General features: G+C 51.1%; 2 protein-coding genes across 4 annotated transcripts in view; one reads left to right on the top strand and one right to left on the bottom strand.

The window, feature by feature from the left end:
* Nucleotides 1–794: 794 nt before the first annotated feature.
* On the bottom strand, nt 795–86775 carry PREB (prolactin regulatory element binding). Its single transcript, XM_083178990.1, is given in 11 exon segments — nt 795–2498; nt 21518–21677; nt 24935–25007; nt 51520–51693; nt 58427–58551; nt 59659–59705; nt 59708–59738; nt 69367–69587; nt 70622–70823; nt 70891–71055; nt 86657–86775. Coding segments are annotated over 10 exon segments (1263 nt in total). The 5' UTR covers nt 71026–71055; nt 86657–86775; the 3' UTR covers nt 795–2403.
* A 12163-nt stretch (nt 86776–98938) lies between these two features.
* Nucleotides 98939–121896, top strand: part of SNX17 (sorting nexin 17) — a 105751-nt gene continuing 82793 nt past the window's right edge. For all 3 annotated transcript variants that reach the window (XR_014471871.1, XR_014471872.1, XM_083178989.1), the window contains exons 1-4: nt 98939–99121; nt 108766–108840; nt 112041–112155; nt 112666–112730. Coding sequence is in view for 1 of the 3 variants with exons in the window: in XM_083178989.1 (XP_083035115.1) it covers nt 99062–99121; nt 108766–108840; nt 112041–112155; nt 112666–112730 (315 nt within the window). In the remaining 2 variants the exon portion in view is untranslated. The remainder of the gene's footprint in view (nt 99122–108765; nt 108841–112040; nt 112156–112665; nt 112731–121896) is intronic.

The following is a 121896-nucleotide window of genomic DNA, read 5'->3' as shown; positions in this document are numbered from 1 at the left end:
CTTGGTCATCAATGAATACCTTCCTTCGGTTTTATGCTTTTGACTCCTTTGCTTCTCAGGATGCTTCCTTAGGGCGCAGAGTTCTCCTCTCGGCTCAGGAGCATTCCCTCCCTTAAATACCTGCTTTGGGACATCCCCAATGTGACCCTGTGTAGCACTGTGGACCCTGAAGAGGAAATATGAAGTTATGGTAGACTTACCATGTTAACTCCTTTTCCTCAAGGTCCACAGGACGCCCACCCTGAACGTACCTGGCCTTTCGGGTTCATTTATTCTCAGAAATTAGATGCCTAGGTTCAGGTGGGGTGTGGACCGGAGCATCCTGGGACTATAAGTTTAACTTTTGGTGCTCCGGACACAACCTACCAGCACAACCCCAATGTGACTCCTGTGGACCTCAAGGAAAAGGAGTCAACCATGGTAAGTCTACCATAACTCCATATTTACTTTCCCCTGCCCCCTTACAGATACGGATCCTAACACTCCCCCTCCCCTCCCACCCAACCATAACCCTAAATCTGCAGTAGCATGTTTGCTAAGCCATGGTAGCAGTGAGGCTATGGGAGAAGTGTGTGTGTGTGAGGCTATAGGCGCCACTTGTGCATATGTGTGAGGCCTCTATTAACTGTATATACAGTAAATATAGAGGGACACCAATATTTATCTTGTCCCCAGGCAACTGGGACAAACTTACATCACTGATGAAGAGGTATGGCAGGCCTCACCCTGAAGTCCACCATTCTTCAGAATAGGATGTGGGAGGACGTTCTCAGATATAGAATAAAGTCTGAAGATTCCAAGTATAAAAACCCTTTATTGGAGTAGACATATCTGTTAGATATGGTGGGCTTTAACTCACCATCAGCAGGTATGGGCCATTCACCAGTGATTGGAGATGTGGCACTGGAAGTGGTCTGTAACCCACCAACAGCAAATATGGACCATCCACCAGTGAGCAGAGGTGGGGCCCTGGACGTGGTCTGTAACCCACCATCAGCAGGTATAGACCAACCACCAGGTAGCAGAGGTGGGACACTGGAAGTGGTATGTAACATCAACCAGTGAGCACAGACGAAGCACTGGAAGTGGTCTATATCAAACCATCAGCAGGTATGGCCCATCCACCAGTGAGCAGAGGTGTGACACTGAAGGTGGTCTGTAACCCACCATCAGCAGATATGGCCCATCCACCAGTGAGCAGAGGTGGGGCACTGAAGGTGGTCTGTAACCCACCATCAGCAGGTATGGCCCATCCACCAGTGAGCAGAGGTGTGACACTGAAGGTGGTCTGTAACCCACCATCAGCAGGTATGGACCATCCACCTGTGAGCAGAGGTGGGGCACTGGAAGTGGTCTGTAACCCACCATCAGCAGGTATGGACCATCCACCAGTGAGCAGAGATATGGCACTGGACGTGGTCTGTAACCCACCATCAGCAGGTTTGGACAATCCAAAACTGAGCAGATGTGGGGCACTGGAAGTGGTCTGTAACCCACCATCAGCAGGTTTAGAACATCCACCAGTGAGCGGATGTGGGGCACTGGAAGTGGTCTGTAACCCACCATCAGCAGGTTCGGACCATCCACCAGTGAGTGCAGACGGATGTGGATGTGATCTATAAACCACCATCAGCAGGTTCGGACCATCCACCAGTGAGTAGATGTGGGGCACTGGAATTGGTCTGTAACCCACCATCAGCAGGTTTGGACCAACCACCAGAGAGCGGATGTGGGGCACTGGACATGGTCTTTAACCCACCATCAGCAGATATGGAACATCCACCAGAGAGCAGATGTGGGGCACTGGACGTGGTCTGTAACCCACCATCAGCAGGTTTGGACTATCTGCCACTGAGTGGATGTGGGGCACTGGAATTGGTCTGTAACCCACCATCAGCAGGTTTGGACCATCCACCAGTGGGTGCAGATGGCTCTGGAAGTGACTCCTCCTACAAAGTCTCAAATCAGATGACAGGGAATCCCATGCCATTAGGTAAAGCCTTTGCTCATCACGATAAACTGTACTCTTCCATTGGTGGCATCATCTCGTGCACCTTCGTCTATCTGGCAATCACTGGGGCTAGACCTTATCCATCAAATAAATAAGAGAAGCACATCTTTTGCCCTTAACAATCTTGTGGTGCACAGGAAGACATTGTCATCTCCTTGCTATAGACACAGGGCTATGGTTACTTTGTTCACTGTCGGATGAGGAGGCAGATGAGGAATGTAGAGAAAGAAATAGGACCACTGGTAGTTTCTTGGCCAGGCTCATAGACAAGGCTTTGGGTGATCGTCCTCAGTGGGAGCCAGGAGTAAGAAGTGACATCAGGTTACAGGAGGACTCTCTGGCACCACTGTGACCTCTGAGACACTACGATGGGTGGTCTCTGCCATCTCTGTCTAGAAGAAGTCTGGAAATGTATACTGTAGCAGCGTAATCGCCAAGACCACCAGAACGGCACACAGGACAAGCACCACCCACACAGGGAACGTTCCTTAAAAGAGAGACACAGAACTACATTATTGCACAGAAGGAATGAACAGAATGACTGTACAGAAGACAACCCCACCACCCATGGAGGAGAGTGAAGGGGTAGAACCCCAACCTGCCCTATAGGGCAGACCATAAGATGGAGAGACACACACATTATACAACACTAAAGGACTAAAGCACTTACTATGAAGTGTGAGAAAATAACATGGGGTGGGGGGGGGGGGGACTTGCTCAACATAGCAGAGGGACAAGCTCACAATAGAAGAGAGGAGGGGGAAGGATGTGTTCACTATAGGAGGAGGGAGAAGGACACCCTCAAAATAGAGGAGGGAGAAGGACGAAGGACGTGCTCACTATAGGAGGAGGGAGAAGGACGTGCTCACTATAGAAGGAGATGGAAGGACATGATCACTATAGGAGGAGGGAAAAGGACACCCTCAAAATAGAGGAGGGAGAAGGACGTGTTCACGATAGAAGAGAGGGAAGGGCGTGCTCACTATAGGAGGAGGGAGAAGGACGTGCTTACTATAGGAGGAGGGAGAAGGACGTGCTCACTATAGGAGGAGGGAGAAGGACGTGCTCACTATAGGAGGAGGGAGAAGGACGTGCTCACTATAGGAGGAGGGAGAAGGACGTGCTCACTATAGGAGTAGAGAGAAGGACGTGCTCACTATAGGAGGAGGGAGAAGGACGTGCTCACTATAGGAGGAGGGAGAAGGACGTGCTCACTATAGGAGGAGGGAGAAGGACGTGCTCACTATAGGAGGAGGGAGAAGGACGTGCTCACTATAGGAGGAGGGAGAAGGACATTCTCACTATAGAGGAGTGGAGGGGGAAGGACGCGCTCACTATAGAGGAGAGGAGTGGGGGGGGGGGGGTGGGAGGACACACACTATAGCAGAGAGAGAGGGGACAGGACACTCACCATAGCAGAGAGAGGGGAGGGACACTCACTATAGCAGAGAAACACAGGGGAGGGACACGCTCACTATAGCAGAGAGAGAGGGGAAGGGACACTCACTATAGCAGAGAGAGACAGGGGAGGGACACCCACTATAGCAGAGAGGGAGAGGGGAGGGACACACTCACTATAGCAGAGAGAGAGGGTAAGGACAAGCTCACTTTAGCAGAGAGACAGGAAAATGACACGCTCACTATAGCAGAGAGACAGGGGAGGGACAAGCTTACTTTAGCAGAGAGAGACAGGGGAGGGACACGCTCACTATAGCAGAGAGAGACAGGGGAGGGACACGCTCACTATAGCAGAGAGACAGGGGAGGGACACGCTCACTATAGCAAAGAGAGACAGAGGAGGGACACGCTCACAATAGCAAAGAGAGACAGAGGAGGGACACGCTCACAATAGCAAAGAGAGACAGGGGAGGGACACGCTCACTATAGCAGAGAGAGATGGGAGGGACACGCTCACTATAGCAGAGAGAGAGGGGAGGGACACTCACTATAGCAGAGAGAGACAGGAGGGACACTCACTATAGCAGAGAGAGAGAGGGGAGGGACACGCTCACTATAGCAGAGAGAGACAGGGGAGGGACACGCTCACTATAGCAGAGAGAGACAGGGGAGTGACACGCTCACTATAGCAGAGACAGGGGAGTGACACGCTCACTATAGCAGAGAGAGGGGAAGGACTGGCTCACTATAGCAGAGAGGGGGGAGGGACACGCTCACTATAGCAGAGAGAGAGGGGAGGGACACTCACTATAGCAGAGAGAGAGAGGGTAAGGACAAGCTCACTTTAGCAGAGAGACAGGGAAGGGACACGCTCACTATAGCAGAGAGACAGGGGAGGGACAAGCTCACTTTAGCAGAGAGAGAGAGGGGAGGGACACGCTCACTATAGCAGAGAGACAGGGGAGGGACACACTCACTATAGCAGAGAGAGACAGGGGAGGGACACGCTCACTGTAGCAGAGAGAGACAGGGGAGGGACACGCTCACTATAGCAGAGAGAGACAGGGGAGGGACACGCTCACTATAGCAGAGAGAGACAGGGGAGGGACACGCTCACTATAGCAGAGAGAGACAGGGGAGTGACACGCTCACTATAGCAGAGACAGGGGAGTGACACGCTCACTATAGCAGAGAGAGGGGAAGGACTGGCTCACTATAGCAGAGAGGGGGGAGGGACACGCTCACTATAGCAGAGAGAGAGGGGAGGGACACTCACTATAGCAGAGAGAGAGAGGGTAAGGACAAGCTCACTTTAGCAGAGAGACAGGGAAGGGACACGCTCACTATAGCAGAGAGACAGGGGAGGGACAAGCTCACTTTAGCAGAGAGAGACAGGGGAGGGACACGCTCACTATAGCAGAGAGAGACAGGGGAGGGACACCCTCACTATAGCAGAATGACAGGGGAGGGACACGCTCACTATAGCAGAGAGAGGGGAGGGACACGCTCACTATAGCAGAGAGACAGGGAGGGACAAGCTCACTTTAGCAGAGAGAGACAGGGGAGGGACACGCTCACTATAGCAGAGAGAGACAGGGACACCCTCACTATAGCAGAATGACAGGGGAGGGACACGCTCACTATAGCGGAGAGAGAGAGGAAGGATACACTCACTATAGCAGAGGGAGAGGGGAGGGACACTCACTATAGCAGAGAGAGACAGGGAAGGGACACTCACTATAGCAGAGAGAGACAGGAGGGACACTCACTATAGCAGAGAGAGAGAGGGGAGGGACACGCTCACTATAGCAGAGAGAGACAGGGGAGGGACACGCTCACTATAGCAGAGAGAGACAGGGGAGTGACACGCTCACTATAGCAGAGACAGGGGAGTGACACGCTCACTATAGCAGAGAGAGGGGAAGGACTGGCTCACTATAGCAGAGAGGGGGGAGGGACACGCTCACTATAGCAGAGAGAGAGGGGAGGGACACTCACTATAGCAGAGAGAGAGAGGGTAAGGACAAGCTCACTTTAGCAGAGAGACAGGGAAGGGACACGCTCACTATAGCAGAGAGACAGGGGAGGGACAAGCTCACTTTAGCAGAGAGAGAGAGGGGAGGGACACGCTCACTATAGCAGAGAGACAGGGGAGGGACACACTCACTATAGCAGAGAGAGACAGGGGAGGGACACGCTCACTGTAGCAGAGAGAGACAGGGGAGGGACACGCTCACTATAGCAGAGAGAGACAGGGGAGGGACACGCTCACTATAGCAGAGAGAGACAGGGGAGTGACACGCTCACTATAGCAGAGACAGGGGAGTGACACGCTCACTATAGCAGAGAGAGGGGAAGGACTGGCTCACTATAGCAGAGAGGGGGGAGGGACACGCTCACTATAGCAGAGAGAGAGGGGAGGGACACTCACTATAGCAGAGAGAGAGAGGGTAAGGACAAGCTCACTTTAGCAGAGAGACAGGGAAGGGACACGCTCACTATAGCAGAGAGACAGGGGAGGGACAAGCTCACTTTAGCAGAGAGAGACAGGGGAGGGACACGCTCACTATAGCAGAGAGAGACAGGGGAGGGACACCCTCACTATAGCAGAGAAAGGGGAGGGACACGCTCACTATAGCAGAGAGACAGGGGAGGGACAAGCTCACTTTAGCAGAGAGAGACAGGGGAGGGACACGCTCACTATAGCAGAGAGAGACAGGGGAGGGACACCCTCACTATAGCAGAATGACAGGGGAGGGACACGCTCACTATAGCGGAGAGAGAGAGGAAGGATACACTCACTATAGCAGAGGGAGAGGGGAGGGACACTCACTATAGCAGAGAGAGACAGGGAAGGGACACTCACTATAGCAGAGAGAGAGAGGGGAGGGACACGCTCACTATAGTAGAGAGACAGGGGAGGGACACACTCACTATAGCAGAGAGAGACAGGGGAGGGACACGCTCACTGTAGCAGAGAGAGACAGGGGAGGGACACGCTCACTATAGCAGAGAGAGACAGGGGAGGGACACGCTCACTATAGCAGAGAGAGAGAGGGGAGGGACACGCTCACTATAGCAGAGAGAGACAGGGGAGTGACACGCTCACTATAGCAGAGACAGGGGAGTGACACGCTCACTATAGCAGAGAGAGGGGAAGGACTGGCTCACTATAGCAGAGAGGGGGGAGGGACACGCTCACTATAGCAGAGAGAGAGGGGAGGGACACTCACTATAGCAGAGAGAGAGAGGGTAAGGACAAGCTCACTTTAGCAGAGAGACAGGGAAGGGACACGCTCACTATAGCAGAGAGACAGGGGAGGGACAAGCTCACTTTAGCAGAGAGAGACAGGGGAGGGACACGCTCACTATAGCAGAGAGAGGGGAGGGACACGCTCACTATAGCAGAGAGACAGGGGAGGGACAAGCTCACTTTAGCAGAGAGAGACAGGGGAGGGACACGCTCACTATAGCAGAGAGAGACAGGGGAGGGACACCCTCACTATAGCAGAATGACAGGGGAGGGACACGCTCACTATAGCAGAGAGAGGGGAGGGACACGCTCACTATAGCAGAGAGACAGGGGAGGGACACGCTCACTATAGCAGAGAGACAGGGGAGGGACACGCTCACTATAGCAGAGAGAGGGGAGGGACACGCTCACTATAGCAGAGAGAGAGGGGAGGGACACGCTCACTATAGCAGAGAGACAGGGGTGGGACACACTCACTATAGCAGAGAGAGACAGGGGAGGGACACACTCACTATAGCAGAGAAAGACAGGGGAAGGACACGCTCACTATAGCGGAGAGAGAGGGGAAGGACACAATCACTATAGCGGAGAGAGAGGGGAAGGACACGCTCACTATAGCAGAGAGGGAGGGGACATGCTCACTATAGCAGAGAGAGACAGGGAAGGGACACGCTCACTATAGCAGAGAGAGACGGGAGGGACACTCACTATAGCAGAGAGAGACGGGAGGGACACTCACTATAGCAGAGAGAGAGGGGAAGGACACGCTCACTATAGCAGAGAGAGACAGGGGACGGACACGCTAACTATAGCAGAGAGAGGGGAAGGACACGCTCACTTTAGCAGAGTGAGGGGAGGGACACGCTCACTATAGCAGAGAGAGGGGGGAGGGACACGCTCACTATAGCAGAGAGAGGGGGAGGGACACGTTCACTATAGCAAAGAGAGAGGGGAGGGACACGCTCACTATAGCAAAGAGGGGAGGGACACGCTCACTATAGCAGAGAGAGGGGAGGGACACGCTCACTATAGCAGAGAGACAGGGGAGGGACAAGCTCACTTTAGCAGAGAGAGACAGGGGAGGGACACGCTCACTATAGCAGAGAGAGACAGGGGAGGGACACCCTCACTATAGCAGAATGACAGGGGAGGGACACGCTCACTATAGCAGAGAGAGGGGAGGGACACGCTCACTATAGCAGAGAGACAGGGGAGGGACACGCTCACTATAGCAGAGAGACAGGGGAGGGACACGCTCACTATAGCAGAGAGACAGGGGAGGGACACGCTCACTATAGCAGAGAGAGGGGAGGGACACGCTCACTATAGCAGAGAGAGAGGGGAGGGACACGCTCACTATAGCAGAGAGACAGGGGTGGGACACACTCACTATAGCAGAGAGAGACAGGGGAGGGACACACTCACTATAGCAGAGAAAGACAGGGGAAGGACACGCTCACTATAGCGGAGAGAGAGGGGAAGGACACGCTCACTATAGCGGAGAGAGAGGGGAAGGACACGCTCACTATAGCAGAGAGGGAGGGGACATGCTCACTATAGCAGAGAGAGACAGGGAAGGGACACGCTCACTATAGCAGAGAGAGACGGGAGGGACACTCACTATAGCAGAGAGAGACGGGAGGGACACTCACTATAGCAGAGAGAGACAGGTGAGGGAAACGCTCACTATAGCGGAGAGAGGGGAGGGACACACTCACTATAGCAGAGAGAGAGGGGAGGGACACACTCACTGTAGCAGAAAGAGACACACTCACTATAGCAGAGAGAGACAGGGGAGGGACACGCTCACTATAGTAGAAAGAGACACGCTCACTATAGCAGAGAGAGACAGGGGAGGGACACGCTCACTATAGCAGAAAGAGACACGCTCACTATAGCAGAGAGATACAGGGGAGGGACACGCTCACTATAGCAGAGAGAGAGGGGAGGGACACGCTCACTATAGCAGAGAGGGGAGGGACACGCTCACTATAGCAGAGAGACAGGGGAGGGACATGCTCACTATAGCGGAGAGAGAGGCTAATATCAAGGGATCACCGATGGTATGCAAGTGCTGATAGGGCAGGAAAATGGTTAGCACATCTGGCAAAACAGGACCGGCCCTCGACCATTATCCCAAAGATCACATTAGAGTCAGGGGAGGAGGTGGTGGAGACCCCTAAGATTGCACAGGCCTTTGTAACATACTTCAGCAAAGCATACCAATCGCAATTAGGTAAGAGGCAGGAAGAAATTGTGGAATATTTGGGATTAATTACCATGCCACGACTCCCGATAGAAATGAAAGAATTTCTCGATGCTCCCATAGAATTAGAGGAAGTGATAGTGGTGATTAAATCACTACCGGCTAATAAAGCGCCTGGGTTAGATGGGCTTCCCAGAGAAATATATCAGCAATACAATAAAAGTTTGGGACTGCAGCTGTTAAAACTGTTTCGGGCAATGGAGGAGGAAGCGAGTATAGCCCCGTCAATGTCTGAGGCCTCTATAATAATGATTCCCAAAAACGGAAAGGACCCTTCACGGATTGATTCTTATAGACCGATTTCATTAATTGCCTCGGATGCTAAAATATTTGCAAAAGTATTGGTGAACCGATTGAGCAAAATTATTAATAACATCATTCATCCAGACCAAACCGGTTTCATGGCCGGTAAATCAACAATGATCAATCTGAGAAGGGTCTTCTCGTATATCCAAATGGCGGAGGTTAGGGGTATCGACGCAGTAGTGGCATCCTTTGATGCCAATAAAGCGTTTGATTCTATTGAGTGGGAATATTTGTGGACTGTTCTTAGGACCTTTGGGTTTTGAGAGAGGTTTATAAAGTGGATTTCACTTCTTTATAAAAATCCCAGGGCAAGGATGACGATAAATGGGTTTACGTCCCCTTTGTTTCCATTGTTTAGGGGTACCAGACAGGGGTGCCCCCTATCCCCCCCTGCTTTTTGCGGTGGCAGTAGAGCCACTGGCTTGTGCACTAAGACAAATATTGGGTAGAGGGGAGCAGGGATTAGATTTGGGCGTAAATATGGTGTCATTATATGCCGACGATTTATTAGTGGGCGTGTCTAATCCAGAGGTGGATTTCCCCAGAATTGTGGAATATCTCCAGGAATTTGGGGAACATTCAGGTCTTAAAATGAACTGGGAAAAGTTGCACTTAATGTATATCGGGAATAATAATAATATCCGTATGGACTTAGTGGGCCTATCTCTTCAGCCGGTAGAAAAGTTTAGATATCTAGGAATATGTGTGTCGAGTAGGGCTACCGATTACATCGGCGACAATCTCATCCCACTGATAAAAGACATTAAGGTTAAGTGTCGGTGTTGGATAAAACTTCCTCTATCACAAATTGGAAGGGTAAATCTAATAAAAATGTCAGTATTGCCCAGGCTCTTATATGTATTTCAACACTCACCAGTATATATAAAGGATGATTATTTTAAGAAAATTAACAGCATTATCTCCTCTTTTATTTGGCGGAATAAGAGAGTAAGGATCAAGATGGACACGATGTGTAGAGATAGGGATAGGGGGGGGTTGGCGGTCCCAAATTTTAAGATCTATTATATTGCTGCCCAGCTGGTCCATCTATGCTCCTGGGTCCGGGAAGGGGAAGCCACGGAAGAGTTGGTTAAATTAGTGCAATGCGGGGGGGCAGAATTAGCTCCACTTCAGCGTTTGCTATCGAAAGACCTGCGGGGGAATCAGCCTTCAATTATAATTCAAGCAGTAAAAATCTGGCAATGGGTATGTAAAGTGACCAACTACATGGGGATAGATCCCGATACCTCAATATTCTCCCTGAATACCATGAGAGAAATAAAAGAGCAGCAGGGAGAGCAGGCTTGGGGGAAATACGGGGTGATCACGATAAGACAATTTTGTTATGAAGGAAATATTAGATTGTTTAGTGATCTACAGATGGAGTATGATCTGCCTGGACACATGTTCTTCAGATTCCTCCAAGTCAGAAGTGCTTTGATGCAGGAAGGCTGTGGGACACTGTAGAACATTGTTGAATCGCCAGGCAAAAAATGTATTAAACAACTGAGCAGTGGGAAGAGATTGTCTAAGAAGTACAGGTATCTGAACACATATATCCAAAATGAAGAACTGTTGGTTTTAAAAGAAAAATGGTCTATAGATATTCCACGTCTGGTTGAGAATGATTGGAGGGAGGCTTTGTCATTTCCAGGTAGGGCTACTACATCAATTCGAACTCAACAAGTACAATTTAACATCCTCCATAGGAGTTATATAACCCCGGTTAAATTGAAAAAAATCGCGGGAGCCCAATCGGATAGTTGCCCAAAATGCAGGGTCGAGTCGGGGACCTTTTGGCATCTCATGTGGGAGTGTAAGGTAATTAAAGAATTCTGGGATGAGATAATTGTTAAAATGGAAAAGGTGGGAGTCCCTCGGGGGTCCCTTACGGAGTTAAATTTGGTTTTGGGGGTATGGGAGGAGAGAAACCCGGCAGGGGAATGGAAGCAATTGGTGACGAATCTGTCAGCCATTGCTAAAGTAATAATAGCAAGGCAATGGATGGCCTCCTCGGGTCCAAAAATCATGGACTGGTTGAGCATGGTTAATAGCATATGGGAACACGAGCGATATGTATATGCTACAAGGGGAGCTGGCATAAAATTTTGCAAGGCTTGGGGTCTATGGAAACAATCAAGGTTTTATAAAGTAGAAGTTCGGAAAGACGGTCAATGAGAAGGGAGGAGAGTTAAAGATAGGAGAATGGCACAAGTAATTTGGGACACAATAGCCTATAATGTAGGTAGAATAGGGAAGTCCATATGGACAACGACTAGGTAAAAGTGAAAATTAATAAAAAACACTTAAGGAATATATGTATATCAATTTTTTCTCTGATAGGAATAGAGGGATATCAATTCACAGGGGATATCACTGTATGATGCGCCACAAAGTTAATGACACGAAATAGGGGTCAGTTTAATATGGGATTAATTAAGGGGAAAAATAAATTGAATATGGAGTTTTTTCTATTAGGGAAATATTATAAAGGATAGACACGAAAAGGGGTTTTTGGAAGGGTTAAAAATATAAATAAGGTATAAATTTAAAAAGATAAAGAGATCACATCGTGTAAAGTTAGAAACACGGGGCACATATAGTAGCTCTTCTAGTAGGTAGGTTGCCGTTTCTCCAATGCCTATAGTATACTGGTATAAACTAAATTAAATAGGTATCCATAGCCAGGAGCTAAGATCAGATTAACCGTGTAAAACCCGGAACTTAAACACGTCCGAGAAGGAATTAGTAGGGGGAACTCTAAGGTAGTTTGAGGAGCCACGTGATTGTTGGAGGGAGTTGCCAATAATAAGTAATGTAAGAGTCTTAATATTTATGGAGAGTGGTACAGCGTAAAGGCAAGAAGTATAGGCCAAGTGTTTGTGTGTTTGTGGAAAGGGGGGAGGGGGGCGGGAATTGTATGTATGCTACTAAATGAAATGTAAGTGTTTTTCAAATATAACTATTTTGTAATTTATTGTATTACTTGCAACGTTGGAATAAATAAAACTCAATAAAAAAAAAAAAAAAGAGAGAGACAGGGGAGGGACACGCTCACTATATCAGAGAGACAGGGGAGGGACACGCTCACTATATCGGAGGGACACGCTCACTATATCAGAGAGACGGGAGGGACACGCTCACTATATCAGAGAGACAGGGGAGGGACACGCTCACTATATCAGAGAGACAGGGGAGGGACACGCTCACTATATCAGAGAGACAGGGGAGGGACACGCTCACTATATCAGAGAGACAGGGGAGGGACACGCTCACTATATCAGAGAGACAGGGGAGGGACACGCTCACTATATCAGAGAGACAGGGGAGGGACACGCTCACTATATCAGAGAGAGAGAGAGGGGAGGGACACGCTCACTATAGCGGAGAGGGGAAGGACACGCTCACTATATCAGAGAGAGACAGGGGAGGGACACGCTCAATATAGCAGAGAGAGAGGGGAGGGACACGCTCACTATAGCAGAGAGAGAGAGAGGGGAGGGACACGCTCACTATAGCAGAGAGAGGGGAGGGACACGCTCACTATAGCAGAGAGAGGGAAGGGACACGCTCACTATAGCAGAGAGAGGGGAGGGACACGCTCACTATAGCAGAGAGACGGGAGGGACACGCTCACTATAGCAGAGAGAGACAGGGGAGGGACACGCTCACTAAAGCAGAGAGAGAGAGAGGGGAGGGACACGCTCACTATAGCAGAGAGAGGGGAGGGACACGCTCACTATAGCAGAGAGGGAAGGGACACGCTCACTATAGCAGAGAGAGAGGAGGGACACGCTCACTATAGCAGAGAGACGGGAGGGACACGCTCACTATAGCAGAGAGAGACAGGGGAGGGACACGCTCACTATAGCAGAGAGACAGGGGAGGAACACGCTCACTATAGCAGAGAGAGAGGGGGGAGGGACACGCTCACTATAGCAGAGAGAGACAGGGGAGGGACACGCTCACTATAGCAGAGAGAGAGAGGGGAGGGACACGCTCACTATAGCAGAGAGAGACAGGGGAGGGACACGCTCACTATAGCAGAGAGAGACAGGGGAGGGACACGCTCACTATAGCAGAGAGAGACAGGGGAGTGACACGCTCACTATAGCAGAGAGAGAGAGGGGAGGGACACGCTCACTATAGCAGAGAGAGACAGGGGAGGGACACGCTCACTGTAGCAGAGAGAGACAGGGGAGGGACACGCTCACTATAGCAGAGAGAGACAGGGGAGGGACACGCTCACTATAGCAGAGAGAGAGAGGGGAGGGACACGCTCACTATAGCAGAGAGAGACAGGGGAGGGACACGCTCACTATAGCAGAGAGAGAGGGGAGGGACACGCTCACTATAGCGGAGAGAGGGGAGGGACAAGCTCACTATAGCAGAGAGAGACAGGGGAGGGACACGCTCACTATAGCAGAGAGAGACAGGGGAGGGACACGCTCACTATAGCAGAGAGAGAGGGGAGGGACACGCTCAGTATAGCAGAGGGAGACAGGGGAGGGACACGCTCAGTATAGCAGAGGGAGACAGGGGAGGGACACGCTAACTATAGCAGAGAGAGGGGAAGGACACACTCACTATAGCAGAGAGAGAGGGGAGGGACACGCTCACTATAGCAGAGAGGGAGGGGACACGCTCACTATAGCAGAGAGAGACGGGAGGGACACGCTCACTATAGAAGAGAGACAGGGGAGGGACACTCTCACTATAGCAGAGAGACAGGGGAGCGACACACTCACTATAGCAGAGAGAGAGGGGAGGGACACACTCACTATAGCAGAGAGAGAGGGGAGGGACACACTCACTATAGCAGAGAGACAGGGGAGGGACACGCTCACTATAGCAGAGAGAGAGAGGGGAAGGACAAGCTCACTTTAGCAGAGAGAGACAGGGGAGGGACACGCTCACTATAGCAGAGAGAGACAGGGGAGGGACACGCTCACTATAGCAGAGAGAGACAGGGGAGGGACACGCTCACTATAGCAGAGAGAGACAGGGGAGGGACACGCTCACTATAGCAGAGAGACAGGGGAGGGACACGCTCACTATAGCAGAGAGAGACAGGGGAGGGACACGCTCACTATAGCAGACAGGGGGGAGGGACACGCTCACTATAGCAGAGAGAGAGAGGGGAGGGACACGATCACTATATCAGAGAGACAGGGGAGGGAAACGCTCACTATATCAGAGAGACAGGGGAGGGACACGCTCACTATATCAGAGAGACAGGGGAGGGACACGCTCACTATATCAGAGAGACAGGAGGGACACGCTTACTATAGCAGAGAGAGACAGGAGAGGGACACGCTCACTATAGCAGAGAGACAGGAGGGACACGCTTACTATAGCAGAGAGAGACAGGGGAGGGACACGCTCACTATAGTAGAGAGAGACAGGGGAGGGACAAGCTCACTATATCAGAGAGAGACAGGAGGGACACGCTTACTATAGCAGAGAGAGACAGGGGAGGGACACGCTTACTATATCAGAGAGACAGGGGAGGGACACGCTCACTATAGTAGAGAGAGACAGGGGAGGGACACGCTCACTATATCAGAGAGACAGGAGGGACACGCTTACTATAGCAGAGAGAGACAGGAGAGGGACACGCTCACTATAGCAGAGAGACAGGAGGGACACGCTTACTATAGCAGAGAGAGACAGGGGAGGGACACGCTCACTATAGTAGAGAGAGACAGGGGAGGGACACGCTCACTATAGCAGAGAGACAGGAGGGACACGCTTACTATAGCAGAGAGAGACAGGGGAGGGACACACTCACTATAGCAGAGAGAGAGAGGGGAGGGACACGCTCAGTATAGCAGAGAGACGGGAGGGACACGCTCACTATAGTAGAGAGAGACAGGGGAGGGACACGCTCACTATAGCAGAGAGAGAGAGGGGAGGGACACGCTCAGTATAGCAGAGGGAGACAGGGGAGGGACACGCTAACTATAGCAGAGAGAGGGGAAGGACACTCACTATAGCAGAGAGAGAGGGGAGGGACACGCTAACTATAGCAGAGAGGGAGGGGACACGCTCACTATAGCAGAGAGACAGGAGAGGGACACGCTCACTATAGCAGAGAGAGAGGGGAGGGACACGCTCACTATAGCAGAGAGAGAGGGGAGGGACACACTCACTATAGCAGAGAGAGAGGGGAGGGACACACTCCCTATAGCAGAGAGAGAGGGGAGGGACACACTCACTATAGTAGAGAGAGAGGGGAGGGACACACTCACTATAGCAGAGAGAGAGGGGAGGGACACACTCACTATAGCAGAGAGAGAGGGGAGGGACACGCTCACTATAGCAGAGAGACAGGGGAGGGACACGCTCACTATAGCAGAGAGAGAGGGGAGGGACACGCTCACTATAGCAGAGAGAGAGGGGAAGGACACGCTCACTATAGCAGAGAGAGAGGGGAAGGACACGCTCACTATAGCAGAGAGAGAGGGGAAGGACACGCTCACTATAGCAGAGAGAGAGGGGAGGGACAAGCTCACTATAGCAAAGAGAGAGGGGAGGGACACGCTCACTATAGCAAAGAGACAGGGGAGGGACACGCTCACTATAGCAGAGAGGGGAGAAACACGCTCACTATAGCAGAGAGACAGGGGAGGGACATGCTCACTATAGCAGAGAGAGAGGGGAGGGACACGCTAACTATAGCAGAGAGGGGAGGGACACGCTCACTATAGCAGAGAGACAGGGGAGGGACACGCTCACTATAGCGGAGAGAGAGGGGAAGGACATGCTCACTATAGCGGAGAGAGAGGGGAAGGACACACTCACTGTAGCAGAGAGACAGGGGAGGGACACGCTCACTATAGCAGAGAGAGAGGGGAGGGACACGCTCACTATAGCAGAGAGACAGGGGAGGGACACGCTCACTATAGCAGAGAGAGAGGGGAGGGACACGCTAACTATAGCAGAGAGGGGAGGGACACGCTCACTATAGCAGAGAGACAGGGGAGGGACACGCTCACTATAGCGGAGAGAGAGGGGAAGGACACGCTCACTATAGCGGAGAGAGAGGGGAAGGACACACTCACTGTAGCAGAGAGACAGGGGAGGGACACGCTCACTATAGCAGAGAGAGACATGGGAGGCACACTCACTATAGCAGAGAGAGAGAGAGGGGAGGGACACTCTCAATATAGTAGAGAGAGACAGCGGAGGGACACTCACTATAGCAGAGAGAGAGAGGGGAGGGACAAACTCACTATAGCAGAGAGAGAGGGGAGGGACACACTCACTATAGCAGAGAGAGAGAGGGGAGGGACACGCTCACTATAGCAGAGAGAGAGAGAGGGGAGGGACATGCTCACTATAACAGAGAGAGACAGGGGAGGGACACGCTCACTATAGCAGAGAGAGAAAGGGGAGGGACATGCTCACTATAGCAGAGAGAGAGGGGGAGGGACATTCACTATAGCAGAGAGAGAGGGGGAAGGGACACTCACTATAGCAGAGAGAGAGGGGGGAGGGACACGCTCACTATAGCAGAGAGGGGAAGGACACGCTCACTATAGCAGAGAGACAGGGGAGGGACATGCTCACTATAGCGGAGAGAGAGGGGAAGGACACGCTCACTATAGCGGAGAGAGCGGGGAAGGACACACTCACTGTAGCAGAGAGACAGGGGAGGGACATGCTCGCTATAGCAGAGAGACAGGGGAGGCACACTCACTATAGCAGAGAGAGAGAGGGGAGGGACACTCACTATAGCAGAGAGAGAGAGGGGAGGGACACGCTCACTATAGCAGAGAGAGAGAGGGGAGGGACATGCTCACTATAGCAGAGAGAGAGGGGGGAGGGACACTCACTATAGCAGAGAGAGAGGGGGGAGGGACACTCACTATAGCAGAGAGAGACAGGGGAGGGACACGCTCACTATAGCAGAGAGGGGAGGGACACGCTCACTATAGCAGAGAGACAGGGGAGGGACACGCTCACTATAGCGGAGAGAGAGGGGAAGGACACGCTCACTATAGCGGAGAGAGACAGGGGAAGCACACTCACTATAGCAGAGAGACACAGGGGAGGGACACGCTCACTATAGCAAAGAGACAGGGGAGGGACACACTCACTGTAGCAGAGAGATAGGGGAGGGACACGCTCACTATAGCAGAGAGAGACAGGTGAAGCACACTCACTATAGCAGAGAGACACAGGGGAGGGACACGCTCACTATAGCAGAGACAGGGGAGGGATATGCTCACTATAGCGGAGAGAGAGGGGAAGGACACGCTCACTATAGCGGAGAGAGAGGGGAAGGACACACTCACTGTAGCAGAGAGACAGGGGAGGGACCCGCTCACTATAGCAGAGAGAGACAGGGGAGGCACACTCACTATAGCAGAGAGACACAGGGGAGGGACACGCTCACTATAGCAGAGAGACAGGGGAGGGACATGCTCACTATAGCGGAGAGAGAGGGGAAGGACACGCTCACTATAGCGGAGAGAGCGGGGAAGGACACACTCACTGTAGCAGTGAGACAGGGGAGGGACCCGCTCACTATAGCAGAGAGAGACAGGGGAGGCACACTCACTATAGCAGAGAGAGAGGGGAGGGACACTCACTATAGTAGATAGAGACAGCGGAGGGACACTCACTATAGCAGAGAGAGAGAGGGGAGGTACATGCTTACTATAGTAGAGAGAGAGAGGGGGGAGGGACACTCACTATAGCAGAGAGAGAGGGGAGGGACACGCTCACTATCGCAGAGAGTGACAGGGGAGGGACACGCTCACTATAGCAGAGAGACAGGGGAGGGACACGCTCACTATAGCAGAGAGAGACAGGGGAGGGACACGCTCACTATAGCAGAGAGACAGGGGAGGGACACGCTCACTATAGCAGAGAGACAGGGGAGGGACACGCTCACTATAGCAGAGAGAGACAGGGGAGGGACACGCTCACTATAGCAGAGAGACAGGGGAGGGACAAGCTCACTATAGCAGAGAGACAGGAGAGGGACACGCTCACTATAGCAGAGAGAGACAGGGGAGGGACACACTCACTGTAGCAGAGAGAGACAGGGGAGTAACACGCTCACTATAGCAGAGAGAGGGGAAGGACTGGCTCACTATAGCAGAGAGGGGGGGAGACGCTCACTATAGCAAAGAGAGACAGGGGAGGGACACTCTCACTATAGCAGAGAGAGAGAGAGGGTAAGGAAAAGCTCACTTTAGCAGAGAGACAGGGGAGGGACACGCTCACTATAGCAGAGAGACAGCAGAGGGACACTCACTATAGTAGAGAGAGAGAGGGGAGGGACACAATCACTATAGCAGAGAGAGAGGGGAGGGACACTCACTATAGCAGAGAGAGACAGGGGAGGGACACGCTCAGTATAGCAGAGAGAGACAGGGGAGGGACACGCTCAGTATAGCAGAGGGAGACAGGGGAGGGACACGCTCAGTATAGCAGAGAGAGACAGGGGAGGGACACGCTCAGTATAGCAGAGAGAGACAGGGGAGGGACACGCTCAGTATAGCAGAGAGAGACAGGGGAGGGACACGCTCAGTATAGCAGAGAGAGACAGGGGAGGGACACGCTCACTATAGCAGAGAGAGAGGGGAGGGACACGCTCACTATAGCAGAGAGACAGGAGAGGGACACGCTCACTATAGAAGAGAGACAGGGGAGGGACACGCTCACTATAGAAGAGAGACAGGGGAGGGACACTCTCACTATAGCAGAGAGACAGGGGAGGGACACACTCACTATAGCAGAGAGAGAGAGGGGAGGGACACACTCACTATAGCAGAGAGAGAGGGGAGGGACACACTCACTATAGCAGAGAGAGAGGGGAGGGACACACTCACTATAGCAGAGAGACAGGGGAGGGACACTCTCACTATAGCAGAGAGACAGGGGAGGGACACACTCACTATAGCAGAGAGAGAGAGGGGAGGGACACACTCACTATAGCAGAGAGAGAGGGGAGGGACACACTCACTATAGCAGAGAGAGAGGGGAGGGACACACTCACTATAGCAGAGAGACAGGGGAGGGACACGCTCACTATAGCAGAGAGAGAGAGGGGAAGGACAAGCTCACTTTAGCAGAGAGAGACAGGGGAGGGACACGCTCACTATAGCAGAGAGACAGGGGAGGGACACACTCACTATAGCAGAGAGAGAGAGAGGGGAAGGACAAGCTCACTTTAGCAGAGAGAGACAGGGGAGGGACACGCTCACTATAGCAGAGAGAGACAGGGGAGGGACACGCTCACTATAGCAGAGAGACAGGGGAGGGACACGCTCACTATAGCAGAGAGAGACGGGAGGGACACTCACTATAGCAGAGAGAGACAGGGGAGGGACACGCTCACTATAGCAGAGAGACAGGGGAGGGACACGCTCACTATAGCAGAGAGAGACAGGAGGGACACGCTTACTATAGCAGAGAGAGACAGGGGAGGGACACGCTCACTATATCAGAGAGACAGGGGAGGGACACGCTCACTATAGTAGAGAGAGACAGGGGAGGGACACGCTCACTATATCAGAGAGACAGGAGGGACACGCTCACTATAGCAGAGAGAGAGGGGAGGGACACACTCACTATAGCAGAGAGAGAGAGGGGAGGGACACGCTCACTATAGCAGAGAGAGACAGGGGAGGGACACGCTCACTATATCAGAGAGACAGGAGGGACACGCTTACTATAGCAGAGAGAGACAGGAGAGGGACACGCTCACTATAGTAGAGAGACAGGAGGGACACGCTTACTATAGCAGAGAGAGACAGGGGAGGGACACGCTCACTATAGTAGAGAGAGACAGGGGAGGGACACGCTCACTATAGCAGAAAGACAGGAGGGACACGCTTACTATAGCAGAGAGAGACAGGGGAGGGACACACTCACTATAGCAGAGAGAGAGAGAGGGGAGGGACATGCTCACTATAGCAGAGAGAGAGACAGGGGAGGGACACGCTCAGTATAGCAGAGAGACGGGAGGGACACGCTTACTATAGTAGAGAGAGACAGGGGAGGGACACGCTCACTATAGTAGAGAGAGACAGGGGAGGGACACGCTCACTATAGCAGAGAGAGAGAGGGGAGGGACACGCTCAGTATAGCAGAGGGAGACAGGGGAGGGACACGCTAATTATAGCAGAGAGAGGGGAAGGACACTCACTATAGCAGAGAGAGAGGGGAGGGACACGCTCACTATAGCAGAGAGGGAGGGGACACGCTCACTATAGCAGAGAGACAGGAGAGGGACACGCTCACTATAGCAGAGAGAGAGGGGAGGGACACGCTCACTATAGCAGAGAGAGAGGGGAGGGACACACTCACTATAGCAGAGAGAGAGGGGAGGGACACACTACCTATAGCAGAGAGAGAGGGGAGGGACACACTCACTATAGTAGAGAGAGAGGGGAGGGACACACTCACTATAGCAGAGAGAGAGGGGAGGGACACACTCACTATAGCAGAGAGAGAGGGGAGGGACACGCTCACTATAGCAGAGAGACAGGGGAGGGACACGCTCACTATAGCAGAGAGAGAGGGGAGGGACACGCTCACTATAGCAGAGAGAGAGGGGAAGGACACGCTCACTATAGCAGAGAGAGAGGGGAAGGACACGCTCACTATAGCAGAGAGAGAGGGGAGGGACACGCTCACTATAGCAAAGAGAGAGGGGAGGGACACGCTCACTATAGCAAAGAGACAGGGGAGGGACACGCTCACTATAGCAGAGAGGGGAGAAACACGCTCACTATAGCAGAGAGACAGGGGAGGGACATGCTCACTATAGCAGAGAGAGAGGGGAGGGACACGCTCACTATAGTAGATAGAGGGGAGGGACACACTCCCTATAGCAGAGAGAGAGGGGAGGGACACGCTCACTATAGCAGAGAGAGAGGGGAGGGACACGCTCACTATAGCAGAGAGACACAGGGGAGGGACACGCTCACTATAGCAGAGAGACACAGGGGAGGGACACGCTCACTATAGCAGAGAGATACAGGGGAGGGACACACTCCCTATAGCAGAGAGAGAGGGGAGGGACACGCTCACTATAGCAGAGAGAGAGGGGAGGGGCACGCTCACTATAGTAGATAGAGGGGAGGGACACGCTCACTATAGCAGAGAGACACTGGGGAGGGACACGCTCACTATAGTAGATAGAGGGGAGGGACACGCTCACTATAGCAGAGAGACACTGGGGAGGGACACGCTCACTATAGCAGAGAGAAAGGGGAGGGACACGCTCACTATAGCAGTTTTAATATTATTAGAGGGCACCTACTTCTGTTGGGCACCACATGAAGTTTACACCGGCTGTCCACAGCGACACTCAGCATGGCCGTCTCATTGTCACCCCGTAGGGCTCTACCTTGCTTTGTGTCAGGAAAGAAGGCAAGGTCTGTTACCACAATGCCGTGGGCTTCTTCCACATAATACAGCTTCTGTGGGACACAACACAGGATACACTGTCTATTATACTGGACTTAGACTGGATACAGAGCAGTAAGCAGCACTATCTAACAACTCCGCAGCATATGCTGCCCCAACACTGACACCCCGACATACCCCAACACCATACCATCACAGACAACCTGAACTACCCCAACACGGACACCCTGACCTACCCCAACACCATACCATCACAGAAAACCTGAACTACCCTGACTACCCCAACACGGACACCCTGACTTACCCCAACATGGACACCCTGACCTACCCCAACATGGACACCCTGGCCTACCCCAACACCATTCCATCACCCAACACCATTCCATTACAGACAACCTGAACTACCCTGACTACCCCAACACGGACACCCTGACCTACCCCAACATGGACACCCTGACCTACCCAAACATGGACACCCTGGCCTACCCCAACACCATTCCATCACCCAACACCATTCCATTACAGACAACCTGAACTACCCTGACTACCCCAACACGGACACCCTGACCTACCCCAACATGGACACCCTGACCTACCCCAACATGGACACCCTGGCCTACCCCAACACCATTCCATCACCCAACACCATACCATCACAGACAACCTGAACTACCCTGACTACCCCAACACGGACACCCTGACCTACCCCAACATGGACACCCTGGCCTACCCCAACACCATTCCATCAGCCAACACCATTCCATCACAGACAACCTGAACTACCCTGACTACCCCAACACGGACACCCTGACCTACCCCAACACCATTCCATCACCCAACACCATACCATCACCCAACACGGACACCCTGACCTACCCCAACACCACTCCATCACCCAACACCATACCATCACCCAACACGGACACCCTGACCTACCCCAACACCATTCCATCACCCAACACTGACACCCCGACCTACCCCAACACCATACCATCACAGAAAACCTGAACTACCCTGACTACCCCAACACGGACACCCTGACCTACCCCAACATGGACACCCTGGCCTACCCCAAAACCATTCCATCAGCCAACACCATTCCATCACAGACAACCTGAACTATCCTGACTACCCCAACACGGACACCCTGACCTACCCCAACACTGACACCCCAACCTACCCCAACACCATTCCATCACCCAACACGGACACCCTTACCTACCCCAACACCATTCCATCACCCAACACCATTCCATCACAGACAACCTGAACTACCCTGACTACCCCAACACGGACACCCTAACCTACCCCAACACCATACCATCACAGACAACCTGAACTACCCTGACTACCCCAACATGGACACCCTGACCTACCCCAACACCATTCCATCACCCAACATGGACACCCTGACCTACCCCAACATGGACACCCCGACCTACCCCAACACCATTCCATCACAGACAACCTGAACTACCCTGACTACCCCAACACGGACACCCTGACCTACCCCAACACCATTCCATCACCCAACACCATACCATCAACCAACACGGACACCCTAACCTACCCCAACATGAACACCCTGACCTACCCCAACACCATTCCATCACCCAACACCATACCATCAACCAACACGGACACCCTGACCTACCCCAACATGGACACCCTGACCTACCCCAACACCATTCCATCACCCAATACCATACCATCAACCAACACGGACACCCTGACCTACCCCAACATGGACACCCTGACCTACCCCAACACCATTCCATCACCCCTGATACCCGCAAGGGCTTGTAATAGGCAGCTGCAACATCACCCCCACCTGCATGAGACATAAGCCTCCAAGGCTTATGGTTAAAAGGGGCCTGCTGGCACCCTAATTCCCCCACGGGGCTCATCCCAGGTATCCCCACAAACCCACATTCACTTGATTGTTGTACTGTATTTCTCATGTACATTGTTATACACTGTTTATGATTTAATAAACATTTGCTATAAACCACAAGTATCTTGTCATTTACACACAACGCAAGACCAAGGGTGAGCGCTTAACAACAACCATTGATTTACCCTACAATTGAGCACGGACGACTCAGTTAAGCTGCCCCCACATACAAAGGTTTAAGCGCTGTAACCATAACCATAAATCACATCACCAAACACAGACACCCTGACCTACCCCGACACGGACACCCTGACCTACCCTGACCTACCCGAACATTGACACCCCGACCTACCCCAACACGGACACCCCGACCTATACCAACACGGACACCCAGACCTACCCGAACATTGACAACCTGACCTACCCCAACACGGACACCCCGACCTACCCCAACACGGACACCCCGACCTACCCCAACACGGACACCCCGACCTATACCAACACGGACACCCAGACCTACCCCAACACGGACACCCCGACCTACCCCAACACCATTCCATCACCCAACACTGACAAATTGACCTACCCCAACACGGACACCCCGACCTACCCCAACACGGACACCTCGACCTACCCCAACACGGACACCCCGACCTACCCCAACACGGTCACCCTGACCTACCCCAACACGGACACCCCGACCTATACCAACACGGACACCCAGACCTACCCGAACACGGACACCCCGACCTACCCCAACACGGACACCCCGACCTACCCCAACACCATTCCATCACCCAACACGGACCCCCAGACCTACCCCACCAACACGGACCCCCCGACCTATCCCACCAACACGGACCCCCCGACCTATCCCACCAACACGGACCCCCCGACCTACCCCACCAACATGGACCCCCCGACTTACCCCACCAACACGGACCCCCCGACCTACCCCACCAACACGGACCCCCCGACCTACCCCACCAACACGGACACCCAGACCTACCCCACCAACACGGACACCCCGACCTACCCCACCAACACGGACACTCCGACCTACCCCACCAACACGGACACCCCGACCTACCCCACCAACACGGACACCCCGACCTACCCCACCAACACGGACACCCCGACCTACCCCACCAACACGGACACCCCAACCTACCCCACCAACACGGACACCCCAACCTACCCCACCAACACGGACACCCCGACCTACCCCAACACGGTCACCCCGACCTACCCCAACACTGACACCCCGACCTACCCCAACACTGACACCCCGACCTACTCCAACACGGACACCCAGATCTACCCCAACACGGACACCCAGACCTACACCAACAAGGACACCCAGACCTATACCAACACGGACACCCAGACCTATACCAACACCGACATCGCACTCACCTGAAGGGAAAAAGAGATGTAAATGGCCACAGAACCGGTGACTGAGCCCAAACCCAGGAAAGTTCCACAATCACTGCAGAATTCAGAAATGAACAATTAGGCATAGAAAGTGCAACGATGAAGCAGGCGGCTTACTACAGATGTACAGAGAGTGACACAGGCAGAGACCCAATGACAGAGGGAGTATTACCGACGTACAGCACGTGTCACACAGGCAGAGAACCAATGACAGAGGGAGTACTACCAACGTACAGCACATGTCACACAGGCAGAGAACCAATGACAGAGGGAGTACTACCGACGTAAAGAGAACCAATGACAGAGGGAGTACTACCGACGTACAGAGTGTGACACAGGCAGAGAACCAATGACAGAGGGAGTATTACCGACGTACAGCATGTGTCACACAGGCAGATAACAAATCGCAGAGGGAGTACTACCGACGTACAGCACGTGTCACACAGGCAGAGAACCAATGACAGAGGGAGCACTACCGACGTACAGAGAATCAATGACAGAGGGAGAACTACAGACGTACAGAGTGTGACACAGGCAGAGAACTAATGACAGAGGGAGTACAACCAACATACAGAGAACCAATGACAGAGGCAGTACTACCGACGTACAGCACGTGTCACACAGACAGAGAACAAATCACAGAGGGAGTGGAACTTACAGTATGTAATATCTGGGCTCCCGTTTTTCTTATGAGACCGCGTCCCCTCGCCACGCTTTGGGCACGGTGGCTCGCTGTGCTCGCCACACTATATAAAATCAACTCCATGCGTAGTTGGATAGTAGGGGTATAAAAATGGGGTGCATTTAACATGGGAGTCCAGATAATACATAAGTACAGAGGGAGTACTACCGACGTACAGAGAATCAATGACAGAGGGAGTACTACCGATGTACAGCACGTGTCACACAGGCAGAGAACCAATGACAGAAGGAGTACTACCGACGTACAGAGAATCAATGACAGAGGGAGTACTACCGATGTACAGAGAATCAATGACAGAGATAGAACTACATACGTACAGAGTGTGACACAGGCAGAGAACCAATGACAGAGGAAGTACTACCGATGTACAGCACGTGTCACACAGGCAGAGAACCAATGACAGAAGGAGTACTACCAACGTACAGAGAACCAATGACGGTGAACTACCGACGTACAGAGTGTGACACAAGCAGAGAACCAATGACAAAGGGAGTACTACCGAAGTACAGCACGTGTCACACAGGCAGAGAACCAATGACAGAGGGAGTACTACCGATGTACAGAGAACTAATGACAGAGGGAGTACTACCGACGTACAGAGAACCAATGACAGAGGGAATACTACCGACGTACAGAGAACCAATGACAGAGGGAATACTACCGACGTACAGAGAACCAATGACAGAGAGAGTACTACCGATGTACAGAGAACCAATGACAGAGGGTGTACTACCGATGTACAGAGAACCAATGACAGAGGGTGTACTACCGACGTACAGAGAACCAATAACAGAGGGAGTACTACCGACGTACAGAGAACCAATGACAGAGGGAGTACTACCTATGTAAAGAGAACCAATGACAGAGGGTGTACTACCTACATACAGAGAACCAATGACAGAGGGTGTACTACCGACATACAGAGAACCAATGACAGAGGGAGTACTACCGACATACAGCACGTGTCACACAGGCAGAGAACCAATGACAGAGGGTGCACTACCGACGTACAGAGAACCAATGACAGAGGGAGTACTACCAACATACAGCATGTGTCACACAGGCAGAGAACCAATGACAGAGGGAGTACTACCTATGTAAAGAGAACCAATGACAGAGGGTTTACTACCGACATACAGAGAACCAATGACAGAGGGAGTACTACCGACATACAGCATGTGTCACACAGGCAGAGAACCAATGACAGAGGGTGTACTACCGACATACAGAGAACCAATGACAGAGGGAGTACTACCTATGTACAGAGAACCAATGACAGAGGGTGTACTACCGACGTACAGAGAACCAATGACAGAGGGTGTACTACCGACGTACAGAGAACCAATGACAGAGGGTGTACTACCGACATACAGAGAACCAATGACAGAGGGTGTACTACCTACATACAGAGAACCAATGACAGAGGGTGTACTACCTACATACAGAGAACCAATGACAGAGGGTGTACTACCTACATACAGAGAACCAATGACAGAGGGAGTACTACCGACATACAGCATGTGTCACACAGGCAGAGAACCAATGACAGAGGGAGTACTACCGACGTACAGAGAACCAATGACAGAGGGAGTACTACCTATGTACAGAGAACCAATGACAGAGGGTGTACTACCGACGTACAGAGAACCAATGACAGAGGGTGTACTACCGACATACAGAGAACCAATGACAGAGGGTGTACTACCGACATACAGAGTACCAATGACAGAGGGTGTACTACCTACATACAGAGAACCAATGACAGAGGGAGTACTACCGACATACAGCATGTGTCACACAGGCAGAGAACCAATGACAGAGGGTGTACTACCGACATACAGAGAACCAATGACAGAGGGAGTACTACCGACGTACAGAGAACCAATGACAGAGGGAGTACTACCGACGTACAGAGAACCAATGACAGAGGGAGTACTACCGACGTACAGAGAACCAATGACAGAGGGAGTACTACCGACATACAGCATGTGTCACACAGGCAGAGAACCAATGACAGAGGGTGTACTACCGACATACAGCACGTGTCACACAGGCAGACAACCAATGACAGAGGGAGTACTACCGATGTACAGAGAACCAATGACAGAGGGAGTACTACCGACGTACAGAGAACCAATGACTGAGGGAATACTACCGACGTACAGAGAACCAATGACAGAGGGAATACAACCGACGTACGGAGAACCAATGACAGAGAGAGTACTACCGATGTACAGAGAACCAATGACAGAGGGTGTACTACCGACGTACAGAGAAGAAATGACAGAGGGTGTACTACCGACGTACAGAGAACCAATAACAGAGGGAGTACTACCGACGTACAGAGAACCAATGACAGAGGGAGTACTACCTACGTAAAGAGAACCAATGACAGAGAGTGTACTACCTACATACAGAGAACCAATGACAGAGGGTGTACTACCGACATACAGAGAACCAATGACAGAGGGAGTACTACCGATATACAGCATGTGTCACACAGGCAGAGAACCAATGACAGAGGGTGTACTACCGACACACAGAGAACCAATGACAGAGGGAGTACTACCGACGTACAGAGAACCAATGACAGAGGGAGTACTACCGACGTACAGAGAACCAATGACAGAGGGAGTACTACCTATGTAAAGAGAACCAATGACAGAGGGTGTACTACCTACATACAGAGAACCAATGACAAAGGGTGTACTACCGACATACAGAGAACCAATGACAGAGGGTGTACTACCGACATACAGAGAACTAACGACAGAGGGTGTACTACCTACATACAGAGAACCAATGACAGAGGGAGTACTACCGACATACAGCATGTGTCACACAGGCAGAGAACCAATGACAGAGGGAGTACTACCGATGTACAGAGAACCAATAACAGGGGGAGTACTACCAATGTACAGAGAACTAATGACAGAGGGAGTTCTACCATTGTACAGCATGTGTCACACAGGCAAAGAACCAATGGCAGAGGGAGAACTACCGACTTACAGAGAAGCATTGACAGAGGGAGTACTACCTATGTACAGAGAACCAATGACAGAGGGAGTACTACCTATGTACAGAGAACCAATGACAGAGGGAGTACTACATACGTACAGAGTGTGACACAGGCAGAGAACCAATGACAGAGGAAGTACTACCGATGTACAGCACGTGTCACACAGGCAGAGAACCAATGACAGAAGGAGTACTACCAACGTACAGAGAACCAATGACGGTGAACTACCGACGTACAGAGTGTGACACAAGCAGAGAACCAATGACAAAGGGAGTACTACCGAAGTACAGCACGTGTCACACAGGCAGAGAACCAATGACAGAGGGAGTACTACCGATGTACAGAGAACCAATGACAGAGGGAGTACTACCGACGTACAGAGAACCAATGACAGAGGGAATACTACCGACGTACAGAGAACCAATGACAGAGGGAATACTACCGACGTACAGAGAACCAATGACAGAGAGAGTACTACCGATGTACAGAGAACCAATGACAGAGGGTGTACTACCGATGTACAGAGAACCAATGACAGAGGGTGTACTACCGACGTACAGAGAACCAATAACAGAGGGAGTACTACCGACGTACAGAGAACCAATGACAGAGGGAGTACTACCTATGTAAAGAGAACCAATGACAGAGGGTGTACTACCTACATACAGAGAACCAATGACAGAGGGTGTACTACCGACATACAGAGAACCAATGACAGAGGGAGTACTACCGACATACAGCATGTGTCACACAGGCAGAGAACCAATGACAGAGGGTGCACTACCGACGTACAGAGAACCAATGACAGAGGGAGTACTACCAACATACAGCATGTGTCACACAGGCAGAGAACCAATGACAGAGGGTGCACTACCGACAAACAAAGAACCAATGACAGAGGGAGTACTACCTATGTAAAGAGAACCAATGACAGAGGGTTTACTACCGACATACAGAGAACCAATGACAGAGGGAGTACTACCGACATACAGCATGTGTCACACAGGCAGAGAACCAATGACAGAGGGTGTACTACCGACATACAGAGAACCAATGACAGAGGGAGTACTACCTATGTACAGAGAACCAATGACAGAGGGTGTACTACCGACGTACAGAGAACCAATGACAGAGGGTGTACTACCGACGTACAGAGAACCAATGACAGAGGGTGTACTACCGACATACAGAGAACCAATGACAGAGGGTGTACTACCTACATACAGAGAACCAATGACAGAGGGTGTACTACCTACATACAGAGAACCAATGACAGAGGGAGTACTACCGACATACAGCATGTGTCACACAGGCAGAGAACCAATGACAGAGGGAGTACTACCTATGTACAGAGAACCAATGACAGAGGGAGTACTACCTATGTACAGAGAACCAATGACAGAGGGTGTACTACCGACGTACAGAGAACCAATGACAGAGGGTGTACTACCGACATACAGAGAACCAATGACAGAGGGTGTACTACCGACATACAGAGTACCAATGACAGAGGGTGTACTACCTACATACAGAGAACCAATGACAGAGGGAGTACTACCGACATACAGCATGTGTCACACAGGCAGAGAACCAATGACAGAGGGTGTACTACCGACATACAGAGAACCAATGACAGAGGGAGTACTACCGACGTACAGAGAACCAATGACAGAGGGAGTACTACCGACGTACAGAGAACCAATGACAGAGGGAGTACTACCGACGTACAGAGAACCAATGACAGAGGGAGTACTACCGACATACAGCATGTGTCACACAGGCAGAGAACCAATGACAGAGGGTGTACTACCGACATACAGCACGTGTCACACAGGCAGACAACCAATGACAGAGGGAGTACTACCGATGTACAGAGAACCAATGACAGAGGGAGTACTACCGACGTACAGAGAACCAATGACTGAGGGAATACTACCGACGTACAGAGAACCAATGACAGAGGGAATACAACCGACGTACAGAGAACCAATGACAGAGAGAGTACTACCGATGTACAGAGAACCAATGACAGAGGGTGTACTACCGACGTACAGAGAACAAATGACAGAGCGTGTACTACCGACGTACAGAGAACCAATAACAGAGGGAGTACTACCGACGTACAGAGAACCAATGACAGAGGGAGTACTACCTACGTAAAGAGAACCAATGACAGAGAGTGTACTACCTACATACAGAGAACCAATGACAGAGGGTGTACTACCGACATACAGAGAACCAATGACAGAGGGAGTACTACCGACATACAGCATGTGTCACACAGGCAGAGAACCAATGACAGAGGGTGTACTACCGACACACAGAGAACCAATGACAGAGGGAGTACTACCGACGTACAGAGAACCAATGACAGACGGTGTACTACCGACGTACAGAGAACCAATGACAGAGGGAGTACTACCTATGTAAAGAGAACCAATGACAGAGGGTGTACTACCTACATACAGAGAACCAATGACAAAGGGTGTACTACCGACATACAGAGAACCAATGACAGAGGGTGTACTACCGACATACAGAGAACTAATGACAGAGGGTGTACTACCTACATACAGAGAACCAATGACAGAGGGAGTACTACCGACATACAGCATGTGTCACACAGGCAGAGAACCAATGACAGAGGGAGTACTACCGATGTACAGAGAACCAATAACAGGGGGAGTACTACCAATGTACAGAGAACTAATGACAGAGGGAGTTCTACCATTGTACAGCATGTGTCACACAGGCAAAGAACCAATGGCAGAGGGAGAACTACCGACTTACAGAGAAGCATTGACAGAGGGAGTACTACCTATGTACAGAGAACCAATGACAGAGGGTGTACTACCGACGTACAGAGAACCAATGACAGAGGGTGTACTACCGACATACAGAGAACCAATGACAGAGGGTGTACTACCTACATACAGAGAACCAATGACAGAGGGTGTACTACCTACATACAGAGAACCAATGACAGAGGGAGTACTACCGACATACAGCATGTGTCACACAGGCAGAGAACCAATGACAGAGGGAGTACTACCGACGTACAGAGAACCAATGACAGAGGGAGTACTACCTATGTACAGAGAACCAATGACAGAGGGTGTACTACCGACGTACAGAGAACCAATGACAGAGGGTGTACTACCGACTTACAGAGAAGCATTGACAGAGGGAGTACTACCTATGTACAGAGAACCAATGACAGAGGGAGTACTACCTATGTACAGAGAACCAATGACAGAGGGTGTACTACCGACGTACAGAGAACCAATGACAGAGGGTGTACTACCGACATACAGAGAACCAATGACAAAGGGTGTACTACCTACATACAGAGAACCAATAACAGAGGGTGTACTACCTACATACAGAGAACCAATGACAGAGGGAGTACTACCGACATACAGCATGTGTCACACAGGCAGAGAACCAATGACAGAGGGAGTACTACCGACGTAAAGAGAACCAATGACAGAGGGAGTACTACCTATGTACAGAGAACCAATGACAGAGGGTGTACTACCGACGTACAGAGAACCAATGACAGAGGGTGTACTACCGACATACAGAGAACCAATGACAGAGGGTGTACTACCGACATACAGAGTACCAATGACAGAGGGTGTACTACCTACATACAGAGAACCAATGACAGAGGGAGTACTACCGACATACAGCATGTGTCACACAGGTAGAGAACCAATGACAGAGGGTGTACTACCGACATACAGAGAACCAATGACAGAGGGAGTACTACCGACGTACAGAGAACCAATGACAGAGGGAGTACTACCGACGTACAGAGAACCAATGACAGAGGGAGTACTACCGACGTACAGAGAACCAATGACAGAGGGAGTACTACCGACATACAGCATGTGTCACACAGGCAGAGAACCAATGACAGAGGGTGTACTACCGACATACAGCACGTGTCACACAGGCAGACAACCAATGACAGAGGGAGTACTACCGATGTACAGAGAACCAATGACAGAGGGAGTACTACCGACGTACAGAGAACCAATGACTGAGGGAATACTACCGACGTACAGAGAACCAATGACAGAGGGAATACAACCGACGTACAGAGAACCAATGACAGAGAGAGTACTACCGATGTACAGAGAACCAATGACAGAGGGTGTACTACCGACGTACAGAGAACAAATGACAGAGCGTGTACTACCGACGTACAGAGAACCAATAACAGAGGGAGTACTACCGACGTACAGAGAACCAATGACAGAGGGAGTACTACCTACGTAAAGAGAACCAATGACAGAGAGTGTACTACCTACATACAGAGAACCAATGACAGAGGGTGTACTACCGACATACAGAGAACCAATGACAGAGGGAGTACTACCGACATACAGCATGTGTCACACAGGCAGAGAACCAATGACAGAGGGTGTACTACCGACACACAGAGAACCAATGACAGAGGGAGTACTACCGACGTACAGAGAACCAATGACAGACGGTGTACTACCGACGTACAGAGAACCAATGACAGAGGGAGTACTACCTATGTAAAGAGAACCAATGACAGAGGGTGTACTACCTACATACAGAGAACCAATGACAAAGGGTGTACTACCGACATACAGAGAACCAATGACAGAGGGTGTACTACCGACATACAGAGAACTAATGACAGAGGGTGTACTACCTACATACAGAGAACCAATGACAGAGGGAGTACTACCGACATACAGCATGTGTCACACAGGCAGAGAACCAATGACAGAGGGAGTACTACCGATGTACAGAGAACCAATAACAGGGGGAGTACTACCAATGTACAGAGAACTAATGACAGAGGGAGTTCTACCATTGTACAGCATGTGTCACACAGGCAAAGAACCAATGGCAGAGGGAGAACTACCGACTTACAGAGAAGCATTGACAGAGGGAGTACTACCTATGTACAGAGAACCAATGACAGAGGGAGTACTACCTATGTACAGAGAACCAATGACAGAGGGTGTACTACCGACGTACAGAGAACCAATGACAGAGGGAGTTCTACCAATGTAAAGCATGTGTCACACAGGCAGAGAACCAATGACAGAGGGTGTACTACCGATGTACAGAGAACCAATGACAGAGAGAGTACTACCGATGTACAGAGAACCAATGACAGAGGGTGTACTACCGATGTACAGAGAACCAATGACAGAGGGTGTACTACCGATGTACAGAGAACCAATGACAGAGGGTGTACTACCGATGTACAGAGAACCAATGAAAGAGGGTGTACTACCGACGTACAGAGAACCAATGACAGAGGGAGTACTACCGATGTACAGAGAACCAATGACAGAGGGTGTACTACCAACGTACAGAGAACCAATGACAGAGGGAGTACTACCAACGTACAGAGAACCAATGACAGAGGGTGTACTACCAACGTACAGAGAACTAATGACAGAGGGAGTTCTACCATTGTACAGCATGTGTCACACAGGCAAAGAACCAATGGCAGAGGGAGAACTACCGACTTACAGAGAAGCATTGACAGAGGGAGTACTACCTATGTACAGAGAACCAATGACAGAGGGTGTACTACCGACGTACAGAGAACCAATGACAGAGGGAGTTCTACCAATGTAAAGCATGTGTCACACAGGCAGAGAACCAATGACAGAGGGTGTACTACCGATGTACAGAGAACCAATGACAGAGAGAGTACTACCGATGTACAGAGAACCAATGACAGAGGGTGTACTACCGATGTACAGAGAACCAATGACAGAGGGTGTACTACCGATGTACAGAGAACCAATGACAGAGGGTGTACTACCGATGTACAGAGAACCAATGAAAGAGGGTGTACTACCGACGTACAGAGAACCAATGACAGAGGGAGTACTACCGATGTACAGAGAACCAATGACAGAGGGTGTACTACCAACGTACAGAGAACCAATGACAGAGGGAGTACTACCAACGTACAGAGAACCAATGACAGAGGGTGTACTACCGACGTACAGAGAACCAATGACAGAGGGTGTACTACGGACGTACAGAGAACCAATGACAGAGGGTGTACTACCTACATACAGAGAACCAATGACAAAGGGTGTACTACCGACATACAGAGAACCAATGACAGAGGGAGTACTACCGACATACAGCATGTGTCACACAGGCAGAGAACCAATGACAGAGGGTGTACTACCGACACACAGAGAACCAATGACAGAGGGAGTACTACCGACGTACAGAGAACCAATGACAGACGGTGTACTACCGACGTACAGAGAACCAATGACAGAGGGAGTACTACCTATGTAAAGAGAACCAATGACAGAGGGTGTACTACCTACATACAGAGAACCAATGACAAAGGGTGTACTACCGACATACAGAGAACCAATGACAGAGGGTGTACTACCGACATACAGAGAACTAATGACAGAGGGTGTACTACCTACATACAGAGAACCAATGACAGAGGGAGTACTACCGACATACAGCATGTGTCACACAGGCAGAGAACCAATGACAGAGGGAGTACTACCGATGTACAGAGAACCAATAACAGGGGGAGTACTACCAATGTACAGAGAACTAATGACAGAGGGAGTTCTACCATTGTACAGCATGTGTCACACAGGCAAAGAACCAATGGCAGAGGGAGAACTACCGACTTACAGAGAAGCATTGACAGAGGGAGTACTACCTATGTACAGAGAACCAATGACAGAGGGAGTACTACCTATGTACAGAGAACCAATGACAGAGGGTGTACTACCGACGTACAGAGAACCAATGACAGAGGAAGTTCTACCAATGTAAAGCATGTGTCACACAGGCAGAGAACCAATGACAGAGGGTGTACTACCGATGTACAGAGAACCAATGACAGAGAGAGTACTACCGATGTACAGAGAACCAATGACAGAGGGTGTACTACCGATGTACAGAGAACCAATGACAGAGGGTGTACTACCGATGTACAGAGAACCAATGACAGAGGGTGTACTACCGATGTACAGAGAACCAATGACAGAGGGTGTACTACCGATGTACAGAGAACCAATGAAAGAGGGTGTACTACCGACGTATAGAGAACCAATGACAGAGGGAGTACTACCGATGTACAGAGAACCAATGACAGAGGGTGTACTACCAACGTACAGAGAACCAATGACAGAGGGAGTACTACCAACGTACAGAGAACCAATGACAGAGGGTGTACTACCGACGTACAGAGAACCAATGACAGAGGGTGTACTACGGACGTACAGAGAACCAATGACAGAGGGTGTACTACGGACGTACAGAGAACCAATGACAGAGGGTGTACTACGGACATACAGAGAACCAATGACAGAGGGAGTACTACCGACATACAGAGAACCAATGACAGAGGGAGTACTACCGACATACAGCATGTGTCACACAGGCAGAGAACCAATGACAGAGGGTGTACTACCGACATACAGAGAACCAATGACAGAGGGAGTACTACCGACGTACAGAGAACCAATGACAGAGGGAGTACTACCGACATACAGCATGTGTCACACAGTAAGAGAACCAATGACAGAGGGAGTACTACCTATGTACAGAGAACCAATGACAGAGGGTGTACTACCGACATACAGAGAAACATTGACAGAGGGTGTACTACCGACATACAGAGAACCAATGACAGAGGGTGTACTACCTACATACAGAGAACCAATGACAGAGGGAGTACTACCAATGTACAGAGAACTAATGACAGAGGGAGTACTACCTACATACAGAGAACCAATGACAGAGGGAGTACTACCGACATACAGCACGTGTCACACAGGCAGAGAACCAATGACAGAGGGAGTACTACCTACATACAGAGAACCAATGACAGAGGGAGTACTACTAATGTACCGAGAACTAATGACAGAGGGAGTTCTACCATTGTACAGCATGTGTCACACAGGCAAAGAACCAATGGCAGAGGGAGAACTACCGACATACAGAGAATCATTGACAGAGGGAGTCCTACCTATGTACAGAGAACCAATGACAGAGGGAGTACTACCGACTTACAGAGAAGCATTGACAGAGGGAGTACTACCTATGTACAGAGAACCAATGACAGAGGGTGTACTACGACGTACAGAGAACCAATGACAGAGGGTGTACTACCGACATACAGAGAACCAATGACAGAGGGAGTATAACCGATGTACAGCACGTGTCACACAGGCAGAGAACCAATGATAGAGGGAGTACTACCGATGTACAGAGAACCAATGACAGAGGGAGTACTACCTATGTACAGAGAACCAATGACAGAGGGAGTACTACCTATGTACAGAGAACCAATGACAGAGGGAGTACTACCTATGTACAGAGAACCAATGACAGAGGGAGTACTACCTATGTACAGAGAACCAATGACAGAGGGTGTACTACCGACATACAGAGAAACAATGACAGAGGGTGTACTACCGACATACAGAGAACCAATGGCAGAGGGAGTACTACCTACATACAGAGAACCAATGACAGAGGGAGTACTACCTACATACAGAGAACCAATGACAGAGGAAGTACTACCGACATACAGCACGTGTCACACAGGCAGAGAACCAATGACAGAGGGTGTACTACCGACATACAGAGAACCAATGACAGAGGGAGTACTACCGACGTACAGAGAACCAATGACAGAGGGAGTACTACAGATGTACAGAGTGTGACACAGGCAGAGACTCAATGACAGAGGGAGTACTACCGATGTACAGAGAACCAATGACAGAGGGAGTTCTACCAATGTACAGAGAACTAATGACAGAGGGAGTTCTACCATTGTACAGCATGTGTCACACAGGCAAAGAACCAATGGCAGAGGGAGAACTACCGACTTACAGAGAATCATTGACAGAGGGAGTACTACCTATGTACAGAGAACCAATGACAGAGGGAGTACTAACGACTTACAGAGAAGCATTGACAGAGGGAGTACTACCTATGTACAGAGAACCAATGACAGAGGGAGTACTACCTATGTACAGAGAACCAATGACAGGGAGTACTACCAATGTACAGAGAACCAATGACAGAGAGTGTACTACCGACATACAGAGAAACAATGACAGAGGGTGTACTACCGACATACAGAGAACCAATGACAGAGGGAGTACTACCTACATACAGAGAACCAATGACAGAGGGAGTACTACCTACATACAGAGAACCAATGACAGAGGGAGTACTACCGACATACAGCACGTGTCACACAGGCAGAGAACCAATGACAGAGGGTGTACTACCGACATACAGAGAACCAATGACAGAGGGAGTACTACCGACGTACAGAGAATCAATGACAGAGGGACAACTGCAGACGTACAGAGTGTAACACAGGCAGAGAACCAATGACAGAGGGAGTACTACAGATGTACAGAGTGAGACACAGGCAGAGACTCAATGACAGAGGGAGTACTACCTATGTACAGAGAACCAATGGCAGAGGGAGTTCTACTAATGTACAGAGAACTAATGACAGAGGGAGTTCTACCATTGTACAGCATGTGTCACACAGGTAAAGAACCAATGGCAGAGGGAGTACTACCGACTTACAGAGAAGCATTGACAGAGGGAGTCCTACCTATGTACAGAGAACCAATGACAGAGGGAGTACTACCGACTTACAGAGAAGCATTGACAGAGGGAGTACTACCTATGTACAGAGAACCAATGACAGAGGGTGTACTACCGACTTACAGAGAAGCAATGACAGAGGGTGTACTACCGACATACAGAGAACCAATGACAGAGGGTGTACTACCGACGTACAGAGAACCAATGACAGAGGGTGTACTACCAACGTACAGAGAACCAATGACAGAGGGAGTCCTACCTATGTACAGAGAACCAATGACAGAGGGAGTACTACCTATGTACAGAGAACCAATGACAGAGGGTGTACTACCGACGTACAGAGAACCAATGACAGAGGGTGTACTACCGACATACAGAGAACCAATGACAGAGGGTGTACTACCGACATACAGAGAACCAATGACAGAGGGAGTTCTACCAATGTAAAGCATGTGTCACACAGGCAGAGAACCAATGACAGAGGGTGTACTACCAACGTACAGAGAACCAATGACAGAGAGAGTACTACCGATGTACAGAGAACCAATGACAGAGGGTGTACTACCGATGTACAGAGAACCAATGACAGAGGGAGTACTACCGACATACAGAGAACCAATGAAAGAGGGAATACTACCGATGTACAGAGAACCAATGACAGAGGGTGTACTACCGACATACAGAGAACCAATGACAGAGGGTGTACTACCGACATACAGAGAACCAATGACAGAGGGAGTACTACCTATGTAAAGAGAACCAATGACAGAGGGTGTACTACCTATATACAGAGAACCAATGACAGAGGGTGTACTACCGACATACAGAGAACCAATGACAGAGGGTGTACTACCGACATACAGAGAACCAATGACAGAGGATGTACTACCTACATACAGAGAACCAATGACAGAGGGAGTACTACCGACATACAGCATGTGTCACACAGGCAGAGAACCAATGACCAATGTACTACCGACATACAGAGAACCAATGACAGGGAGTACTACCGACATACAGAGAACCAATGACAGAGGGAGTACTACCGACGTACAGAGAACCAATGACAGAGGGAGTACTACCGACATACAGAGAACCAATGACAGAGGGAGTACTACCGACATACAGTATGTGTCACACACAGAAAACCAATTACAGAGGGTGTACTACCGACATACAGCATGTGTCACACAGACAGAAAACCAATTACAGAGGGTGTACTACCGACATACAGCATGTGTCACACAGGCAGAGAACCAATGACAGAGGGAGTATGACCAATAAACAGTGTACTACTGATTAATAGAGAATGATACACAGAGAAACAATGGCTGCTAGGTTAGCTTACATAGAATCTGCTGCGCTATATAAGACACTGTAACGGGATCTGCTGCGCTATATAAGACACTGTAACGGAATCTGCTGCGCTATATAAGACACTGTAACGGGATCTGCTGTGCTATATAAGACGCTGTAACGGAATCTGCTGCGCTATATAAGACGCTGTAACGGAATCTGCTGCGCTATATAAGACACTGTAACGGAATCTGCTGCGCTATATAAGACACTCTAACGGAATCTGCTGCACTATATAAGGTGCTGTAACGGAATCTGCTGCGCTATATAAGACACTGTAACGGAATCTGCTGCGCTATATAAGACACTGTAACGGGATCTGCTGCGCTATATAAGACACTGTAACGGGATCTGCTGCGCTATATAAGACACTGTAATGGAATCTGCTGCGCTATATAAGACACTAACGGGATCTGCTGCTATATCAAACACTGTAACGGAATCTGCTGCGCTATATAAGACGCTGTAACGGAATCTGCTGCGCTATATCAGACACTGTAACGGAATCTACTGCGCTATATAAGACGCTGTAACGGAATCTGCTGCGCTATATAAGACACTGTAACGGAATCTGCTGCGCTATATAAGACACTGTAACGGGATCTGCTGTGCTATATAAGACACTGTAACGGAATCTGCTGCGATATATAAGACGCTGTAACGGAATCTGCTGCGCTATATAAGACACTAATGGAATCTGCTGCGCTACATAAGACACTGTAACGGAATCTGCTGCGCTATATAAGGTGCTGTAACGGAATCTGCTGCGCTATATAAGACACTGTAACGGAATCTGCTGCGCTATATAAGACACTGTAATGGAATCTGCTGTGCTATATAAGACACTGTAACGGAATCTGCTCACACACAGATTACTGCCGGTATACAGAGAGCACATACAGGTTACTGCCGGTACACAGAGAGCACATACAGATCACACACATGTTACTGCCGGTACACAGAGAGCAGATACAGATCACACACAGGTTAATAGGAGCGAGAGGCGACTAGCCGGGAGAGACCGTAAACTATTAGGCTGTGCTCCCAAAGCCAGGAGGTGTGCCCTATCATATTGCTGGGGTTAGGTAGGAGGCAAGTAGATAGTAAGGAAGAGATAGGAGGAGGAAAGAAGGGGGAAGGTAGGAGAGGGCTATAGGGTGCAGGCCCCTCCCCAGGGGGCGTATACCCATACTTAAGCACAGGACAGGTAAAGGGGGAGGGTCAGAAAGTGCAGCAGGTGAGGCAGAAAGGATTGTCCAGCAAGAACATCCAGGAGGCAGCAGAGGAATGATACAGAAATATTCTGATAAGTATTCCTTCTTATTCTTTTACTTAATTCCATATTCGGCACCCTGCTACCCTGCTGCAATCTGCTGTTACAAACTCCCAATGTCTCTGTAATTTTATGAATTCAATCTTTAATGCAGATAGAATTTTATCACATGTTTTATATTATGCTGAGCAACTTTCCCCATAGGAATAAAAGCACCTAATAGAGTCTTACACCTATAACCTAACAGTACAGTTGAGATTCAGTGCAGAAGTTATTTAAATGCACACTTCTAGTTTAAGGCCAAAAAATTAGTACTTAGGGATTTATTATTATACTCTAGTCGCTGCAGCCTTCAGGAAAACCGCATAGAATTAGGCCCAATTCAGGCAAGTTAGAAACAAGTCCCATCCCCCCTCCCCCTAATTATATTACTGAGGGCTTGTTTACATGGCATATACAATACCTTTACCTACCCCTCCCACCAGGCAGGGCATACAATGGAGTCAGCAGGATGCCTAGCAATGATAAACAAATGCAGAATTCGGGCAATAATATGAAATGTGTGATTATAGATGAGCATTGGTAGAGCTGAGTTGTTTCTTATCATATGTACTAGGGGAATTACATACAGTTTTCGGTAACATAATACAATATTGCATAGCAGTGTTATTAGGATATGACAAAGCATATGTTTAGATAGGCAGAATGCAAATATGGGAACGCATGTTTTTTTTTTTTATTATTATTTATTTATTTTTATTTAAAGTTAATATAATGCAGGAAAATTCATTATATAGTGCAATTTTCAGCGTGTAAGGCATCATAGGGGTATTAATAGACAGTATTATAAGTATGTTGCGGAATGGGGGAATGATATATTGTATCAGGTTAGATTAAGCTGCAGTCAGTAATATAATATGGTGTCACATACAAATTAGTATGTACAATAATAATAGTATACAGGATATCAATAATTGAATTTATTACGTTTGTGCATGATAAGCATTTTACTGCATATTAGACTGTTATATCTTTGGCTAGGCCAGAGTAACCTTACGTTACTTCCTGAAAAGCGCTGGGTAATCTGCTGCTTTATACAAAATCCTGTGATGTTAGAATTCTGTTAAGTCAATTCATGCAATTGTATAAGAAGTAATGAATATAATTAGGGCACAGGGGCTAGAATTTGCTGGAAATTTGGAAATGGAATAAACAAAGCAGAATAATCACAGCAAAATCTAAGGCATTTTGTGTAACATGGGTGGAAAACAGTCATAGGCGCAATAGCATGAGCAGGGTGTAGATCAAATTATGTATAGGAATCAGAAGGGTGCAAGGAGACCTATGTGCAGTGCACCTGCCAGCAATGTGGTGGCAACATATTATAACCTTTATGCTAATACAAGGGATAACAGCCCCTTCTTTGGAAGCTTAGTACAAGTTCTCTGTCATGGTCATTTAGAACAAAGGTAATGCACTATTTACTGAACAAGCTTAGTGAAAATTCTAATGCCAACGGGGCTTAATGGAACACTACAAATTTCCATGGGGGTAGCTATTCAGGCACTTGTATATGGATAGAGGCAGGGTAGGAAATCTAAAAAAAAAAAAAAAAAAAAGGGAGAATGCAGGGAGGTGGCATTATAGGATTATTGCTCATGTTTTGGGAGGCTGCATGGTGCAACGTATTTACACACAGTACAAACTAACATGTTTTATGTCACCTCGCAGTGCAACCCTTCTTCTTCCACCTGCAGATGCCTAAGGATCGGGGGGTATGGCCAGGCTCATGACCTGGACGGACGCTGAGCTACGGCAATGCCGAAAGCGTAGTATGCAAATGTACTCTTTCTTGACAAGAATAAGTTCTACGTTGTGTTAGTATGCGCATAAAGTAGCAAGAGCCTTACATTCGCCATAGTGAAGAAAGCATTAGTGACAGCGGCACGGAGAAGCTGCAGGTCAGCCGGAGATGTGTTAGTGCAGAGAGTGCAAAGCGCATGCCAAACGGCCAGGTCACGGGAAATTCAGGCTCAGGCTCAGCCATCACATGTCTTACCCAGCAGGAAAATCAGTGAATGACGCCTTAGAAAAGCAACAGTGCAGCGTCGCTTACCAGTCTTTTAAAGATGTGGGGTAGGGGCCCAATTGGGGAAGATAGATATCGAATCAGCATTTAGGCTCCTCCCCCTTCACCTACATAGTCACGGATTCATGGGACTAAAGTTCAAGGGCAGTTACTATGTGGCTCTATGCTTACCCATGGGTTGCGCCATTTCATGTGCATTCTTAAAAAAAAAATATATATATATATATTTCAGCACGTTCCTGCACTGGTGCGTTGAGGCAGGGACGGGCTGCAGGACAATTGCGCACTATGTGGATGGCTTTCTAATGGTCAGCCAGGTGAACACTGATACATGCGAGCGGCTGTTAAAATCCACGCAGGCACTGTTCCACAATTTTGGTGTTCCCATAGCAACGGAAAAAACAGAGGGGCCTATGAACAAACTGCCGTATCTGGGAATTGAAATAGATACCACCAGCAGGCTGTGTAGATTACCAGAGGACAAGGTTGCTGGCATTATGAGGCAGATTGGGGAGCATGCCAGAGCAGACAAGATTACACTAAAACAGCTCCAATCGTTGTGGGGGACACTGAATTTCACATGCAGGGTTATCCCTATGGGCTGGAAAGGGCCACAGCAGGGGTAAGTAAGCCGCATCATCTGATTAAGCTGACAACAGAAATCAGAGAAGACATGTTGATGTGGGAGACAATTCTAAGGGAATTCAAGGGTATTCGCATCTTGCCGGCACCGCCTGTGTCGAGCAAGAGGCTGCAGCTGTGCACCAACGCAGCAAGGTTTTTGGGGATTCAGGGCATATCTCGAGGGAGAATGGTGCGCATCGCAGTGGCCGCAGAGCTGGGTCGGAGCAGGGCTGACAAGGAACATGCTGCTGCTAGAGCTGTTCCCGATCACAGTAGCGGTGGAGTTGTGGAGTAGCTGGTTAGCCAACAAGGAAATATCCTTCTGGTGTGACAACCTGGGGGTGGTCCAGGCGGTCAACAGGCAGAGTGCCTCCTCCCCACCAGCGATCAATCTGATCAGGTATTTGGTATTGGTTTGCCTGCGGCACAACATTAACTTTCGCGCCAAGCACGTCCCAGGGGTAGATAACATTATAGCGGATGCCCTCTCAAGGGGAAAATGGGAAGCGGCACCTCATGCGCAGCTGCAAGGTTTAACATCATTTATGGCAGGTTGTCAAGATGGCGTGAACAAGCTGGTGAAAGACTTGATAGCGCCTGTGACATGGAGAAGCTACAGGGTAGCTTGGGAGGAATGGGGGAAACATAAGAAAATAGCAGCGAAGGAGGGTAAGTGGGAAAGCGAAGTGCAAAAAGAATTCCTGTGGGGAAGGTACAAAGACGAGAAGTCTAGGGCGCAAGCGAGCGTAGCGCTGGCAGCCATTGCTTTCTTTACAAAAGTAGCAGGGGAGGAGGACATTACAAAGAGCTTTACCATCAGCTGAATGATGAAAGGTTGGGGCAGGCGGAGCCCAACGGAACCTGATTCTAGCCGGCCCATTACAGAGACAATGCTGGGGCAGCTCATGGCGGCAGCAAAAGACATGTGCAAAGGTGGTGTTTGAAACAGCATTGCTCATGGCAGCATTCGCAATGGCATTCCATGGGCCATTTAGGGTTAGCAAGCTGGTGGCTGCATCAAAAGCTTGCAAGGGGTCAGGCATGTTGGCGGACAATGTATCAGTGAGTGGAACGGTGGTGGCCTGCAAGATACACAGGTCTAAGACAGACCAACAAGGCAAAGGAAAATGGGTGGCATTGCGGGAAGGAAGCAACCCAGAGACCTGCCCCGTTAATTTGGTAAAATAATACTTGGCGCTCAGAGCCAACGAGGGTAACGGAGGGTCTGAGGCCTTCTTGGCGCACGCGGATGAGTCCCCACTCACGGTATACCAATTTAAAATCCTGCTTAAGTGATGTGTGAAGGCTAATGGTTGGCAGGAAAAGGAGTATGGTACGCACTCGTTTAGAATTGGTGCAGCCACCACAGCGTTCAAAGCAGGGTGTTCGGATAAAGAGATAAATGCATCGGGAGGTGGTGCTCAGCTAGCTACAAGAAGCACATCAGGTTTGGGAGAAAGGAATTGATGCATAGCTAACACCCTGCCTGAGCGGAGGGTCTCCTGTGGTTGGTAATTTTATGTAATTTGTGTGCAGAGGGTCGTTATGAAGGTTTAAGTCATAGGGTGAGGGAAGGTCATGGTAAGGTGGCAGGCTACAGTTCTGAGAACCTAGCGTTGGCGAAAGTACCTGCGGGCCAGCCAAAGTGAGGCACCCAATAAAGGGGGTGCAGATCTCCAAAGGCCTGGCGTCGGGGTGGGGGCAAGTTGGGGACCCAGGTCGGTTACCGGTTTTAGTTGCGAGAAAGGGTCCATGGGCCCCCCCCCCCCACGGTCGGCTTGATTCAGTTACATTCGAGGGCTGGTGGACCGCAGTGCTTTCTTTGCCACCTAAGTGATTAAGATTATATTGGTAATCACTTGGCGCTCAGAGCCAACGAGGGTAAGGGAGGGTCTGAGGCCTTCTTGGCGCACGCAGACGAGTCCCCACTCACGGTATACCAATTTAAAACCCTGTTTAAGCGATGTGTAGGAATTGATGCATAGCTAACGCCCTACCCGAGCAGAGGGTCTCCTGTGGTTTCAAAATTTTATGTGAATTGTATGCAGTGGGTTGTTATTGAATATTTGAGTCATAGGGTGAGGGAAGGTCACGGTAAGGTGGCGGGCTGCGGTTCTTGGAACCTAGCGTTGGCGGAAGTACCTGCGGGCCAGCCAAAGTGTGGCGCCAGGAAGCGGAGGCACCCAAAAAGGGGGTGCAGATCTCCAAAGGCCTGGCGTCGGGGGGGGGGAAGTTGGGGACCCAGGTCGGTTACCGGTTTCAGTTGCGAGAAAGGGTCCATGGGCACCCCCCCACGGTCGGCTTGATTCAGTTACGTTCGAGGGCTGGTGGACCGCAGTGCTTTCTTTGCCACATAAGCGATTACGATTATATTGTAATCTGATTAATAAATGTGACCTTTAATTCGCCATAAACAAATGACTCTGTTTTGGTTATTTCAGGAGAAAGGGGAGCAGAGGGAAAGGGAAGGGGTGGGAGGGAGGATGTTTAAAGGGGTGGGGTTTCTTAGTCTCTTTAAGGGTAAAAGTATGGCGGGAGCATCAGACGCTCAGAGGTTTAATAGGAGCGAGAGGCGACTAGCCGGGAGAGACCGTAAACTATTAGGCTGTGCTCCCAAAGCCAGGAGGTGTGCCCTATCATATTGCTGGGGTTAGGTAGGAGGCAAGTAGATAGTAAGGAAGAGATAGGAGGAGGAAAGAAGGGGGAAGGTAGGAGAGGGCTATAGGGTGCAGGCCCCTCCCCAGGGGGCGTATACCCATACTTAAGCACAGGACAGGTAAAGGGGGAGGGTCAGAAAGTGCAGCAGGTGAGGCAGAAAGGATTGTCCCACCCACCCACCCTTGGACGAAGAAGGAGGAACATCCAAGAAGGATCTGTTTACAGCAAACTTCGTTTTAACAGGGCGCGGAAGTACCTGCGGGCCAGCCAAAGTGTGGCGCCAGGAAGCGGAGGCACCCAAAAAGGGGGTGCAGATCTCCAAAGGCCTGGCGTCGGGGGGGGGCAAGTTGGGGACCCAGGTCGGTTACCGGTTTCAGTTGCGAGAAAGGGTCCATGGGCACCCCCCCACGGTCGGCTTGATTCAGTTACGTTCGAGGGCTGGTGGACCGCAGTGCTTTCTTTGCCACATAAGCGATTACGATTATATTGTAATCTGATTAATAAATGTGACCTTTAATTCGCCATAAACAAATGACTCTGTTTTGGTTATTTCAGGAGAAAGGGGAGCAGAGGGAAAGGGAAGGGGTGGGAGGGAGGATGTTTAAAGGGGTGGGGTTTCTTAGTCTCTTTAAGGGTAAAAGTATGGCGGGAGCATCAGACGCTCAGAGGTTTACTGCCGGTATACAGAGAGCACATACAGATCACACACAGATTACTGCCGGTATACAGAGAGCACATACAGATCAAGATGCAATGAGTTTGCCAAATTCTTTGCAGATAAAGTATCTATCATCCGGGCTGGAATCCCCACACCTTAAATGGCTGCCTAGCTGAGCTCCAGGAGTGGATGAGTGCCAGTTGGCTGAGACTGAACCCAGATAAAACAGAAGTCCTGATGATAAATCACAGGACAAGACAGCAGCATAGCCAACTGACAGGTCTTAAGCTGGGGGGCACAGCACTAAAAAACTCTGATCATGTGCGGAATCTTGGTGTTGTCCTGGATAATGGCCTGACACTTAAACATCAGGTGTCAGCCACAATCAAATCCTCATTCTTTCATCTGAGAAACATAGCCAGAATCAAGCATTTAATTCCCTCAGAAGACCTTCCTAAAGTCATACATGCATTTATATCATCACGACTAGACTACTGCAATGCTCTCTACCTGGGTCTTCCAGCAAAAGAATTGCACCGCTTGCAGCTGGTACAAAATGCAGCCGCCAGACTATTAACTAACCAGCCCCGCTCCTGCCACATAACTCCCATTCTCTACGCCCTTCACTGGCTACCTGTAAAATGGCGAATCGTTTTCAAGATTGGCTTACTCACTTTCAAGGCCCTACATGACCAGGGCCCAAGGTACCTGCAACAGCTGCTGATCCCTTACTGTCCTACTCGATTACTACGATCCACTGAAGAAGGACTACTAACAGTACCCAGAATCTCCCTGAATTCATCTGGGGGTCGAGCTTTCAACTTTGCTGCTCCAACTCTGTGGAACTCTCTCCCTCGCACAGTGCGAGAAGCGCCCACTATAGAATCCTTTAAAAATAGACTAAAGACATACTTATTTACTCAAGCATTTCACTGACATCTACTGTTAAGTTTGTTTTGTATTTCGAGCTGTAAAGACAATGTGTGAAGCACTTTGAGTCCTATTGGGAGAAAAGTGCTATATAAATATCATTATTATTATTATTATTATTATCACACACAGGTTACTGCCGGTATACAGAGAGCACATACAGATCACACACATATTACTGCAGGTATACAGAGAGCACATACAGAGCACACACAGGTTACTGCCGGTATACAGAGAGCACATACAGATTACTGCCGGTATACAGAGAGCACATACAGATTACTGCCGGTATACAGAGAGCACATACAGGTTACTGCCGGTATACAGAGACCACATACAGATCACACACAGGTTACTGCCGGTATACAGAGAGCACATACAGACCACACACAGGTTACTGTCGGTATACAGAGAGCACATACAGACCACACACAGGTTACTGCCGGTACACAGAGAGCACATACAGACCACACACAGATTACTGCCGTTACACAGAGAGCACATACAGACCACACACAGGTTACTGCCGTTACACAGAGAGCACATACAGACCACACACAGGTTACTGCCGGTATACAGAGAGCACATACAGACCACACACAGATTACTGCCGGTATACAGAGAGCACATACAGACCACACACATGTTACTGCCGGTATACAGAGAGCACATACAGACCACACACAGGTTACTGCCGGTATACAGAGAGCACATACAGACCACACACAGATTACTGCTGTTACACAGAGAGCACATACAGACCACACACAGGTTACTGCCGGTATACAGAGAGCACATACAGACCACACACAGATTACTGCCGGTATACAGAGAGCACATACAGATCACACACAGGTTACTGCCGGTATACAGAGAGCACATACAGACCACACACAGGTTACTGCCGGTATACAGAGAGCACATACAGATCACACACAGGTTACTGCCGGTATACAGAGAGCACATACAGATCACACACAGATTACTGACGGTATACAGAGAGCACATACAGAGCACACACAGGTTACTGCCGTATACAGAGAGCACATACAGAGCACATTGTAAGCTTGCGAGCAGGGCCCTCCTACATTTTGACTGTCTGTAAATACCCTGTTTTGTTTCACTGTCTGCTATTGTAAAGCGCAACGGAATATGCTGCGCTATATAAGAAACTGTTAATAAATAAATAAATAATACAGGTTACTGCCGTATACAGAGAGCACATACAGATCACACACAGATTACTGCCGGTATACAGAGAGCACATACAGAGCACACGCAGGTTACTGCCGGTATACAGAGAGCACATACAGATTACTGCCGGTATACAGGAGAGCACATACAGATCACACACAGATTACTGCCGGTATACAGAGAGCACATACAGATCACACACAGATTACTGCAGGTATACAGAGAGCACATACAGACCACACACAGGTTACTGCCGTATACAGAGAGCACATACAGAGCACATACAGATCACATACAGATTACTGCCGGTATACAGAGAGCACATACAGAGCACACACAGGTTACTGCTGGTATACAGAGAACACATACAGGTTACTGCAGGTATACAGAGAGCACATACAGAGCACACACAGGTTACTGCTGGTATACAGAGAACACATACAGATTACTGCCGGTATACAGAGAGCACATACAGATTACTGCCGACATACAGATTACTGCCGGTATACAGCGAGCACATACAGGTTACTGCCGGTATACAGAGAGCACATACAGACCACACACAGGTTACTGCCGGTATACAGAGAGCACATACAGACCACACACAGGTTACTGCCGGCATACAGAGAGCACATACAGACCACACACAGATTACTGCCGTTACACAGAGAGCACATACAGACCACACACAGGTTACTGCCGTTACACAGAGAGCACATACAGACCACACACAGGTTACTGCCGGTATACAGAGACCACATACAGACCACACACAGGTTACTGCCGGTATACAGAGAGCACATACAGACCACACACAGGTTACTGCCGGCATACAGAGAGCACATACAGACCACACACAGATTACTGCTGTTACACAGAGAGCACATACAGACCACACACAGGTTACTGCCGGTATACAGAGAGCACATACAGACCACACACAGATTACTGCCGGTATACAGAGAGCACATACAGATCACACACAGGTTACTGCCGGTATACAGAGAGCACATACAGACCACACACAGGTTACTGCCGGTATACAGAGAGCACATACAGATCACACACAGGTTACTGCCGTATACAGAGAGCACATACAGATCACACACAGATTACTGACGGTATACAGAGAGCACATACAGAGCACACACAGGTTACTGCCGTATACAGAGAGCACATACAGAGCACATACAGGTTACTGCCGTATACAGAGAGCACATACAGATCACACACAGATTACTGCCGGTATACAGAGAGCACATACAGAGCACACGCAGGTTACTGCCGGTATACAGAGAGCACATACAGATTACTGCCGGTATACAGGAGAGCACATACAGATCACACACAGATTACTGCCGGTATACAGAGAGCACATACAGATCACACACAGATTACTGCAGGTATACAGAGAGCACATACAGACCACACACAGGTTACTGCCGTATACAGAGAGCACATACAGAGCACATACAGATCACACACAGATTACTGCCGGTATACAGAGAGCACATACAGAGCACACACAGGTTACTGCTGGTATACAGAGAACACATACAGGTTACTGCAGGTATACAGAGAGCACATACAGAGCACACACAGGTTACTGCTGGTATACAGAGAACACATACAGATTACTGCCGGTATACAGAGAGCACATACAGATTACTGCCGACATACAGATTACTGCCGGTATACAGAGAGCACATACAGGTTACTGCCGGTATACAGAGAGCACATACAGACCACACACAGGTTACTGCCGGTATACAGAGAGCACATACAGACCACACACAGGTTACTGCCGGCATACAGAGAGCACATACAGACCACACACAGATTACTGCCGTTACACAGAGAGCACATACAGACCACACACAGGTTACTGCCGTTACACAGAGAGCACATACAGACCACACACAGGTTACTGCCGGTATACAGAGACCACATACAGACCACACACAGGTTACTGCCGGTATACAGAGAGCACATACAGACCACACACAGGTTACTGCCGGCATACAGAGAGCACATACAGACCACACACAGATTACTGCCGTTACACAGAGAGCACATACAGACCACACACAGGTTACTGCCGTTACACAGAGAGCACATACAGACCACACACAGGTTACTGCCGGTATACAGAGAGCACATACAGATCACACACAGATTACTGCCGGTATACAGAGAGCACATACAGATCACACACAGATTACTGCCGGTATACAGAGAGCACATACAGATCACACACACAGATTACTGCCGGTATACAGAGAGCACATACAGACCACACACAGGTTACTGCCGGTATACAGAGAGCACATACAGACCACACAGATTACTGCCCGGTATACAGAGAGCACATACAGACCACACACAGATTACTGACGGTATACAGAGAGCACATACAGACCACACACAGATTACACCCACCTGACTGCGAGGCACGAGGTGACCTCATTACCACATGGCTCAGTGAGTAAGGGCAAGCAGCTCCGTCCATCCCACTTGGTCAGGTAACAGGGGGGAGGCCGACGTTCTCTCTTATACGGAATCTGTACGGTGTAAAGCTGGAGGCTGTTCTTCTGATCTGTCCCCTTCCCAAACCTGAGACACATTATATAAGGATTATGTGACAGTGTACCCTGCGCTCTATCATACAGGGAACATCATGCTATACGAGGCCTCCCCCCCCATCCATGGCGTATGACAGTGTACCCTGCGCTCTTTCATACAGGGAACATCATGCTATACCTAGGCCTCTCCCCCCCATCCATGGCGTATCACAGTGTACCCTGCGCTCTATCATACAGGGAACATCATGCTATACCGAGGCCTCTACCCTACCCCAATCAATGGCGTATGACAGTGTACCCTGCGCTCTATCATACAGGGAACATCATGCTATACCGAGGCCTCTCCCCCCCATCCATGGCATATCACAGTGTACCCTGCGCTCTATCATACAGGGAACATCATGCTATACCGAGGCCTCTCCCCCCCATCCATGGCGTATGACAGTGTACCCTGCGCTCTATCATACAGGGAACATCATGCTATACCGAGGCCTCTCCCCCCCCATCCATGGCGTATGACAGTGTACCCTGCCGCTCTATCATACAGGGAACATCATGCTATACCTAGGCTTCTCCCCCCCCCCATCCATGGCGTATGACAGTGTACCCTGCACTCTATCATACAGGGAACATCATGCTATACCGAGGCCTCTCCCCCCATCCATGGCGTATGACAGTGTACCCTGCGCTCTATCATACAGGGAACATCATGCTATACCGAGGCCTCTCCCCCCCATCCATGGCATATCACAGTGTACCCTGCGCTCTATCATACAGGGAACATCATGCTATACCGAGGCCTCTCCCCCCCATCCATGGCATATCACAGTGTACCCTGCGCTCTATCATACAGGGAACATCATGCTATACCGAGGCCTCTCCCCCCCATCCATGGCGTATGACAGTGTACCCTGCGCTCTATCATACAGGGAACATCATGCTATACCGAGGCCTCTCCCCCCCATCCATGGCGTATGACAGTGTACCCTGCACTCTATCATACAGGGAACATCATGCTATACCGAGGCCTCTCCCCCCCATCCATGGCATATCACAGTGTACCCTGCGCTCTATCATACAGGGAACATCATGCTATACCGAGGCCTCTCCCCCCCATCCATGGCGTATGACAGTGTACCCTGCGCTCTATCATACAGGGAACATCATGCTATACCGAGGCCTCTCCCCCCCATCCATGGCGTATGACAGTGTACCCTGCGCTCTATCATACAGGGAACATCATGGTATACCGAGGCCTCTCCCCCCATCCATGGCGTATGACAGTGTACCCTGCGCTCTATCATACAGGGAACATCATGCTATACCGAGGCCTCCCCCCCCCCCATCCATGGCGTATGACAGTGTACCCTGCGCTCTATCATACAGGGAACATCATGCTATACCGAGGCCTCTCCCCCCCCATCCATGGCGTATGACAGTGTACCCTGCGCTCTATCATACAGGGAACATCATGCTATACCGAGGCCTCTCCCCCCCCCCCATCCATGGCGTATGACAGTGTACCCTGCGCTCTATCATACAGGGAACATCATGCTATACCGAGGCCTCTACCCTACCCCAATCAATGGCGTATGACAGTGTACCCTGCGCTCTATCATACAGGGAACATCATGCTATACCGAGGCCTCTCCCCCCCATCCATGGCGTATGACAGTGTACCCTGCGCTCTATCATACAGGGAACATCATGCTATACCGAGGCCTCTCCCCCCCCATCCATGGCGTATGACAGTGTACCCTGCACTCTATCATACAGGGAACATCATGCTATACCGAGGCCTCTCCCCCCCATCCATGGCATATCACAGTGTACCCTGCGCTCTATCATACAGGGAACATCATGCTATACCGAGGCCTCTCCCCCCCATCCATGGCGTATGACAGTGTACCCTGCGCTCTATCATACAGGGAACATCATGCTATACCGAGGCCTCTCCAGCCCCATCCATGGCGTATGACAGTGTACCCTGCGCTCTATCATACAGGGAACATCATGGTATACCGAGGCCTCTCCCCCCCATCCATGGCGTATGACAGTGTACCCTGCGCTCTATCATACAGGGAACATCATGCTATACCGAGGCCTCCCCCCCCCCATCCATGGCGTATGACAGTGTACCCTGCGCTCTATCATACAGGGAACATCATGCTATACCGAGGCCTCTCCCCCCCCATCCATGGCGTATGACAGTGTACCCTGCGCTCTATCATACAGGGAACATCATGCTATACCGAGGCCTCTCCCCCCCATCCATGGCGTATGACAGTGTACCCTGCGCTCTATCATACAAGGAACATCATGATATACCGAGGCCTCTCCCCCCCCCATCCATGGCGTATGACAGTGTACCCTGCGCTCTATCATACAGGGAACATCATGCTATACCGAGGCCTCTACCCTACCCCAATCCATGGCGTATGACAGTGTACCCTGCGCTCTATCATACAGGGAACATCATGCTATACCGAGGCCTCTCCCCCCCCCATCCATGGCGTATGACAGTGTACCCTGCGCTCTATCATACAGGGAACATCATGCTATACCGAGGCCTCTCCCCCCCCCATCCATGGCGTATGACAGTGTACCCTGCGCTCTATCATACAGGGAACATCATGCTATACCGAGGCCGCTCCCCCCCCCCCATCCATGGCGTATGACAGTGTACCCTGCGCTCTATCATACAGGGCACATCATGCTATACCGAGGCCTTTACCCTACCCCAATCCATGGCGTATGACAGTGTACCCTGCGCTCTATCATACAGGGCACATCATGCTATACCGAGGCCTTTACCCTACCCCAATCCATGGCGTATGACAGTGTACCCTGCGCTCTATCATACAGGGAACATCATGCTATACCGAGGCCTCTCCCCCCCCCCCCATCCATGGCGTATGACAGTGTACCCTGCGCTCTATCATACAGGGAACATCATGCTATACGAGGCCTCTCCCCCCCCCCCCCCCCATCCATGGCGTATGACAGTGTACCCTGCGCTCTATCATACAGGGAACATCATGCTATACCGAGGCCTCTCCCCCCCATCCATGGCGTATCACAGTGTACCCTGCGCTCTATCATATAGGGAACATCATGCTATACCGAGGCCTCTCCCCCCCATCCATGGCGTATGACAGTGTACCCTGCGCTCTATCATACAGGGAACATCATGCTATACCGAGGCCTTCACCCCCCATCCATGGCGTATGACAGTGTACCCTGCGCTCTATCATACAGGGCACATCATGCTATACCGAGGCCTCCCCCCCCCCATCCATGGCGTATCACAGTGTACCCTGCGCTCTATCATATAGGGAACATCATGCTATACCGAGGCCTCTCCCCCCATCCATGGCGTATGACAGTGTACCCTGCGCTCTATCATACAGGGCACATCATGCTATACCGAGGCCTCCCCCCCCCCATCCATGGCGTATCACAGTGTACCCTGCGCTCTATCATATAGGGAACATCATGCTATACCGAGGCCTCTCCCCCCCATCCATGGCGTATGACAGTGTACCCTGCGCTCTATCATACAGGGAACATCATGCTATACCGAGGCCTCTCCCCCCCATCCATGGCGTATGACAGTGTACCCTGCGCTCTATCATACAGGGAACATCATGCTATATCGAGGCCTCTCCCCCCCCCCCCCCATCCATGGCGTATGACAGTGTACCCTGCGCTCTATCATACAGGGAACATCATGCTATACCGAGGCCGCTCCCCCCCATCCATGGCGTATCACAGTGTACCCTGCGCTCTATCATATAGGGAACATCATGCTATACCGAGGCCTCTACCCTACCCCAATCCATGGCGTATGACAGTGTACCCTGCGCTCTATCATACAGGGAACATCATGCTATACCGAGGCCTCTCCCCCCCATCCATGGCGTATGACAGTGTACCCTGCGCTCTATCATACAGGGAACATCATGCTATACCGAGGCCTCTACCCCCCCCCATCCATGGCGTATGACAGTGTACCCTGCGCTCTATCATACAGGGAACATCATGCTATACCGAGGCCTCTACCCTACCCAAATCCATGGTGTATGACAGTGTACCCTGCGCTCTATCATACAGGGAACATCATGCTATACCGAGGCCTCTCCCCCCCCAATCCATGGCGTATGACAGTGTACCCTGCGCTCTATCATATAGGGAACATCATGCTATACCGAGGCCTCTCCCCCCCATCCATGGCGTATGACAGTGTACCCTGCGCTCTATCATACAGGGAACATCATGCTATACCGAGGCCTCTCCCCCCCATCCATGGCGTATGACAGTGTACCCTGCGCTCTATCATACAGGGAACATCATGCTATACCGAGCCCTCTCCCCCCCCATCCATGGCGTATGACAGTGTACCCTGCGCTCTATCATACAGGGAACATCATGCTATACCGAGGCCTCTCCCCCCCATCCATGGCGTATGACAGTGTACCCTGCGCTCTATCATACAGGGAACATCATGCTATACCGAGGCCTCTCCCCCCCCATCCATGGCGTATGACAGTGTACCCTGCGCTCTATCATACAGGGAACATCATGGTATACCGAGGCCTCTCCCCCCATCCATGGCGTATGACAGTGTACCCTGCGCTCTATCATACAGGGAACATCATGCTATACCGAGGCCTCTCCCCCCATCTATGGCGTATGACAGTGTACCCTGCGCTCTATCATACAGGGAACATCATGCTATATCGAGGCCTCTCCCCCCCCCCCCCATCCATGGCGTTTGACAGTGTACCCTGCGCTCTATCATACAGGGAACATCATGCTATACCGAGGCCTCTACCCCCCCATCCATGGCGTATGACAGTGTACCCTGCGCTCTATCATACAGGGAACATCATGCTGTACCGAGGCCTCTCCCCTACCCCCATCTATGGCGTATGACAGTGTACCCTGCGCTCTATCATACAGGGAACATCATGCTATACCGAGGCCGCTCCCCCCCCCCCATCCATGGCGTATGACAGTGTACCCTGCGCTCTATCATACAGGGCACATCATGCTATACAGAGGCCTCTACCCTACCCCAATCCATGGTGTATGACAGTGTACCCTGCGCTCTATCATACAGGGAACATCATGCTGTACCGAGGCCTCTTCCCTACCCCCATCCATGGCGTATGACAGTGTACCCTGCGCTCTATCATACAGGGAACATCATGCTATACCGAGGCCTCTCCCCCCCATCCATGGCGTATGACAGTGTACCCTGCGCTCTATCATACAAGGAACATCATGCTATACCGAGGCCTCTCCCCCCCCCCCCCATCCATGGCGTATGACAGTGTACCCTGCGCTCTATCATACAGGGAACATCATGCTATACCGAGGCCTCTCCTCCCCCATCCATGGCGTATGACAGTGTACCCTGCGCTCTATCATACAGGGCACATCATGCTATACCGAGGCCTCTCCCCCCCCCCCCATCCATGGCGTATGACAGTGTACCCTGCGCTCTATCATACAGGGAACATCATGCTATACCGAGGCCTCTCCCCCCCCCCCCATCCATGGCGTATGACAGTGTACCCTGCGCTCTATCATACAGGGAACATCATGCTATACCGAGGCCGCTCCCCCCATCCATGGCGTATCACAGTGTACCCTGCGCTCTATCATATAGGGAACATCATGCTATACCGAGGCCTCTCCCCCCCATCCATGGCGTATGACAGTGTACCCTGCGCTCTATCATATAGGGAACATCATGCTATACCGAGGCCTCTCCCCCCCATCCATGGTGTATGACAGTGTACCCTGCGCACTATCATACAGGGAACATCATGCTATACCGAGGCCTCTCCCCCCCATCCATGGCGTATGACAGTGTACCCTGCGCTCTATCATACAGGGAACATCATGCTATACCGAGGCCTCTACCCCCCCCCCCATCCATGGCGTATGACAGTGTACCCTGCGCTCTATCATACAGGGAACATCATGCTATACCGAGGCCTCTCCCCCCCATCCATTACGTATGACAGTGTACCCTGCGCACTATCATACTATACCAAGGCCTCCACCTCCCCCCCCATCCATTATGTATGACAGTGTACCCTGCTCTCTATCATACTATACCGAGGCCTCTCCCCCCCCCCCCCCATACATTACGTATGACAGTGTACCCTGCGCTCTATCATACTATACCGAGGCCTCTCCCCCCCCCCCATCCATGAAGTATGACAATGTACCCTGCGCTCTATTATGCTGTACCGAGGCCTCCCCCCCATCCATTACGTATGACAGTGTACCCTGCGCTCTATCATACTATACAGAGGCCTCCGCCCCCCCCCATCCATTACGTATGACAGTGTACCCTGCGCTCTATCATACTATACCGAGGCCTCCGCCCCCCCATCCATTACGTATGACAGTGTACCCTGCGCTCTATCATACTATACCGAGGGCCTCTCCCCCCCCCCCCCCCCATCCATTACGTATGACAGTGTACCCTGCGCTCTATCATACTATACCGAGGCCTCTCTTCTCCAGTCACCTGTATCCCCCATCACCCCTTCTCCCAGGCCCCCCCATCAACCCTTCTCCCAGGCCCCCCCATCACCTGGAACCAATAAATAGAACACATGACTACATATACATTTACAGTTCATGGTGCGTAATGACAATAGACACGTCAGTGCAAGAGATTAACCCGCTCTGTGCCAGGTCCTCCTCTTCCTCCCATGCGGCCTGTGTGACAGTGTTCTCCTCACCTGCACGCTCTGTATCTGTACATTTTATCTGGTATATTTGGCAGATTTTCATTCCAGTGAAGTTCAGACAGCAGCTGATCGGCCTCCCACACGCAGCAGCGGAAATCCTGCCCCACCGTCACCACCTGCGGGACGCAAGGACGCAGTCATCAGTACCCGCCGTCATAAGAACCCGTCTGACACGCGGACAACCTCATTCCCACCCTCAGGACACAAGGACGCCCCCATTCCCACCCACAGGACACACGGAGGACACGCGGGCGCAGTCATCAGCACCCGCAGGACACGTGATCACTTGCATCCCCAAATAGTGACAGTTACCTACTCTCTCATTACAGAAGATGTCACCACCATACATCGTGCCTGTGACCTTTGCCCCGACGGCACCAGAACGCCTCCCGTCTGCGACCTTTGCCCCGACGGCACCAGAACGCCTCCCGTCTGCGACCTTTGCCCCGACGGCACCAGAACGCCTCCCGTCTGCGACCTTTGCCCCGACGGCACCAGAACGCCTCCCGTCTGCGACCTTTGCCCCGACGGCACCAGAACGCCTCCCGTCTGCGACCTTTGCCCCGACGGCACCAGAACGCCTCCCGTCTGCGACCTTTGCCCCGACGGCACCAGAACGCCTCCCGTCTGCGACCTTTGCCCCGACGGCACCAGAACGCCTCCCGTCTGCGACCTTTGCCCCGACGGCACCAGAACGCCTCCCGTCTGCGACCTTTGCCCCGACGGCACCAGAACGCCTCCCGTCTGCGACCTTTGCCCCGACGGCACCAGAACGCCTCCCGTCTCTGACCTTTGCCCCGACGGCACCAGAACGCCTCCCGTCTGCGACCTTTGCCCTGACGGCACCAGAACGCCTCCCGTCTGCGACCTTTGCCCTGACGGCACCAGAACGCCTCCCGTCTGCGACCTTTGCCCTGACGGCACCAGAACGCCTCCCGTCTCTGACCTTTGCCCTGACTGCACCAGAACGCCTCCCGTCTCTGACCTTTGCCCTGACGGCACCAGAACGCCTCCCGTCTCTGACCTTTGCCCTGACGGCACCAGAACGCCTCCCGTCTGCGACCTTTGCCCTGACGGCACCAGAACGCCTCCCGTCTGCGACCTTTGCCCTGACGGCACCAGAACGCCTCCCGTCTGCGACCTTTGCCCTGAAGGCACCAGAACGCCTCCCGTCTGTGACCTTTCCCTTACTCCCCTCCCCGATCATGGACACCAGGACTTACCTTATTCCCTGGACTGACAGCAATATCTTCTATTTCTCCTTCATGGGCTTAAAATCATACAGCTTCTTCATCCCCGGAACCTGGGAAATCCAAACACAGATATAGGGGTGTCACAGGACAGCGGGGGGACGGGTGACAGTGTTACCCCTTATCTGTAGTACAGGGGAATACAGCAGGTATAGGGGTGTCACAGGACAGCGGGGGGAGGGGAGACAGCGTTACCCCTTATCTGTAGGACAGCAGGTATAGGGGTATCACAGGACAGTGGGGGACGGGTGACAGCGTTACCCCTTATCTGTAGTACAGGGGAATACAGCAGGTATAGGGGTGTCACAGGACAGCGGGGGACAGGTGACAGCGTTACCCCTTATCTGTAGTACAGGGGAATACAGCAGGTATAGGGGTGTCACAGGACAGCGGGGGACAGGTGACAGCGTTACCCCTTATCTGTAGGACAGGGGAATACAGCAGGTATAGGGGTGTCACAGGAAAGCAGGGGATGTGTGACAGTGTTACCCCTTATCTGTAGGACAGGGGAATACAGCAGGTATAGGGGTGTCACAGGATAGCGGGGGATGGGTGACAGTGTTACCCCTTATCTGTAGGACAGGGGAATACAACAGGTATAGGGGTGTCACAGGACAGCGGGGGATGGGTGACAGTGTTACCCCTTATCTGTAGTACAGGGGAATACAGCAGGTATAGGGGTGTCACAGGACAGCAGGGGGACGGGTGACAGTGTTACCCCTTATCTGTAGGACAGGGGAATACAGCAGGTATAGGGGTGTCACAGGACAGCGGGGGGACAGGTGACAGTGTTACCCCTTATCTGTAGTACTGGGGAATACAGCAGGTATAGGGGTGTCACAGGACAGCGGGGGACGGGTGACAGCGTTACCCCTTATCTGTAGTACAGGGGAATACAGCAGGTATAGGGGTGTCAGAGGACAGCGGGGGGACGGGTGGCAGCGTTACCCTTATCTGTAATACAGCAGGTATAGGGGTGTCACAGGACAGCGGGGGGACGGGGTGATAGCGTTACCCCTTATCTGTAGGACAGGGAATACAGCAGGTATAGGGGTGTCACAGGACAGCGGGGGATGGGTGACAGCGTTACCCCTTATCTGTAGTACAGGGGAATACAGCAGGTATTGGGGTGTCACAGGACAGCGGGGACGGGTGACAGTGTTACCCCTTATCTGTAGGACAGGGGAATACAGAAGGTATAGGGGTGTCACAGTACAGCGGGGGATGGGTGACAGCGTTACCCCTTATCTGTAGGACAGGGGAATACAGCAGGTATAGGGGTGTCACAGGACAGCGGGGGACGGGGGACAATGTTACCCCTTATCTGTAAAACAGGGGAATACAGCAGGTATAGGGGTGTCACAGGACAGCGGGGGACGGGTGACAGTGTTACCCCTTATCTGTAGGACAGGGGAATACAGCAGGTATAGGGGTGTCACAGGACAGTGGGGGACGGGTGACAGCGTTACCCCTTATCTGTAGGACAGGGGAATACAGCAGGTATAGGGGTGTCACAGGACAGCGGGGGGACAGGTGACAGTGTTACCCCTTATCTGTAGTACAGGGGAATACAGCAGGTATAGGGGTGTCACAGGACAGCGGGGGGACGGGTGACAGTGTTACCCCTTATCTGTAGTACAGGGGAATACAGCAGGTATAGGGGTGTCACAGGACAGCGGGGGCACGGGTGACAGCATTACCCCTTATCTGTAGGACAGGGGAATACAGCAGGTATAGGGGTGTCACAGGACAGCGGGGGACGGGTGACAGTGTTACCCCTTATCTGTAGTACAGGGGAATACAGCAGGTATAGGGGTGTCACAGGATAGCGGGGGGACGGGTGACAGTGTTACCCCTTATCTGTAGTACAGGGGAATACAGCAGGTATAGGGGTGTCACAGGACAGCGGGGGGACGGGTGACAGTGTTACCCCTTATCTGTAGTACAGGGGAATACAGCAGGTATAGGGGTGTCACAGGACAGCGGGGGCACGGGTGACAGCATTACCCCTTATCTGTAGGACAGGGGAATACAGCAGGTATAGGGGTGTCACAGGACAGCGGGGGACAGGTGACAGTGTTACCCCTTATCTGTAGTACAGGGGAATACAGCAGGTATAGGGGTGTCACAGGATAGCGGGGGGACGGGTGACAGTGTTACCCCTTATCTGTAGTACAGGGGAATACAGCAGGTATAGGGGTGTCACAGGACAGCGGGGGGACGGGTGACAGTGTTACCCCTTATCTGTAGGACAGGGGAATACAGCAGGTATAGGGGTGTCACAGTACAGTGGGGGACGGGTGACAGCGTTACCCCTTATCTGTAGTACAGGGGAATACAGCAGGTATAGGGGTGTCACAGGACAGTGTGGTACAGGTGACAGTGTTACCCGTTATCTGTAGGACAGGGGAATACAGCAGGTATAGGGGTGTCACAGGACAACGGGGGGACGGGTGACTGCATTACCCCTTATCTGTAGTACAGGGAATACAGCAGGTATAGGGGTGTCACAGGACAGTGGGGGACGGGTGACAGTGTTACCCCTTATCTGTAGGACAGGGAAATACAGCAGGTATAGGGGTGTCGCAGGACAGTGGGGGGACGGGTGACAGCGTTACCCCTTATCTGTAGGACAGGGGAATACAGCAGGTATAGGGGTGTCACAGGACAGTGTGGTACAGGTGACAGTGTTACCCGTTATCTGTAGGACAGGGGAATACAGCAGGTATAGGGGTGTCACAGGACAGCAGGGGGACGGGTGACAGCGTTACCCCTTATCTGTAGTACAGGGGAATACAGCAGGTATAGGGGTGTCACAGGACAGCGGGGGGACGGGTGACAGTGTTACCCCTTATCTGTAGGACAGGGGAATACAGCAGGTATAGGGGTGTCACAGGACAGCGGGGGGACGGGTGACAATGTTACCCCTTATCTGTAGGACAGGGGAATACAGCAGGTATAGGGGTGTCACAGGACAGCAGGGGGACAGGTGACAGCGTTACCCCTTATCTGTAGGACAGGGGAATACAGCAGGTATAGGGGTGTCACAGGACAGCGGGGGGACAGGTGACAGTGTTACCCCTTATCTGTAGGACAGGGAAATACAGCAGGTATAGGGGTGTCACAGGACAGCGGGGGGGACGGGTGACAGTGTTACCCGTTATCTGTAGTACTGGGGAATACAGAAGTTATAGGGGTGTCACAGGACAGCGGGGGATGGGTGACAGTGTTACCCCTTATCTGTAGTACAGGGGAATACAGCAGGTATAGGGGTGTCACAGGACAGCGGGGGATGGGTGACAGTGTTACCCCTTATCTGTAGTACAGGGGAATACAGCAGGTATAGGGGTGTCACATGACAGCGGGGGACAGGGAGAGCGTTACCCCTTATCTGTAGTACAGGGGAATACAGCAGGTATAGGGGTGTCACAGGACAGCGGGGTACAGGTGACAGTGTTACCCCTTATCTGTAGGACAAGGGAATACAGCAGGTATAGGGGTGTCACACGACAGCGGGGGATGGGTGACAGTGTTACCCCTTATCTGTAGTACAGGGGAATACAGCAGGTATAGGGGTGTCACAGGACAGCAGGGGGACAGGTGACAGTGTTACCCCTTATCTGTAGTACAGGGGAATACAGCAGGTATAGGGGTGTCACAGGACAGCGGGGGACAGGGACAGCGTTACCCCTTATCTGTAGTACAGGGGAATACAGCAGGTATAGGGGTGTCACAGGACAGCGGGGGGGCAGGTGACAGTGTTACCCCTTATCTGTAGTACATGGGAATACAGCAGGTATAGGGGTGTCACGGGACAGCGGGGGGACAGGTGACAGTGTTACCCCTTATCTGTAGTACAGGGGAATACAGCAGGTATAGGGGTGTCACGGGACAGCGGGGGGACAGGTGACAGTGTTACCCCTTATCTGTAGGACAGGGGAATACAGCAGGTATAGGGGTGTCACAGGACAGCGGGGGACAGGTGACAGCGTTACCCCTTATCTGTAGTACTGGGGAATACAGCAGGTATAGGGGTGTCACAGGACAGCGGGGGGAAAGGAGACAGCGTTACCCATTATCTGTAGGACAGGGGAATACAGCAGGTATAGGGGTGTCACAGGACAGCGGGGGGATGGGTGACAGTGTTACCCCTTATCTGTAGGACAGGTGAATACAGCAGGTATAGGGGTGTCACAGGACAGCGGGGGGACGGGTGACAATGTTACCCCTTATCTGTAGGACAGGGGAATACAGCAGGTATAGGGGTGTCACAGGACAGCGGGGGGACGGGTGACAGCGTTACCCCTTATCTGTAGGACAGGGGAATACAGCAGGTATAGGGGTGTCACAGGACAGCGGGGGGACAGATGACAGTGTTACCCCTTATCTGTAGGACAGGGAAATACAGCAGGTATAGGGGTGTCACAGGACAGCGGGGGGGACGGGTGACAGTGTTACCCCTTATCTGTAGTACAGGGGAATACAGCAGGTATAGGGGTGTCACAGGACAGCGGGGGGAGGGGAGACAGTGTTACCCGTTATCTGTAGTACTGGGGAATACAGAAGTTATAGGGGTGTCACAGGACAGCGGGGGATGGGTGACAGTGTTACCCCTTATCTGTAGTACAGGGGAATACAGCAGGTATAGGGGTGTCACAGGACAGCGGCGGATGGGTGACAGTGTTACCCCTTATCTGTAGTACAGGGGAATACAGCAGGTATAGGGGTGTCACAGGACAGCGGGGGACAGGGACAGCGTTACCCCTTATCTGTAGTACAGGGGAATACAGCAGGTATAGGGGTGTCACAGGACAGCGGGGGGACAGGTGACAGTGTTACCCCTTATCTGTAGTACATGGGAATACAGCAGGTATAGGGGTGTCACGGGACAGCGGGGGGACAGGTGACAGTGTTACCCCTTATCTGTAGTACAGGGGAATACAGCAGGTATAGGGGTGTCACAGGACAGCGGGGGGACAGGTGACAGTGTTACCCCTTATCTGTAGTACAGGGGAATACAGCAGGTATAGGGGTGTCACAGGACAGCGGGGGGACGGGAGACAGTGTTACCCCTTATCTGTAGTACAGGGGAATACAGCAGGTATAGGGGTGTCACAGGACAGCGGGGGGATGGGTGACAATGCTACCCCTTATCTGTAGGACAGGGGAATACAGCAGGTATAGGGGTGTCACAGGACAGCGGGGGACGGGTGACAGCGTTACCCCTTATCTGTAGTACAGGGGAATACAGCAGGTATAGGGGTGTCACAGGATAGCGGGGGACAGGTGACAGTGTTACCCGTTATCTGTAGGACAGGGGAATACAGCAGGTATAGGGGTGTCACAGGACAGCGGGGGAAAGGTAACAGTGTTACCCCTTATCTGTAGCACAGGGGAATACAGCAGGTATAGGGGTGTCACAGGACAGCGGGGGACGGGTAACAGCGTTACCCCTTATCTGTAGTACATGGGAATACAGCAGGTATAGGGGTGTCACAGGACAGTGGGGGGAGGGGAGACAGCATTACCCCTCATCTGTAGTACTAGGGAATACAGCAGGTATAGGGGTGTCACAGGACAGTGGGGGGAGGGGAGACAGCGTTACCCCTTATCTGTAGGACAGGGGAATACAGCAGGTATAGGGGTATCACAGGACAGCGGGGGACAGGTGACAGTGTTACCTCTTATCTGTAGGACAGGGGAATACAGCAGGTATAGGGGTGTCACAGGACAGCGGGGGGGACGGGTGACAGTGTTACCCGTTATCTGTAGTACAGGGGAATACAGCAGGTATAGGGGTGTCACAGGATAGCGGGGGACAGGTGACAGTGTTACCCCTTATCTGTAGGACAGGGGAATACAGCAGGTATAGGGGTGTCACAGGACAGTGGGGGACGGGTGACAGTGTTACCCCTTATCTGTAGTACAGGGGAATACAGCAGGTATAGGGGTGTCACAGGACAGCGGGGGACGGGTAACAGCGTTACCCCTTATCTGTAGTACAGGAGAATACAGCAGGTATAGGGGTGTCACAGGACAGTGGGGGGAGGGGAGACAGCGTTACCCCTCATCTGTAGTACTGGGGAATACAGCAGGTATAGGGGTGTCACAGGACAGCGGGGGGACGGGTGACAGTGTTACCCCTTATCTGTAGTACAGGGGAATACAGCAGGTATAGGGGTGTCACAGGACAGCGGGGGGAGGGGAGACAGCGTTACCCCTTATCTGTAGGACAGGGGAATACAGCAGGTATAGGGGTGTCACAGGACAGCGGGGGACGGGTGACAGCGTTACCCCTTATCTGTAGTACAGGGGAATACAGCAGGTATAGGGGTGTCACAGGATAGCGGGGGACAGGTGACAGTGTTACCCGTTATCTGTAGGACAGGGGAATACAGCAGGAATAGGGGTGTCACAGGACAGCGGGGGAAGGGTAAAAGCGTTACCCCTTATCTGTAGCACAGGGGAATACAGCAGGTATAGGGGTGTCACAGGACAGCGGGGGACGGGTAACAGCGTTACCCCTTATCTGTAGTACAGGGGAATATAGCAGGTATAGGGGTGTCACAGGACAGTGGGGGGAGGGGAGACAGCGTTACCCCTCATCTGTAGTACTAGGGAATACAGCAGGTATAGGGGTGTCACAGGACAGTGGGGGGAGGGGAGACAGCGTTACCCCTTATCTGTAGGACAGGGGAATACAGCAGGTATAGGGGTATCACAGGACAGCGGGGGGACAGGTGACAGTGTTACCCCTTATCTGTAGGACAGGGGAATACAGCAGGTATAGGGGTGTCACAGGACAGCGGGGGGACAGGTGACAGTGTTACCCCTTATCTGTAGTACAGGGGAATACAGCAGGTATAGGGGTGTCACAGGACAGCGGGGGACGGGTGACAGCGTTACCCCTTATCTGTAGGACAGGGGAATACAGCAGGTATAGGGGTGTCACAGGACAGCGGGGGGACAGGTGAAAGCATTACCCCTTATCTGTAGGACAGGGGAATACAGCAGGTATAGGGGTGTCACAGGACAGCGGGGGACAGGTGACAGTGTTACCTCTTATCTGTAGGACAGGGGAATACAGAAGGTATAGGGGTGTCACAGGACAGTGGGGGGACGGGTGACAGCGTTACCCCTTATCTGTAGGACAGGGGAATACAGCAGGTATAGGGGTGTCACAGGACAGCGGGGGGACGGGTGACAGCGTTACCCCTTATCTGTAGTACAGGGGAATACAGCAGGTATAGGGGTGTCACAGGACAGTGGGGGGACGGGTGACAGTGTTACCCCTTATCTGTAGGACAGGGGAATACAGCAGGTATAGGGGTGTCACAGGACAGCGGGGGACGGGTGACAGTGTTACCCCTTATCTGTAGGACAGGGGAATACAGCAGGTATAGGGGTGTCACAGGACAGTGGGGGGACGGGTGACAGCGTTACCCCTTATCTGTAGGACAGGGGAATACAGCAGGTATAGGGGTGTCACAGGACAGCGGGGGACGGGTAACAGCGTTACCCCTTATCTGTAGTACAGGGGAATACAGCAGGTATAGGGATGTCACAGGATAGCAGGGGATGGGTGACAGTGTTACCTCTTATCTGTAGTACAGGGGAATACAGCAGGTATAGGGGTGTCACAGGACAGCGGGGGACGGGTAACAGCGTTACCCCTTATCTGTAGTACAGGGGAATACAGCAGGTATAGGGATGTCACAGGATAGCAGGGGATGGGTGACAGTGTTACCTCTTATCTGTAGTACAGGGGAATACAGCAGGTATAGGGGTGTCACAGGATAGCAGGGGGACGGGTGACAGTGTTACCCCTTATCTGTAGTACAGGGGAATACAGCAGGTATAGGGATGTCACAGGATAGCAGGGGATGGGTGACAGTGTTACCCCTTATCTGTAGTACAGGGGAATACAGCAGGTATAGGGTTGTCACAGGACAGCGGGGGGACAGGTGACAGTGTTACCTCTTATCTGTAGTACAGGGGAATACAGCAGGTATAGGGGTGTCACAGGATAGCAGGGGGACGGGTGACAGTGTTACCCCTTATCTGTAGTACAGGGGAATACAGCAGGTATAGGGGTGTCACAGGACAGTGGGGGGACGGGTGACAGCGTTACCCCTTATCTGTAGGACAGGGGAATACAGCAGGTATAGGGGTGTCACAGGACAGCGGGGGATGGGTGACAGTGTTACCCCTTATCTGTAGTACAGGGGAATACAGCAGGTATAGGGGTGTCACAGGACAGCGGGGGACGGGTGACAGTGTTACCCCTTATCTGTAGGACAGGGGAATACAGCAGGTATAGGGGTGTCACAGGACAGCGGGGGACGGGTGACAGTGTTACCCCTTATCTGTAGGACAGGGGAATACAGCAGGTATAGGGGTGTCCCAGGACAGCGGGGACGGGTGACAGTGTTACCCCTTATCTGTAGGACAGGGGAATACAGCAGGTATAGGGGTGTCACAGGACAGCGGGGGGACAGGTGACAGCGTTACCCCTTATCTGTAGGACAGGGGAATACAGCAGGTATAGGGGTGTCACAGGACAGCAGGGGACGGGTGACAGCGTTACCCCTTATCTGTAGGACAGGGGAATACAGCAGGTATAGGGGTGTCACAGGACAGCGGGGGGATGGGTGACAATGCTACCCCTTATCTGTAGGACAGGGGAATACAGCAGGTATAGGGGTGTCACAGGACAGCGGGGGATGGGTGACAGCGTTACCCCTTATCTGTAGGACAGGGGAATACAGCAGGTATAGGGGTGTCACAGGACAGCGGGGGGACAGGTGACAGCGTTACCCCTTATCTGTAGTACAGGGGAATACAGCAGGTATAGGGGTGTCACAGGATAGCGGAGGACAGGTGACAATGTTACCCCTTATCTGTAGTACAGGGGAATACAGCAGGTATAGGGGTGTCACAGGACAGCGGGGGATGGGTAACAGCGTTACCCCTTATCTGTAGTACAGGGGAATACAGCAGGTATAGGGGTGTCACAGGACAGCGGGGGACGGGTGACAGTGTTACCCCTTATCTGTAGGACAGGGGAATACAGCAGGTATAGGGGTGTCACAGGACAGCGGGGGACGGGTGACAGTGTTACCCCTTATCTGTAGGACAGGGGAATACAGCAGGTATAGGGGTGTCACAGGACAGTGGGGGGAGGGGAGACAGAGTTACCCCTCATCTGTAGTACTAGGGAATACAGCAGGTATAGGGGTGTCACAGGACAGTGGGGGGAGGGGAGACAGCGTTACCCCTTATCTGTAGGACAGGGGAATACAGCAGGTATAGGGGTATCACAGGACAGCGGGGGACAGTTGACAGTGTTACCTCTTATCTGTAGGACAGGGGAATACAGAAGGTATAGGGGTGTCACAGGACAGTGGGGGACGGGTGACAGTGTTACCCCTTATCTGTTGTACAGGGGAATACAGCAGGTATAGGGGTGTCACAGGACAGCGGGGGATGGGTGACAGTGTTACCCCTTATCTGTAGTACAGGGGAATACAGCAGGTATTGGGGTGTCACAGGACAGTGGGGGGGATGGGTGACAGTGTTACCCCTTATCTGTAGTACAGGGGAATACAGCAGGTATAGGGGTGTCACAGGACAGCGGGGGGGATGGGTGACAGTGTTACCCCTTATCTGTAGGACGCGTACCTCCCATACACGGATATGTCCATCAGCTCCCCCTGTAAGTAATTTGGAAGAATCCTGGACAAAACACACTGCCTTCTGCAGATTATCAGAGCTGAAATCGGTCTGTACCACTGCAATAGAGTGCAGGGCGATCTCAGGAGTGTCATCCTTGGTGCCTCCAATGGCGGACTCTGCGCTGCTCTTAGACGGCTTCCTCTTCCTCGATCCCCGGTCATTACTTTCTGAACAACAAACAATTAGCTTGTTACAGTCAGGACAGAAAACAGACACATGAAAGGGTTAGTTACAAGCGTGACATGAAATGCGTGCGCCAGAGACGGACCCGTCTCCCCGAAACGCGTGCGCCAGAGACGGACCCGTCTCCCCGAAACGCGTGCGCCAGAGACGGACCCATCTCCCCGAAACGCGTGCGCCAGAGACGGACCCATCTCCCCGAAACGCGTGCGCCAGAGACGGAACCGTCTCCCCGAAACGCGTGCGCCAGAGACGGACCCGTCTCCCCGAAATGCGTGCGCCAGAGACGGACCCGTCTCCACGAAACGTGTGCGCTGGAGACAACACAGGTACTTGTGTATTATAGCGGCGCCCATCGCATCGCATCCCATAAGGCATGCGATGGTATGCGATGCGACGCGATATCGCACAATGTCATACAATTTTAAAATTGTATGCCATTGTGTATGGCATACAATGCCATACAATGCGATTAAAAATTGTATAAGCACCCTAATGGGTGCTTACAATGTGAAATGCACCCCCACGCCACCCCCCCACTATAAACGTGAACCCGAAGCGTGGCGTGGCGTTTAGAATAGAAAGTGTGGCGAGCGCAGCGAGCCACCGAGCCCGAAGCGTGGCGAGCCCCGCGAGGGGACGCGGATACCTTCACAGGTATCGGCGTCCCCTCGCGGGCTTCACAGGTATCCGCTGCACTCGCCACACTTTCTATTCTGAACTCCACGCCCACGTGGATAGTGGGGGTATGAAAAGGTCGGAGGACGCGTACCGCCGCCGCTCGCCACACTTCGGGTTCACGTTTATAGTGGGGGGGGGGGGTGGCTTGGGGGTGCATTTAACATTGTAAGCACCCATTTGGGTGCTTAAAAGCACCCTTTAGGGTGCTTATACAATGTTTCATCGCATAGGGGCAAAAATCGTATCACATGCCATCGGGTGCGATGTGATAAAAGCATTGCGCGATGTACATCGGGGGCGCCGCTATAACACACAAGTACCACAACACATGTATTTTTACCGGTTTTGCCATGGGTGCCACTATCGTTCCTCTCTTGCTTTGGGTGGTGTTGGTAGCGTAGGATGTGGCATGTGGCATCCTGCCCAGCAGCTAGTAGGTCACCGGCCACGGCCAAGTTCATGGTGGCCCTGGTGTCGGTGTCATACGAGTACAGAAGTGACGCGCCGAGTAGGCCTGAGATCCGCTCCAGTCGTAGGAAGTGCTGGGGAGACATTCCAACAATCATTACACTGGCAGGCACTGCCACAGGCTACACAGTGGGCACTTACCAGGGCGTTCTTAATACCAGTCTTGGATGCTCCACCCCCACCACCGGTAATAACTGTCCCATCTTCCCGATGAAAGCGGACACTGTACAGCGGGAAAGGAGCGCGGTATAAATCAGGGTGCCGTCGTCTGCCCATATTGATGGGTAAAAGGTAAGAGATATCCTCCTGGAAATGATAAATCATGGTATACAATATATCGGATATCTGGATTAGGGGCTAGAGCCGGGTTGGGCAATTATATTGGCTGGGGGGCCACTTATCAATTCCAGTAAATATTTGCAGGCCACACAGCATGAGCTCAAATTCTATATATAGAAAATAGAAAAAGCGGCCATGTTGTTTTGAAGGGAGCAGCCAGCCCATAGCACAGAGACTTTCTCTGTCTCTCCTCCAAGCAGCCTCCATCCACACGGCACACGCTGACCCGGATCCCGCCTCCTGCAGCTTAGCCAATCACTGACAGGCAACTACCTAGCACACTACAAGACAGCTCAGCTGTCACTCAAATGAGTCAGGGCAGCGGGGAGCCTGGTTATGCGGCGCCGCTGAGGAAATCGCTGCCGGCTGGAAAACAGCCCATGACCCAGTCGAGATCGGGTTGCGGACCGTAGTTTGCCCACAACCTGGGCTAGATGGACTGGAAGTGTCAAACATCCTACAATATATTACATGCGAAAAAAGCACTCCTATTCCCATCTAATTCCGATAAATCACAGGTGCGGTACAACCAACTAAGAGCTCCAGTCCGACACTCACGGGACCGTGCCTCGGATTGGATCGAATGGAAACCACAAACGATGGCACATTTCAGGCGATGTATCGACCCAAATGGTCGGAATCGGACGAAATTGTGCAAAATCGTTTTAGTGCAGCAGTTCTCAAACTGTGGGTCCCGACCTTCTCAGCATGGGGTCGTGACTCCATGTTGCTGACCATCAGGCTGATGATTTCTCTTATCTCAGTCAGTGATTCCAGGAGTCTGTTGAATTGTCCGTTATTTTGGACTCCTCCCATCACTCTGTGCTTCCACAATACTGCCATGTATGTGCTGTCTGCTGACTACACGTGTGATGTGCTGGGTTATGGTATATCAGACTCCTCCCATCACTCTGTGCCTCCACAATGCTGCCATGTATGTGTTATCTGCTGACTACACGTGTGATGTGATGGGTTATGGTATATCAGACTCCTCCCATCACTCTGTGCCCCCACAATGCTGCCATGTATGTGCCGTCTGCTTACTACATGTGTGATGTGTTATGGTATATCAGACTCCTCCCATCACTCTGTGCCTCCACAATGCTGCCATGTATGTGCTGTCTGCTGACTACACATGTGATGTGATGGGTTATGTTATATCAGACACCTACCATCACTCTGTGCCCCCACAATGCTGCCGTGTATGTGCTGTCTGCTGACTACGCGTGTGATGTGATGGGTTATGGTATATCAGACTCCTCCCATCACTCTGTGCCTCCACAATGCTGCCATGTATGTGCCGTCTGCTGACTACACGTGTGATGTGATGGGTTATGGTATATCAGACTCCTCCCATCACTCTGTGCCTCCACAATGCTGCCGTGTACGTGCTGTCTGCTGACTACACGTGTGATGTGATGGGTTATGGTATATCAGACTCCTCCCATCACTCTGTGCCTCCACAATGCTGCCATGTATGTGCTGTCTGCTGACTACACGTGTGATGTGATGGGTTATGGTATATCAGACTCCTCCCATCACTCTGTGCCTCCACAATGCTGCCATGTATGTGCTGTCTGCTGACTACACATGTGATGTGATGGGTTATGGTATATTAGACTCCTCCCATCACTCTGTGCCTCCACAATGCTGCCATGTATGTACTGTCTGCTGACTACATGTGTGATGTGATTGGTTATGGTATATTAGACTCCTCCCATCACTCTGTGCCTCCACAATGCTGCCATGTATGTGCTGTCTGCTGACTACACGTGTGATGTGATGGGTTATGGTATATCAGACTCCTCTCATCACTCTGTGCCTCCACAATGCTGCCATGTATGTGCTGTCTGCTGACCACACGTGTGATATGATGGGTTATGGTATATCAGACTCCTCCCATCACTCTGTGCTTCCACAATGCTGCCATGTAGGTGCTGTCTGCTGACTACACGTGTGATGTGATGGGTTATGGTATATCAGACTCCTCCCATCACTCTGTGCCCCCACAATGCTGCCATGTATATGCTGTCTGCTGACTACACATGTGATGTGATGGGTTATGGTATATCAGACTCCTCCCATCACTCTGTGCCTCCACACTGCTGCCATGTATGTGCTGTCTGCTGACTACGCGTGTGATGTGATGGGTTATGGTATACTAGACTCCTCCCATTACTCTGTGCCTCCACAATGCTGCCATGTATGTGCTGTCTGCTGACTACACATGTGATGTGATGGGTTATGGGATATCAGACTCCTCCCATCACTCTGTGCCCCCACAGTGCTGCCATGTATGTGCTGTCTGCTGCCTACACGTGTGATGTGATGGGTTATGGTATATCAGACTCCTCCCATCACTCTGTGCCTCCACAATGCTGCCATGTATGTGCTGTCTGCTGACTACACGTGTGATGTGATGGGTTATGGTATATCAGACTCCTCCCATCACTCTGTGCCTCCACAATGCTGCCATGTATGTGCTGTCTGCTGACTACACGTGTGATGTGATGGGTTATGGTATATCAGACTCCTCCCATCACTCTGTGCCTCCACAATGCTGCCATGTATGTGCTGTCTGCTGACTACACATGTGATGTGATGGGTTATGGTATATTAGACTCCTCCCATCACTCTGTGCCTCCACAATGCTGCCATGTATGTACTGTCTGCTGACTACATGTGTGATGTGATTGGTTATGGTATATTAGACTCCTCCCATCACTCTGTGCCTCCACAATGCTGCCATGTATGTGCTGTCTGCTGACTACACGTGTGATGTGATGGGTTATGGTATATCAGACTCCTCTCATCACTCTGTGCCTCCACAATGCTGCCATGTATGTGCTGTCTGCTGACCACACGTGTGATATGATGGGTTATGGTATATCAGACTCCTCCCATCACTCTGTGCTTCCACAATGCTGCCATGTAGGTGCTGTCTGCTGACTACACGTGTGATGTGATGGGTTATGGTATATCAGACTCCTCCCATCACTCTGTGCCCCCACAATGCTGCCATGTATATGCTGTCTGCTGACTACACATGTGATGTGATGGGTTATGGTATATCAGACTCCTCCCATCACTCTGTGCCTCCACACTGCTGCCATGTATGTGCTGTCTGCTGACTACGCGTGTGATGTGATGGGTTATGGTATACTAGACTCCTCCCATTACTCTGTGCCTCCACAATGCTGCCATGTATGTGCTGTCTGCTGACTACACATGTGATGTGATGGGTTATGGGATATCAGACTCCTCCCATCACTCTGTGCCCCCACAGTGCTGCCATGTATGTGCTGTCTGCTGCCTACACGTGTGATGTGATGGGTTATGGTATATCAGACTCCTCCCATCACTCTGTGCCTCCACAATGCTGCCATGTATGTGCTGTCTGCTGACTACACGTGTGATATGATGGGTTATGGTATATCAGACTCCTCCCATCACTCTGTGCCTCCACAATGCTGCCATGTATGTGCTGTCTGCTGACTACGCGTGTGATGTGATGGGTTATGGTATACTAGACTCCTCCCATTACTCTGTGCCTCCACAATGCTGCCATGTATGTGCTGTCTGCTGACTACACATGTGATGTGATGGGTTATGGGATATCAGACTCCTCCCATCACTCTGTGCCCCCACAGTGCTGCCATGTATGTGCTGTCTGCTGCCTACACGTGTGATGTGATGGGTTATGGTATATCAGACTCCTCCCATCACTCTGTGCCTCCACAATGCTGCCATGTATGTGCTGTCTGCTGACTACACGTGTGATGTGATGGGTTATGGTATATCAGACTCCTCCCATCACTCTGTGCCCCCACAATGCTGCCATGTATGTGCTGTCTGCTGCCTACACGTGTGATGTGATGGGTTATGGTATATCAGACTCCTCCCATCACTCTGTGCTTCCACAATGCTGCCATGTAGGTGCTGTCTGCTGACTACACATGTGATGTGATGGGTTATGGTATATCAGACTCCTCCCATCACTCTGTGCCTCCACAATGCTGCCATGTATGTGCTGACTACACGTGTGATGTGATGGGTTATGGTATATCAGACTCCTCCCATCACTCTGTGCCTCCACAATGCTGCCATGTATGTGCTGTCTGCTGACCACACGTGTGATATGATGGGTTATGGTATATCAGACTCCTCCCATCGCTCTGTGCCTCCACAATGCTGCCGTGTATGTGCTGTCTGCTGACTACATGTGATGTGATGGGTTATGGTATATCAGACTCCCCCCATCACTCTGTGCCTCCACAATGCTGCCATGTATGTGTTATCTGCTGACTACACGTGTGATGTGATGGGTTATGGTATATCAGACTCCTCCCATCACTCTGTGCCTCCACAATGCTGCCATGTATGTGCTGTCTGCTGACTACACATGTGATGTGATGGGTTATGGTATATCAGACTCCTCCCATCGCTCTGTGCCTCCACAATGCTGCCATGTGTGTGCTCTCTGCTGACTACACGTGTGATGTGATGGGTTATGGTATATCAGACTCCTCCCATCACTCTGTACCTCCACAATGCTGCCATGTATGTGCTGTCTGCTGACTACACGTGTGATGTGATGGGTTATGGTATATCAGACTCCTCCCATCACTCTGTGCCTCCACAATGCTGCCATGTATGTGCTGTCTGCTGACCACACGTGTGATATGATGGGTTATGGTATATCAGACTCCTACCATCACTCTGTGCCTCCACAATGCTGCCATGTATGTGCTGTCTGCTGACTACATGTGATGTGATGGGTTATGGTATATCAGACTCCTCCCATCACTCTGTGCCTCCACAATGCTGCCATGTATGTGCTGTCTGCTGACCACACGTGTGATATGATGGGTTATGGTATATCAGACTCCTCCCATCGCTCTGTGCCTCCACAATGCTGCCGTGTATGTGCTGTCTGCTGACTACATGTGATGTGATGGGTTATGGTATATCAGACTCCCCCCATCACTCTGTGCCTCCACAATGCTGCCATGTATGTGTTATCTGCTGACTACACGTGTGATGTGATGGGTTATGGTATATCAGACTCCTCCCATCACTCTGTGCCTCCACAATGCTGCCATGTATGTGCTGTCTGCTGACTACACATGTGATGTGATGGGTTATGGTATATCAGACTCCTCCCATCGCTCTGTGCCTCCACAATGCTGCCATGTGTGTGCCGTCTGCTGACTACACGTGTGATGCGATGGGTCATGGTATATCAGACTCCTCCCATCACTCTGTGCCTCCACAATGCTGCCATGTATGTGCTGTCTGCTGATTACACGTGTGATGTGATGGGTTATGGTATATCTGACTCCTCCCATCACTCTGTGCCCCCACAATGCTGCCATGTATGTGCTGTCTGCTGACTACACGTGTGATGTGATGGGTTATGGTATATCAGACTCCTCCCATCACTCTGTGCCCCCACAATGCTGCCATGTATGCGCTGTCTGCTGACTACACGTGTGATGTGATGGGTTATGGTATATCAGACTCCTCCCATCACTCTGTGCCCCCACAATGCTGCCATGTATGTGCTGTCTGCTGACTACACTTGTGATGTGATGGGTTATGGTATATCAGACTCCTCCCATCACTCTGTGCCTCCACAATGCTGCCATGTATGTGCTGTCTGCTGACTACACGTGTGATGTGATGGGTTATGGTATATTAGACTCCTCCCATCACTCTGTGCCTCCACAATGCTGCCATGTATGTGCTGTCTGCTGACTACACGTGTGATGTGATGGGTTATGGTATATCAGACTCCTCCCATCACTCTGTGCCCCCACAATGCTGCCGTGTATGTGCTGTCTGCTGACTACTCGCGTGATGTGATGGGTCATGGTATATCAGACTCCTCCCATCACTCTGTGCCTCCACAATGCTGCCATGTATGTGCTGTCTGCTGACTACACATGTGACGTGATGGGTTATGGTATATCAGACTCCTCCCATCACTCTATGCCCCCACAATGCTGCCATGTAAGTGCTGTCTGCTGACTACACATGTGATGGGTTATGGTATATCAGACTCCTCCCATCACTCTGTGCCTCCACAATGCTGCCATGTATGTGCTGTCTGCTGACTACACGTGTGATGTGATGGGTTATGGTATATCAGACTCCTCCCATCACTCTGTGCCTCCACAATGCTGCCATGTATGTGCTGTCTGCTGACTACACGTGTGATGTGATGGGTTATGGTATATTAGACTCCTCCCATCACTCTGTGCCCCCACAATGCTGCCATGTATGTGCTGTCTGCTGACTACACGTGTGATGTGATGGGTTATGGGATATCAGACTCCTCCCATCCCTCTGTGCCCCCACAATGCTGCCGTGTACGTGCTGTCTGCTGACTACACGTGTGATGTGATGGGTTATGGTATATCAGACTCCTCCCATAGCTCTGTACCTCCACAATGCTGCCATGTACGTGCGGTCTGCTGACTACACGTGTGATGTGATGGGTTATGGTATATCAGACTCCCCCCATCACTCTGTGCCCCCACAATGCTGCCATGTATGTGCTGTCTGCTGACTACACATGTGATGTGATGGGTTATGTTATATCAGACACCTACCATCACTCTGTGCCCCCACAATGCTGCCGTGTATGTGCTGTCTGCTGACTACGCGTGTGATGTGATGGGTTATGGTATATCAGACTCCTCCCATCACTCTGTGCCTCCACAATGCTGCCATGTATGTGCCGTCTGCTGACTACACGTGTGATGTGATGGGTTATGGTATATCAGACTCCTCCCATCACTCTGTGCCTCCACAATGCTGCCGTGTACGTGCTGTCTGCTGACTACACGTGTGATGTGATGGGTTATGGTATATCAGACTCCTCCCATCACTCTGTGCCCCCACAATGCTGCCACGTATGTGCCGTCTGCTGACTACGCGTGTGATGTGATGGGTTATGGTATATCAGACTCCTCCCATCACTCTGTGCCCCCACAATGCTGCCACGTATGTGCCGTCTGCTGACTACACGTGTGATGTGATGGGTTATGGTATATCAGACTCCTCCCATCACTCTGTGCCCCCACAATGCTGCCATGTATGTGCTGTCTGCTGACTACACGTGTGATGTGATGGGTTATGGTATATCAGACTCCTCCCATCACTCTGTGCCCCCACAATGCTGCCATGTATGTGCTGTCTGCTGACTACACGTGTGATGTGATGGGTTATGGTATATCAGACTCCTCCCATCCGTCTGTGCCTCCACAATGCTGCCACGTATGTGCTGTCTGCTGACTACGCGTGTGATGTGATGGGTTATGGTATATTATACTCCTCCCATCACTCTGTACCTCCACAATGCTGCCATGTATGTGCTGTCTGCTGACTACACGTGTGATGTGATGGGTTATGGTATATCAGATTCCTCCCATCACTCTGTGCCCCCACAACGCTGCAATGTATGTGCTGACTACACATGTGATGTGATGGGTTATGGTATATCAGACTCCTCCCATCACTCTGTGCCTCCACAATGCTGCCATGTACGTGCTGCCTGCTGACTACACATGTGATGTGATGGGTTATGGTATATCAGACTCCTCCCATCACTCTCTGCCCCCACAATGCTGCCATGTACGTGCTGTCTGCTGACTACACGTGTGATGTGATGGGTTATGGTATATCAGACTCCTCCCATCACTCTGTGCCCCCACAATGCTGCCATGTATGTGCTGTCTGCTGACTACACGTGTGATGTGATGGGTTATGGTATATCAGGCTTCTCCCATCACTCTGTCCCTCCACAATGCTGCCATGTATGTGCTGTGTGCTGACTACACGTGTGATGTGATGGGTTATGGAATATCAGACTCCTCCCATCACTCTGTGCCCCCACAATGCTGCATGTACGTGCTGTCTGCTGACTGCACGTGTGATGTGATGGGTTATGGTATATCAGACTCCTCCCATCACTCTGTGCCCCCACAATGCTGCCATGTATGTGCTGTCTGCTGACTACACATGTGACGTGATGGGTTATGGTATATCAGACTCCTCCCATCACTCTGTGCCCCCACAATGCTGCCATGTATGTGCTGTCTGCTGACTACACATGTGATGGGTTATGGTATATCAGACTCCTCCCATCACTCTGTGCCCCCACAATGCTGCCATGTATGTGCTGTCTGCTGACTACTCGCGTGATGTGATGGGTTATGGTATATCAGACTCCTCCCATCACTCTGTGCCCCCACAATGCTGCCATGTATGTGCAGTCTGCTGACTACACGTGTAATGTGATGGGTTATGGTATATCAGACTCCTCCCATCACTCTGTGCCTCCACAATGCTGCCATGTATGTGCTGTCTGCTGACTACACGTGTGATGTGATGGGTTATGGTATATCAGACTCCTCCCATCACTCTGTGCCTCCACAATGCTGCCATGTATGTGCTGTCTGCTGACTACACGTGTGATGTGATGGGTTATGGTATATTAGACTCCTCCCATCACTCTGTGCCCCCACAATGCTGCCATGTATGTGCTGTCTGCTGACTACACGTGTGATGTGATGGGTTATGGGATATCAGACTCCTCCCATCCCTCTGTGCCCCCACAATGCTGCCGTGTACGTGCTGTCTGCTGACTACACGTGTGATGTGATGGGTTATGGTATATCAGACTCCTCCCATCACTCTGTGCCTCCACAATGCTGCCATGTATGTGCTGTCTGCTGACTACACGTGTGATGTGATGGGTTATGGTATATCAGACTCCTCCCATCACTCTGTGCCTCCACAATGCTGCCATGTATGTGCTGTCTGCTGACTACATGTGTGATGTGATGGGTTATGGTATATTAGACTCCTCCCATCACTCTGTGCCTCCACAATGTTGCCATGTATGTGCTGTCTGCTGACTACACGTGTGATGTGATGGGTTATGGTATATCAGACTCCTCCCATAGCTCTGTACCTCCACAATGCTGCCATGTATGTGCGGTCTGCTGACTACACGTGTGATGTGATGGGTTATGGTATATCAGACTCCCCCCGTCACTCTGTGCCCCCACAATGCTGCCATGTATGTGCTGTCTGCTGACTACACATGTGATGTGATGGGTTATGTTATATCAGACACCTACCATCACTCTGTGCCCCCACAATGCTGCCGTGTATGTGCTGTCTGCTGACTACGCGTGTGATGTGATGGGTTATGGTATATCAGACTCCTCCCATCACTCTGTGCCTCCACAATGCTGCCATGTATGTGCCGTCTGCTGACTACACGTGTGATGTGATGGGTTATGGTATATCAGACTCCTCCCATCACTCTGTGCCCCCACAATGCTGCCACGTATGTGCCGTCTGCTGACTACGCGTGTGATGTGATGGGTTATGGTATATCAGACTCCTCCCATCACTCTGTGCCCCCACAATGCTGCCACGTATGTGCCGTCTGCTGACTACACGTGTGATGTGATGGGTTATGGTATATCAGACTCCTCCCATCACTCTGTGCCCCCACAATGCTGCCATGTATGTGCTGTCTGCTGACTACACGTGTGATGTGATGGGTTATGGTATATCAGACTCCTCCCATCACTCTGTGCCCCCACAATGCTGCCATGTATGTGCTGTCTGCTGACTACACGTGTGATGTGATGGGTTATGGTATATCAGACTCCTCCCATCCGTCTGTGCCTCCACAATGCTGCCACGTATGTGCTGTCTGCTGACTACGCGTGTGATGTGATGGGTTATGGTATATTATACTCCTCCCATCACTCTGTACCTCCACAATGCTGCCATGTATGTGCTGTCTGCTGACTACACGTGTGATGTGATGGGTTATGGTATATCAGATTCCTCCCATCACTCTGTGCCCCCACAACGCTGCAATGTATGTGCTGACTACACATGTGATGTGATGGGTTATGGTATATCAGACTCCTCCCATCACTCTGTGCCTCCACAATGCTGCCATGTATGTGCTGTCTGCTGACTACACGTGTGATGTGATGGGTTATGGTATATCAGACTCCTCCCATCACTCTGTGCCCCCACAATGCTGCCATGTATGTGCTGTCTGCTGACTACACGTGTGATGTGATGGGTTATGGAATATCAGACTCCTCCCATCACTCTGTGCCCCCACAATGCTGCCATGTATGTGCTGTCTGCTGACTACACGTGTGATGTGATGGGTTATCGTATATTAGACTCCTCCCATCACTCCGTGCCTCCACAATGCTGCCATGTATGTGCTGTCTGCTGACTACACGTGTGATGTGATGGGTTATGGTATATCAGACTCCTCCCATCACTCTGTGCCCCCACAATGCTGCCATGTACGTGCTGTCTGCTGACTGCACGTGTGATGTGATGGGTTATGGAATATCAGACTCCTCCCATCACTCTATGCCCCCACAATGCCGCCATGTATGTGCTGTCTGCTGACTACACGTGTGATGTGATGGGTTATGGAATATCAGACTCCTCCCATCACTCTGTGCCCCCACAATGCTGCCATGTATGTGCTGTCTGCTGACTACACGTGTGATGTGATGGGTTATGGTATATTAGACTCCTCCCATCACTCCGTGCCTCCACAATGCTGCCATGTATGTGCTGTCTGCTGACTACACGTGTGATGTGATGGGTTATGGCAGTGGTTCCCAAACTTTTTTGAATCACGGCACCCTAGAGTATCAGAATATTTGTCAGGGCACCCCATGGCCAAAAGTTTGTTACCAAGAATAAAAAAATTAAAAAAAATTAAATAGTTGTGCTTAACTGTCGTGCTTAGGTCCTGTTACAGTATGTGGTGAAGAAAATGATTCACTTCTGTTTATCCACATATGTTATATTATCATTGAAAACCACAAGCACTGATTTTGCCTATTACATTGACCATAAACAATTTGAATTGGTTCTGGACCACCAACCTGAGGCACCCCTGCAAGTTCTCCGAGGCACCCCAGGGAGCCACGGCACACAGTTTGGGAACCACTGGGTTATGGTATATCAGACTCCTCCCATCACTCTGTGCCCCCACAATGCGGCCATGTATGTGCTGTCTGCTGACTACACGTGTGATGTGATGGGTTATGGAATATCAGACTCCTCCCATCACTCTGTGCCACCACAATGCTGCCATGTATGTGCTGTCTGCTGACTACACGTGTGATGTGATGGGTTATGGTATATCAGACTCCTCCCATCGCTCTGTGCCTCCACAATGCTGCCATACATGTGCTGTCTGCTGACTACAAGTGTGATGTGATGGGTTATGGTATATCAGACTCCTCCCATCACTCTGTGCCCCCACACTGCTGCCATGTGTGTGCTGTCTGCTGACTACACGTGTGATGTGATGGGTTATGGTATATAAGACTCCTCCCATCACTCTGTGCCCCCACAATGCTGCCATGTGTGTGCTGTCTGCTGACTACACGTGTGATGTGATGGGTTATGGTATATCAGACTCCTCCCATCACTCTGTGCCTCCACAATGCTGCCGTGTATGTGCTGTCTGCTGACTACACGTGTGATGTGATGGGTTATGGTATATTAGTCTCCTCCCATCACTCTGTGCCTCCACAATGCTGCCATGTGTGTGCTGTCTGCTGACTACACCTGTGATGTGATGGGTTATGGTATATCAGACTCCTCCCATCGCTCTGTGCCTCCACAATGCTGCCATGTATGTGCTGTCTGCTGACTACACGTGTGATGTGATGGGTTATGGTATATCAGGCTCCTCCCATCACTCTGTGCCCCCACAATGCTGCCATGTATGTGCTGTCTGCTGACTACACGTGTGATGTGATGGGTTATGGTATATCAGACTCCTCCCATCGCTCTGTGCCCCCACAATGCTGCCATGTATGTGCCGTCTGCTGACTACACGTGTGATGTGCTGGGTTATGGTATATCAGACTCCTCCCATCGCTCTGTGCCCCCACAATGCTGCCATGTATGTGCTGTCTGCTGACTACACTTGTGATGTGATGGGTTATGGTATATCAGACTCCTCCCATCACTCTGTGCCCCCACAATGCTGCCATGGATGTGCTGTCTGCTTACTACATCGTGTGATGTGATGGGTTATGATATATCAGACTCCTCCCATCACTCTGTGCCCCCACAATGCTGCCATGTATGTGCTGTCTGCTGACTACACGTGTGATGTGATGGGTTATGGTATATAAGACTCCTTCCATCACTCTGTGCCTCCACAATGCTGCCATGTATGTGCTGTCTGCTGACTACACGTGTGATGTGATGGGTTATGGTATATCAGACTCCTCCCATCACTCTGTGCCTCCACAATGCTGCCATGTATGTGTTATCTGCTGACTACACGTGTGATGTGATGGGTTATGGTATATCAGACTCCTCCCATCACTCTGTGCCCCCACAATGCTGCCATGTATGTGCTGTCTGCTGACTACACGTGTGATGTGATGGGTTATGGTATATCAGACTCCTCCCATCACTCTGTGCCCCCACAATGCTGCCATGTATGTGCTGTCTGCTGACTACACGTGTGATGTGATGGGTTATGGTAGATCAGACTCCTCCCATCATGTTGTGCCTCCACAATGCTGCTATGTATGTGCTGTCTGCTGACTACCCGTGTGATGTGATGGGTTATGGTATATTAGACTCCTCCCATCACTCTGTGCCTCCACAATGCTGCCATGTATGTGCTGTCTGCTGACTACATGTGTGATGTGATGGGTTATGGTATATCAGACTCCTCCCATCGCTCTGTGCCCCCACAATGCTGCCATGTATGTGCTGTCTGCTGACTACACTTGTGATGTGATGGGTTATGGTATATCAGACTCCTCCCATCACTCTGTGCCTCCACAATGCTGCCATGTATGTGCTGTCTGCTGACTACACGTGTGATGTGATGGGTTATGGTATATCAGACTCCTCCCATCACTCTGTGCCCCCACAATGCTGCCATGGATGTGCTGTCTGCTGACTACACGTGTGATGTGATGGGTTATGGTATATCAGACTCCTCCCATCACTCTGTGCCTCCACACTGCTGCCATGTATGTGCTGTCTGCTGACTACACGTGTGATGTGCTGGGTTATGGTATATCAGACTCCTCCCATCACTCTGTGCCTCCACAATGCTGCCATGTATGTGTTATCTGCTGACTACACGTGTGATGTGATGGGTTATGGTATATCAGACTCCTCCCATCACTCTGTGCCCCCACAATGCTGCCATGTATGTGCTGTCTGCTGACTACACGTGTGATGTGATGGGTTATGGTATATCAGACTCCTCCCATCACTCTGTGCCCCCACAATGCTGCCATGTAGGTGCTGTCTGCTGACTACACGTGTTATGTGATGGGTTATGGTATATCAGACTCCTTCCATCACTCTGTGCCTCCACAATGCTGCCATGTATGTGCTGTCTGCTGACTACATCGTGTGATGTGATGACCTTCAGCAGTAACTTGCTGGGGTCCTGTCATTATTTTTATTGTCTGATGGGGTCCCAGAGCAAAATAGTTTGAGGACCCCTGTTCTAGTGTATGGGGGCCCTTATACAATACCGCTCATGCAATACAGGGAGCATACCCAGGACATAGCCCAATAAAGAAGTCCGACCAGGGCCATCGCGCCATACAGGTGGCATACCCAGGCCATAGCGCCATATAGGGGGCTTACCCAGGCCATAGTCCCATAAAGGATGCATACCCGGGCCATAGCGTCATACAGGGGGCATACCCGGGCCATAGCGTCATACAGGGGGCATATCCAGGCTAAAGCATCATACAGGGGGCATACCCGGGCCATAGTCCCATAAAGGATGCATACCCGGGCCATAGCGCCATACAGGGGGCATACCCAGGCTAAAGCATCATACAGGGGGCATACCCGGGCCATGGCGCCATACAGGGGGAATACCCGGGCCATGGCGCCATACAGGGGGCATACCCGGGCCATAGCGCCATACAGGGGGCATACCCGGGCCATAGCGCCATACAGGGGGCATACCCGGGCCATAGCGCCATACAGGGGGCATACCCGGGCCATAGCGCCATACAGGGGGCATACCCGGGCCAGAGCGCCATACAGGGGGCATACCCGGGCCAGAGCGCCATACAGGGGGCATACCCGGGCCAGAGCGCCATACAGGGGGCATACCCGGGCCAGAGCGCCATACAGGGGGCATACCCGGGCCAGAGCGCCATACAGGGGGCATACCCGGGCCAGAGCGCCATACAGGGGGCATACCCGGGCCAGAGCGCCATACAGGGGGCATACCCGGGCCAGAGCGCCATACAGGGGGCATACCCGGGCCAGAGCGCCATACAGGGGGCATACCCGGGCCAGAGCGCCAAACAGGGGGCATACCCGGGCCAGAGCGCCATACAGGGGGCATACCCGGGCCATAGCGCCATACAGGGGGCATACCCGGGCCATAGCGCCATACAGGGGGCATACCCGGACCATAGCGCCATACAGGGGGCATACCCGGGCCATAGCGCCATACAGGGGGCATACCCGGGCCATAGCGCCATACAGGGGGCATACCCGGGCCATAGCGCCATACAGGGGGCATACCCGGGCCATAGCGCCATACAGGGGGCATACCCGGGCCATAGCGCCATACAGGGGGCATACCCGGGCCATAGCGCCATACAGGGGGCATACCCGGGCCATAGCGCCATACAGGGGGCATACCCGGGCCATAGCGCCATACAGGGGGCATACCCGGGCCATAGCGCCATACAGGGGGCATACCCGGGCCATAGCGCCATACAGGAGGCATACCCGGGCCATAGCGCCATACAGGGGGCATACCCGGGCCATAGCGCCATACAGGGGGCATACCCGGGCCATAGCGCCATACAGGGGGCATACCCGGGCCATAGCGCCATACAGGGGGCATACCCGGGCCATAGCGCCATACAGGGGGCATACCCGGGCCATAGCGCCATACAGGGGGCATACCCGGGCCATAGCGCCATACAGGGGGCATACCCGGGCCATAGCGCCATACAGGGGGCTTACCCGGGCCATAGCGCCATACAGGGGGCATACCCCGGCCATAGCGCCATACAGGGGGCATACCAGGGCCATAGCGCCATACAGAGAGCATACCCGGGCCATAGCGCCATACAGGGGGCATACCCGGGCCATGGCGCCATACAGGGGGCATACCCGGGCCATGGCGCCATACAGGGGGCATACCCGGGCCATAGCACCATACAGGGGGCATAAACGGGCCATAGCACCATACAGGGGGCATACCCGGGCCATAGCACCATACAGGGGGCATACCCGGGCCATAGCGCCATACAGGGGGCATACCCGGGCAATAGCGCCATACAGGGGGCATACCCGGGCCATGGCACAATATGAAGGGACAGGCCTCATACATATTATACAGTACATATTACATAGACATGTGACATTAACGCTCCCATCATACAGAAGACATATCCCAAGTGGCAGGGGAGATTCCCCCTCAGCAGGGACCCGTGGGAAGACAGAGGAGATGGGAACCCCCGCTATCACCTACCGGCGTTTCTCATTTACAGCATCAGCAGGATCTGTCACCGGACATGGCTACTGCGCATGCGCACCGAACGCCTTCTCTAGTGCGCATGCGCGCCTCTGCTCGCGCCGTACTGCGCATGTGTAGCACTGTGCGCACAAGTTTAGCGCGTCAGCTTTACCGCAAGCGCAGTGTTAGCCCCGCCCGCACTGTACTAATGACACGTCACCTGTGCGAGATAAATGTGTCTGCACTAGAGGCGCCATCTTGTTGAAGCTTCGTCTCTGGGTATTGGTAATGCGGCTGGGTAGTGTAGTACCGTTGACAGCTGCCATGTTTCGTGTTCTCATTTCACTTGAGAAATTGTAGTACCATACCGTCACCGTGCTTCTATATGTGCACCTAGGGATAAGGTGGAGGTACTCAGTAATAGGGTGCCTCATGGGTAAGGTGGAGGTACTCAGTAATAGGGTGCCTCATGGGTAAGGTGGAGGTACTCAGTAATAGGGTGCCTCATGGGTAAGGTGAAGGTACTCAGTAATAGGGTGCCTCATGGGTAAGGAGGAGGTACTCAGTAATAGGGTGCCTCAGGGATAAGGTGGAGGTACTCAGTAATAGGGTGCTCATGGGTAAGGTGGAGGTACTCAGTAATAGGGTGCCCCATGGGTAAGGTGGAGGTACTCAGTAATAGGGTGCCTCATGGGTAAGGTGGAGGTACTCAGTAATAGGGTGCCTCATGGGTAAGGTGGAGGTACTCAGTAATAGGGTGCCTCATGGGTAAGGTGGAGGTACTCAGTAATAGGGTGCCTCATGGGTAAGGTGGAGGTACTCAGTAATAGGGTGCCTCATGGGTAAGGTGGAGGTACTCAGTAATAGGGTGCCTCATGGGTAAGGTGGAGGTACTCAGTAATAGGGTGCTCATGGGTAAGGTGGAGGTACTCAGTAATAGGGTGCCTCATGGGTAAGGTGGAGGTACTCAGTAATAGGGTGCCTCATGGGTAAGGTGGAGGTACTCAGTAATAGGGTGCCTCATGGGTAAGGTGGAGGTACTCAGTAATAGGGTGCCTCATGGGTAAGGAGGAGGTACTCAGTAATAGGGTGCCTCATGGGTAAGGTGGAGGTACTCAGTAATAGGGTGCCTCATGGGTAAGGTGGAGGTACTCAGTAATAGGGTGCCTCATGGGTAAGGAGGAGGTACTCAGTAATAGGGTGCCTCATGGGTAAGGTGGAGGTACTCAGTAATAGGGTGCCTCATGGGTAAGGTGGAGGTACTCAGTAATAGGGTGCCTCAGGGATAAGGTGGAGGTACTCAGTAATAGGGTGCTCATGGGTAAGGTGGAGGTACTCAGTAATAGGGTGCCCCATGGGTAAGGTGGAGGTACTCAGTAATAGGGTGCCTCATGGGTAAGGTGGAGGTACTCAGTAATAGGGTGCCTCATGGGTAAGGTGGAGGTACTCAGTAATAGGGTGCCTCATGGGTAAGGTGGAGGTACTCAGTAATAGGGTGCCTCATGGGTAAGGTGGAGGTACTCATTAATAGGGTGCCTCATGGGTAAGGTGGAGGTACTCAGTAATAGGGTGCTCATGGGTAAGGTGGAGGTACTCAGTAATAGGGTGCCTCATGGGTAAGGTGGAGGTACTCAGTAATAGGGTGCCTCATGGGTAAGGTGGAGGTACTCAGTAATAGGGTGCCTCATGAGTAAGGTGGAGGTACTCATAATAGGGTGCCTCATGGGTAAGGAGGAGGTACTCATAATAGGGTGCCTCATGGGTAAGGTGGAGGTACTCAGTAATAGGGTGCCTCATGGGTAAGGTGGAGGTACTCAGTAATAGGGTGCCTCATGGGTAAGCCGGAGGTACTCAGTAATAGGGTGCCTAATGGGTAAGGTGGAGGTACTCAGTAATAGGGTGCCTCATGGGTAAGGTGGAGGTACTCAGTAATAGGGTGCCTCATGAGTAAGGTGGAGGTACTCATAATAGGGTGTCTCATGGGTAAGGAGGAGGTACTCATAATAGGGTGCCTCATGGGTAAGGAGGAGGTACTCAGTAATAGGGTGCCTCATGGGTAAGATGGAGGTATTCAGTAATAGGGTGCCTCATAGGTAAGGTGGAGGTACTCAGTAATAGGGTGCCTCATGAGTAAGGTGGAGGTACTCAGTAATCGGGTGCCTCATGGGTAAGGTGGAGGTACTCAGTAATAGGGTGCCTCATGGGTAAGGAGGAGGTACTCAGTAATCGGGTGCCTCATTGGTAAGGTGGAGGTACTCAGTAATAGGGTGCCTCATGGGTAAGGTGGAGGTACTCAGTAATAGGGTGCCTCATGGGAAGGTGGAGGTACTCAGTAATAGGGTGCCTCATGAGTAAGGTGGAGGTACTCATAATAGGGTGCCTCATGGGTAAGGAGGAGGTGCTCAGTAATAGGGTGCCTCATGGGTAAGGTGGAGGTGCTCAGTAATAGGGTGCCTCATGAGTAAGGTGGAGGTGCTCAGTAATAGGGTGCCTCATGGGTAAGGAGGAGGTGCTCAGTAATAGGGTGCCTCATGGGTAAGGTGGAGGTGCTCAGTAATAGGCTGCCTCATGGGTAAGGAGGAGGTACTCATAATAGGGTGCCTCATGGGTAAGGTGGAGGTACTCATAATAGGGTGCCTCATGGGTAAGGAGGAGGTACTCAGTAATAGGGTGCCTCATGGGTAAGGTGGAGGTACTCAGTAATAGGGTGCCTCATGAGTAAGGTGGAGGTACTCAGTAATAGGGTGCCTCATGAGTAAGGTGGAGGTACTCATAATAGGGTGCCTCATGGGTAAGGAGGAGGTACTCAGTAATAGGGTGCCTCATGGGTAAGGAGGACGTACTCAGTAATAGGGTGCCTCATGGGTAAGGTGGAGGTACTCAGTAATAGGGTGCCTCATGGGTAAGGTGGAGGTACTCAGTAATAGGGTGCCTCATGGGTAAGGAGGAGGTACTCAGTAATAGGGTGCCTCATGGGTAAGGAGGAGGTACTCAGAAATAGGGTGCCTCATGGGTAAGATGGAGGTACTCATAATAGGGTGCCTCATGGGATAAGGTGGAGGTACTCAGTAATAGGGTGCCTCATGGGTAAGGTGGAGGTACTCATAATAGGGTGCCTCATGGGTAAGGAGGAGGTACTCAGAAATAGGGTGCCTCATGGGTAAGGTGGAGGTACTCAGTAATAGGGTGCCTCATGGGTAAGGAGGAGGTACTCAGTAATAGGGTGCCTCATGGGTAAGGTGGAGGTACTCAGTAATAGGGTGCCTCATGGGAAGGTGGAGGTACTCAGTAATAGGGTGCCTCACGAGTAAGGTGGAGGTACTCATAATAGGGTGCCTCATGGGTAAGGAGGAGGTACTCAGTAATAGGGTGCCTCATGGGTAAGGTGGAGGTACTCAGTAATAGGGTGCCTCATGGATAAGGTGGAGGTACTCAGTAATAGGGTGCCTCATGGGTAAGGATGAGGTACTCAGTAATAGGGTGCCTCATGGGTAAGGTGGAGGTACTCAGTAATAGGGTGCCTCATGGGTAAGGTGGTGGTACTCAGTAATAGGGTGCCTCATGGGTAAGGTGGAGGTACTCAGTAATAGGGTGCCTCATGGGTAAGGAGGAGGTACTCAGTAATAGGGTGCCTCATGGGTAAGGTGGAGGTACTCAGTAATAGGGTGCCTCATGGGTAAGGTGGAGGTACTCAGTAATAGGGTGCCTCATGGGTAAGGAGGAGGTACTCAGTAATAGGGTGCCTCAAGAGTAAGGTGGAGGTACTCAGTAATAGGGTGCCTCATGAGTAAGGTGGAGGTACTCATAATAGGGTGCCTCATGGGTAAGGAGGAGGTACTCAGTAATAGGGTGCCTCATGGGTAAGGAGGAGGTACTCAGTAATAGGGTGCCTCATGGGTAAGGAGGAGGTACTCAGTAATAGGGTGCCTCATGGGTAAGGAGGAGGTACTCAGTAATAGGGTGCCTCATGGGTAAGGAGGAGGTACTCAGTAATAGGGTGCCTCATGGGTAAGGAGGAGGTACTCAGTAATAGGGTGCCTCAGGGATAAGGTGGAGGTACTCAGTAATAGGGTGCCTCATGGGTAAGGTGGAGGTACTCAGTAATAGGGTGCCTCATGGGTAAGGTGGAGGTACTCAGTAATAGGGTGCCTCATGGGTAAGGTGGAGGTACTCAGTAATAGGGTGCGTCATGGGTAAGGAGGAGGTACTCAGAAATAGGGTGCCTCATGGGTAAGGAGGAGGTACTCAGTAATAGGGTGCCTCATGGGTAAGGTGGAGGTACTCAGTAATAGGGTGCCTCATGGGTAAGGTGGAGGTACTCAGTAATAGGGTGCCTCAGGGATAAGGTGGAGGTACTCAGTAATAGGGTGCCTCATGAGTAAGGTGGAGGTACTCAGTAATAGGGTGCCTCATGGGTAAGGAGGAGGTACTCAGTAATAGGGTGCCTCATGGGTAAGGAGGCGGTACTCAGTAATAGGGTGCCTCATGAGTAAGGTGGAGGTACTCAGTAATAGGGTGCCTCAGGGATAAGGTGGAGGTACTCAGTAATAGGGTGCCTTATGGGTAAGGAGGAGGTACTCAGTAATAGGGAAGGTGGAGGTACTCAGTAATAGGGTGCCTCAGGGATAAGGTGGAGGTACTCAGTAATAGGGTGCCTCATGGGTAAGGAGGAGGTACTCAGTAATAGGGTGCCTCAGGGATAAGTTGGAGGTACTCAGTAATAGGGTGCCTCATGGGTAAGGTGGTGGTACTCAGTAATAGGGTGCCTCAGGGATAAGGTGGAGGTACTCAGAAATAGGGTGCCTCATGGGTAAGGTGGAGGTACTCAGTAATAGGGTGCCTCATGGGTAAGGTGGAGGTACTCAGTAATAGGGTGCCTCAGGGCATACTTGCCTACTTTTGAAAACTAGTTTCAGGGAGATTATAGTTGGTAGTAGAATTTTGCACAGTGCGCCATTGAGGGGGCGTGTCATTCTACACCCAAAGGGGCGTGTCTAGTTCCATATATGGAGAGATTGTGAAAGTGGCACCTAGAAGCGTGGGTGTGTACTGCTACATCTGAGAGGGATCTTGTAAAATGTAGATGAGCCCAAAGCAGTTAGTAAGAGATACTATACTTGGTAATGTGCTGGGAAATGGTGCTGATGATTCAATGTAACTGTATCTGTGTCTCATTCCTTTTTTACCCAAAAATGTAACAGTGTGATGTGGGCTAGGTGACATGAGGGAGATTGCTAGACTGAGGGAGAGAGGGAGATTGCTGCTATGTCAGGGAGTCTCCTGCAGAATGGGAGGTACCTATGATGTAACAGTGTAATGTGGGCTAGGTGACATGTGGGAGATTGCTAGACTCATGAGGGAGAGAGGGAGATTGCTGCTATGTCAGGGAGTCTCCTGCAGAATGCAGAAGGGGAGATAACTACGATGTAACAGTGTAATGTCGGCTAGGTGACATGAGGGAGATTGCTAGACTAATGAGGGAGATTGCTGCTATGTCAGGGAGTCTCCTGCAGAATGCAGGAGGGGAGGTAACTATGATGTAACAGTGTAATGTGGGCTAGGTGACATGGGGAGATTGCTAGACTAATGAGGGAGAGAGGGAGATTGCTGCTCTGTCAGGGAGTCTCCTGCAGAATGGGAGGTACCTATGATGTAACAGTGTAATGTGGGCTAGGTGACATGAGGGAGATTGCTAGACTAATGAGGGAGAGAGGGAGATTGGTGTTATTTCAGGGAGACTCCTGTCCTTGTGTTTCCCTCCTATGTCCCTATAGATTGTAAGCTTGCAGCAGGGCCCTCCTACCTCTAATACCCCTTTCCCACTGCAGCTCTTAAACGGTAAATTGCCGTTTTTCCCCCACAATTTACCGGTTAAGGCTGCAGTGGGAAAGTGCCAGAGTTGAAATACCGGTTAAAGTTAACCGGTATTTCAACCCGTTTAAAAAGCAGAGTCCTACACGTTTAAATACCGTTTTTAAGGCAGTGGGAATGCCTCTTAAACGGTATTTAAAATACCATACTACTTCCCCCTCCCCTGGTACCTGCCCTGTGCCCACCCTCCCCTGATACTTCCCTGCATGGGGGATCCATGCAGCGGGGTTCAGGCACTGCTGGGGAGGCATCGGTCCGGCATGGGCACAGTACTTCGGGTCCCTCTGGATGCTGGGCAGTGGGAAGCAGCATAAGTCTGTCTGTTGTTACCCAGTTTGTTTTATCACTGTCTACTATTGTAAAGCGCAACGGAATCTGCTGCACTATATAAGACGCTGTAACGGAATCTGCTGCGCTATATAAGACACTGTAACGGAATCTGCTGCGCTATGTAAGACACTGTAACGGAATCTGCTGCGCTATATAAGACACTGTAACGGAATCTGCTGCGCTATATAACACACTGTAACGTAATCCGCTGCTCTATATAAGACGCTGTAACGGAATCCGCTGCGCTATATAAGACACTGTAACGCAATCTGCTGCGCTATATAAGACACTGTAACGCAATCTGCTGCGCTATATAAGACACTGTAACGGAATCTGCTGCGCTATATAAGACACTGTAACAGAATCTGCTGCGCTATATAAGACACTGTAACGGAATATGCTGCGCTATATAAGACGCTGTAACGGAATCTGCTGCGCTATATAAGACGCTGTAACGGAATCTGCTGCGCTACATAAGACACTGTAACGGAATCTGCTGCGCTATATAAGAAACTGTACATAAATAAATAACTATGGTGTTACATGTATCACTGCCCCCTCAGCCTCTGTGTGTTACATGTATCACTGCCCCCCTCAGCCTCTGTGTGTTACATGTTGTGAGGATACAGGGTTCCTCAATCACTCAGACACCGAGCAGATGAAACCAAAATATGGTTTATTTTTATCACAGCACACACATGTAGCTAAAGACAGGAACAAGCGGCAAATGTAGCATATAAATGTTATCGGGTAGCAGTCCAATGGCAGTCCTTGTAGCAGCAGTTCCAAAGCACAAAACTATCACTCCTCCACACAGCAGTGATAGCAGATAAGTCCACACGATACTCAGACAGAGCACAACCTCTTAGTCCAGGACAGTCCATCAAATCTGCCCTCCTGGCTTGTGTGCCAGTCATTTTAAAAACTTCCAATTTCCCACGGGGCTTAAACTGCCAGTGGGCCGGTACTTGGTTCGGATTGGTGGACCCAAGAGTCAGACACATCCCCCCAGGTAATATTCAGCTGGCCATCTGCTGCTGCCCCCCTGCTGGGGTCGGTTCCAGTAAGTCTGTTAGTTACCAGAGATATGCAAGGGAGTATCAATACAACGAACAATAACCAGCTGATTACGTTGTGTGGTGGTCACCCCCTGTGGACAACCTTCCTGTGGATAGCAGGGGAATTTGATCACCCCCTGTGGTGCCGGGTTCCACTAAGTCTGGTATTGACACAAAGGAGCTTAAGATAGAGACACAATCATAGTCTGATTACATTATGTCCTGATTACCCCCTGTGAACATTGCCTGTTGGTAGCAGGGGAATTGGATCACCCCCTGTGAAGATTGTCCCTCAGCTAACACCCTCCTGTGATAGCAGGAACAAAAGTATGGTAATTGGACATAACCTTTTGGTGAATTATTTCCTGGGTATTTCCTGGCAGACCATATTTGGGCAAGAGCGATCTGATCTGGAAATACACACAGATTTGGGGGATAGAAACATCTATGGAGAATAAGAGGGTACCGACGGACTAAAATAGTACATTAATTACTACACCTAATAAAATATAGTAATTACAGATTTACAGTGAGTCTGATAACCTCACATTCCTTCCCCTACTATTGTAGTCCCGGTACCAAGCTGTTCTGGAACCAATAACAACCTGTAGTGTGATTCAGAGCAGAGAATCTGGGCTAGAGGTGCACCACCTGAGTCCCACAGAGTGACATCATACCAAACCCATCTTGGAAGAGGCGGCTGGTTTGCAGAATCAGCAAGGGCAATATCACAATATAAGTTATGCATGTTAACTAACAAGTGAGTTAGCAATTCCTCCTCTTCAGATGCTGGGTACCCCCCCTCTGCAAAATTGTAACCTTTTACACTGGGTACACCTATAGGGTGTACTAATACTTTTGCCCCTGGCATAATGGGGCAGGGAGCACTTTCCACCTCCCCCTCTTGCACAAGGAACAGCTGCCCAACAGCTGGCCAATATAGGGACTCTGGCCCTGGCACTTCCGCCACTCTGTCACATCCTTCCTCCCTCAAACCCAAACTAGGGGCATGGCAAATTTCACTACAGCATTTGGTCTCAAGGCCCAGGGCTGAGAAGGGACCCTCCATCAGGAACAATTCCGCTGGTGGCTGCAGGGCAGGCTGGTCCAAGGCCAGTCCTACCCCCTCAAAAGCCTGGGTCTCACCTGCCGCTTCCTCTGCGCAGTCCTCAGTCTCCAGGATAACCTCCTTCCCCAGCTGAATATGCTGGGCAGCCTGAAGCACGACATTATCTGCGACTGGTATGCTTGTGGCCTGGATGTTGTCGAACACTCCTCTAACCACGGCGATCTCTTCTTGGACGCAGTCCTCATAGATCCCCTGGCAGCAGGATAATAGCTCTTCATCTTCCATCTCAGCAAAAGGGAAGCTGTAGTGCAGCTCCTCCTGCATAACCTCCTTCACTTTGGGGATAACCTCCCCCTGTATAGAACACGGAGCAGCTTCCTCCCTAGGATGGGGGAGAAGCAGTTGCAAACGGTGCCTTTCATCACGCCCCCTGCGACACTGATCTTGCCATGCTGGGGTATCCAGGAGCCCCCGATCAATCGCCTCTTCCTCTGCCACCACGAAGCACTCCTCCAGACACTGCAATTGTTCCCACACACTCAACTGTGCACCGAAATGGAGGATACATGCCCGATAATCAGCAAATGCATTAGTATGATCTCCCTGATCGTGAAGGATCTGCTGAAGGATTTCCCCGCGAGTGCAGGCTTGGATGGGTATACCTCGCAGCTGACATTCTGCTATCAGCTCCTCCATACTCATTTCTTCAAGGGCAGTTAGGGGCCCCCCTGACAACGACCCTTCTCTTGCGGTAACAATTAATTCTGTGGCAGACCCCTCGGTTGTCTGCCCAGATTGCAGTAGCCCCCTTCTAGACCTTTCCTCTGGTTCTATGTGGGGCATCAATTTATTCTGGACTTGTCCTTCAGCCTCAGAATATTGTCCTCTTTGGAGCATCTGGGTAACTGTAGCAATCACTTCCTCTGTAAATTCTACAAACTCTGGCTCCCCCAGCAGATTCCAAGAAGTGGCCTCACCTTTACAGTGCAGGAATGCATCCCCCAGGTAACACAACTTGTCCTGAATGCTGGATACTCTCCACCCGCTGATCATCTGCTGAGCTTCTTCCCAGTACTTCCAGATATACTGCATTTTACTGACAATAAATAACAGATTCGGCTTCCCAGCCTGCCGATACACTGAAGAACCTCCATCCCTGAGCTCCTCTGCTACAGGGGTCTTGAGGCATCGATTTTCTTTCCTTGGAAACATTTTCCCTTTCCACAGGAATGACACCTGCTCACTTGCAGAACTTCACCTTATTGCATTTTCCGTTTCCTTACATATGGTCTGATCCTCTGTTCTCTGTGCTTTCTGTGCTCGATGGTTGGTGTCTGAATGATCCCACTGTCGCTGCCGCCAAATGTGAGGATACAGGGTTCCTCAATCACTCAGACACCGAGCAGATGAAACCAAAATATGGTTTATTTTTATCACAGCACACACATGTAGCTAAAGACAGGAACAAGCGGCAAATGTAGCATATAAATGTTATCGGGTAGCAGTCCAATGGCAGTCCTTGTAGCAGCAGTTCCAAAGCACAAAACTATCACTCCTCCACACAGCAGTGATAGCAGATAAGTCCACACGATACTCAGACAGAGCACAACCTCTTAGTCCAGGACAGTCCATCAAATCTGCCCTCCTGGCTTGTGTGCCAGTCATTTTAAAAACTTCCAATTTCCCACGGGGCTTAAACTGCCAGTGGGCCGGTACTTGGTTCGGATTGGTGGACCCAAGAGTCAGACACATCCCCCCAGGTAATATTCAGCTGGCCATCTGCTGCTGCCCCCCTGCTGGGGTCGGTTCCAGTAAGTCTGTTAGTTACCAGAGATATGCAAGGGAGTATCAATACAACGAACAATAACCAGCTGATTACGTTGTGTGGTGGTCACCCCCTGTGGACAACCTTCCTGTGGATAGCAGGGGAATTTGATCACCCCCTGTGGTGCCGGGTTCCACTAAGTCTGGTATTGACACAAAGGAGCTTAAGATAGAGACACAATCATAGTCTGATTACATTATGTCCTGATTACCCCCTGTGAACATTTCCTGTTGGTAGCAGGGGAATTGGATCACCCCCTGTGAAGATTGTCCCTCAGCTAACACCCTCCTGTGATAGCAGGAACAAAAGTATGGTAATTGGACATAACCTTTTGGTGAATTATTTCCTGGGTATTTCCTGGCAGACCATATTTGGGCAAGAGCGATCTGATCTGGAAATACACACAGATTTGGGGGATAGAAACATCTATGGAGAATAAGAGGGTACCGACGGACTAAAATAGTACATTAATTACTACACCTAATAAAATATAGTAATTACAGATTTACAGTGAGTCTGATAACCTCACACATGTATCACTGCCCCCTCAGCCCCTGTGTGTTACATGTATCACTGCCCCCTCAGCCTGTGTGTTACATGTATCACTGTCCCCTCAGCCTCTGTGTGTTACATGTATCACTGTCCCCTAAGCCTGTGTGTTACATGTATCACTGTCCCCTCAGCCTGTGTGTTACATGTATCACTGCCCCCTCAGCCTCTGTGTGTTACATGTATCACTGCCCCCTCAGCCCCTGTGTGTTACATGTATCACTGCCCCCTCAGCCTGTGTGTTACATGTATCACTGCCCCCTCAGCCCCTGTGTGTCAAATGTATCACTGTCCCCTCAGCCTCTGTGTGTTACATGTATCACTGCCCCCTCAGCCTCTGTGTGTTACATGTATCACTGTCCCCTCAGCCTCTGTGTGTTACCTGTATCACTGCCCCCTCAGCCCTGTGTGTTACATGTATCACTGCCCCCTCAGCCTCTGTGTGTTACATGTATCACTGTCCCCTCAGCCTCTGTGTGTTACATGTATCACTGCCCCCCTCAGCCTCTGTGTGTTACATGTATCACTGCCCCCTCAGCCTCTGTGTGTCACATGTATCACTGCCCCCCTCAGCCTCTGTGTGTTACATGTATCACTGCCCCTCAGCCTCTGTGTGTTACATGTATCACTGTCCCCTCAGCCTGTGTGTTACATGTATCACTGTCCCCTCAGCCTGTGTGTTACATGTATCACTGTCCCCTCAGCCTCTGTGTGTTACATGTATCACTGCCCCCTCAGCCTCTGTGTGTTACATGTATCACTGTCCCCTCAGCCTCTGTGTGTTACATGTATCACTGCCCCCTCAGCCTCTGTGTGTTACATGTATCACTGCCCCTCAGCCTCTGTGTGTCACATGTATCACTGCCCCCCTCAGCCTCTGTGTGTTACATGTATCACTGCCCCTCAGCCTCTGTGTGTTACATGTATCACTGCCCCCTCAGCCTGTGTGTTACATGTATCACTGTCCCCTAAGCCTGTGTGTTACATGTATCACTGTCCCCTCAGCCTGTGTGTTACATGTATCACTGTCCCCTCAGCCTGTGTGTTACATGTATCACTGCCCCCTCAGCCTCTGTGTGTTACATGTATCACTGCCCCCTCAGCCTCTGTGTGTTACATGTATCACTGTCCCCTCAGCCCCTGTGTGTTACATGTATCACTGCCCCCTCAGCCTCTGTGTGTTACATGTATCACTGCCCCTCAGCCTCTGTGTGTTACATGTATCACTGCCCCCTCAGCCTGTGTGTTACATGTATCACTGTCCCCTCAGCCTCTGTGTGTTACATGTATCACTGTCCCCTCAGCCTCTGTGTGTTACATGTATCACTGTCCCCTAAGCCTGTGTGTTACATGTATCACTGCCCCCTCAGCCTCTGTGTGTTACATGTATCACTGCCCCCTCAGCCCCTGTGTGTTACATGTATCACTGTCCCCTCAGCGGCAGCCCCTGTGTGTTACATGTATCACTGCCCCCTCAGCCTGTGTGTTACATGTATCACTGCCCCCTCAGCCCCTGTGTGTTACATGTATCACTGCCCCCATGGGATTGTTGTGTACACATATTAGAATCCCCGTCCCCGGCCTGTGTTACACGTATAAGAGCCCCGGGCCGCCTCTCTCCCGGAACGGATATCTCACTGCACAGTATCCCCCGGACGGTGTTGGCAGGCGCAGCAGCATTGGGAGGAAGGTTCCGGCCCCGGGCTCCGGGAGTCAACATGCATTTCTCTATCCCGGAGACGGAGACCTGCAGCTCGGACAGCGGGAGCCCCTACATGGTGAGCACTGGGCCGCGGAGCTGGCACTCTACTCACTGTCTGCCTGTGCGGGGAGTCCCGGGTGACAGGGACGTGTATAAGGGGGTGGAGGGGACCTGTAAACTGGCCAACAACTAGCTATGTATATGAAAGAAGGGGTGCATGTGGGCAGGGGACCTGCATTTAAGGGTGCTGTAGTGTGATGGGAGGGGTGTATGGTGGGGGTGCTGTGTATGGTGGGGGTGCTGTAGTGTGCTGGGGGTGCTGTGTATGGTGGGGGTGCTGTGTATGGTGGGGGTGCTGTGTATGGTGGGGGTGCTGTGTATGGTGGGGGTGCTGTGTATGGTGGGGGTGCTGTGTATAGTGGGGGTGGGGAGGGGTGTATGGTGGGGGTGCTGTGTGTAGTGTGGGTGGGGAGGGGTGTATGGTGGGGGTGCTGTGTGTAGTGTGGGTGGGGAGGGGTGTCTGGTGGGGGTGCTGTGTATAGTGTGGGTGGGGAGGGGTGTCTGGTGGGGGTGCTGTGTATGGTGTGGGGGTCCTGTGTATGGTGTGGGTGGGGAGGGGTGTATGATGGGGGTGCTGTGTATAGTGGGGGTGCAGTGTGTGTGTGGGGAGGGATGTATGCTGGGGGTGCTGTGTGTAGTGTGGGTGAGGAGGGGTGTATGGTGGGGGTGCTGTGTATAGTGTGGGTGGGGAGGGGTGTCTGGTGGGGGTGCTGTGTATAGTGTGTGTGGGGAGCGGTGTATGCTGTGGGTGCGGTGCATGGTGGGGAGGGGTTATGGTGGGGGTGCTGTGTATGGTGAGGGGTGTATGCTGGGGGTGCTGTGTATGGTGGGGGTGCTGTGTAGAGTGTGTGTGGGGAGGGGTGTATGCTGGGGGTGCTGTGTGTGGTGTGGGTGGGGAGGGGTGTATGGTGGGGGTGCTGTGTGTAGTGTGGGTGGGGAGGGGTGTATGGTGGGGGTGCTGTGTGTAGTGTGGGTGGGGAGGGGTGTATGGTGGGGGTGCTGTGTGTAGTGTGGGTGGGGAGGGGTCTATGGTGGGGGTGCTGTGTATAGTGTGGGTGGGGAAGGGTGTCTGGTGGGGGTGCTGTGTATAGTGTGGGTGGGGAGGGGTGTCCGGTGGGGGTGCGGTGCATGGTGGGGGGTGGGGAGACGTGTATGGTGGGGGTGCTGTGTATAGTGTGGGTGGGGGGGTCTCCGAACTAAACGTAATTGCTCACAGAATGACATCTACAACAAAAGAGCAGATGAACTTGGCGAGAGACTAAAAAATAGGGGTTACAGCCAAAGATCTATCCACAGAGCCAGAAAAGAAGTGTGTCGATACAATAGAGAACAGCTCCTCATTCCCAAAAACAAAGAACCTGACCTAGTCGAAAAGATACGCTTTGTCGGCACCTTCTGTAAGGAATGGCGGGAGATAGAGGATTTTGAACAAACATCTTGACATACTTAAGAAGATCTAAAAGAGGTCCTTGGAGACAGAGTAGAGATAAGTTGGAGGCGTAGCAACAAATTAAAAGACATTCTTGTACACCGCCACCTTGAAAAAAACACTACAGTCAAAATTAACAAAAAAGGTTCCTTCAAATGTGGCACATGTAGAGTTTGCGCTTACATGGTACCACGGGATGCCGACACTGACAAGATACAAGAATATATCACATGTAACACCGCTGGCGTGATATACAATTTGGAATGCCCATGTGGCAAACATTACATTGGCAAGACACGTAGGCCTCTTAAGAAAAGGATATCAGAACACCTATGAAGCAGCAAAAATGCGGCTAGGGATCAACAAAAATTCAAGGCCCTAACACCAGTGGCAAGACATTTTTTGAAAACCCACCATGGCCCCCAATGGCCTAAAGGTATTTGGGATGACCAACATTGTGATGAGTATACGCAGAGGTGACTGGGACAAGGAATTACTGAGATGTGAAACTCGCCTAATATTCCTGATGGGATCCATGTCCCCAGCCGGCCTTAATGAGGAGAACAACTATACAGTCTTTTTATAAACGTATTCATCTTTAGGAATGATGTCTTAGTAGTAGTACGTTTATTTATAAGGCGCCGCAAAGTGTCCGCAGCACCGTACATAGCAAACAAAAAAAAACAAATGACAAGGTAACGTACAGGGTGTGTTGAAAAATACAGTATAAATAGGGGTATAGCTGGTAGAACTAAAATCAGCATCAGTTCAGAAGTAGGTGTGGAAATTGTCGAGGAGACTGAAGATGAAGTAGAGGAAGGGAAGAACAGGACAGGAGCACAGGTGAGGTAAAGAGGTAGGGTGAGTACGTGAGGAAGGAGGACCCTACTCATAAGAGTTACCAGACTAAAAGGAGGTGGGTGGACGAACGAAAAACAACAGGATAAGTAGGAACGGAGGCAGGATAGGAGGATCAAAAGAGGTTTGGAGGAGGGATAGGCTAGTCGAAAAAAGTGGGTTTTGAGGGAGCGCTTGAAGGAGGTAAGGTAATCAGCCTGATGGGTGGCGGGAGGTTGTTCCAGTGCAGGGGGGCAGCGCGAGAGAAGTCTTGGACACGGGAGTGGGAGGAGGTGATTAGGTGAGAGGTCAGTCGGCGGTCAGCGATGGAGCGAAGAGGACAGGAGGGAGTGTGGATAGAGATCAGTGAAGAGAGGTAGGGAGCTGTGGAGGAGGAGAGAGCCTTGTAGGTGGTGGTGAGGAGTTTAAAGAGAACTCGGAAAGGAATGGGGGGAGGTGAAGAGATAGACAGAGGGGGGGGGGCAGAGGTAGAGCGGCGGGAGAGGAAGATGAGCCTAGCAGCAGCGTTAAGAATAGATTGGAGAGGCGAGTGAGAGGTAGCCCAGAGAGAAGGATGTTGCAGTAGTCAAGGCGGGAGATGACAAGAGAGTGAATGAGAATTTTGGTCGCGTCAGTGGAGAGGAATGGTCTGATACGTGAGATGTTGCGTAGGTGAAAGCAGCAAGACTGTGAGAGAGCACGAATGTGGGGGGTGAAAGAGAGGGAGGAGTCAATGATGACACCGAGGCAGCGCGTTTGGTCGGTGGACGTGATCTCGGTTTCACCAATGCTGATGGAGATAGTGGGAGAAGAGGGGATGTAGTGGGAGAAGAGGGGATGTCTTACATTGTTTTCTTACTAAAAAGAAAGGAGTGGTGGAGCGCTAATAAAAATTGAATTTGACCAATTGGGTATTACAATTTATTATACTGTATCGTAAGAAATATATATAAAAAATACAGAAATAAAACACAATTTTAAGATAAAATTCAATACGACAATATTCACCCCTACATGGGACCTGTATGGAAAATCAATTGGGGATAAGTCTCACTTGTTCCTGGTGATACTCTCCTGTTAGATGAATGATTAGACTGGAAGGTTGGTGTCCATAAACCTGAATTGGAGCCGATGTTGATGTTCTCCCCTCGTAAGGAAAGGTGGTACACGTCTCACGGAATGGAGGGCCTTGCAAGAGAATTATCAGGTAGTGGTGTCCCTTTGTTGGCAATGTCCAGTAGAGGGTGAGCGTCTAACGCGTTTCGTCATCCACAGATGACTTTATCAAATGCATGCCTTTGATAAAGTCATCTGTGGATGACGAAACGCGTTAGGCGCTCACCCTCTACTGGACCCTGTGGATTACAACTCATTTCCTTCTCAACTTGAACCAGCTCTCCTGTCTTTAATTAATACTGGACATTGCCAACAAAGGGACACCACCACCTGATAATTTTCTTGCAAGGCCCTCCATTCCGTGAGACGTGTACCACCTTTCCTTACGAGGGGAGAACATCAACATCGGCTCCAATTCAGGTTTATGGACACCCACCTTCCAGTCTAATCATTCATCTAACAGGAGAGTATCACCAGGAACAAGTGAGACTTATCCCCAATTGATTTTCCATACAGGTCCCATGTAGGGGTGAATATTGTCGTATTGAATTTTATCTTAAAATTGTGTTTTATTTCTGTATTTTTTTTATATATATTTCTTACGATACAGTATAATAAATTGGAATACCCAATTGGTCAAATTCTATTTTTATTAGCGCTCCACCACTCCTTTCTTTTTTCTAGATTTAACGATTCAGGGGCCTTACCACCCCCAGGTGTGAGCAGCTTGGCAATCCCACTCATCTCCTTAAGCGCCCCACATAGACTCATCCACTTAGGTGGTAGAGTTTATAGTCTTTTTTCCTTGTTTCCTTACTATACTACACTACTACTTTTTTCTCCTCATTGGAGATTTACATACCCTATACTTCAAACTTACTATCAAATTATTATCACACTATATTCGTGGGGTCTCACTTCTATAAGCTCAAATTTCTATCTCAATATATATTTTTCTATATATAAAAATATTTGTTTCCATATATTTTTAGGGAAACTAATTATTCTCTTCTATATCTATTTTTCCATTATATTCATCCAACTCTTCTTTTTTCTCTTTATTACACTCTTATCCATCCCCTGGATTATATAGAATCCATTTCCAGAAATGGTCATTGTCATGGCATCTTTTCACATGAGATTATTGGTCCTCACGCATAGATATGCGTTACACCTACACACATGTAGTCCTACACGTTCTATCACCTTCATTTTTTTCTTTTTTTCTCACCTATCCAATAGCGACCAGTCCCAGTAATTTAAATGTGCACCATTTTCTTTCAGCACTGTTCGTCCACCCATTTCTCATTTTTTGACGCAATATGAAAAATACATATTGAATCTCACTGCATCATTCTTCACTATCCATTCCCCTGATATAAATATTGCCAATAATATGGATCAAACTGATCATCCCATAAATACAATGAATTATCAAATCATTTATCCGAGCCTTCCCCTCTTCTTCTTTTTATGTAAGGAATATTATGCCTCTTCGTAGACAAACCTATGATATCCATCTCCCTTCCTGGAACTGTCTCTGAATATATCATGGTCAGTCCATAACCTATTTATTTGAAGATGGACAGTTTGCTCTGCTACCGCACATCCAGGTTTATTACCCGTTACTCCAAATTTATTATGACGTATCCAATCCTTCACATATCTACACACATCCCCTTATTTTGTCTGTGTGCCGCAACCTCCTTTTTCTTATCACTAAAGGTACATTTTAATTCCCTCAGTGTGGATACTATTTGTGAATACATGTACCAATCGCCCAATATATTGGTTGGATTTCACTTGTGACCCGTTACTGCACAACATATTAGTTTAAACACAAATAAATACTTATACTTCTAGACTACTATGGGGCTCCCACTTCTGTGCCGCAGGGATGTGTGTCTAAATATATCACACGTATCCCGTGACACGGGGAGATGGGAGCAGTACAGATTACGTTTCCATATGTTACCTCTGAGAACCTGGGTCATCTAGTTTAATATAATTATATCGCTGGGCATCTTTAGGGATCTTCCATATTTTAACTCATGAAGTGAAAAATTGATGATCCACCAATTAACAGCACCAAGTGAATGTAAACCTCTTCTTTACATTACACACTGAACGGACTTACACATTGTTTGATCTAAGTTGCCACTTGCCCAAATACTTTATTGAATTTCCCATGATGTAACTTAGAATTGCCGAAAAGCAGCAATTTTTTAATATTTCTACTTCCGAAAGTTCCTGACTCATAATGTGTATGAGTGAAACACTATTACCACCCTTTGAGCGATCGCTATATACTCACCTGCGGGTGAATAACATCCCATTGGGAGCTCTGTTATGCCTAACCAATGAATCTTGTTTCTGATGATCAGCCCGGCACCAGCCAATTTACATGTAATGAATATTCATGACCAGGCTAGTATATATTCGGCTTCCGTACTCCACTCAGGTGGTCCTGACGAAGCTGCTTGGCGAAGCGTACGCCGACTGTGCACTTCGTGGTTGTGTCTCCCTGATCCATTGTGATTTTGATCTGTTTTTCTGCTAGCAGCATATCAGAGGGCTCTATACCCAAACGAGTTTGTCTGACAGGAGAGGCGTGGTGTATGAAACTCAGCACCGTGACCCCCAGCTTCTTAGATGTGTAACAGCATCAGCGGCACTTCACCACAGGTTATTCCGTCTGGAGGACTCTACACTTAAACGAGTCTGTCCGGCAGGAGAGACACGGTGCACGATACCTAACACCGTGACCCCCTGCTTCCTAACGGTTTGATCACACTGAGTGGCAATTTCACCGCATATTGTACCACTAAGCAAATAGAAAAGGAGACTTTCTTCTTGCTACTTGCCAAACAGTTTCATACAAACAGAATCTATATTTGGGAATTTTCGCTCCTATTGTGGGTATAATAATCTTAGCAATAAATTGCACCAACCTTCCCTATTAAGGGAAAGGGGGGTGACTATAACATCGCCGTTTAACATTTGAAAACTTGTAACAAAAGGTACAACTGGCAACATATTGAAAGAACCAGTGACAAACACAGACAAGAAATCACTACATACCAATTGAAATAATTAATAAACTTTATTCTGATTGGGCAGCGGGGCCCCACGGAGTGAGGATATCTTTATCCTTTTTAACCAGTGTGTTTATATGTTTAAGTGTCTTTTATTTTTTTTGCCTAAATTTTACCCAATAATCAATAAAGGTTATATTTTAAATCTACTGGTGCACCACACAGAGACATATTTCCCCTTTTTTTTTGTCTTCCAAAAAAAACTTTCTTTGCTCATATATCCATGTCTAGTGGTAGCACACCCTCATCACTATGAGAAATACGTGTATGTAATGAATATTTTAAGGGGCTATTCAATATATTTAAATAACTCTACCTTCCTGTGCCATTAACAAATCCCCCTTTTGTGTCTGGTGGGGGTGCTGTGTATAGTGTGTGTGTGTGTGGAGGGGTGTATGCTGGGGGTGGGGGTCCTGTGTATAGTGTGGGTGGGGAGGGGTGTCTAGTGGGGGTGCTTTGTATAGTGTGGGTGGGGAGGGGGGTATGATGGGGGTGCAGTGTATAGTGTGGGTGGGGAGGGGGGTATGGTGGGGGTGTGGTGTATAGTGGGGAGGGGGGTATGGTGGGGGTGTGGTGTATAGTGTGGGTGGGGAGGGGGGTATGGTGGGGGTGTGGTGTATAGTGGGGAGGGGGGTATGGTGGGGGTGTGGTGTATAGTGTGGGTGGGGAGGGGGGTATGGTGGGGGTGTGGTGTATAGTGTGGGTGGGGAGGGGGGTATGGTGGGGATGCAGTGCATGGTGGGGAGGGGGGTATGGTGGGGGTGCGGTGTGTGGGGAGGGGGGAGGGGTGTATGATGGGGGGTGTATGCTGGGGATGCAGTGCATGGTGGGGGGTGGGGTATGGTGGGGGTGCTGAGTATAGTGTGGGGGGTGGGGAGGGGTGTATAGTGTGGGTGGGGAGGGGGGTCTGGTGGGGGGTGGGGAGGGGTGTATGGTGGGGGGTGTATGCTGGGGATGCAGTGGGGGGTGGGGAGGGGGGTATGGTGGGGGTGCTGAGTATAGTGTGGGGGGTGGGGAGGGGTGTATAGTGTGGGTGGGGAGGGGGGTCTGGTGGGGGGTGGGGAGGGGTGTATGGTGGGGGGTGTATGCTGGGGATGCAGTGCATGGTGGGGGGTGGGGTGGGGGCCCGGTGTATGTGGGTGCTGGAGTATATGTCGTTACACTGGCTGATAGCAGGGATATCCTGTTCCAGCCTTTGTTATCTGCATCCTGTTTATCATGTTATTCATTCTCCTTCTTCCTATGTACTAGTGTGATATTATATAAACACTCAGCGGGGATGCAGTCACGTTACTGACGGTCATTATATCACCATTCATTAAACATACTGTTCATACTTTACCTTCCCAGTGGACCTGGAGGGGGAATATATTCGTGTGCTGATTGCAGCGAGCCATGCGAGGGGACACAGACTTGTCACCCTACGTCCATATACATAATATAGAAACATGCTGGCCATACACCTACAGATTTATTGTCAGATCTGGCTGGTTGGAACAAAAACCTGGTAGTGGATCAAAAGCTGTCACTCGGCTATTACCAGGTGTTTGCTCCAATCAATCAATCTGTAGATGTATGGCAGGTGTGATCGCACGCCTGCCCTACACTCTGGCTATACCCTATGGCAGTGGTTCCCAAACTGGGGTACTAGTACCCCTGGGGGTACTCTGCAGACCAGTTGGGGGTACTTGAAAATAATATTGGTAATGGCAGAAGATGAAAAAAAGTATTTTGATGGCAGAAGAAGACGACCCATTGCTATGGAGAAGAACCATTTGTGTCACTTATGGTTCTGTCTTCAGCGTCATCAGCGTCTCATTGTGCTTTTGCCTGACCAGCAATCTACGGGGAGCTTCCCATGCTGCCCTCAGACATCTGCGATCATCTGGTCTGCACTGACATAGATGGAGGAAGCAGCGGCATTAATCCTACAGGTGTTAGTGGGAACCCTGGAGACAATACACAACCAGCGGCCAGGCAGAGAAGGGCACGATTCCTGTCAGCTACTCCTTAATATAAGGACATGCATATATAAGGATACGCATACCGCTCACTTCCACTCCACTCATAAGTACTGTCTATATTTTAAATTGAGAGGACAAGGTACTCATCAATGAAAAGCCTAATGAAGGGGTACGGGAGAGAAAAAAGGTTGGGAACCACTGCCCTATGGGATCACAGATGGTGGTTTCTGGTCTCATGGGACCTGGCCAATACGGGATTCCCTGTTACCGTCAGTAACCTCCTGTTACCGACTCCACCCGGGCGGGGATATTGTTGCCACCACCAGACTTCTACCACTTGGCATGCTAGGTACCACCCAGGTCCTGGCTAGGGGGATGGGTTCCCTCCAAAATGTACTTCCAGGGGACCAGCTGAACAGCTCTAGCATAAACTTGAGCGCCAAAGATGGGCAGCCCTGATCCCCTGCCAGGGTCTCCTGCCGCTGATGGAGAGCCCTATGTAGCTCCAGGGAATCAGTCAGCTGAGGTTCTCTGCTAGCTCCCGCTGCCGTCTAGCGCACTGGGGCTCACCTTAATGCAGCCTCGATACAGCCCCCAGTCTGGGGCTGCGGCACACACAAGCTCAGCTGGTGCCCCCCGGCACCCGGAGGCAGTGCAGTACTACCACCGCCTGCAGCCACCGGAGCTGACCCGGGTCTGCAGTACACCAATGCCCGGTGTATGTCCAACCCACACATTGCTATGCATTCTATACATTGTGGCCCCTGGTGGTTGGGTTCTGTGGATTGGGCGATGTTGTGACCCCATACCACACACTACACTGAGCTACCCCATACTGGCGCCATAATTCTGCTGCATCAGTCATTATGGCTCCCATGGTACAGTATATTATAAGTGATATAGGATCTCCCTTAATTCATCTGGGGGTCAAGCTTTTAGCCATTCAGCTCCGACTTTATGGAACTCACTTCCCCGCACAGTTCGAGAGACCCCCCACCATAGAATGCTTCAAAAACAGGCTCAAGACTTTCCTATTTACTCAAGCGTTTCCTTCAGTCCCTTAAGTATTGTTTATGAAACGTTTTTCTGTACTTCATTTTTCCTGTACTGTATTACATTCATTCTATCTGTTAAGCGCCTTGAGTCCTATAGGAGAAAGAGCGCTGTATAAATAACATTATTATTATAAACTATGTTACTAACTCTCTTCCTTCTTCAGGCATACAGCATTCACGTCAATGGTGTCCTCCACTGTAGAGTCCGGTACAGCCAGCTGTTTGGTCTCCATGAGCAGGTAACCGGCTATATGTAATCATTCAGGGTATCTCTGTCCGCATACCCCCGCACATGCTCCGAGCCTCGCCCACTCTCTTCCATCTGTGCTCGCTATGCCTCCCCCACAACACTATCACTGAGCCTGCACACCTCTCTGCTCGTCTCCCCCACCCTGGCTCTGCCCATGCTTCTCCCACTCTCTTCCATCTGTGCCCCCCAGTACTCGCTATGCCTCCCCCACCCTGGCGCTGCCCATGCTTCTCCCACTCTCTTCTATCTGGGCCCCACAGTACTTGCTATGCCTCCCCCACCCTGGCGCTACCCATGCTTCTCCCACTCTCTTCCATCTGTGCCCCCCAGTACTCGCTATGTCTCCCCCACCCTGGCTCTGCCCATGCTTCTCCCACTCTCTTCCATCTGTGCCCCCCAGTACTCGCTATGCCTCCCCCACCCTGGCGCTGCCCATGCTTCTCCCACTCTCTTCTATCTGTGCCCCCCAGTACTCGCTATGCCTCCCCCACCCTGGCGCTGCCCATGCTTCTCCCACTCTCTTCTATCTGTGCCCCCCAGTACTCGCTATGCCTCCCCCACCCTGGCGCTGCCCATGCTTCTCCCACTCTCTTCCATCTGTGCCCCCCAGTACTCGCTATGCCTCCCCCACCCTGGCTCTGCCCATGCTTCTCCCACTCTCTTCCATCTGTGCCCCCCAGTACTCGCCATGCCTCCCCCACCCTGGCTCTGCCCATGCTTCTCCCACTCTCTTCTATCTGTGCCCCCCAGTACTCGCTATGCCTCCCCCACCCTGGCTCTGCCCATGCTTCTGCCACTCTCTTCCATCTGTGCCCCACAGTACTCGCTATGCCTCCCCCACCCTGGCTGTGCCCATGCTTCTCCCACTCTCTTCTATCTGTGCCCCCCAGTACTCGCTATGCCTCCCCCACCCTGGCTCTGCCCATGCTTCTCCCACTCTCTTCTATCTGTGCCCCACAGTACTCACTATGCCTCCCCCACCCTGGCGCTGCCCATGCTTCTCCCACTCTCTTCTATCTGTGCCCCCCAGTACTCGCTATGCCTCCCCCACCCTGGCTCTGCTCATGCTTCTCCCACTCTCTTCTATCTGTGCCCCACAGTACTCGCTATGCCTCCCCCACCCTGGCGCTTCCCATGCTTCTCCCACTCTCTTCTATCTGTGCCCCACAGTACTCACTATGCCTCCCCCACCCTGGCGCTGCCCATGCTTCTCCCACTCTCTTCCATCTGTGCCCCCCAGTACTCGCTATGCCTCCCCCACCCTGGCTCTGCCCATGCTTCTCCCACTCTCTTCCATCTGTGCCCCCCAGTACTCGCTATGCCTCCCCCACCCTGGCGCTGCCCATGCTTCTCCCACTCTCTTCCATCTGTGCCCCCCAGTACTCGCTATGCCTCCCCCACCCTGGCGCTGCCCATGCTTCTCCCACTCTCTTCTATCTGTGCCCCCCAGTACTCGCTATGCCTCCCCCACCCTGGTGCTGCCCATGCTTCTCCCACTCTCTTCCATCTGTGCCCCCCAGTACTCGCTATGTCTCCCCCACCCTGGCGCTGCCCATGCTTCTCCCTCTCTCTTCCATCTGTGCCCCCCAGTAATCGCTATGCCTCCCCCACCCTGGCTCTGTTAATGCTTCTCCCACTCTCTTCAATCTGTGCCCCCCAGTACTCGCTATGTCTCCCCCACCCTGGCGCTGCCCATGCTTCTCCCACTCTTCCATCTGTGCCCCCCAGTAATCGCTATGCCTCCCCCACCCTGGCGCTGCCCATGCTTCTCCCACTCTCTTCCATCTGTGCTTCCCATTACTCGCTATGTCTGCCCATGCTTCTCCCACTCTCTTCTATCTGTGCCCCCCAGTACTCGCTATGCCTCCCCCACCCTGGTGCTGCCCATGCTTCTCCCACTCTCTTCCATCTGTGCCCCCCAGTACTCGCTATGTCTCCCCCACCCTGGTGCTGCCCATGCTTCTCCCACTCTCTTCCATCTGTGCCCCCCAGTACTCGCTATGCCTCCCCCACCCTGGCGCTGCCCATGCTTCTCCCACTCTCTTCTATCTGTGCCCCCCAGTACTCGCTATGCCTCCCCCACCCTGGTGCTGCCCATGCTTCTCCCACTCTCTTCCATCTGTGCCCCCCAGTACTCGCTATGTCTCCCCCACCCTGGTGCTGCCCATGCTTCTCCCACTCTCTTCTACCTGTGCCCCACAGTACTCGCTATGCCTCCCCCACCCTGGCTCTGCTCATGCTTCTCCCACTCTCTTCCATCTGTGCCCCCCAGTACTCGCTATGCCTCCCCCACCCTGGCTCTGTTAATGCTTCTCCCACTCTCTTCCATCTGTGCCCCCCAGTACTCGCTATGCCTCCCCCACCCTGGCTCTGCCCATGCTTCTCCCACTCTCTTCCATCTGTGCGCCCCAGTACTCGCTATCCCTCCCCCACCCTGGCTCTGCCCATGCTTCTCCCACTCTCTTCTATCTGTGCCCCCCAGTACTCGCTATGTCTCCCCCACCCTGGTGCTGCCCATGCTTCTTCCACTCTCTTCCATCTGTGCCCCCCAGTACTCGCTATGCCTCCCCCACCCTGGTGCTGCCCATGCTTCTCCCACTCTCTTCCATCTGTGCCCCCAGTACTCGCTATGCCTCCCCCACCCTGGCGCTGCCCATGCTTCTCCCACTCTCTTCCATCTGTGCCCCCAGTACTCGCTATGCCTCCCCCACCCTGGTGCTGCCCATGCTTCTCCCACTCTCTTCCATCTGTGCCCCCAGTACTCGCTATGCCTCCCCCACCCTGGCGCTGCCCATGCTTCTCCCACTCTCTTCTATCTGTGCCCCCCAGTACTCGCTATGCCTCCCCCACCCTGGTGCTGCCCATGCTTCTCCCACTCTCTTCCATCTGTGCCCCCCAGTACTCGCTATGCCTCCCCCACCCTGGCGCTGCCCATGCTTCTCCCACTCTCTTCCATCTGTGCCCCCCAGTACTCGCCATGCCTCCCTTACCCTGGCTCTGCCCATGCTTCTCCCACTCTTCCATCTGTGTCCCCCAGTACTCGCCATGCCTCCCCCACCCTGGCTGTGCCCATGCTTCTCCCACTCTTCCATCTGTGCCCCCCAGTACTCGCCATGCCTCCCCCCATCTTGACTGTCACACTTCTCCATGCACCAATTGATCTCTCCTGTCCTTTCTTTGATGTTACAGCTGAGGAGAGAGTATGGCAATGTGGTTCCCATGTTCCCCCCAAAGAAGCTCTTCACACTGACACCTGCTGAGGTGGAGCAGAGGAGAGAGCAGCTCGAGAAATACATGCAGGCAGGTGAGTGGCCTGTGACAGAGGAATCTGCCCCTCCCACTGCAGGGTGACACAGAGACTGGCCCTCCCACTGCAGGGTGACACAGAGACTGGCCCTCCCACTGCAGGATGACACAGAGACTGGCCCTCCCACTTCAGGGTGACACAGAGACGGGCTCTCCCACTGCAGGGTGACACAGAGACTGGCCCTCCCACTGCAGGGTGACACAGAGACTGGCCCTCCCACTGCAGGATGACACAGAGACTGGCCCTCCCACTTCAGGGTGACACAGAGACTGGCCCTCCCACTTCAGGGTGACACAGAGACTGGCCCTCCCACTGCAGGGTGACACAGAGACTGGCCCTCCCACTGCAGGGTGACACAGAGACTGGCTCTCCCACTGCAGGGTGACACAGAGACGGGCTCTCCCACTGCAGGGTGACACAGAGACTGGCCCTCCCACTGCAGGGTGACACAGAGACTGGCCCTCCCACTGCAGGTTGACATTGTTCTTAATTTTGTTGTTTCTACAGTGCGACAGGACCCAGTGTTGGGATCCAGTGAAATTTTTAACAACTTTCTGCGGCGCTCCCAGCAGGTCAGTAATGGAAGTGCAGATCTTGCATCTAATATAGTAACTGTGTAACTCATTGTTTGTTAAATATATGTACAAGGGAGCTCACAATTGCAAGAGAGCCCTTTGCTAGGTAGGTGGCTTTGGGAGCTATTGTAGCCCTGGTGATAGGTAGGTGGCACTGGTGTTGGATCTGGTATACGGTGTGTCTGGTGTCACATGGAAGCCTCCAGTGATCTCTGGTGTTGGATCTGGTATACGGTGTGTCTGGTGTCACATGGAAGCCTCCAGTGATCCCTGGTGTTGGATCTGGTATACGGTGTGTCTGGTGTCACATGGAAGCCTCCAGTGATCTCTGGTGCTGGATCTGGTATACGGTGTGTCTGGTGTCACATGGAAGCCTCCAGTGATCTCTGGTGTTGGATCTGGTATACGGTGTGTCTGGTGTCACATGGAAGCCTCCAGTGATCTCTGGTGTTGGATCTGGTATACGGGGTGTCTGGTGTCACATGGAAGCCTCCAGTGATCTCTGGTGTTGGATCTGGTATACGGTGTGTCTGGTGTCACATGGAAGCCTCCAGTGATCTCTGGTGTTGGATCTGGTATACGGTGTGTCTGGTGTCACATGGAAGCCTCCAGTGATCTCTGGTGTTGGATCTGGTATACGGGGTGTCTGGTGTCACATGGAAGCCTCCAGTGATCTCTGGTGTTGGATCTGGTATACGGGGTGTCTGGTGTCACATGGAAGCCTCCAGTGATCTCTGGTGTTGGATCTGGTATACGGTGTGTCTGGTGTCACATGGAAGCCTCCAGTGATCTCTGGTGTTGGATCTGGTAAACGGTGTGTCTGGTGTCACATGGAAGCCTCCAGTGATCTCTGGTGTTGGATCTGGTATACGGTGTGTCTGGTGTCACATGGAAGCCTCCAGTGATCTCTGGTGTTGGATCTGGTATACGGGGTGTCTGGTGTCACATGGAAGCCTCCAGTGATCTCTAGTGTTGGATATGGTATACGGTGTGTCTGGTGTCACATGGAAGCCTCCAGTGATCTCTGGTGTTGGATCTGGTATACGGTGTGTCTGGTTTCACATGGAAGCCTCCAGTGATCTCTGGTGTTGGATCTGGTATACGGTGTGTCTGGTTTCACATGGAAGCCTCCAGTGATCTCTGGTGTTGGATCTGGTATACGGTGTGTCTGGTGTCACATGGAAGCCTCCAGTGATCCCTGGTGTTGGTTCTGGTATACGGTGTGTCTGGTGTCACATGGAAGCCTCCAGTGATCCCTGGTGTTGGATCTGGTATACGGTGTGTCTGGTGTCACATGGAAGCCTCCAGTGATCCCTGGTGTTGGATCTGGTATACGGTGTGTCTGGTGTCACATAGAGGCCTCCAGTGATCTCTGGTGTTGGATCTGGTATACGGTGTGTCTGGTGTCACATGGAGGCCTCCAGTGATCTCTGGTGTTGGATCTGGTATACGGTGTGTCTGGTGTCACATGGAGGCCTCCAGTGATCTCTGGTGTTGGATCTGGTATACGGTGTGTCTGGTTTCACATGGAAGCCTCCAGTGATCTCTGGTGTTGGATCTGGTATACGGTGTGTCTGGTGTCACATGGAAGCCTCCAGTGATCTCTGGTGTTGGATCTGGTATACGGTGTGTCTGGTGTCACATGGAAGCCTCCAGTGATCCCTGGTGTTGGTTCTGGTATACGGTGTGTCTGGTGTCACATGGAAGCCTCCAGTGATCCCTGGTGTTGGATCTGGTATACGGTGTGTCTGGTGTCACATGGAAGCCTCCAGTGATCCCTGGTGTTGGATCTGGTATACGGTGTGTCTGGTGTCACATAGAGGCCTCCAGTGATCTCTGGTGTTGGATCTGGTATACGGTGTGTCTGGTGTCACATGGAGGCCTCCAGTGATCTCTGGTGTTGGATCTGGTATACGGTGTGTCTGGTGTCACATGGAAGCCTCCAGTGATCTCTGGTGTTGGATCTGGTATACGGTGTGTCTGGTGTCACATGGAAGCCTCCAGTGATCCCTGGTGTTGGATCTGGTATACGGTGTGTCTGGTTTCACATGGAAGCCTCCAGTGATCCCTGGTGTTGGATCTGGTATACGGTGTGTCTGGTGTCACATGGAAGCCTCCAGTGATCTCTGGTGTCTGGTGTCACATGGAAGCCTCCAGTGATCTCTGGTGTTGGATCTGGTATACGGTGTGTCTGGTGTCACATGGAAGCCTCCAGTGATCTCTGGTGTTGGATCTGGTATACGGTGTGTCTGGTGTCACATGGAAGCCTCCAGTGATCTCTGGTGTTGGATCTGGTAAACGGTGTGTCTGGTGTCACATGGAAGCCTCCAGTGATCTCTGGTGCTAGATCTGGTATACGGTGTGTCTGGTGTCACATGGAAGCCTCCAGTGATCTCTGGTGTTGGATCTGGTATACGGTGTGTCTGGTTTCACATGGAAGCCTCCAGTGATCTCTGGTGTTGGATCTGGTATACGGTGTGTCTGTTGTCACATGGAAGCCTCCAGTGATCTCTGGTGTTGGATCTGGTATACGGGGTGTCTGGTGTCACATGGAAGCCTCCAGTGATCTCTGGTGTTGGGTCTGGTATACGGGGTGTCTGGTGTCACATGGAAGCCTCCAGTGATCTCTGGTGTTGGATCTGGTATACGGGGTGTCTGGTGTCACATGGAAGCCTCCAGTGATCTCTGGTGTTGGATCTGGTGTCACATGGAAGCCTCCAGTGATCTCTGGTGTTGGATCTGGTATACGGTGTGTCTGGTGTCACATGGAAGCCTCCAGTGATCTCTGGTGTTGGATCTGGTATACGGTGTGTCTGGTGTCACATGGAAGCCTCCAGTGATCCCTGGTGTTGGATCTGGTATACGGTGTGTCTGGTGTCACATGGAAGCCTCCAGTGATCTCTGGTGTTGGATCTGGTATACGGTGTGTCTGGTGTCACATGGAAGCCTCCAGTGATCCCTGGTGTTGGATCTGGTATACGGTGTGTCTGGTGTCACATGGAAGCCTCCAGTGATCTCTGGTGTTGGATCTGGTTTAAGGTGTGTCTGGTGTCACATGGAAGCCTCCAGTGATCTCTGGTGTTGGATCTGGTATACGGTGTGTCTGGTGTCACATGGAAGCCTCCAGTGATCTCTGGTGTTGGATCTGGTATACGGTGTGTCTGGTGTCACATGGAAGCCTCCAGTGATCTCTGGTTGTTGGATCTGGTATACGGGGTGTCTGGTGTCACATGGAAGCCTCCAGTGATCTCTGGTGTTGGATCTGGTATACGGTGTATCTGGTATCACATAGAGGCCTCCAGTGATCTCTGGTGTTGGATCTGGTATACGGTGTGTCTGGTGTCACATGGAAGCCTCCAGTGATCTCTGGTGTTGGATCTGGTATACGGTGTGTCTGGTGTCACATGGAGGCCACTGGTAATTGTGGTGGTATAGGATGATAACATTTTCAGGTAATGACTCTATCTCTTAGACTGGCTCTAGGTACTCCAAGCCTAAGATAGAGGGAAATACCAATTTCACAAGACTTCTTACCGGAATGTGTTCCCTAATATCTTACATTTCACCTACATGCAGCAGGGGACACTGCAGTCAAGTCGTATGGGATAGAGGAGGTGTACTGGAGGAGTGGCACTTTAAGTAAATAACTTCATGTGGTCGGCTCCTCCCTCCTCTATCCCCACCCAGACCCCAGCCTTAGAAAAAGGGCCCGGAGGAGTAGGTCTCCTGGGCCCTATCTCCTAAGGGAGATTAGGTTTTACTTTATTTTTATTGTTTTTATATCCTTTTTTAACAATGTGAGGCCAGGCAGACTCCTCAGCATGGCCTGCCTGCTATGCGGGAACCTGGAGGGGACTGGTTGACACTGCATGCGGCTTGCGTTATGGGTCCACAGCCATCAGCAGCTGAGGGTAACGCTGTACGCAGGAGTAGTGTGCCGGTCACTACGTGAGGAGCCTAGAGGATAGCCGCTGCGTGCAGAGAGCTATAGTGAGGAGGCAGTATGCCATCTCAGAGCGGGCAGCTGTATACAGCACTCACAATTACATAGGGGTCCAAGGCTTCTCCCTCTCGGTACCAGCTCATAGAGCCTGGTCATTCTCTTTTGTATACTGTGTGTGTGTGTTGGTATTTTCATAGATTTGTCTGTACAGTTTGTCACCTATACAGGATGGCAGGCATGGCTACATCCTCGATGGCAGCCCTTAAGGTCTTCACTTGCAAAAATTGCAAGGAACATTATACTCCACACATAAAGGGTATATCCTTATGTGAAGACTGTTAAACTGCAGAGATTCGACAGCCTGCAGAGATTCGACAGCCTCCTCAGGCTATTTATTTAAATCTGTATTGTCAAACTTGGCAGCTGAATTAGCTGCATCTCATAAAGAAAGAGAATTTTCAGTCTTAGATTAGCAAACTGACTAATACAGAGCCGTCCTGGGCCAGGAAGCTTATTCAATCAGCAGATATTTTGGCGCCTTTGCAAAATAAACAGTCGGCCAAAGGTGAGGTTAAGGGGGGGGGGGAGACATTACATATGTTACATAAAGACATTACAGCATTTAATTTCTAGCTACGACTATGGTGGTCAGGTCGCCAAGTAGGGACACGTTGTTTGGCTGTTGATATTGGGATTGCATTCGCTTTGATTGGATTGTTCAGATGATGGACGGCTAACGGAAAGAAGCTTCTTGCGGATCTGGACGTTTTGACGGGGATGGACCTGAACCGTCTTCCGGATGGTAGGATGTCTAACAGGTTGTGACCGGGATGCAGCTTGTCCTTCGTGATCTTCTCAGCGCCTTTCTTTACCCTGGATGAGAACAGATCCCTTATCGGGGGAGGTCGGTCCCTTTGATACTTTCCGCAGTCTTCACTGCCCTCTGCGTTTTTTTTTGTCGTTCTCGCTTGCGCCACCGTACCAGATTGTGATCGAGGAACAGAAGACAGACTCCACGATGGCGGTGTAGAATACGCACAGCAGCTCCTGTGGGATGTTGAATTTCCTGAGTTGCCTCAGGAAGAACAGGCGCTGTTGGGCCTTTTTGATGTTTGTGGTTATGTTTAATCCCCATTTTAGGGCGCTAAAATTTGAAGGATTCAACCCGCGACACCACTGTGTTGGCTATTGTTAGCGGGACCAGTGCATTTGGTTTTTTCCTGTAGTTGACCACCATCTCAACTGTTTTGGTGGGGTTTAGATCGAGGTTGTTGCTGCTGCACCACTGTGTCAGCTTCTCCACTGCATGCCTGTACGCGGTCTCGTCACCATCCTTGATTAGGCCGATGATATTGGTGTCGTCTGCGAATTTGATGATTTTCACTGACTGCTCAGCTGAGGTGCAGTCATTCGTGTAGAGAGAGAAGAGCAGAGGGGAGAGGAGGCATCCTTGGGGGGCTCCAGTACTGATTGTTCGTGTGCTGGACGAGAAGGTGGCGGCTTTGACCACCGGTCCCCTTGCCGTTAGAAAGTCCACTATCCATGAACATGTTGATCCTGGGACTCCTAAGGAGAGGAGTTTTGGCTGCAGGATGCCGGGAACGATAGTATTAAATGCTGAGCTGAAGTCCACGAATAGGACTCTCGCATAGGTGCATGATGCAGCCCGAGGTTGACAGCATCCTTTACACTTCTGTTCACCTGATAGGCGAACTGCATGGGGTCAAGGTGAGAGATCGTCACTTCTCTCAGGTGCTTCAGTACTAGTCTTTCAAATGCTTTCATGGCCACTGAAGTTAGTGCAATTGGCCTGAAGTCATTTAGGTCCTTCGCGGGTGTTTTCTTAGGGACCGGGACGATGATAGAGCGTTTGAAGCAGGCAGGAACCTTGCACAAGTCCAGGGAGGAGTTGAATATCGTTGTGAAGATGGGGGCGAGCTGAGCTGCACAGGTCCTAAGGCTGGATGGCGACACACCATCCGGTCCTGCAGCCTTCTTAGGTTTTATTCTTTTGAGTACTGCTTCTACCTCGCCTTGGTCCACATGGAGGGCCTGGGTGTGGTGGTCTTTGTGATGGAGTGGGGGAGGTACGGCCTGCTCAAATCTGCATTAGAACTTGTTCAGGTCTTCTGCAAGTTCATGGCTGGTTTCAGACTGTGTTTGGGCTTTCTTGTAATTTGTGATGTTTTGCATGCCCTTCCATACTGCCGCAGGGTCCTTTGCTGTGAGGTTGTGTGTCAGCTTGTTTGTATATTCCCTTTTTGCGAGTTTGATACCCCGAGTCAAGGAGTTCCTGGCTTCTTTGTACTGTGCCCTGTCCCCGCTGCTGTATGCCTCCTTCTTGGCTTGGCGGAGATTCTGGAGCTGGCTACCGAACCATGGCTTGTTGTTGTTAAAGGATCGGATTTGCTTGGTTGGTACACATAAGTCCTCGAAGAAGCTGATGTAGGATGTGACTGCGTCCGCTAAAGGATCCTTGGGTTCACGTTATTGTTTTCCAAGGTTACAGGATCGATCAATCTTGGGGAGTTCCTCCAAAGAGATTTCTTCCGACACCGTTACCACGGGAAGCTTGCTTGAGAAAAGCCCTTTTGGGGGCGGCGACGTCTCTTCTCGAGAAAGGTGTTGTGATCCCAGTGCCTCGGGAGGAAAGGAAGAATGGATTTTATGCCATTATTTTCTTGGTCCCCAACCCAGAGGGTTCATTCAGACCTATCCAAACCTGAAGCTGTTAAACCTTCACCTGTGGGCTGATCACTTCAGGATGGAATCTCTAAGGTCGGTTCTCTTAACCATGGAACCAGGGGAATTCCTAGCATCCGTGGACATTCAGCATGCCTATCTGCACGTGACTATTTGTGCAGAACATCAGTTACGCTGCGTTTCGCAATAGGCGATCTCCATCTGCAGTTTCAGGCCCTCCTTTTCGGGCTGGCTACAGCACCGACAGTGTTCACTGATGGCTGTCATGACAGCGGCTCTCAGATTAAGAGAAATTGTGCTTATCCCGTACTTGGACGATCTCTTGTTCAAGGCGGAGTCAGCTGAGAAGTTGCAGGAACATCTCAGTTCTTACAAGACCATGGGTGGATATTAAATCTCCCGAGGTCTCATCTGATTCTCACCCAGAGACTACAGTTTTTGGGAGTGGTTCTGGATACACACCTACATCGTGTTTTTCTCCCAGAAGCAAAGGCCAGAGACATTCGTCTGTTGGTGCTTGCCAATCTCCAGTCACCCAATCCTTCAATATGGCAGTGTTTGAAACCTTCGAGACCCTACAGTATGCAAGGTTTCATTTGAGGCCCTTCCAATGGAACATCCTTTCCAGTTGGTCAGGGAATCCGAAATCCATGATACCGGAAATCCTTAGTCTGTCTCAAGAGACGACGAGGGACTCGTTGATGTGGTGGACGGATCTGGAATCCCTTCAATTGGGCTGCTCCCTTCGGTCGTGGAATTGGTTGGTGGTCACAACCGATGCCAGACTCAGGGGCTGGAAGCAGTGACCCAGAATCTAAGGTTAAAGGATCTGTGGTCCAGTTTGCGGGGCTCGCTGTGCTCGCCGCGCTTCGGGCTGCCATGGATAGTGGTGGTGTTTCAGGAACACATTCACACCTGCCATATCCTACATCTCAGCAATAGATACTCAGACGCAGGAGCGTGTCATTGCTGGAGCATCTGAGACGCTCCTGCGTGTCAAACAGATGGAGCGCCTCTCCGCCGGCGCCAGCATGGTCCCCCTCTCCGACAAAGAGGGGATCATGCTGGCGCTGCCGGTGTGAGAGAAGCGCTAACTAGCCTTAACAGGGACGCCAGGGACAGAGATGCAGTTCCCTCCAACGTGCGTAGTTTCACGGCGCCAGCCTACGCTGATAACGCTGCTTATACTGCCGCCGGGAAACTACACAAGTAAGGCAGCCAGGGCGCGAGAACACTACGCTGATTCTGACAGGTACGGTACGCTGGCACCGTGAAACTACACAAGTACCAAATAGACTTCAGGATGGTTTTTCGGCTGGTTAAAACTTACAGTTTTGAATGTGCAGCTGTCTGCTTTGTCCATCTCGTTTCAAAAGAGAGTGGCTCTGTTGCCGGAGGTTCACATATTCCTCCAAGGTGTTACTTGTCTTAAACCTCCGTATAGACAGCCGGTGGCGCCTTGGGATCTGTCGCTAGTGCTGTCTGTTCTTCAAAAACCACCGTTTGAACCGTTAAGGTTGGCTGACCTTAAGTTCTTGTCTTTGAAACTGACATTTCTATTGGCAATTGCTTTGGCGATGCGTGTGTCTGAATTAGGGGCCTTGTCTTGCAAGTCCTCTTTTCTGGTGTTTCATGAGGATAGGGCTGTTCTGCGAACAGTGCCTACATCTCTGCCAAAAGGAGTGTCAAATCTTCGTTTGAACAATGAGATTGTGCTCCCGGTGTTTTATCCTCTGAAGGAGGCAAGAAATAGGGATAATCTGAGAAAATTGGATGTGGTAAATGCGTTTATGTGGACCGAGTGAAGGACATTCGTAAGACGGATTTGTCATTGGTACTATATGACGTACATAAGAGAGGATGGCCTGCTTCTAAGCAGACCATTGCTAGGCGGTTACGGTCGGTCATTGCCTTTGCCTACACAAAAGTTGGCAGACCTGTTCCCTCAGGATTAATGCCCATACCACCAGGTCAGTTGCTTCCTCTTGGGCTGTGCGTCACGTGGCTACGGCGGAGCAGTTGTGCAAGGCCGCCACTTGCTCCTCTGTTCACACCTTTACCAAATTTGACAGATTTCATAAATTTGCGTCGGAGTACGCTTTATTAGGGCGAGCAGTAATGAGAGATGCGGACCTGGGCGTACCCTCCCAAAGGACCGGCTCGTGAACGTCCCATCGTCAGCTGTGTCACCAGGGTGGACGAAAGAGAAAAGGGGATTTCTGTAAGAACTTACCGTTCGAACCCCTTTCTCTGAGTCCATCCTGGTGACACAGCGATCCCTTCCCTTACACCATCCTGGTGACACAGCGATCCCTTCCCTTACGCCATCCTGGTGACACAGCGATCCCTCCCCTTACGCCATCCTGGTGACACAGCGATCCCTCCCCTTACGCCATCCTGGTGACACAGCGATCCCTCCCCTTACGCCATCCTGGTGACACAGTGATCCCTCCCCTTACGCCATCCTGGTGACACAGCAATCCCTCCCATTACACTATCCCGGTGACACAGCGATCC

The sequence above is a fragment of the Crinia signifera genome, chromosome 3 (assembly GCF_055691185.1).
Source record: "Crinia signifera chromosome 3, ASM5569118v1, whole genome shotgun sequence".
NCBI lineage: Eukaryota > Metazoa > Chordata > Amphibia > Anura > Myobatrachidae > Crinia > Crinia signifera.
This window is presented reverse-complemented; position numbering and strand designations above follow the sequence as displayed.